Consider the following 144,179-nt stretch of genomic DNA (forward strand, 5'->3'; position numbering starts at 1 on the left):
GCATAGATATGGCACTCGTGATTGTCATATTTTCCACTGAAATATATAGCCTTAAAGCAAATCAAGCTACCGCCCGCCCAATGCAGTCGTTGCAAGTAGTGAATATATATGGTTTGACTTGCAAACCAATGTGATTAATTGACTAAATGTTTACGACTAGAAAAACTAGCACCGGTATTATTGGAGCATGTTTTATATGACGAGGATTGCTATGCATCAGCCCCTGTAGCAGTGCACTCTTTACACACCTTATGTGGCATCTATGTTTTAATTTTAAAACCCAAAACGTGCTTTTTGTTGGTCGGTTTGTATTTCTTCACCAATTCAAATTTGCCCCCCCGCGTTCTTACCTCTCAATTTCTGCCCGCCGTCTCTCTTTCCAACGTTCTTACTTCTCAGACGCAGCTGCACAGCGCTACCACTCCACTCGTCGCCCAGCTCTACTCCCTCCCCGTCGCCAGCTCATCTCATTTTCTTCCTCTCCCCACCCTCGGCGTCGCCCCCCACCCCCACTAGCTGCGTCGCCCCCCACCCCCACTAGCTGCGTCGCCCATCCTCTCCCCCACCCCCATGAGCTGGGTCACAACACACGCCGTCTTTTCGTCGGCGTCGCCCCCCACCCCCACCAGCTGGGTCACAACTCACAAGGTTGTACTCTGGAGTTTAATTTCTAGCGATGTGCATCATACAGAAACAACCCAATTAATTTCTAGCAAATTACCATTAATTTACAGCTAATATACCTAAACACTGGAGGAAAAAAGAATGGAGTAAACAAAGAGAAAAAAATAAAGAAAAAAGACCTAGAATCACAGAGAAAAAAGGAGTACTACAAGAAAAATTTTGAAGAAGATTATTTACAATAAACGATACATCACCCCTCCCCCAAATCTGAGGGCTTCACGTCGATGGAATGAGGGCTTCGCGTCGGTGGATTGCGTGCTTCATGTCGGTGGACTGTGTGGTTCATATCTGAGTATGTCGAAATTGCAGAGAAGAAGAATAAGAAATCTTAGTGCAGAAGAAGAAGAAATCTCATCACAGAGAAAAGGAAGTCAAAATCTCACCGACGGAACTCGAAATCGCATCTCGCAAATCAAATGTTTGCTAGAGCTGAGGGACGGAACGGAAAGTCAGAGACTATTTTGTCATTACACAGCACCACGTAGGGTATGCGTCTGGCTGCTCCCAAAAAGGGGCTGACGCGAAGATTAATTCTTATATGACCCATGATCAATATGATCTAGAAGTTACTTGGAACATGTTAGGAATTATTTATAAGGTGGTGGTGTAAATAAATTGAATTTCGTATGGGATTAGCCTTCAGCTAGTACCGGTGGATGGTCAAATTTTATTTGTTTCATTTTATTTAAACATGACAAGTCGAATTAGAAATTTTTATTATCGAATTATATTTTATATTTATGAACATTTTATTTTTCCTAGTGAGTTGGAATCAGAGGCAAGGTGGGGAAGGGGTTGTTAGCAACTTAGCATAAGGATGTGTTTTTTTTACTATTTACAATATAATAACTTTGTGCATTTTCAACTTTCTTAAAACCTATGCCGGCGGGGTATACAATTAGTCCGCAGCCCTCGTTAGTCTCGGTGGGTGTAGCAGCATCTTTTGGAAAAATAAATATAATATATATAATCTTTTTGTAAATATATTTTTACACATTTGATTATATATATTTATATAAAAAATTTATAACTTAAATAGATTATAGATAAATCCAATACTATACTAATATGTATTAATTATTAAAAAATAAGTAATGTACTTATACTATAATATAAGTATATACTATAATATAAATAGACTAATATATAGTTTAATATATGTAAAGATCATATTATTATTAACATAGATAATACATAAACCAAAAAAAGGGGATCAGACTAGACCGAAACTTAAAAAACTATAAATTTTAGTCTCAGTGATGAATCTATCTGACATTGGTTCTTAAATTTTTAAAAACTAATATACACTGGTTCGATTTTTAAAAAAGGTCCAAAATTAGACCAAATTGGACTGGTTACATCATATATTTGAATCATAATTTAAAATCTATTCTCATTAGGTTAATACTAATATCATAAGGTGAATCCATAACTTAGTATATAACAAACAACTAATTCAGAGCATTGAGTCACTGCCCTTAATGACTAATGGGTCATGTATAATATGTTGCGACATACTATACCATACAAAATGGGAATCTTGACTAAAGAACGTGTCTACCATGATGGTACTTGTCAATACTGATTAGCCCCTTCCAAACTACTAGATTTTATCTGAAAGAAATATGATCATATCAAGTTCATAGAAAAGAAACAACCTTGAATTCCTTTACGATTGCAAAATCAAAAGCAATAATGCTCAACTACAACAAGATTTCAAAACAAAATCTAAACAATTATACTTAATCTGATTCGAGGATAACCTCCAAATCTTGACCTAAACGCGTGGTAGGTTTCCGTGCTTGAACTTTTGTAGGGCCTGAGGAGGCAAAAGGATTAGGAGGCATGATTAATTTATCTTCTTCTCCTTCCAACATTTGAACTACAAGTTTCATGGAAGGGCGATCCATTGGGTGCCATTGTATGCACCATAGTCCGACAATTGCAAGTTTCTCTACAATTTTAGTATATCCATCATCTTCGATAAAGACTTTTAACTCTTCTTTTTGTTCTAAAAGATTATAAATCCATTCTGGAAAGTAGACCTTGCTAGTGCTTTCCACTGTGACATCAACATTTCTCTTCCCTCCAACAATTTTAAGTAGCAACATTCCAAAACTATAAACATCTGCTTTATAAGACACATTCCCAAAGTTTCTAGAGAACACTTTAGGTGCACTATACCCCATGGTCCCTCTGCCCGTAGTCATAGATACTACAATTTGATCCTTGGAACATAATTTTGCAAGACCAAAATCAGAAATTTTTGGATTAAAGTTATCGTCAAGCAAAACATTGTGGGGTTTGATGTCAAAATGGAGGATTTGGTGGTCACATCCTTGGTGAAGATATTCAATTCCTTTTGCAACGCCGATGGCAATATCTTGCAACTTGTCCCATCCAAGAAAACGGTTCTTGACATTTGCTGAAAATATGAACTTCTCTAGTGAGTAATTTGATAAAAACTCATAAACTAGTGCTCGCCTAAATCCATCAGCACAAAAGCCAACAAGGCGAACCACATGAACATGGTGAATTCTACCCATTATTCCCACTTCATTGATGAATTCTTCACCATTTTCCTTGGAACTGTTGTTCAGGATCTTCACGGCAACATGAATTTGATTGGAAAGTTTTCCTTTGAATACTGTACCGTATGCTCCTTGGCCCAACTTCTCTGCAAACTGATTTGTAATCTTTTTAATATTAGCATACGAGTATCTCGTCGGCTGGAAATTTCTATAATCCTCCAGGAACTTTTCAATCTTTGCCCGATATTCTTTTTCTACCATATCATTAATATAGAGACGTTGGAGAGCAAAGACCACCAGTAGTACAAGAAATGAACCTAAGACGGCACCTGCATATTGAAGAATCGTGAGTGATCAAGAAGTCCTATATCTCATGATTTTGCCCGATGATGAAAGTGTCATGATATAAACGAGGGACACTTACCAGTGGTGACTAGTTTTGTTGATGACGTACCTGCGAAATGTTTTAACATATCAGATTCTCATCATGGTTGTGAAATTAAAAAACAGAGAGATTATTTATTATTCACAACCGGCATCGATTTTTATTTATTATTATTTTCTAATTTTAGTTTTTTTCCAAATTTCAGGAATAACGTTCATGATAAACACTTCAATATATGCGTGTGCGTGTGCGTGTGTGTATATGTATATATATTTAATTTCATTTTTCTTTGCTGCAAAATTAAATTTTTGATAATTAATGCAGAAAATTCGCGGCTGCAGATGAGCATTGGTAAACTAGGCATTAATAAAAGCGTGAATAAATTGAGTACAAAGTTGTAAATTACATAGAATAGGATATATACCTTTCGCTTCATCTGGTGTTCTGGACCAATTCATTTAAATAGTTTCGCTGGATACCAAATAAGGTGGAATCGATCCAAGGTTATAAATCCTTTTACAAGGGGGTAAGGGAAAGCGGGTGATGGAATCTTCATAAGCCAAGGTATGAACTTGGTGGTTAGGGCCACTAAGACAAGAGATCCAAGTGTATTTATCTTCTTCTGTTTTTTTACAGGAACAACCGAAAAAGGCATAGTCAGCTAAAGCGTTATCTGCTGCGAACTGGAAAGGCGAGGAAGGTAAATTGAGATGCGGAATATCTCTTAGAAAGCAATGGTGTGGATGATACAATTGGATTCTCCGAGATTTGTAGTCAATGTTTTCGACAAACAGTTCTACTGAATCCGGTAGGTGGAGCACCGTTTGGTTTTTATCAGTGCAGGACAGAAGAAACCCAGAAAAGCCACAGTGGTCTGGGTGTCGGTCTTGAAGTCGGAAAGGAGATCGGATGGCTGGGCCGTGGCTTGCACACTGTAATGAATCAGCACACTCATTTCAGCCTTGTACGTGGGCGGGTAACATGAAAATTACCACAAACAAGAAGAAGTAGGAGATGATAATCATTGCCATTTCTTGTAAGCAAATATTTTGTATCTGTTTTATGGAAGGAAGGTTTCTCAGCCTCTCAAAGGAAAACAGATATATTTGTACTGTCAATTATTTGGTTTTAAAAGATATTTTAAAACAAGCAGAAAGAAGACTCACATTTTTATGACTCAGTCAATTATTTGGTTCTCATTATGTGACGCATGTGCTTTTTATTTATTTATCAAAAGGTGGACAGGGCGTCCGTATATTGATGATTAACCTTACTTACAAAGAAGAAGCCATTACAAAAGACCCACTTAAGAGAACAGCAAAACACTATCTTTGCCACAACAAAACAGAGCCTATCGAATACGTAGGTAAGGAAGATTCAACTTGTTCGTACGGATAAGGCCTCGAAACTTTGACGGCAGTGGCGAGGTGTTGTGCCATACCTGATTGTGTCCTTGAGCTCCAAACTTTGCTAGAAAATCAGCAGGGAAATTTCCTTCCTTGAAGACGTGCTGGATCAAATGCCCTCCTTCTCGCATAAGGCTGCAGCTCTCCTTCCAGAAATCTTCAAGGTACCACACTCCACACTTATCCTTGCTGAACCACTGGACCACCATCAGAGAATCAGTTTCAACTATTACTCCCCCTATCCGTCTCTCTCGACACATTCTTAGCCCTTGGAGGATGGCTTTGATTTCTGCTGCTGAGCTGCTGCCGATGCCCAGGTTTGCTGAAAAAGCAAACATTAAATTTCCCTTCTCATCACATAGAAGACCCCCTGCACCTGAAATCCCTGGGTTATTCAAGCTGCACCCATCTGTGTTTAACTTGAATTCTCCCTGTCTCGATTTTATCCATCTAACCACCTGAACCTGTCTCATCTTCACCGGGAGGATTTTGATGTTCATTGCACTTAGTATTTCTTTATCTCCGTTGGCAAGTTTTCAGAAGGAAGATGTTTCCTTCAATAGTCTCATCAGCCATAGACGAACCACAAACCAAACCTCTTCCATCGATTCCACATAACCCTCCATACGTGATCTGCACCTTCTTGTCCAAAGTTTCCACGTTATAATGGTGGGGAGGATTCCCATGATAACCCCCATCTGAGAGCTCCTGGACGCTCGCCTAAACCATAGATTCAAATTTTCCTTCCATGTGATATACTCCCGAAACGGAAGACCAAATGAGTTAGCATATTTCCTCCATATTTTCTGGGCAAATTTTCCAGAGTATAAGACGTGATTAACATCCTCATAGCCTCCTTCAGCACAGCACGAGCATTTCGATACCACTGGGATCCCGATTCTCCTAAGTCTGTCATCCACACTTAGGCTGTTATGCCACGCTTTCCAAACCATAATCGACATTTTTTGGGGGAGGGTCTCATGCCACACCCACGCCACCCATGGAGTTTCAGATGATCTCACACGTATACATTCCCAGGCACTCCGAGTTATGAACTGACCATCTATTACAAGAGTCCACACTAGCAGATCCTTCCCCTGCCGAGGTTTTCCTAGTTCTTCGATTATTTCCTCTGTTTTTTGCACTCCCACCAGCCTCTCCAGGAGCTGTATATCCCACTCATTGCCAAGTTTACAGTCATGAAGTTTTAAACCTGGGAGTTCCGTAAGTTGAAGGGAGTCTACTAGAGGGCCAGTTCCAGTCCACGCATCAAACCAAAAAGAAATTTGACCATCTCGCACTTTCCACCTTGCCCTTTCCAGAACATGTGGAATTTGTTTCATTATCATCTTCCAGAATCTTGTTCCTTTTGTTTTGTCTAGAAGGGAGAGGTGGATGCCCTTCACGTATTTGCCCCTGAAGAATTGAGCCCATAAAGAGTTTTCCGTGATGATCTTCCATGCAAACTTCATGTGTAGTGAATTTTGGACCTCTTCAAGGTCTCGCACGCCAAGTCCTCCTTCTTTTGTTGGCTTGCAAATTTTATTCCAAGCACACTATTTTCTTTTTGGACTACCATCAGATTCTCCCCAAAAAAAATTGCTAAGGATTCGGTTGATGCTGTTTAGAACTGACTTCGGGACCTGAACCACTGAAAGGAGATAAATTGGTAAACTCAACAGCACATGTTTTAGAAGGATAAGTTTTCCACCCGCTGACAACAATCTGGTCTTCCAGCCACTTACCTTGTTTCGAATTTTATTAACAAGATCCTCCATATGACTAAAGGCGACTCTTCCTTCCACAATGTTCACCCCTAAATACTTCATCGGAAACCATCCCTCCCCAAAACCAGTAAGATGCAGAATGCTCCTTCTTCGGGTTTGCCTTATGTGTTTCGAAAATATTATTGCCGATTTTTTTCTACTCACTTGCTGGCCCGACCATTTTTCATACAGCTCAATAAGTTTAAATAACTCCTTAATAGACCGTTTAGATCCATTTGTAAATATCACAATATCATCTGCGTATAGTAAGTGAGAAATTAAAGGCGTACCTCTAGGTTGAGAGTAGCCTCCTATTAACCCACTCTCAAATTTTTCCTTTAGCATTCTTGTGAAGACTTCTTCCATAAGAATAAATAAATAAGGCGAGAGAGGATCCCCCTGTCGTAGTCCCCTTTCTCCCTTGAAAAAACCCCTTACGGTTCCGTTTAGTAGAATGGAGTACCACGGCGTCGTGATGCAATTTTCAATCAGCTCTCCTACCTTCTCATCGAACCCGAAAGCACCCAAAACATGCCTCAGAAATTTCCAATTAACTCGGTCATACGCTTTGGACATATCTACTTTCAATAAAACATTTCCACCATTCGACTTTTTGTGTATAGATCGAGCCATTTCTTGAGTTAGGCTAATACTTTCGAAAATGCTTCTGTTGGGGACGAAAGCTCCTTGTTCTTGAGAGATTAACCTCGGTAATAAACATGTTAGCCGGCCAACAATAATCTTAGAACATACTTTGTAAATCACGGAACACAGACTAATTGGCCTAAATTTATCAAAACCTGTTGGCTGCTGTACCTTGGGGATAAGAGCCACATACGATGTCGTGTAGTACCTTGGGAGTTGTTTACCTTCAAAAAATTCTGCAATAGCTTCCTCTACATCCCCCCTGACAATGGCCCAGCAAGCTTTGAAAAAACCCGACCCAAAACCATCTGGACCCGGGCTGCTCTCCACTGGAATGCTATTGATTGCCTGCCAAATTTCTTCCATCGACGGTCTCTTGTAAATATTTTTATTCTCTTCTTCTGTGATGACCTGATCAATGAAGGAGCTCAGATCCGGCGGCTCCCCTTCAGCTTTATGACTTAGAAATTCTTGAAAATATTGGACTGCACCCTCGTGTATAGCTTCAGGGGTGTTAAGCGAAGTGCCATCTGGTTTATTCATTTTAGTAACTTGGTTCTGTTGCCTTCTCTTCAAAACTGCATGGAAAAATCTGGTATTATTATCACCCTCGCGTAACCATTTAATTCCAGCTCTTTGAGCAGTCAACCGGGAGCTAATGCGGAACTATGTTGCAGGTGATTTTGGGAAGGTATATTTGGCTGATGGTGAGGCTTTGAACGTAGTGGAGATGGGAGACATTGACATTGCACTCCCTGGCAAGAACAAATGGACCTTGCAAAAGGTCAGGCACATTCCTGAGTTGAAGAAGAACCTCATTTCTGTTGGGCAGCTCAATGAGTGTGGTCATTCAGTGGTGTTCTCAGATAGCACCTGGAAGGTCACAAAAGGGGCATTGGTACTAGCTCGGGGTAAGAAAACTGGTACACTGTATATGACTACTGGTTTAATTGACACTATTGCTACTACCGTTGCAGAGAGCACAACAGATTTGTGGCATTGCAGGCTTGGCCATATGAGTCAGAAGGGCATGACGGAACTTCTGTCTAGAGGCAAGCTACCAGAACTGAAGACAGTTGATCTCAGTATGTGTGAGAGTTGTGTGATGGGGAAACAAAAGAAGGTCAGCTTCTTGAAAAGTGGCAGGACGCCTAAGACAGGAAGACTTGATCTTGTGCACACAGATGTGTGGGGTCCTTCCCCAGTGGCATCTCTTGGAGGTTCTCGCTATTATGTTACGTTTATTGATGACCATAGTAGGAAGGTATGGGTTTATTTTTTGAAGCATAAATCTGAAGTATTTAATGTTTTCAAAATTTGGAAAGCCATGGTTGAGACAGAGACAGGCTTGAAACTGAAGTGTTTGAGGTCTGATAATGGTGGTGAGTATGTTGATGGCGGGTTCAAGGAGTATTGTGCAACTCTGGGTATCAGAATGGAGAAGACCATTCCTGGGACACCACAGCAAAATGGAGTTGCTGAGCGTATGAATAGGATAATTAATGAGCGTGCTAGAAGCATGAGGTTGCACGCCGGACTACCACCCACTTTCTGGGCAGATGCAGTCAGCACTGCCGTTTATTTGATAAACAGAGGGCCATCAGTTCCACTGGATTGTGGATTGCCTGAGGAGGTTTGGAGCGGGAAAGAGGTTAAGTTTTCTCACCTTAAAACTTTTGGTTGTCTTTCTTATGTGCTTATTGATTCTGATGCTCGTAGTAAGCTTGAGGCTAAGTCAAAAAAATGCTATTTCGTTGGCTATGGAGACGAGGCATTTGGCTATCGTTTCTGGGATAATCAGGGTCGGAAAATCATAAGGAGTAGGAATGTGATTTTCAATGAGAAAATGATGTACAAGGATAAGTCTAGTACAGCTTCTGTAGTAGCTCCTCAGGAGTCCGAGTTTGTAAGATTGGATGACCTACCAGAGGTCACAGTGCAGTGTAGAGATGTGAGTGACGGGGAGAGTGGGTCCAGTGCACCCATTCCTATTATTCCGCAGGCAGTTTCAAAACCGTCCACTCCTACAGTTGCAGTTTGCAGGTCAGTTAGGACTATACGTCCTCCACAGCGTTTCTCACCTACTTTGAGTTACATTCTGTTGACAGATGGTGGAGAACCGCAGAGCTACGAAGAAACCTTGCAAGATGAAAATTCTAGCAAGTGGGAGTTGGCCATGAAAGATGAGATGGATTCCCTGTTAGGGAATCAGACATGGGAGTTGACAGAACTTCCATCAGGGAAGAAGGCATTACACAACAAGTGGGTGTACCGGGTGAAAACTGAGCATGACGGCAGTAAGAGGTACAAGGCTAGACTTGTTGTAAAAAGTTTTCAGCAGAAGCAGGGTATTGATTATTCTGAGATTTTTTCTCCTGTGGTGAAGATCACAACCATCAGGATGGTGCTGGCTATGGTTGCTACTGAAGATTTATTTCTTGAGCAATTAGATGTGAAGACAGCTTTTCTTCATGGAGACCTTGAAGAAGACATCTACATGCACCAGCCTGAGGGGTTTGTGGTACAGGGAAAGGAAGGTTCAGTTTGCAGACTGAAGAAGAGCTTGTATGGCCTGAAGCAAGCTCCTAGACAGTGGTACAAGAAATTTGACAACTTCATGCACAGTGTAGGGTATATTAGATGTCAGGCAGATCACTGTTGCTATGCCAAGCATTTTGACAATTCTTACATTATTTTGCTATTGTATGTGGATGACATGCTTATTGCAGTGGCTAGTATTGATGAGATCAATAATCTGAAGAAGCAGATGTCAGAGCACTTTGTAATGAATGATTTGGGAGCTGCAAAGTAAATCCTTGACATGAGAATTGTCAGAGACAGAGTCAGAGGTTGAGACTCTCACAGGCTGAGTATGTGAAAAAGGTACTCAGCAGGTTCAATATGGACAAGGCCAAACCAGTTGGCACACCCTTGGGAAGTCACTTCAGACTCAGCAAGAATCAGTCACCAGAGTCAGAGGAGGAACAAGATTACATGAGTAAGGTTCCTTATGCCTCAGCTATTGGTTCACTTATGTATGCTATGGTTTGCACAAGACCGGATATTGTCCATGCAGTGGGAGTTGTGAGTAGATACATGAGTAACCCAGGAAAGCAACATTGGGAAGCAGTGAAGTGGATTTTGAGGTACCTAAAGAGTTCCTCAAAAACCTGTTTGTGTTTCTCTAGAGAGAGCTTGGAGGTGCAGGGCTATATTGATGCTGATTTAGCTGGAGATATTGACAGCAGAAAGAGTACCACGGGCTTTGTTTATACACTTGGTGGTACTGCAGTGTCATGGGGTTCTAATCTACATAAAACAGTTTCTTTGTCTACAACAGAAGCTGAGTATATAGCAGTGTCAGAGGCTGCAAAGGAGATGGTATGGTTACAAGGCTTCTTGGAAGAATTGGGTAAGAAGAATCAGAAAGGCACTCTCTACAGTGATAGTCAGAGTGCCATATTCCTTACCAAGAATCCAGCATTCCATTCCAGGACCAAGCACATCCAGATCAGGTATCACTTCATACGGTCATTGTTAGATGACGGACAGTTGTTACTTGAGAAGATTTGTGGAAGCAAGAACCCTGCTGATATGTTGACAAAGGGTGTTACGCTTGAGAAACTGAAGTTGTGCGCAACTTCAGTTGGTCTTCTAGCATGAAGACAGGAGTAGTGAGTTGCAGAGGTGGAGGATATCATGGTTAAGGAAGACGGCAATACAGCGAGTGTACCGGTCTCCAAGTGGGAGAATTGTTAAGTACTGTGGAGTCTGGTCCACACCGCTCGAGCGGAGGCATTGGTCGCTCGAGCGAAATTAGGCAGAGTCGAACGCTCGATGTTAGCTCGACAGTGAGTTCGAGTAGGAGGTTTTCGCTCGAGCGAAGGCATTGGCCGCTCGAGCGAAGTCAGGCAGAGTTGAACGCTCGATGTCAACTCGACAGTGAGCTCGAGCAGGATCGGAAGGGAAGTTCGCTCGACACGCGCTCGACACGCCGCTCGAGCGAACATGCATTTTTAGGGTTTCCGCCGTTTAAACTATATATATGATGTTTTACTTCATATGGCCGGTTACTGTTGACACGAAAACACTGTGGATGAACAGTGTTGAGATCCATCTTGTAGTGTGATATTCCTCAATAATAAAATCCTCTGCAGCTCCCGTGGACGTAGGCAATTTGCCGAACCACGTACATCTTGTGTCGTGTGTGATTGCGTGTGTGATTGTTTTTCTCGTTCGTTATTATTTTTCAATTCATTGTCATCGTTTTGCACAACAATTCAAATTTTCTTCTGCAAAGCAGGACGTTGGGTCAACAAACGTATCAGATATGATTTAAATGGGTTGTATGATAAAGGTGAGGTTTCTATGATATAAGTGTTAGAATTATTTACACAGTAGTCTTCGATCGCAAACTTGATATTTCAATCTGGTTTATATGGTTGGAAACTTGTTTATTCTATTTTCTTAGTAATTCATTCATGATCAAGTTAAGTCACTTTCTTGGTTATTGACCTTGGTAATTAACATCCTAATACCACTAATGATCATTATTATCGACCTCGGTAAGAAGCTATATATGATCTCTGCCTTTCATCTTCTTCGTTTTCTATTAGTTCCCCTTTTAGAAGATAAACACACAAGAATATTAATGAAATTTTACAAAAATAATAGTTACCTAACTTACTTAATTAGTAGAATTTTGAAAGTAGCACAACGTACAACATATTCTTTTTAACCAATGGAAATTTGGATCGAAGGATTCAACATGTTAGTGCAATGCATGTTATTGATTTTTGCGTTTAAGCATCAAAGCGTACTCTTATATATGAACTACTTCTCAATAAATACATTTTTATTCACATGATGGAGGCATTGATCCTTCTAAACCAAGAGAAGATGCATGATGATATCATTCTAGGAGTAGTAGCTTGTGGTATTGAATATCTAGGAGGCTGTGAAATTCATCATACGTACCTTTTGTTTTGATGAAATTTACCAGGAAAAATAACAACTACTTTGCTTAAGTACTAGAACTTTTAACAATTATTAGGTACGTTTCCTTACAATCTATTTAATTTGATGATGCTTTTTCATAGGACTATACCATGAAGCAAAAATTATAATGAGGACTCCATTTGTACTTGCATTCTTAATATATAAATGGCGCAGGAGACATTTATCGGCATTTGACATTATTGAAGAATTTTTACAAAATAACAATAATCTCATTCCAATAAGGTATTCGTACTCAGAAATTAGGAAATGACTAAAAATTTTAAGGATAAACTAGGTGAAGGCGGTTATGGCACTGTTTTTAAGGGAACACTTTGAAGTGGCCGACTTGTAGCTATAAAGATGTTAGGTAAGTCCAAAGCTAACGGACAAGAATTTATCAATGAAGTTGCAACAATTGGAAGGATTCATTATATTAATGTAGTGCAACTAATTGGCTTTTATGCTGAGGGATCAAAATGTGCTCTTATTTATGAGTTCATGTCCAATGGATCTCTCAATAAATACATTTTTTCACAAGAATGAATTATTCTTCTAAGCTACGAGAAAATGAATGATATTGCTTTGGGAGTAGCTCATGGTGTTGAGTATTTGCATCGAGGATGTCAAATGCAGATTTTGCATTTTGATATCAAGCCTCACAATATTCTTCTTGACGAAGACTTTACTCCTAAGGTTTTTGACTTTGGTCTAGCAAAATTGTATCACATGGATGACAATACCATTTCTTTAATTGTTGTAAGGGAGACGCTAGGAGACATGGCCCTTGAGTTGTACTACAAAAATATTGGAAGCATTTCGTATAAAGATGAAACCTAACGATCGTCCTTCAATGAATAAAGTTGTAGAAATGCTTGAAGGAGGTATTGAAAGTTTACAAAAACCTCCCAAGCCTTTTCTATCGTCACTGGAGAGAGAACCAGAAGATATTGAAGACAATTCAAATCAAACTTTTCCATCAATTCAATCAAGTCAATATACTTAATCGTCGATCCGAAGTAATTGATATATTGATTGTTGGTTTTACATGGGGAAGCTAGTACCCCTAACCAAGGAGGAAATTTTGTAATATTGAATAGCTAAAAATGCTTCATATTATTATGTAAGAAATTTGTGTTCCATTTTCTGTTATTGCTTTCCTTATTCCCATTATCTTTTACTTAGAAACTTTGTTTGCTCATACTTTAGTAACAGATTTGACAAGGTACAGTTTTATTATTCAATTTTTTAACTTAATCATGATCTTTACTTGCTTCTTGAATTTTGCATAAATTACTCATTGTAAAGCACTCCTGAAAGGTCAAGAGGCCCTTGCATTGGTTCCTAGGTCTTATCTTGTTTGGATTCCCCAAAAGAAAACCGTGAGGATAACACTTTAAAGTCCTCCATAACCTTATAAGAAAACAGCACCCAAGATTTTGAAACTTTCAAAACAATAAAAAAACAAAAAGAAAAAGGAAAAACAAAGTTTTACTTTATACAATCTCCTCTGCATAATTATCAAAAAAAGAAAAAGAATAAGCCATTTTTGTGATAGCTACATGCCCTATTAACTCTCGAAATCCTTCTCGGCCACTATGACTGATGAATATTTCATGATGAGCAAATAATTTCATTCTTTTCGGCTATCTTAATTATATTTTATGATGAGCAAATAAATCATTTTTATAACTATCAATTTCTATAAGATTAGAGAGCTCTTTGCACTCATTCAGTAAAAGTTGAACATACTAAAATCTTGTCATTTCCTTTTCTAAAATATTTTTGTGCAAAGATGTTTTTTTTGAGGTTTTATTTTGGACAAGTTGGAGAAATTAGTTATGACCATGGCCGTACTCTAGTAATTGATGATGGATCATCACTAGCCTAAACCCATATAAGTATGACTCATGGTGTAAGAGACTAAGCCCACCCCCAAAAGAGTGGAAAAACCTCAAAGCTTGATGGTTCTCTCTCTCTCTCTCTCTCTCTCTCTAAGCCCACCCCACAAAACATGGACTTCACTACTCTTTATCGAAGAAAATTGATGGGCTTAGTCACATAACACTTCCCTAACAAGATTACTAAAGTTATTGGACGGTGACCAATTAGTACTAATGTTAATTCTTTCAATTATTTAAATGTACTTGATTAATTTTTGTTGGATTAAACCTAAATTTGATATATATATATATATATATATGCCAAGCTTAATTTTTAAATAAATTTATATATGTATATGATATTGAGCAAAGAATAATAATTTGAAGAAGGGAACACTTACATATACAATGTAGCTGTCACTCAACTTGGGATTGATTCTAGAGTGATTTGTGCTTTATGAGAGGACCTTTATTATCTTACTTTTTTTCTCTCCTTGATAGATCAGATCATGATGAAGATAACTCACAACTCAAATTAACAACCTGCATCCAAGTGATAAGGCTAAGATTGAAGGAAACAAGCAAGGTGATAAGCCTTCAAACTAACCCTATATAATCTTGGTAAACATGTAGAGTTAGAGATGGAGTCAATTAATATTACTAGTGTGTGATCATTTATAAATAAATGCGGACTCCCTGTAAGAATCAGAGAGGAAATCATTCTTTACAAAACAATACATACTTATAGTTAAGAACTTATTTACCTGTTTTCAATTTTAAAATTTTTTTAAGTAGAAAATAAACTCGATTTCACAAAATTTCTAAGAAGATTGTTAATGTCAACAGCAAAGAAAGAAAACAAACGTTATCCATTTAAAAGACCGAACATATTATATATTTTAACAGGCATGGTACCAGCCTCACTGATTGATCGATTGCCATGTTCTAGAACACTCACTGGCATAGGCATATTTATGTGTGTATATATTGTATGGTAACAAGTTTAATTTCATAGCAAATTCAAATTATTATTTCCTTTTTTTTATCAATTTGTTATAGTTTATTCTCAAACACATGAAAAGAAATCACGATATGATCATTTGATCTTGAACAAGGAAAATTATTAAGTAGCCACATAATATGGTTAGGTGATACTCCCAACTTATTATATGACGTTCCATAACATTAAAACTGCTTGTACAAACATTAATTTCTTATGACATGCATATTTTAAGATACATTCAGAGTACCACGTGTCCATATTTTAAAACTATATAATAATTACTTGTAAAATAGAGCACGTTTAATAGAAGTGGCGCATGATGAACTAAGTATTGGTTTATTCTTTTCCATGCTAAAAACAGGCAACTAAAATTAGGCGACATAATCACAAACGAAGATCACGAAGACTATGAGAACAAACCTACTACAAATTTTATGTTCATTTGACAATATTAAATGAATAATTTAATAGATATTTTCATTGAAAAAATTAATTGAATTTAGCTATTACTAAATGAATTTTCTTAACCAACAACGAGTAAAAGAGATCCTGAAAAATGATCTCCTAAAAAGAAATGAAGAAAATTCTTTTGTGTTGGTTTGTTAACCGCAACACCCTCCTCGTAATCATCTCCTTGGGTATTACAAGAACCCAGAAACAGAGCTCACCATTTTGTTCTCTCTCTTTCCATTTTCTTTTGGGTTTGGCTAGTATATCTTATTTATTTCCAATTTGAATTTTGCTATTTATCATATTCACACACTACAATTATTTTTATTATTTTTAATTTTTTTTAGTCATCCTAAGATAATTAAATTCTTATGTTCATCATCTATACACCATGCATTTGATAAGAAAAAAAGTTTAAAAAAAAATTATGTGTAATGCACATGGTGTGATCAGAATGATTAGAATTTTACAATTCCAAAAATAGCAAAAGAAAAAAAAAAAAAAAAAAAAAAAAAAAAAAAAAAAAAAAGGTTTTATGGTGGTGCGTTTTTCTTTTTTGATGGGCTCCTTTCTCCATTGGGTCCGCTTTTACTTTGTGTACTCTGCGTGCTATGGGCTTTCAATTCAAAAACTAGTCAATCAGTCGATGGATGACTTTTGTAATATCATTCATCCTCATTATAAATATGATGCCTGGCCGAGCTGCAATTTGGTTTTCTAAACTTTAGCATGCAATAAAAATGGAGAATCGGAATGGGCATAATTATTTTACGACTCTATAATACAATATTGATTCTTTTAAAATCAACACAAAAATTAAAGAAATTTAAAATGTATATTTTTGGATAATAATATACTTATAACACTACAAGAAAAACGAGTTTTTGTAATCAATTTATTGCAACGAAAAAACTATTTGCAACCAATTAACCCATTTTTCTTGTAGTGTAATTATTTTACAATCAATCAATGCCATATACCATTCCATTAAAATTGAAATTTAATTTTTCAATATTACCCACCACTTAATATAGAGTAAATTTTCAATATTACCCGCCACTTAATATAGAGTTGTAAATCAACTATTTTGTAATATTTTATCATGTACTTGTTTCCTATCTATATATTGGTTCTATCCCTACTTGCATTCAAATCTTGGAACTTCTAAATTTATGAATATATATTTTTAATTAATGTATCAACATTTCATATTCCTTATCCTCCTATGCCTATAAAATGGTGTATTGAGGATTATTTGTACAACATACAAGAAATTTAAAGTGAATGATATTGAGTTCACGAAAAGCTAAGTCTATATTACAATATTTCTATTCTCTTAATTTTACAAAATTCATATCATTTTGAAAAACAAAACAAAGAGAAGACTTTCGTAAAATATAAAAGTTCAGGATCTATTTCATAATTATGTAAAATAAAAATTGCAGTATTCATTTTTTTCCTCTTCCCACATCATATTTTTGGTAGTGCAAATGTATAAGTCTTGATATTTGGAAGGAAGATAGTTGGTCAACACAAGATTTTAAAGGCTTTGATATAGGAATTATAGTTTTCTGTTAACACAAACAAATAAATTTTAAAGTTTAGTTCTAATTCTAGTTTTGGTTACTTTTAATTACATTATTTAATAGTTCAAACTCTACTGAAATATAGGAAAATATAAATTTCAAATTATAAAGTCTATCGTCTTCACGATCAAACTCTTCTTCTTCCTTTTTGACCTTTACTCCATCAACCACTTTTGTTGGAATATAAGGTCCATTTACAATACATTTTCAAATTTCTCGACCTTGAGCCTGAAAGAATATTCTCATTCTAACTTTCCAGAATGAGTAATTATCTCCACAAAAGAGTGGAGGCCGACTGCTAGATTGACCTTCACCAAATGAAGCTGAAATGTTAGCCATAAGATCTTAACTCAAAAGATAGTTAATCTTATAATAGAGCCTTGGCTCTGATACCAATTGTTGCCCAGATGACTAACACAAGAGGGGGGGTGAATTGAGTTGTATTAAAAAGGAACAATTATAAATTAAATATATAATATAAAATATAAACAAAATATGAAATAACAATAAATATAAAGAGTAAGGGTAAGAGAGAAGCAAACTCAGTATGTTAACGAGGTTCGGCCCCACTGCCTACGTCCTCGCCTCAAGCTACCCCTTGAGGATTCCCAAATTCACTATTCAACCTCCTTCAGGTGGAGATAGAAACCTATTACACCTTTGAACAACACCGCTACAAAGGATCCGTGTAGAACACCCTCTACACTTGCAATCACCTTACAAGTGGTGATTCAACTATTCCCCGTATAGAATACTTTCTACACGTATAAGGGTTATACACACCCTTTTTCTGATACAAAAGCTGATAGTGGGTAGGTTATCAGAAAACACTCCTCAATGAGTGAAATAAGAACAATACAGCACAAGTTATATCTCTCAAAATAAATAAGGATTAAGGCTCAATGCTTAAAGAAGAGAGAATGAAAGCTTTGAATGAATATTGTATGCTCTGGATGTTGTAAATGTGAAGCTCTCAAATGATCTATTTATAGGCATATGAGACTTCATATTCAAATTTAAAAAGATTCACATGTCAAAGACATCATTCACTTTTTCAAAAAATTCAAATAAAAGGTTCTTCTTTTTCAATTGTCAAAGACAACATCATTCACTTTTTCAAAAAAATAAACCTAATCTTTTACTTTTGGCATATGACAAAATGAGCACACTTTCCTTTTCAAAAAATTCAAACCTAATCTTTTACTTTTTGTATATGACAAAAGGAGCACACTTTACTTTTCAAATTTTTCAAACAAAATCATCTACCTTTTGTATAAGTCTAAAAAAGCATCAATCACTTTTGAAAATATTCAAATAAAACATGCACATGTGAAAGATGACAATCAATCATCTTTAATATTTTCAAAGTTCAACCCTTTAATCAAGGCATACACATGTAAAAAAATGACAATCAATCATCTTTCAAAATTTTCAAATTTAATTTTCAAAAATATTCATGCACATGTGGAAAATGTATTTTAATGCTTTATGATAAAATATTAATTTTGAGCATTAATCCTAATTTCGAATTTTAAGAGATTTACAACATTACTCTATGACTTTAATGTGAACTTGTTTCCTTCTTGCTCATGCTTAGTTCTTTGATGTGCTTGACTCCATTGTGTGGACAACTTGATCTTGAAACTCCTTTATTCTTTGAATTCATTTGTTATCATCAAAATCCATGTGTAAATTTATAATCACATAAAACTTGAAACCTTGGGTTCAACAATCTCCCCCTTTTTGATGATGACAAATACTTTATAGAACTTGAAACCTGTATTAATACTTAAGCTCCCCCTGAGAATGTGCGTTAGTTTCTCAAGCAAAAGTATAAATATAATTACAAGCATATATAACAAGTTTAGCAATTCAAACAATATTAATGTTCTAGTCTAACACTTCTCCCCCTTTTGGCATCATTAAAAAGGATCCGCAACAAGTAAATGGACTGAAGGAAAACGGTGCGTTAGTAGATACTGTAGATAGTTGAAAAAATAAAATTGGATCCGTCCGTGACCCGACAAGTGTGGCTGGAGATTTGAAAAAATCGCCTGATGTTGTTGACAAACGAGATTGAAGGCTCCGAGTTTCTAAAAAAATGTCATTTTCACCGATCGGGAGAAAAAAAATCACATTGCTCTTTGACTTGGATGAAAGCTCGTCTGGTTCTTTATGCTATCTCTATAAAATCAGTCTTAAAGTTCATCCAATCCGCATCAAGTTTTCTTCTCATCTCTATAACTCATCTGCATTCCTCCAACATTCTCGTTTTAAGCCTTCTATTCTTTTCTCAATGGCTCATTCTTCTAACATTTCTCTAGATCCATCCATGAGGCATTCTGCACCTCAACCTCCTGTCCTTTCTGCAGCTGCCATTGGTGCTATGTTGCAGCAAGAAAATAACAATTTGGCTAATAAGTCAGATTCTGATGCTATCTATGACTTGGTGAGTCTTGGGACTCGCTACTCTTCCTCTATTGTTGCTTTTTCCCAACGTCTACAAGCCAAAAATCATGAAGTTGAAAAACTCAAAGAACAAATTGTTGTACTTCAACAAATTGTTCAAGAGTCTCACACAAGGGAAGGAATCATTCGGCAGAAGAATAAACAGTTGAAATCTTTATTAGATTCTTCATTCCGTTTGCCAGTTCCCATGGATAAGAATGATATGATATTGTATGAAGAGAATGAGCGTCTCAAACATGAGGCTAAGAATCTCAAGTTTATGTAAAAGTATTTAAAAAATCTATCTCTATTTTTATTGACTCTGGTCTATCTTTTAAGAGATATTCATAGCATGCATCATACCTATTTCTCTTCTGATCATACATAATCTATCTTCTGGTAAAGGTTTTGTGAAAATATCTGCTAACTGATCGTGTGTGTTTGTGAACTCTAATATTATATCTCCTTTCTGCACATGATCTCGAAGAAAATGATACCTTATTTCAATATGCTTAGTTCTAGAATGTTGTATTGGGTTCTTTGAAAGATTTATAACACTTGTATTATCACATTTGATTGGAATGCGATTATACATGAGTTTAAAATCTTCAAGTTGTTGCTTCATGTAGAGAACTTGAGCACAACAACTACCCGCAGCAACATATTCTGCCTCAGCAGTAGATAGTGCAACAGAATTTTGTTTTTTACTAAACCAGGAAACTAGTGCATGACCTAAGAAATGGCATACTCCACTAGTGCTTTTTCGATCTATTTTACAGCTAGCATAATCTGCATCTGTGTAGCTGATTAGATCAAAAGATGTGTGCTTAGGGTACCATAACCCTAGGTTAATTGTACCACTAAGATATCTAAGAATGCGCTTAACTGCAATTAAATGTGATTCTTTTGGAGATGATTGAAAGCGTGCACATAAGCACACACTAAACATAATATCTGGTCTACTGGCTGTTAAATATAATAAGCTACCAATCATACCTCGATATATCTTTGAGTCAACTGGCTTACCGGATTCATCTTTATCAAGTTTAGTTGATGGGCTCATTGGTGTTCCAATTTCCTTAGCATTTTCCATCCCAAACTTCTTCAGTAATTCCTTAATATATTTTGATTGATTGATGAATGTCCCACTTTTTGCTTGCTTAATTTGCAATCCGAGAAAGAATGTAAGTTCTCCCATCATGCTCATCTCAAATTCTTCCTGCATAGTCTTAGCAAAAACTTGACACATATTTTCATTAGTAGCACCAAATATTATATCATCAACATAAATCTGAATCAAAAGAATATCATTTTCATATTTAATGAAAAGAGTTGTGTCGATTTTTCCTCTTGAAAAACCTTTTTCAATCAAGAAACCACTGAGTCTCTCGTACCAAGCTCTAGGAGCTTGTTTAAGTCCATATAGTGCTTTTGTGAGTTTGAAAACATGATTTGGGGAAATATGATTTTCAAAACCTGGAGGTTGCTCAACATATACCTCTTCATTTATAAAACCATTTAAGAAAGCACTTTTAACATCCATTTGAAAAAGTTTGAAATCTTTATAACAAGCATATGCAAGTAGCATTCGAATAGCTTCTAATCTTGCGACAGGTGCATATGTCTCATCATAATCGATTCCTTCTTCTTGATTAAAACCTTGGGCTACAAGTCGAGCCTTATTTCTAGTAATGACTCCGGACTCATCTTTCTTGTTTCTAAAAACCCATTTTGTTCCAATAATAGTATGATTTTTTGGTCTAGGAACAAGTATCCAAACATCATTTCTTTCAAATTGATTCAACTCTTCTTGCATAGCTAGAATCCAAGATTCATCAAGAAGTGCGTCATCAATATTTTTGGGTTCAATTTGAGATAGAAAAGCAGTATGATTGCAAATATTTCTAAGAGATGATCGAGTACTTACACCTTGTGAAGGTTCTCCCAAAATTTGTTCCACTGGATGATCTTTCACAAATTTCCACTGTTTGGTTGCATTTTGTATTAAATTTTGATGATCTTTCCTGATGGCTCCATGTTGAACTTCTTCTATTGTGTTCTCTTTGTTGAGATTGAGACTTTCCGTGTTATTTATATCTCCTGTTTCTTCATCAACAGATTTCTTGGAGAGTAGAGAATTAGATTCATCAAATACTACATGCATAGATTCTTGTACAGTTAAAGTCTTTTTATTGAATACTCTATAAGCTTTACTATTAGTAGAATACCCGAGAAAAATACTTTCATCAGATTTTGCATCAAACTTGCCTAAATTATCTCTGTCATTCAAAATAAAACATTTGCATCCAAATACATGAAAGTAACCAATGTTGGGCTTTTTCTCATTCCAAAGCTCATAGGGGGTTTTATCTAATTTAGACCTTAGCATAACTCTATTTATAACATAACATGCAGTACTTACCGCTTCGGCCCAAAAATAACTGGGCAAGTTGTTCTCATTGAGTATTGTTCTTGCCATCTCTTGAAGAGATCTATTTTTCCTCTCTACTACCCCATTTTGTTGAGGAGTTCGAGGAGCAGAAAAATTATGCATAAAACCATTTTCATCACAAAATGTTTCAATATTTTTATTAACAAACTCTTTTCCCCTATCACTTCGGATACTTGAAATAGTATAGCCCTTTTCATTTTAAATTCTCTTGCATAACTTGGTAAAGGTATTATGTGCCTCATCTTTATGAGCAAGAAAGATGACCCAAGTATATCTAGAGAAATCATCAACAATAACAAATGCATAATATTTTCCTCCTAGACTTGCAACTCTATTTGGTCCAAAAAAATTCATGTGTATCAGTTGCAATGGTCTAGTAGTGGAAATATGTTTCTTAGTTTTAAAAGAAGTTTTTGTTTGTTTACCAAATTGACATGCATCACAAATTTTGTCTTTAAGAAAATTTGTTTTAAGTAAACCTCTCACAATATCATTTTTTGAAAGTTTGGAAATAAGTTCCATGTTGGCATGACCTAATCTTCTATGCCATAACCAACTAGTTTCATTTTGAGCTGAAAAACAAATAGCATCTTGTGAGGTAATTTCTTCAAAATCAATTGTATAAACATTATTGTTTCTAAAAGCAATAAAACAAATATTACAATCATGATCATTCAAAATAATGCATTTATCCATTTTGAAAGTAACTGTAAATCTTTTATCACATAATTGACTTATGCTCAAAAGATTATGTTTTAGACCTTCAACAAGTAGAACATCTTCAATTATGAGAGAAGATTCATTACCAATTTTACCTATTCCCACGATCTTCCCTTTCGAGTTGTCTCCAAATGTCACGTGTCCTTCTTCTTTAGATCTAAGATCAAAGAACTTAGTCTTGTCTCCCGTCATGTGTCTTGAACATCCACTATCTAAAAACCATTTGTTTTTACTTGTGGAAGACTTCATGCATACCTATAAAAACAATTAAAATGATTTTTCTTGGTACCCAAGTTCTTTGGGTCCTTTATTTATTAGTATTAGAAGAAACAAGATTTTTAGGTACCCATATGGCCCTAATAGTCATTGTATGATTTCTTCTAATAGGACAAGTATGATAATTATGACCATTTCTATTACAAAAATTGCAAATAGCATGTGACATATATGGAAAACTTGAATGATTATAATAATATCTTTTTTTGACAAAATTATTTTTATGAAAGGAATTTTGAATATTGGTCTTTGATGTAGAAGGATTATCAAAGAAATTTTTATAAGGTTTGTATTTTTGTTTTGGCATATATCCCAAACCTGCCTTGTCAAAAACACATCTTTGACTACCAAGAAGTTTTTCAAAATTTCTTTTTCCATTCGTAAAGTTTTCAACAATATTTTCTAAATCGGTTTTCTTCTTATTCAACTCAAGATTTTCATCTTTCAAAATGATACTTTCTTTTCTTAAAATATCAATTTCGTTTGTTAAAGAAGAATTTTTCTTTTTCAAAGCAGTATATTTGATACCCAATTTTTCAAATTCCTCATAAACCTCTTCTAAAACATTTTGTAATTCTTCATATGAAGGATCTTCAATATTATCAAGATTTGTTACCTCAATGTCTTCTTTAGCCATAAGACAAAGATTTGCTGATTATCCATTGCTTGCTTCACTATCTGAGCTACTTGAATCATCATCTCATGTAACTTTCATTGCTTTCTTGCCCTTGTTTCGATCTTTCTTTAGCAGAGGACAATCTGGCTTGATATGACCAGGCTTATTGCATTTATAACAAATTAAAGTGTCATTTTTACCTGAATCTTTCTTGGAAAACTTTTTGAAGGATTTCCTCGGAGGAGTTTTATTTTTCTTTAAGAACCTCTGAATTCTTCTTGTTATCATCGCAACTTCTTCATCTTTGTCTTCATTTTCCTCATCGTCATCGCTTTCACTTTCATAAAGAACAGCTTTAAGTGCCAAGCTCTTCTTTGACTTTCCTTCTTCTTCTCCTCTTTTCAATGTGTACTCATGGGTGATAAGTGATCCAATGAGTTCATTCACTTCGAGCTTCTTGAGATCTCTAGCTTCAAGAATCGCTGTCACTTTTGATTCCCAACGTTTTGGTAGAGAGTTGAGAATTTTTCTTACTATCTCCACCTTGGAATAAACTTTGCCAAGAGCTGTCAAACTGTTTATGATGTTAGTAAAACGAGTGTGCATACTAGAAATAGATTCATCATCATTCATCTTAAACATTTCATATTCATGAGTAAGAATATAAATTTTTGATTCCTTGACTTGCGAAGTTCCTTCATAAGTAACTTCCAAGTTATCCCAAATTTCTTTTGCCGTAGCACAAGTCATTATTCTATTAAACTCATTTCCATTGAGAGCATTAAATAATAAATTCATAGCAGTTAAATTCAAATTATAAAGTCTATCGTCTTCACGATCAAACTCTTCTTCTTCCTTTTTGACCTTTACTCCATCAACCACTTTTGTTGGAATATAAGGTCCATTTACAATACATTTCCAAATTTCTCGACCTTGAGCCTGAAGGAATATTCTCATTCTAACTTTCCAGAATGAGTAATTATCTCCACAAAAGAGTGGAGGCCGACTGCTAGATTGACCTTCACCAAATGAAGCTGAAATGTTAGCCATAAGATCTTAACTCAAAAGATAGTTAATCTTATAATAGAGCTCTTAGCTCTGATACCAATTGTTGCCCAGATGACTAACACAAGAGGGGGGGTGAATTGAGTTGTATTAAAAAAGAACAATTATAAATTAAATATATAATATAAAATATAAACAAAATATGAAATAACAATAAATATAAAGAGTAAGGGTAAGAGAGAAGCAAACTCAGTATGTTAACGAGGTTCGGCCCCACTGCCTACGTCCTCGCCTCAAGCTACCCCTTGAGGATTCCCAAATTCACTATTCAACCTCCTTCAGGTGGAGATAGAAACCTATTACACTTTTGAACAACACCGCTACAAAGGATCCGTGTAGAACACCCTCTATACTTGCAATCACCTTACAAGTGGTGATTCAACTATTCCCCGTATAGAATACTTTCTACACGTACAAGGGTTATACACACCATTTTTCTGATACAAAAGCTGATAGTGGGTAGGTTATCAGAAAACACTCCTCAATGAGTGAAATAAGAACAATACAGCACAAACTATATCTCTCAAAATGAATAAGGATTAAGGCTCAATGCTTAAAGAAGAGAGAATGAAAGCTTTGAATGAATGTTGTATGCTCTGGAAGTTGTAAATGTGAAGCTCTCAAATGATCTATTTATAGGCATATGAGACTTCATATTCAAATTTAAAAAGATTCACATGTCAAAGACAACATCATTCACTTTTTCAAAAAATTCAAATAAAAGGTTCTTCTTTTTCAATTGTCAAAGACAACATTATTCACTTTTTCAAAAAAATCAAACCTAATCTTTTACTTTTGGCATATGACAAAATGAGCACACTTTCCTCTTCAAAAAATTCAAACCTAATCTTTTACTTTTTGTATATGACAAAAGGAGCACACTTTACTTTTCAAATTTTTCAAACAAAATCATCTACCTTTTGTATAAGTCTAAAAAAGCATCAATCACTTTTGAAAATATTCAAATAAAACATGCACATGTGAAAGATGACAATCAATCATCTTTAATATTTTCAAAGTTCAACCCTTTAATCAAGGCATGCACATGTAAAAAATGACAATCAATCATCTTTCAAAATTTTCAAATTTAATTTTCAAAAATATTCATGCACATGTGGAAAATGTATTTTAATGCGTTATGATAAAATATTAATTTTGAGCATTAATCCTAATTTCGAATTTTAAGAGATTTACAACATTACTCTATGACTTTAATGTGAACTTGTTTCCTTCTTGCTCATGCTTGGTTCTTTGATGTGCTTGACTCCATTGTGTGGACAACTTGAGCTTGAAACTCCTTTATTCTTTGAATTCATTTGTTATCATCAAAATCCATGTGTAGATTTATAATCACATGAAACTTGAAACCTTAGGTTCAACACAAACGCCACGTATATAAACGCCGCCTAATAAACTAATTTGCTATGATCTATGCGTATATATAGGGGTGTAATCGGTCTGATTCGGTCCAGTTTTGTATCTTTTTTAGATTTAAACTGGTATATACTGATATTGAAATTTTAAAAATTGATACCGGACCGATTTATTACCGAAATCGGAACTTTCAATTTTTTTGGTTTCGGTCTAGTCTGGTCCGATTTTACGTATTAATATCTATATTAGTAATAATATGATGTTTACATATATTAAACTATTAGTTTATTTATATTATAGTATAAATATATTATTTTATAATAATTAACACATACTACTATAGTCTATATAAGTTCCACATATGTAAAAACATATTTACAAAAAGAAGTGTTGGGTAAAATTAAGAGTGGTGCTACATGATTTTAATATTGCAATGCGTGTGAAGCCATCTGTTGGAATAACGACGCAGTCATATGAATGCGAAGGAGCTTTTGGACAGATATTGGGAGACAATATATAGTGGTCGACTGCTTGTATATTGGGACGACTTTGATTATGCGGGTCTACGGCCACTTCATGCAATTGAAAAAGAAGATTGGCCGGGACTGGTAATTTGGTTCCTATTTTAAAGAAAAACATATATTTTTTTCATTCACAAAAATGCATCAATTGTTTTTGTATATGTTATGAGATGAGATGAGATGAAAGTTTAAAATTAAATAAAATTTTATTAGATATATTTTTTTAATATATATATATATATATTTTTAGACTTTATAGACGGAAGGACCAATTAGAAGATATTCTCATAGTTTATGCAACACAAAATAGTTGGAAACATGTTGTTTAAATTTCTATCAGTTCTATTGTCTACAAATAATTTTAAACCAAATCCTAATTTTGCTCTAATCTTTGAATTAAACTAACGCGCGAACGTGCTAAATAAATATTTACAAAGTCGTATTAATTTAGTAGCATTCTAAGAACTTGGGGCTTGAATGCGTCCATGGCAATTTTGAAATGTGAGTCGACCCACTTGTGAGCTGATTGAAGAAAAAAGCTCCTCGGGGACCACCACGTACAAGTAATCATGTGGATTGGGAATATCTAAACTAAAATGAAGAAAAGTCATTAATTAGCTAGGTCGACGGTCAAGTCGTGCACTAGTGCGTGCATGGGCGTAAACAACATGCCAACGACTAGAAAAACCAGCACCAGTAATGTAGCATCATTGTTTTCTATGACTCATCGATATCTAGCAGTTACTAGGAAAATACTAGCTAGGCTGAGGCTCTAACATTGGCCAGGTTTATCTATTCCAAAATCTTCTTCAAAACCTACCGCCCAATGAAGTTGCAATTGAATAGCACTGAAACTTCATGGAAATTAATCCAATTGCAATTGTAATCTAGACTACGTAATTAACATGCCAAACACGGGCCGGGATACATGGTTGCATTGACCCTGATCAAACTTTCAACTTGCAAACCAGTACTACCAAGTGTTTCACTTGATTTGACTAGGTTATGTTTGAACGTGTTGATGTAATTTCAGATGATTTGAATTGATTTATAAATAATAATTTTTTGTAGGTTTCATTGGGGCATTGATTATGTGACTAACCAATTCTTACCAATCAGATTTCTGCGTTGTATACGTATGTATTGGGCTAGGAAAAATGAAAAAGAAGATTAGGAGTACTGTTAATTAGGCTGTTTTATTTTATTTTTCTTTTTTTTAATAATAAAACTTTCATTTGCAAAAAGTATATAAATATTCCAAAAATTAAGACGTTTATCTACCAATAATTTTAAAACAAATTTTTATATATGCTATGATTTTTTAAGACTGACGAAAGATAATCTGCTAGCTAGATAAAATATTTTTTAAATTCACATTTTATATAATAAAGATTCTAAGAGAACGAACACATTCAGGCAGCCTGCATGTGTCCATAGCAATATATAATAAATGTGAGACCCACTTGCATGTTAGACCTTGATCCGCCAATAATGTATAATGTGGATTGGAATTAATATCTAAACCACAATGAAGATCAAACGTCATAACGTGTGTGGATGGTCAGTGCATTTAGTAAATGAATTAAAATAAGTTTAAATTTGTTGGAGTCAATTGCTAATAGCCAGCTTACAATTTTTAAAATTAACCGAATGCATAAATATCGCACTCTCATGATTGTCATATTTTCCACTGAAATAGCCTTAAAGCAAATCGAGCTACCGCCCGGCCAATGCAGTAGTCATTGCAAGTGATCAATATGATTTGATCACTTGCAAACCAGTAATGGAACATGTTTTCTAAATTTCTATGACCCATTCATATCTAGAAATTACTTAGAAAATGTTAGGAATTATTTTATATAAGGTTGTGTAAACAAATTGAATTCGTACGCGGTTAGCCTTCAACTATATGCCATATAATAATTAACTTTGTGCATTTTCAACTTTCTTAAAACCTGTGTTGGCGCTAGAGTTTACAATAATTAGTCTGCAGCTTTTGATTCATTCATTCAAACAATTCGTTCAACTTGATTTTGATTAATTCCTTGAAGGATACGAGTATTTCAAAAATTAAACAATTAATTGGAAACAAGCTAGTTACTTGTAATGGCTTACATTCAGTTAAAATTAGCTTGGGATTCTTGTCGTAACTATGTATTGAACTAGGCTTATTCATAAGAGTTTTGCTACATACAAACACAGTCGCACACTAATCTGTGTATCAACACTGATTTATTCATACTTAAAATTTAAATTAACACTGTTTTCAATAAAATCTACTTTTTGACCAATCACATCACATTAGTGCATAGATTAGTGCATAATTGTACTTGTAACTATACTTTTCCTATTCATAAAGTAGGTGGCATGCATAGTGAGAAGTTTGAATACTCACATAATAATATATTATCCGTTAAGAATGAGATAGGAGGGGTCTAGATGGGATAGCTATAGTGGCCGCTAGCTCCATTAATCAGATTTGAGTAGGGCCGTAAAAATAAACCAAAAAACCAGTCGAACTGACTGAACCCACCAACCAGCCTGTTCCAGTTTCGATTTCTAAAAACCAAAAAAATCGGTTGGAATCAATCTGGTACCGATTCTCGCATTTTGAAAATCGGTCTTTTATATATATATATATATAACTTTATCTTATATATGAAATATTTGTTATATAATTCTTTATGTTGTATATAAGTTTTTATAGTATATTATAGGTGTAAAAAAAAATACTTTTTACTTAGTGATTAAAAAAAATGCTAATTAATATAAACTAAAATTTTTACTTAGTGATTAAAAAAATACTTTTTAATCAGTTTCTAATTTCCTTTTAAAATATTTAAGGAGTTTTAAAAAAATATAATATATATACTTTTTGTAAATATGTTTTTACACATTTAATTATATATATTCATATAAAAAATCTATAACTTATATAGACTATAGATAAATCCAATACTATTAGTATATATAAGTTATAGATTATAGTATCGGATTTATCTAATTATTAAAAAGATAACTTTATCTAATTATTGGTATGGTGGGAGCTGCCAGATATATTTGTACTGTCAATTTGATGGATGCAAATAATGATAAAAGATATTTTGAAACAAACAGAAAGAAAGACTCCCATTTTTAGGACTCAGTCAATTATTTGGTTCTCATTATGTGACGCATGTGCTTACGTCTAAGTATATTCACTCTTAATTACACGCTTGTTTACAGCGGCCCTCTCTCATAAATTCATAATCCCCTTTTCTGGCTCTCTCTCTCTCTCTCTCTCTCAATGACGAGAGGTGTGTCGCTCCTCCCTGCAGGACTCACCGCCGTTATTGTTCTAGTACTGCTAGTCCATCAAACTTTCGGCGTTAAGGACGGTGATCACTGTGCTACTTCCTGCGGCAATATCCACAACATAAGTTCTCCGTTTCGATTGAGAGACCAGCCAGCAAACTGCGGCAAACCAGATCACAATCTGTCATGTGAGGACGATCAAACTGTGCTATACTTATTTGGCGGAAAATATTACGTAGAGGAAATCAATTACAGTAACCAAACAATACGACTTGTGGAATCGGGTATTCAGAAGGATAATTACTCCTCTATCCCTCGTTATTTTCTTAATTACGACACATCCGACAAGTATCCATATTTTTTCTCTGATCGAAACTATAGTGCGGTGGCTTTTTTGAAGTGTGAAAAACCAATGAATTCAGGGATCTATCTGAACAAATCTACTTGCTTTGAGAGTGGAGTGTATTCCGCGTCCAACTCTACTAATAATTTGACCCAATCCAAGCTGGGGTTTGATTATGTTACATATGGGTGGACGAAAGCAAGCGATGTTGTGGATGAATCGTGCCAAGTAGAGCAGATTGTTTGGACATCGGAGCAAGGCCTATTACCAGATGATGATGATGAAAGAAACTTCTCCTGTACAGACTACCACAACAAATTGGCCTATGGTTTTCAGCTTGTATGGGACTACGCCAGTGGACGTTGTCTAAATTGGTGTGGCAAAGTGGTTGATTGCAGCGTTGACCCGAATGGCACATTAGTCTATATAAGCGACGACGGATCATGTACTGGTGAGTAAAGAATGCGTACTGCTCCAATTTCTAATCCAATATTATTATATATGTTGAATTACACAACGAAGCTAGCTAACATTTGTACGTGTAAAAAAGGGAAAGAAAGAGAGTGATAGTAGCTATAAATAATAACAAGTACTTAAATAATATTTATGTTGAATTACACAAAAAAGCTAGCTAACGTTATTCCTTGTTTTATTTTTTTGTGAAACCAGGACTCCCTAAAGAACTATTATACAAAGGTGAGGTTTTTATCTCTCTCTCTCTCTATATAAGATAGGCTCATGATGTGATACTGGCATAAATAAAATTTAGTTTCAAATTATTATAATGGCTTTGATTTTTATATATAAGTTGATTTCTAAGGTACCATGTAACTTCTATATATTCTTTTCTTTGTCAAATTAACAGGATTCCGCGGCATACTACGTACTTTATACAAGGGTGAGGTTAATCTCTTTGATTCTCAAAAAGATGTTTCAAGTATATATAATTTTTTTAATTATTCAGCCTTTCACTTATTAATAATTTTTTTATTCATTTTTGTCATCAAAGCTATTCAAGAAAAGTTTTTCCATCAGAGCGGTAAGAATCCATAACTCACTTTTATTAATTTTCCTTATAATTATTTTTTGTCTTCAGTTGATTATTCTCTTTTTCATTTTTTAAGGTACATGTAAGTGAATCATATATATACTGACACATGCCCCTAACTAATTAAAAACAGTTAATGTTAAACGTGATATATATTAAGCAGTTCCAGCACTTAGAAATTGAATACGCTTATTATAATGACATGACTTTCATGAAAATTATAACATGAAATGCTATTAATGACACTTAATAGAAAGCTGATTGATTGTGAGTTTCCAAATGCCTGATGTTAACGTTCTTCTTTTCTTCATCAATGCAGTATACAATTATTATAATGAAGGCGATTATCAGCTCAGAAGTTATTTATATAGACGTGACAGAGGTGAGGTTTCTATATATCTATATATAAATTAAAATGTTGTTTGAAGGATATATGATTGAAAGACACATGAATTAATGACCTAGAATTGGATCTGTTGTGTCCGATGATGATAATACAAGTAGATGATCATGATCAGGATAATAACCGATCGAAGTGTCTACCCAATGATGGATTTGATCTTGTTTTTTGCATCCGAAACCTCGTTTATAATAACAAGCCTCGAATATTATGAGCAAACTATTCACCCTTAGCCACAGGATATAGCTCAAGAACGTCGAAAAGCTGGCATATATAGAATCTCGAGCTCAACTCAATTTATAGAACTTATTTATCCAATTTTCTTACGCCTTGAACTTTTAAATTTGTCCTAGTCTCTTGATTACTTAGTTTATTCTTTCATATTCTTGCAGTTTACTTAGTTTATTCTTTCATATTCTTGCAGTACTTTCAGTCCAACTAATGATCATCATTCTCATCGACTTCGGTAAGAACCTGCATCTTTCCTTTGGTCTTCATTATTTTTTTTAATTACATTTTTAGCAAATCATTCTTTAGGCTATAAAGAATGGAAAACATTAATGAGTTTTTGACAGAAAAACTAATAGTCACTATATATGCCGATTAGTTTCAAGATCAATTTGACAGTTGTGCAACTACACAATTTTTTCTCTTATATGTGATCTATTTCGGTGATGCCCTTCCATATATAGGACTATACCATGGAGCAAAAATTATACTGGCGACTCCATTTGTGCTTGCATTCTTGATATATAAGTGGCGTAGGAGACATTTATCAATGTATAATGCCATTGAAGAATTTTTGCAAAAACACAATGATCTCGTGCCAATAAGGTACTCTTACTCAGAAGTAAAGAAGATGACCAAAGGTTTTAAGGATAAACTGGGTGAAGGTGGTTATGGCACTGTCTTTAAAGGAACACTTCAAAGTGGCCAACTTGTAGCTGTAAAAATGTTGGGTAAATCCAAAGCTAATGGCCAAGAATTTATCAGCGAAGTTGCTACCATTGGAACGATTCACCATGTTAATATAGTGCAACTCATTGGCTTTTGCGTTGAAGGATCAAAGCGTGCTCTTGTATATGAATTTATGTCCAACGGATCTCTCAATAAATACATTTTTTCACAAGAAGGAACTATTCTTCTAAGCTTTGAAAAAATGCATGATATTGCTCTTGGAGTAGCTCGTGGCATTAAATATTTACATGAAGGTTGTGAAATGCAAATTTTGCATTTCGATATCAAGCCTCACAACATTCTTCTCGACGAGAATCTTACACCTAAGGTCTCAGACTTTGGCTTGGCAAGACTTTTTTCAGTAGATGATAGTATTGTTTCTTTGACTGCTGTAAGGGGGACATTGGGATACATGGCTCCCGAGTTGTGCTATCAAAATATTGGGGGCATCTCATACAAAGCCGATGTATATAGTTTTGGAATGTTATTGATGGACATGACAGGTAGACGAAGGAACTTGAATACATTTGCAGATCATTCTAGTGAAACCTACTTCCCTACTTGTGTCTATGATGAGTTGCACAATGAAAATGGTATAGAAATAGAAGATGCCATCGAGGAGGAAAAGAAAATGACTAAGAAGATGATCATAGTTGCATTGTGGTGTATACAAATGAAACCTAATGATCGTCCTTCAATGAAAAAAGTCATAGAAATGCTTGAAGGAGATATTGAATGTTTACAAATACCTCCAAAGCCTTTCTCAGCATTATCAGAAAGATACATACAATCAGACATTGAAGAAAGTTCAAATCAGTCTTGGTCATCAATTCAATCGAGCGAATTGAGTCAATATGCACAATCGTCAGTGCAATTTAACTGATATGTTAGTTTGTTGATTTAGTTGCATAAAAAAGCTAGTCTCCCTAGCTAAGGATGGCAATCTTCTCATACTTCACAATTCAAAGGTTCTTCATATTATTATATATGTAACAAATAAGTGTTAGCTTTCCTTCTTCCTATTGTCATTTATTTCTGAATTCAGTTTGCTTATGCTAAACTATTGAATGGGTTTTTAGTTAATTTTTGACGAGGTATGGTGTTAATATTGAATTCTCATTGGTCGTTTCCACTAGCTTGTTGAATTTTGGATATTCTATGAGACCAATCAATATAATTTAGTTGCACTTATATAAATGTGTAGACTAATTTTGGGCTAGCTAAGTACTAGCTAGCGTATCATTGAACATGCAACTATTATTAAGAGACTTAGATGCAATCACCTTACACAGCTCCACCCCATTTAGAAAATATAGCACTATATATATATATATATATAAAAACTCATGCATGCAAAAGAATATATCAATATATATACATATTTATGTGTATATAAATGCAATTTATGCATATATGTCTCTGTATGTACATAATGCTTAAAGCACCCATCAAAGTTATAAAGTTAGAAAAATTAAAATGCTATAAAATGAAAGGAAAATGCTATCTACAATACCATTATCTCACTATGTTGATTTATCATTTTGAATTCCTTTTTTTTTTAAACAAAAAAAAAAACAAAAAAAAACAAAAAGAGGATCCAAAGGTAATGGAAAGTAGCACATTTTCAAGTACAATAAAATTTGAAGAGGAGTGCATTATATAACATTGCTCAAAATGAATTCCAAATATTAAATATAATAACGATATAAATAAGGAAGATACCTGGTAGTCATGTTTCATTCTTACAATTACATAATAATGTGATTGGATTATTATGTAATCACAAGTAAATATTAGGTTAATTAGAGAATAATACAAGTTAAAAGAATAGGTTCAAAATAAACATGATTTATCATGCTTCAATATCAACTATCATTTAGGGCTAGGACTATTAGAGTATATAATCTCTTTTGCATGTAGACCATTGGTTAAAAAATTATGCATGCCATGGTGCCATCATAATTTCCTTTAGCGTTTGACGATTAAAAAAACAGTGCAAGTCCATGTACAATTGCAAATAGGGCTTAAAACACTCCAAATGCCCTTTTTCATCTTTTCTTATCAACCGTTGAGTTGCAACAAAATGTTTTTTTCCATCCAGAGGATGAATTATTTTTTACAAATGTCGATCACGAAGCATATATACCACCGGCAAGATAATATCCCATTGTGTAGTTATTTTCATTGATTGAGTAGTTGACCTTTGGTGCACATTATTGAGCAAGCTCTCTAAATGGAACATTCTTTCACAATTCTCTTGAGAATTTTATTTCACAATTGTTGAAAATGAATATTCTTGTAATATATTTTGAGAATATTCTCATAATATATTATATTTTTTAATATTTTGAATCAATTTAAATTTTGGTTTGGCTTATAAATTTGGATTAATCTAAACTAGGACATAATTATATATTAAATTATAATATTTAAATGACATAAAGAAAAAAAATAGATAAGCTGATGTATGTATAATATATTGTAAAAGTCAGTATGTTAAAAAAAGATTTTTATGATGTACTTTAAAGGATAGGATAAAAGAACCATTGGGAATGGTGTTAGCTGACCTCAGCAGTGAAATCAATTATCTATCATACCCATATCTAAATAGCCTTAGCCAACATTTTTTTAAGCAAACAAATATATAATTTAGATACAGAAACCGAGATACATGAGAAGAGTGTGAGATTCTCCAACAAACACCACATTACAATAACCATAGCACAAAAGCAAAATAAAGAAAAAAAAAAAAAAAAAAAAAAAAGGTTTTGGGACCAAAATCTTGGTCCCTACCTATACCCTTCCATGAGGGTATCATCTTAAATGATGGTTATTAGCTGTTTGCACACCTATGGGAACTGTGATCCCACCGTTAAAGGGGATGGATGTTGAAGGTGCACTGCATTTTGTTGTCTTGAGATATTTTATGAAAGGACCCGTTTTCCCTTCCTCAAGATCATCAATTAGGGAAAGCGAAAACATAGTAGGAAGACCGACATCAAATGGCCGACTGCGGTTTACTGAGTTTTTGGGGTGGGGCGTGGAGACCACGTGCTAGTGATTGTGGGATGGGTTAGGTTAGATTTGGAATATCTTGAGGTGGTGAGTCTACTAGTACGATGTGAGATAGCCATCCTTGAAAGAAACAGCATGTGAGTATCACATAGCGAGATTTTCCCCGTGGTTCTGCTTTGTCTTAATAGATCAACAGTTGGGCAGTTGCGTGATGGGGCACGTGCAGGTTGTCAATCATCGAAGTACGGTAGATTTGACCAAAACCGAGCCAGTGGAAATGAGGGGTTAAAAACCCTAGAAGAGAAACTTTTGCACAGACAAAGACTGGAAAATGAGTGGAGTGGAGGATGGGAGCCAAGACTTCATCCTCCTCTCACTCCATCCTTCTCTCCGATGGAAACACTGATGAGAAAGGGTTAGTAACTTTTCTAGAGAGAAGTGGGAGTTTCTCTTTCTAGAAAGAGCTAATCCAACCGACTAGTACCTGAATCTTTTAATTGATGCATCAAGCCATCGACATGAACAAATTCTATGGTATTGTGAAACGATAAGTGGTCTTGTCTTGACCTTGTCCTCATAATGGGCCATTATTGCCTCGCTTAGTCTTTATGATGCCAAAATTATTGTACTAGTCCATACAACTGCAGCCATGAAGTCCATCCTAATGTCACACTTTCGTAAACTTATGGTGACCAAGCCCACAATCTCATCCATCTTTCTCCACCTATTTCCTTATTTGTGCTGAAACTAACTTGTCATCACAAAGGCAAGACATTGATCAGTAGGCTATCCAAATATGATGTGGCAACGTTGTGACGTCCTTAACTCCCATGTACTGAAATGCCGGAATCAAGGTGTTGGGATGATGATAACACAAGTCACACATCCCAACGAAAAGTACTTAAGTGTGTGCAACATACAAAAAGTGTACAACAAAAGTCGCAACGACTAATTAGAAGTTAGCCAACTAAGTACCTGAAATTTAAATATAGATTTCAAAATAAAATGGCTTTAAAAGTTATACAGTTATCCAATATAAATATAATACAAACCAATTATATAGCCAAAAAGTGGGAGACAAATCCCAATACACGAGCAAGTGATCCCAAATCACTTCTCTGACAGAGCTAAATTCTCAGGCTCTACATCAATATCATCTGCATCAAAATCTACGGTACTGCAGGGTGTCAAATACCGTCACATTGTGAATCTCAGTAAGTAATAAACCAAATAGCCTAAGAGATGAAAATACATTTATGCAACAACAAATATGCATGCATATGATGAAATATGCATGAGACCCAAAAATTACAAATTTTCCCTAAAATGAGCATTTTTGCAATTCAAGCCAAATATCCCATTTGACCCAAAGCATACCATTAAATACCATTCGCCATTTTTTCAGAAAATGGCCTAAGCACAAATCCACAATTTTTTTCAGAAAACGGTCCTCATATCCATTAAATCACAAACTGCCATTTTCTTATAAAATGGTCTAACATATCCATTTATCCAATCACTGTAGGCGGGAATCACAGTCAGGACTACCACCATCCTTGCTTACTACCATCTTTACAGCGTGCACCTTAGGAGGGAATCGTAGGCAGAAAGAAAAATGAAAGGAAAGAAATGATGTCCAACCCTTTCAACTTGGGTCACAAAACTGATCCAATGAAAATAATTTTCAAAACAGCCAGTTAAATAAATTAATTTAAATGTAGTGACTACATAAAATAAAATAATAAATTCCAACAACACAAAAATTTTAAAGCCCAAAAACTAATTTAAATCAAAAAGCAATTTAAATGCAAAACAATAATTAATATTAAGAAAGCACATCAAAAATAAATTCTACAACTTAAGAATCACAAAATATATCCAATGAGAAACATATTAAATTTAAAACAAGAGAACCAATATTTAAATGAAGCAAAATAATCTTTCAATTAAAATACACTAAAATACGGGATATCACAAAGCGTCATAATATATGTCATCTTATACCGCTTATATGGCTTCTATTCTTGAAAATTTGAACTAGCCTAAGGTACACCATTCATGGTCATGATTCAGTGGTGCTTGGACTTTTGCACAGATATCTCAACCAATTTACTTATAGAAGACAAGATAAAAATTGAAAAACATCTTACCAGTTTATAAAACCTGTAGAAGAACAAAAGGGAAGCCGAAAAGAACATGTATAATGGAGAGGAAAATAGTTTGATTGGTAAAATTGAGCTTTTTACTACTTAGAAATCCGTCAATGAGTCTCATTGGTCCCAAGAGAACCAGTGCAACCTACATTTCTTTACTTTTTCGCCATTATTGCTACATATAAGTTATCATAACTTATCAAGTTAACTTGAGGAAATCCTTAATGAATCATATATTATTGGAACGACTAAGAAATCCACTCTTCTCAATCATACCATTCCTCCTGCATTTCATTGCTCCCAAGAGAACTAGCGCAACCTATATTTCTTTACGTTTTCGCCATTATTGCTACATATAACTTATCATAACTTATCGAGTTAACTTGAGGAAATTCTTAATGAATCATATATTATTAGAACGACTATGAAATCCACTCTTCTCAATCATACCATTCCTCCCGCATTGCTCTTCTCAAACCATGCCCTTTATGACCTTCTATTATCCTTGTAATGCCCCATTGAAATACTAGAAGACCTAACATTCAATTTTGGGTGAAACTTCAAAAAAATATCTATAGCCCAAAGACATCTCATTACCCTTCTGCCAATCTTGGTAGCAAATCTCTCATCCATCTCAATAGCTCATTATAAGCATACAATTGGAGAGAAAATTAACCAATCCGAGTTAAATATTAACGAAATTTACAATTTATAGTCTTTTTTCTTCCAAAATAAAAGCGAAACAATGGTCCGTTGAATATATATAAAGCAAAAAAAAAAAAAAAACATTTTTTTTGCAAAATAAAAGTAACATGCACGAACCAAAGTAGGATTTCTGTTCAATTACTTCTAGCAAGAGAATTGTTGATAAGAAAAGTTACAATAAACGTTGCAAAGAAGGAAAAAACATGAGACTTAAAAGAGAGAGAGAGACAGAGAGACCTGAAGCAAAGGATTTAGGTGTCTTTGTGGGAATCTAATGCGTGGAATCCTCTTCAAGACGTGCTAATTCTCCACCCATTATCGCCCTCTTCAACTGTACGTTTCTCTTTCTCTGATGCGATTGCAGAATTTGTTTTGTGGTTGTTCTTTGAGGAAGCCTAGTACGACATGATGGCAAAATGTGACCTTTACACATGCATGTTTAATTTTGGGGGGCGTGTTTGGAGCTCTCGTAAAACAGCTAAGCTATTTTTGGATAACATTATTTGTTGTTTGATTTGTTTGGTCTGATCAATGTGACAATAAAAATTCATGGTACAAGAAAAATAATTAGATTTCATATCTAAAAAAGCAAAAGCCATTTAATTTTTATGAAAATAATAATCTTTTCCTATAATTTTGATTAAAAAAGAAGACTTTCGTAGAATATAGAAGTTAGAGATCTATATATGTTTTCCTCTTCCCTCATCACCTTTTTTAGGTAGTGCATGCCATAGACCCCAAAATTGTGGTATGCCCACACAAATGGCCTATTCTCTCGTTCTAAGTATCACAAATGCTTAGGTCTTGATATTTGGAATGGAAGAATCTAAGTAGCATATAGGTACTGATCAAATAAATCAATTTTTAAGTTTAGTTCTATTAATTCTAGTTTTGGTTACTTTTAATTACATAATTTAATAGTTCAAATTGTAGCGACATATAGGGTAGTGTATATATATATATATCTAACTCTCTCTCACACACGCACAATATATTTAAATTTACAAAAAAAATCATTTCTATAAGCATCAATCTCTAAACAATTAGAGAGCTCTTTGTACTCAACCTTTAAAATTGAACAAAATAAAAACTTGTCCTTGTCTTTTTCAAGATATTTATATGCAAACAATTCTTTTGAAATTTCGTTTTGGACTAACTGAAAAGATGAGTCAAGATGATCGTACCTATGCAATTGATGATGGCCCAGCACCAACTAAACCCGTATCAATATGCATTATGGCCCAGAAAATAAGACCAGAAAACCTCAAAGCATGTTGCTTCTCTCTCTCTCTCAAGGCCCAACTCCCAATATATGGACTTCACTAGCACCTCACTTCTTGTCTCCACTTAGTTGAGTTACCAAAGTACAATATATATATATATATATAATAGTAGAGGCAACGTCCTTTGGACGTTTGCCTAGTGGGGGCACAATTTAGACTCCAAAATAAATCTTCATACTGTTATAATTTTTGACAAAATAAAATTTGAACATTTACCTAATGCTGGAGCGTAAGTTTGGTTATTAATAAAAGAAAATTATTAAAATAAAAAATTGTATAATCTTTGACACTATGTTAATAAAATAAATATTAACAAAAAGAAATCTAAGAATTTTTGTTGGACTAAAAAACCATAAATATTAAATCTGATGTTTTCGATAAAAGAAATAAAAGCATAGTAGACCAGCAACCTCCAAAGTGATCAAAATGTACCTAAATTACCTCAAGCAAACTAATCATAATATACTTATTTGTACAAGCAATCAAGCTCCAATCAAATAATATGTCCAAAAATCTATGAATTTTAATATTTACATGATGGTACTAATGGTAAATAATTTGGTTTAAGAATTGTAGTGTGTAATATTTGTCTAAAACAATAAGATCTTCTTTGCCGTTTTCCTATATTAAAAAAATAAAAAATAAAATTATTAAAGATAAAATATTAAATAATGATATAAAAATTAACAAAAAAAATGTCAATTTGTACATTACCTAAATTGAAATTTGAGGTTCTTTCAAAATTGAATTCATCTTCATTTAGATAATTAACCTATAGAAGCATTTTTTTTAATATTTATTGAATAGAATGAGAAAATATTTATTGAATAGAATGAGAAAAGAATTGAAAGAAAATTTTTTTTTTTTAATAACAAATGGTTATGAATAAACCTGATTGGTCAATATTGAAGTTGATGTATTGTTATGGATATTAATTTCAGAAAAGTTAATATTCGAAAACGATCCAATTTCTCTTATACAAATGCCTTCATTATCGTTTGAAGAAACAGAGAGAACATTTTGAAATTGTCTTTACCTTCGTATTTTATTATGTTGAAGATTTTTCAACTCAGCATATCTCTTTCTTTTTTTTTGACGGATCTCTTTTTTTTTTTTTTTTTTCATTTGATTGGGTACTATACCAATTTCTTCTTGGTAGATCGTTTTCACTCTTTTCTGGATTTATTCATAAAAGAAGTTAGATAAAAGAAAAAAGAAATAGTGTTACTAATGTTTTAAATATATTTTTTCATTTAATAATATTGTCTTACCAGTCGGCATAAAGTTATAAAAAATTGTAAATTCTGTATCGATTTTCGAGCGTAATCTAAAAAAAAAATTTGAAAATATATCAAAGATGTGATTAGATATATACATATGGCAATATATATGCATAAGAAATATCATAAACACTTATAGTAAAAGCAAAAGAAGAAAATAATTTCCCACAGATCATATTAAATGGATCAAACAAGATAACAAATCTTAGAATAAAACAAATGTATGAAAAGAAATGAATATGATGAAAAAAGCAAATATTCACATAACAAGAATATAATATCATCAATTTATCCTAATTATAAGTGCACTTATATGAAGATAAAAAATTGAATAATATTTTTTCAAATGAGATAGAAAATAACATATCTGAAAATGGAGGACAAATAGAGGAAGAGTGTGAACATAACAAATTGATAACAACCAGATTGATGAAAAGCCAAGTAAAAACAAAAGCAACAAATCTGTAAAAAGAATTTACATAAAAAAATATCCTAACAATAATGAGAAATGATATAAATAAATTTAGTATTTACAAAAAAAAAAAAAAAAAAACTTACAAGCAAAGAATTAATGCATTAAATGAAATTTATTATCAAAAATGTTCTTAATAAGACATATAAAAAAATAAAAACAAATAGAAAGCTGTAAAAAAATCAACAACCAAAAAAAAAAAAAATGAAAATGCTACTTTTTTTAATTTTTTGTTACAATGTTTGTAATAATCACCTACTGTTTACTAAACTTTTGAATTTTTTCTAACAAATTTTGAATATAATGAGACTAAATACTGGACCTATGTATAAAAACTTAGAAACCATAACTTTGAAGTGATTAGTGAGTAAAGTAGTCTTTTGATATTTGCTTCCAAACGAACACCATCATGATTATGTTCAGGATTAACTGAAAAAATATTTTAAATTTCATTTTTTTATATTTTAAATTCTTAATACAATTTTATGTAAAATTGATATATTAAATGAAAAAATTTAAATGAACTATGTGCTAATAGCTAGCTAAGTAACGAAAAGTTTTTATAAACATTATTATTAAATTTGCAATAATTATTAATGTATAAATTAAAATAAATCAAATTAATATCATAAATTTATCCTAATTACAAGTACACTTATATGAACATAAAAAATTTGAATAATATTTTTTTAAATAAGATTGAAATGAACATACCAGGAAGTGGAGCACAAACAGAGGAACAACATGGACACATCGAATTGATACCAACCAGATTGATGAACAATCAAATAAAAGCAAAAGCAACAAATCTGTAAAAAAAAACATACATAAAAAAAATATTCTAACGATACAAAAAATGATATTAATAAAATATATAAAACAAAAAACAAAAATAAATAAAAGGCTATAAAAAAAAACCACAAAAGCAACAAATCTTAAATGAATCAAACAAGATAACAAATCTTAGAATAAAACAAATTAATATAATGAGAAAAGCAATTATTCACATGACAATGATATAATATCATCAATTTATCCTAATTGCAAGTGCACTTATATGAACATACAAAAATTGAATAATATTTTTTCAAATCAGATAAAAAAGAACATACCAGGAAGTGGAGCACAAACAGGGGAACAAAGTGGACACAACGAATTGATACCAACCAGATTGATGAAGAGCCAAACAAAAGCAAAAGCAACAAATCTAACACAAAAAAACATACATAAAAAAAATAAAAAATTCTAATGATAAAAAAAAAAAAAAAAAAGATGATATAAATAAATTCACTATTTACACAAAAAAAATAAAAAAAGCTTACAAGCAAAGAATTAATGTATTGAATGGAATTTATTATCAAACATATTTTTAATAAAATATATAAAACAAAAAAAATAAAAACAAATAAAAGGCTATAAAAAAACCACAAATAAATGGAAATGCTATTTTGTTTTATTTTTTTATTATAATGTTTGTGTTAATAAGTTAATGTTTATCAAATTTTTAAAATTTTTCACACAAATTTTGAAAATAACAAGACTAAATACTATATTTATGTATAAAAACTCAATAACCATAACTTTGAAGTGATTAGTAAGTAAAATGGTGTTTTACTATTAATTCCTAACAAATAGTTAATTATAAGAATTCATCAACTTTCTTATCAGTTTTGTTTGTTGATATAAATCTCTTGTTAATCCGCCTGGATCATTACTTTGTTACTTGATTTAAAAAAATGTTTATCATTTTTTGTTTACAGATAATTTATAAAAATGATAGCATGAATAATAATAATAATAATAAAATGATAGTTAGAAAAAAAGAATATGATGCACATATTAATCAAAGACATTAAAAATAGAGATGAATTTTTTTGTCAACATTTTTCTACAAACTATCACAAATCAATTACGGGATCAACAGTCAAAGAAGCCCCTAAATTTTCATATAAAAATAATAATTAACAATAATAAAAGATAATATAAATAAATTTAATATTTATAAAAAGAAAGCCTATAAGCAAATTTATGAGCAATTATCATATTAATTTTAAAAAGATTTGAACACAGTTGAACTGAATAGCAATATTATATATATTTAAATATATATATATATACACTTATCGATATGAACGTTTTTTTTTATTGGTGAAAAGTTTGTATTTAGCTTGTGAGTGAAGTTTTAAGATTTGGGTAACTGAAAGATAAAAGCCATCTTCTAGGTTTGAAATATGGAACACGCTTTAACAGATTTATCAAAGTAGTAATATTTTTGCTGTCCTTTCTAGCAAGACAGAGACAGGGCCCGTAGTAATAAAAGAAAATTAATTTCAAATATCAGAAATCTAGCATGCAACAGCCTACTTATGGGGTCTTCAAATATTTTTGCTGTCCTAACCCTAACCCTACGCCCATTGATATAAAAGCATCCTTATGCTTTCAGCACTCCTTTCGGCCGCCCCCTTCTCTCTCTCTCTCTCTCTCTCTCTCTCTCTCTCTCTCTCTCTCTCTCTCTCTCTCTCTCTCTCTCTCTCTCTCTCTCTCTCTCTCTCTCTCTCTCTCTCTCACACACACACCTTTCTTCTTCTCGTTCTTCCGTCTTCTTTCTTCTCTCATCTACGCCGTTTCTCTTCTCTCATCTACACCATCTCTATTTCCTTCTCCATTTTTTTTAAACCTCACAAATTTTAATTTCTATGTCTCAGATATGCCGAAATTTTTTTTTTCCTTTCGTTCAACGTATATTGCAGTGCAAGTTCTTGTTTCTTTCATCTATTTGTGCTGGGATTTATTTAGTTGTTGGTTTGTGGTTCGATTTTTTTGTTTCTTACTCGTTTGCTTTGATGCTCACGTTTTTGTTTATTTTTTTTTTTTGCATTTAAATCTGTGTTCTTAACGTTTTTTTGGTTTATTTTCTTGCATTTATTTACAGATCTGAACAGATTCTTGCGTTTGTTGTTACATTAATGTAGAAAAATTTTTTTCTTGCATTTCATGTATATTCTTAACGTTTTTTTTCATTGCATTTCAGATCTGTAGAAGATTTTTTTTTTTTTTGCGATCTGTGTTCTTGGGGTTTTTCAGTTTGAAGAGATCTGTTCTTGGTTTATTTTCTTGCATATATTTAGAGATCTGAACAGATCTTCACAGTTCTTAAGATATTTGTTTGTTCTTCCGTCTCTTCTATTTTTTGTTTCTTGTACAAATTTTATTTTTTAGAATGTTGCATTCGTTGTTACATGAGTCATGTAGAAATTTTTTTTTCTTGCGTTTAATGTATATTCGATTCACGTTATTTTTTCCCTTGTGTTTCAGATGTGTAGAATAGATTTTTTTTTTTTTATGCGATCTGTGTTGCTAGGGTTTTTCAGTTTCCATTCCAAGTTAGTTTTTTTTTTCTTGCGTTTGATTTCTTCCACTTTTTTTTCTTGTTCATCGCCCTTTGATATATATTACCTTTGCATTTTTCACATCTTTTAAACAAATTTTTTTTTTCTTTCCATTTGTGTTTCTATGCTTTTTCTGTTTTCGGTTAAAGTTTTTTTTTTCTGTGTTTGATTTCTTTTATTTTTCTTCTTGTTATTCGGCATTTTTTTTTTCACACTAACTTGTTTTTTTCTTTTAAAAAAATCTCAATAGAAACGTTCTTTGGTCGTTTCTCTTGTGAAGTGCCAGCAAATTAGAAGACAAAAGATAATATTTGTTTGATTTTTTTTTTTTGTTGGGAATATTTTCTGTAAACTACATATGTGAATGTGCAAACATCATTTTTATTCTGTTTCTAATTTTTTTTTTGCTGTGATATGTAATTATATATATTGAAATATTTCATTCATGCAATACCGAAAGAATAAAGAATAAGAAGCATACCTTCAATTGTCGGAGATTGACGAGTGGCACCAATCGGAAAGACACGGGCAATTTTTTTTTTTATTTGATAAAGTGAGAATACAGAACATAAATGAAATGAAATGCAAATATGAAGTTTTAAATTTGTGGCAGATGATAAGATCTTAAGTGTAAAAAGACAATAATATTTAGTCGGTGAAGTAAAACGGCAGCAGGCATAACGAACTAAGCAATAGAACGTGGGGGCAAAGTAGGAAATAAAATAAAGGAAAAAAGGTAGGGTAGTAAGAATGTACAAAGACTGAAATAATTGTCGGTAAAATAAAGGTAAAATGTAAATTAAAGTAATTGTCAAATAAAAACAGAAAAAAAAAGTTAAACGAAAATACTGTAGATAAGCGATTTGCACTTTATATATTAGTATAGATATATTTAAAATATGATCACTAAAAATGGATGATTTGTTTTTTGAAATTTAAATATTAGAAATTTGAAAACAAGATTAATAGAAAAAAAGAAGAAGATAATTTTTGAAAAGAAAGAAATGAGAATATTTATATAATCAAACTATTTTCTTAAAAGCTTTCAAATATCAAAGTCAAACCCAATTAAAAGTTGAAATCCAAGATTCCAAATGCAGCACACAAACGCTTATCATGATTTCTTGTGGCCAGTGTGAGTGTATGATATGAGCATTGTGAGACTCTCCTAGTAATTATGGTTTAATTATGGTGAGCTTTGTGTAATATTGCATGATTTAGGCCTACATATATATATATATATTTGCACTGACTCCAAATATCTTTCATCTGCTTCAACGTACGTAGCCAAGCCAACCCTATCTCCTTTATGCTAATTTGTATGTTATTTATCAATTAGCAATGGACACCTAGATGATTTTAATAATGCAATGCGTGTGAGGTCTGTTGGAATAGCGCTATCATATGGAGTGTCAAGGAGCTTTCAGCCTGGTACTGGGAGACGATACATTTATAGTGGTCGACCCCGTCTTCTATCAACGTACGTAAAGGAGGGTAATTTCCAGGGCAGGTATTGGGTGTCCATAGCATCATTTATAAATGTGAGACCCACAGGAGACCCACTTGTTAGCTGATTGAAGAAAAAAGCTCCTCGAGGACCACCTACTAGCTAAATGAATCAAAATGAAAAAAAGTCATTATCAGGTCAATGTTTGGGCTGGGCCTTATTTATTTTTAAAGATAAAATAAGATGAGTTGAGATTAAAATTAAAAGTTAAATAAAATATTATTAGAATATATATTATTTTAATATTATTTTTGTATTAAAATTTAAAAAAATTATATTGAGATTTAAAAAAGTAACATTGTTTATTTTATTTTATATAAAAATTTAAAAAATTATAATAATTAAATAAGATGAGATAAAAAATTTTAACAAATAACCAGGCCAAGTCGTGCATTGACTTAACAGGCCGTCGGCATGAAGAAGATGCCAATGACTAGAAAAATCAGCACCAGCAGTAATGAGCATGTATTCAACGAACTATTGATATCTTGGTTGGGACAATGTTAGGAATTTGTAAGGCTGTGTAAACAAATAGAATTCATACGCGGTTAGACTTCACCGAGTCGTCGAAAATCAATTTTTATTTGTTTAATTTTATTCTCACACTGTCTTTTCAATATCAAGGGGCCTGTCTTTCATATAGACTAGTGGTCCAACCCATCTTCAATAGGACATAGAATATTATGCGGTCTACCACAGCTTGCAATTAATTACAAGATTTATGCGTTGCATATATATTGGGGTAGAAAAAAATGGAAAAGATGATTGAAATGTTGTGCATTTATTAATTAAGCAGGCGGTGGACATGAAGAAAATATACAATGATTAGAAAAATCAGCACCAGTTGTACTAAAGCTTATTTTTTACGATCCATCGATATCTAAGAAATTCCTTAAAAACTATTGGGATTTATAAGTATGTACATGTAAACAAATTGAATTCATATAACGTGGTTAGACTTTAAGAGTGGTGGCTAGATGGTCTAATTTTATTGAAATACGACTTGAGTAGTTAACTATCGAATTATATTTTATATTTAGAAATAATTTATTTATTTCTTGTTGTACGTGTGGAGTCCCTAAAAGAAAAGTATGGCGGGATAACACTCTCCTGGTTGTACATCATTCATAACCTTATAGAATCATCATTCAAGATTTTGAAATCCACAAAAAAGTAAAAAGAAAAAAAGAATTTCTACTTTATACAATTTCATCTGTGCAATAAGTCATTTTTGTGAATATACAATGTCCTCTACTTTATGGTCTTTTTTCTTCTAAAATAAAAACGAAATAATGGTCCGTTGAATATATCTAAAGAAAATAAAATATGTTGTTTTAATAATACTACAAAAGGCTTGAATCTCTTTAAAGAGAACGAGATTTTCATATATCGGTCTAAACTGATTTCATTTAAATGTTAATTTGAATGTAATTTGTGATGACCCGCTTTTAAGTGTATTTTCGCTGAAATAATTGTTTTTATTTTAATTAATATATCAGATATTTTATTTTATTTTAATTGCGTTTTTAAAGTCGGTTTTTAATTTATTTTAATTTATTTGAGGTTGTGTTTTATTTCTTTTAGTTGTTTTTGTGGTTTTAATCTTTTTGGCGGTTTGTTTCTTTTTCCCGGAGTGAGGACTGGACCTCATTTCTTTTCACATCTTTTTTCTTTTTCTCTTTTTCCTTTTTTCTTTTCCCTTCTTTTCTTTTTTCTTCTTTTTCTTTTTTCTCTTTCTTTTCTCTCTCCTCTCTCCCGCTCGACCCGGACACCCCCCCCTGGTGCTCTCTCTCTCTTCTCTCTCTCTCCCTACGCCGGCGTCACCTTCCCTAAGCCCTACCGCCGCCGTCCGGCCACCGTTCGGCCTCCCACCGGTCCCATTCTCTTCCTCTCCTTCCGGTCTACCTTCCCTCCAAAACCCACCCCCAACCGGCCGGCCATTTGGCCGGAAAAAGCTTCCAAAGGGCGCACGGATTTTGCTCCGATCCGCCGCCGTCGCTCCACCTCCGGCCACCATTTCTTCACCACTTCATCACCGGTCCCTTGCCGTCCTAACCCACCCATTTCCGGCCTCCAACGACCACCGGAACAGCTCCTACGAGCTTAGTTTCCGTTTTGGGTAATCCGGCCATTTCCGGCCATTCCGCCGCCACCCACGGCCGTCCGTCACTTCCAATAGCTTCACAACCACCTCTAGACCATTCCCTATCAATTTCGTGACCTAGTTTGTCCCCGTTCAAAAGTGGGTTTTTCGGACCCACGGCCACAGTGAATTTTCACTGTGACGTTGCTGTTTTTCCGCCGTTTGCAACGCCTCGTGTTTTCTAAAATTGCCGTATAGCGCTGTAAGTATTTTCCAAACCCTATTTTCAGATTTAAATATATATTGCTCATTCAATTTATTTATTATCTGTTGTTGGTTGTTGATTCCGGACTGAGTCCGAGGAGTTTCGGGGGTCGGATGGATGGAGGACGGAGTTACTTGTTTTATTGATTTATATTGTTGGATTATTTTAATATGCATTGATTTGGCATTTCATGGTGCATGCACGTGTGTTGTGGGTTTATGAGAAAAGCCTGTGTTTTGGCGTGAGTGTGTTGCGGGTGCGTGGGTATCACGAGCCCAAGCCGGGATGGGTTATTATCTCGGTGGAGCTCCTCTGGTCACTCGGGAGCGGAATAAACTGAGTGATGTCCCCTGAGTTATCGAAAGCGATAATGGGAGCGGGACTAGGGGGTGCTTGGCTACGAACGCGCCGGGCGCGGAACCGGGCATCGGCCTACTCACCGACTCCGTGGCCTTTCGCTGGCGAGGGCTAGAGGATGCTTGGCTACGCACGCGCGGGGCGCGGAACTGGGCATCGCTCGTTGGGTGTCACATGCGTGGCAGTACTCCGCGGTGTGACACTGGAGCCAGGGTGTGCGGATGACCCCTAGGGGAGGTCATGGTGCATACGGTTAAAAATTGGATAATGGTTTGAGATGTCAAATGTGTCTTTTGGCGTGCGTGGAAAACTTGTGTTTTACGGGTTTGTGCATTGGGCATGTTTCATGCATCTTGTTTGAGTTATATGTGTTTTTATCTGGTAGTGTTTGGGTTTTACTTACCTGCGGTACCATTCGTGGTTCCGTAGCTTTTGGTGCAGGAGATGAGGTTGAGGAGGAAGAGGCTGAGCCCGAGGATGCGGCTCCGCCGGGTTGCTGATGTTATCTTTTTATTTGTTTAAAACTGTATTTGTGGTATATGTAATATTTTATCTATGTACGTTTTAAACAGCTTGTATTATGTTAAGAAAAATTCTGGTACTTAGTTATGACTTTCTTATCCGCTGCGTGTTTCTCTGTACACTTTTGCTGCCTTGCACACACTCGGCACCCGTCGATGGGATGGTGACCCGGGGTGTCACCATCCGGACGTCTCAATTTCCCCGTGTTCGGGCGTGGGGATTTTGGGGGCGTCACAGGTGGTATCAGAGCGGTTTGGCTCTGGGTAAAACCACAAGTCCCGTAGGTAGTACCAGAATGTTTTTAAAGTTGTGTTTTAAAATTATGTTAAGTATAGTTGTTTTATTTGTTTTATTTGTTTATGTTTGTTTGCTTGTTTTATTTAGTTATGTTTTGGCACGCGGGTTTCTTTTGTTTCTTGTTGCGTGGTGCTGTTTTGTTTTGTTGGTTTTATGATGGTTTTTGTTTGTTTTCTTAAAGGAGGGTCAAGGGTGGTGTTGTGACAGAATTATGGGGAGACCAGGTAGACCAAGGAAAAATACTCAGGAACCGCAAGACAATACATCCAGGGATGACTCCATAGCCGAAGCAATTCGGCAGATGACGGAGTTCATGCAACAGAATATTAGGCCACAACAGGCAGGGCCTTGGCCACCACAAGGTCCTTGGCCACCATCAGGAGGGCCTTATCCACCATCAGGAGGGCCCTATCCACCGTCAGGAGAGCCTTGTCCGCCACAGGGAATGTATTGGCCACAACCAGGAGGTCCCTGGCCATATCAGGGAGGGCCTTGGATGTATCAAGGAGGGTCCAGTAGCATGGTGCAAGCCGGATGCACCTATGAGCGCTTCTTGGCGCATAGGACTCCACACTTCAATGGGAATGAGGATCCACTTCAGGCTGGGAAATGGATCAAGGATCTGGAGAAAACCTTTGAGGTGTGTGGATGCACTGAAGCACAACAGGTACTCTATGCCAGCTACCTCTTACAAGGTATCGCTTCTGATTGGTGGGATACCAGGAGGGTGATGTTGGAAGCTGAACTGGGATCTTTCGCTGCGGTGACCTGGCAGCGTTTCAAGAAGGAATTCAATGACCGCTTCTTTCCCGCATCGGTAAGGAAGCAAAAGGCAAGAGAATTCTCTAATCTGGTCCAAGGGGGCACAACAGTGGAACAATACGCCCGGAGGTTCATAGAACTTGAGCGGTTTGCTCCTCATCTTGTTGCCACAGAGGAGCTGCGAGCTGAGCGTTTTCAGGAGGGACTACGCCCTGATATACGCCGTTTGGTGGTCAGCCATCGGATATCCACTTTTCAGGAGTTAGTGGATGTGGCCACCCTTATAGAGCGGGAAAATAATCTGTGTATGGGATCCCCTTCAGGGCAAAAGAGGCGGAGTTTTTCTGGTGAAGGAAGCAGCTCGGGTTCGCCTCAGAAGTTTGTTCAGCGGACTGGAACCCGATCTCAAGCATCCTCCAGTGTTCGCATGGGAGGACGTATGCCTGTTTGTGGGGTTTGTAATAGAGCTCATGAGGGCGAGTGTCGCACGAGTAGCGGACCCCAGTGTTATCGGTGCGGTCAAGTGGGACATATAGTTCGGGATTGCCCCGTCAGAGCTCAAGGAAGCCGTGGAGGTAGACACGGTGGAAGAACCAACCCGAGACAAGCAGTGCAAGCCCGGGTTTATGCTGTCACGCCCGGAGAGGTGGACGATGAGGCACCAGCGACCCATGATGCTGGAGTAATCACAGGTATGGATTAATTTAATCTTTTAAGTTGGATTTATTTTTGGTATATTTGGTTTCTTCGTTGTTTTTTTTGGATTTCATGGGTTGTGTGTTTGGTTCAGGAAGAGTCCGGTTGTATGAGTTTTATGCTTGTACTTTGTTTGATTCTGGTGCTTCACGATCGTTTGTGTCTTCCACATTTGCTCGGGTGCGTAACTTGGTCATGGAACCGTTGCCGAAGGCTATGGTAGTGGCGCTACCCGACGGCGAGATGGTGTGGTGTTCCAAGGTTGCTTTGGGATGCCCGTTAAATTTTGAGGGAAGATTTTTGGATGCTGATCTGGTGGTATTCAAGCTGTTGGGTTTTGATATCATCCTCGGGATGGATTGGCTATACCGATATTCTGCGACTATTAATTGCAGAAGTCGGACAATTAGCTTTCAGCTTCCGGATGGTGATTGTCTGGAATTTGCGGGGAGTAGATTAAAAGAAAAGTCGATGATTATATCGGCGATACAGGCAAGAAGAGAGATTGCATGGGGAGCGGATGCATTCTTGGTCCAGATGGTGTCCACGCCGTCTGAGAAGAAGTCCTTGGCAGACATTCCAGTTGTGGAAGAGTTTCCCGATGTGTTTGTGGATGACTTGCCCGGACTACCCCCCGTGCGAGAGATGGAGTTTGTTATAGACTTGGAACCTGGAGCGGCTCCTGTGCATAAGGCTCCTTACCGCATGGCACCGGCTGAATTGAAAGAGTTGAAGACTCAGTTGCAAGAATTAGTAGAGAAGGGGTTTATTCAGCCTAGTACGTCGCCGTGGGGTGCTCCAGTTTTATTTGTTAAAAAGAAAGATGGAACCCTTCGTATGTGCATTGACTATAGGGAGTTGAACAAGGTGACCATCAAAAATAAATACCCTCTCCCGCGGATTGATGACTTGTTTGACCAACTTCAAGGAGCAGCGGTGTTCTCTAAAATTGATCTGAGGTCAGGATACTACCAGCTGAGAATCAGAGAGCAGGATGTGCCGAAAACTGCCTTCAGGTCGAGGTATGGACACTATGAATTTAAGGTGATGCCATTTGGGCTAGCTAATGCTCCTGCCGCTTTCATGGATTTAATGAATCGGGTGTTCCAACCTTATCTGGATTCCTTTGTGGTAGTATTTATTGATGATATACTGATTTATTCCCGAGATATTGAAGAGCATGTGTATCATCTTAGTTTGGTACTTGAGAAATTGAGAGAGAGCCAGTTGTACGCCAAGCTCAGCAAGTGTGAGTTCTGGTTGGAAGAAGTTAAATTTCTTGGGCATGTAATTTCCCAGGGTGGAGTGGCAGTTGATCCCAGTAAGGTAGAAGCCATTTTGTCATGGCCACGCCCAACTACAGTACGCGAGATCAGGAGTTTCTTGGGGCTCGCCGGTTACTACCGAAGGTTTGTAGAGGGTTTTGCTCACTTATCCGGACCTCTCTCAGCTTTGACTCGGAAGAATACAGAATTTGTTTGGTCAGAGAAATGTGAGAGAAGCTTCCAGGAATTGAAGAACAGGCTGACGACGGCACCAGTATTAGCACTCCCAGAACCGCATAAGCCGTTTGTAGTCTTCAGTGATGCGTCTAAGTTCGGTTTGGGTTGTGTCCTTATGCAGGAAGGACGGGTTGTAGCCTATGCATCTCGTCAGCTTAAGGACCATGAGAAGAATTATCCGACGCATGATCTAGAGTTGGCTGCGATTGTTTTTGCACTCAAGATCTGGCGGCATTTCTTGTATGGGGAAGCTTGTGAGGTTTTTACTGATCATAAGAGCTTGAAGCATTTGTTTTCCCAGAAAAATTTGAATATGAGGCAGAGGCGTTGGCTAGAGCTAATCAGTGACTATCAGTGTGAGATCAAGTACCACCCGGGGAAGGCTAATATAGTTGCTGATGCTTTGAGCCGGAAGTCTCATTTGGAAGATGAAGCCGGGCCGTCAGAAATGGATTCGTTACTTTATGGGATGAGAAGGCTCCTTATAGAGAGTTCGCAGCAAGTAGAGATTTTGTCTTCGGTTCTGGACATTCGGGTAATAGATTTTGAAGAATTGAAAGCTCTCCAAAGAAAGGATCAGAAGCTGCTGAACATCAGGAAAAGAGTCCGAAAATCTCGAGGGCCGTTGCACTATAGCATGGATAGTGATGGAATACTTCGGTTCCGAGATCGCAGAGTGATCCCAAAGGACTCAGATTTCAAGGAACGAATCATGGCGGAAGCTCATGCGGCCCCGTATTCAGTTCATCCCGGCAGTACAAAGATGTATCGAGACTTGAAGAAAAATTACTGGTGGGATGGAATGAAGAAGGACGTTGCCTTATATGTGGAGAAATGCCACACGTGTCGCCAGGTAAAGGCCGAGCATCAGAGACCTGCAGGTATGCTCCAACCCCTCCCTATTCCTGAGTGGAAGTGGGATGACATCACGATGGATTTCGTAGTGGGTTTGCCGAGAACACCTAGTGGGAAGAATTCTGTTTGGGTGATTGTGGACCGGTTAACGAAGAGTGCTCATTTTCTGCCTGTTAACAACACCGACTCTTTGGGTAAGTTGACCCGTTTGTATGTCAAAGAGATAGTTCGGCTACATGGCATACCAAAGACTATAGTGTCGGATCGAGACCCGAGGTTTTCGTCGCAGTTCTGGAAGAGTTTGCAGGCAGCTTTGGGTACTAAGTTGAAGTTCAGTACTGCTTATCACCCGCAGACAGACGGCCAGTCAGAGCGCACCATACAGACCTTGGAAGACATGTTGAGAGCTTGTGCCCTGGAATTCCAAGGGAGTTGGGAAAATCATTTGCCGCTCATTGAGTTTGCCTACAATAACAGCTACCATACGACCATTCAGATGGCTCCCTATGAAGCTCTTTATGGAAGAAAGTGTAGGTCGCCCTTGTGTTGGGATGAAGTTGGGGAGAGTAGGGTAATTGGACCCGAAATAATTCAGGAAATGCAAAGCCAAGTCCGAATCATCAGAGAAAAAATGGCGGCAGCTCAGAGTCGCCAGAAAAGCTACGCGGATACCAGGAGGAGAGAATTGTCATTTGAAATTGGTGATTGGGTTTATCTTAAAGTCTCTCCCATGAGAGGTGTTAAGCGTTTTGGTAAGAAAAGGAAACTAGATCCGAGGTACGTCGGCCCTTTTCAGATTCTGGAGAGAGTAGGGTCCGTCGCCTATAGAGTTGCTTTGCCGGATTATTTTGGGGATGTTCATGATGTCTTCCACGTATCATCCCTGAAGAAGAGCTTTGGGCAGCAAGAGCCACGTTTCGTTGACCCAGCAGGTATTCAGTTGCAACCGGATCTCACTTACGAGGTTGTTCCGTCGCAGATTTTGGATTGGAAGGAGCAACAATTGAGGTCCAAAACGATACCGTTGGTTAAAGTGGCTTGGGGAGATCCGTTAACTCAAGACTTCTCTTGGGAGCGAGCAGCGGACATGAGGGAGCAATACCCGTATCTGTTCGAATGATGAAGGTATGCTTTTTAATCTTGGTCTCAGTTGGTTCATGTGCGTTTGTGTGGCTTGGTTTAAGTTGGTGGTGATCTTGCAATTTCGAGGACGAAATTGTTTTTAAGGAGGGGAGGATGTGATGACCCGCTTTTAAGTGTATTTTCGCTGAAATAATTGTTTTTATTTTAATTAATATATCAGATATTTTATTTTATTTTAATTGCATTTTTAAAGTCAGTTTTTAATTTATTTTAATTTATTTGAGGTTGTGTTTTATTTCTTTTAGTTGTTTTTGTGGTTTTAATCTTTTTGGCGGTTTGTTTCTTTTTCCCGGAGTGAGGACTGGACCTCATTTCTTTTCACATCTTTTTTCTTTTTCTCTTTTTCCTTTTTTCTTTTCCCTTCTTTTCTTTTTTCTTCTTTTTCTTTTTTCTCTTTCTTTTCTCTCTCCTCTCTCCCGCTCGACCCGGACACCCCCCCCCGGTGCTCTCTCTCTCTTCTCTCTCTCTCCCTACGCCGGCGTCACCTTCCCTAAGCCCTACCGCCGCCGTCCGGCCACCGTTCGGCCTCCCACCGGTCCCATTCTCTTCCTCTCCTTCCGGTCTACCTTCCCTCCAAAACCCACCCCCAACCGGCCGGCCATTTGGCCGGAAAAAGCTTCCAAAGGGCGCACGGATTTTGCTCCGATCCGCCGCCGTCGCTCCACCTCCGGCCACCATTTCTTCACCACTTCATCACCGGTCCCTTGCCGTCCTAACCCACCCATTTCCGGCCTCCAACGACCACCGGAACAGCTCCTACGAGCTTAGTTTCCGTTTTGGGTAATCCGGCCATTTCCGGCCATTCCGCCGCCACCCACGGCCGTCCGTCACTTCCAATAGCTTCACAACCACCTCTAGACCATTCCCTATCAATTTCGTGACCTAGTTTGTCCCCGTTCAAAAGTGGGTTTTTCGGACCCACGGCCACAGTGAATTTTCACTGTGACGTTGCTGTTTTTCCGCCGTTTGCAACCCCTCGTGTTTTCTAAAATTGCCGTATAGCGCTGTAAGTATTTTCCAAACCCTATTTTCAGATTTAAATATATATTGCTCATTCAATTTATTTATTATCTGTTGTTGGTTGTTGATTCCGGACTGAGTCCGAGGAGTTTCGGGGGTCGGATGGATGGAGGACGGAGTTACTTGTTTTATTGATTTATATTGTTGGATTATTTTAATATGCATTGATTTGGCATTTCATGGTGCATGCACGTGTGTTGTGGGTTTATGAGAAAAGCCTGTGTTTTGGCGTGAGTGTGTTGCGGGTGCGTGGGTATCACGAGCCCAAGCCGGGATGGGTTATTATCTCGGTGGAGCTCCTCTGGTCACTCGGGAGCGGAATAAACTGAGTGATGTCCCCTGAGTTATCGAAAGCGATAATGGGAGCGGGACTAGGGGGTGCTTGGCTACGAACGCGCCGGGCGCGGAACCGGGCATCGGCCTACTCACCGACTCCGTGGCCTTTCGCTGGCGAGGGCTAGAGGATGCTTGGCTACGCACGCGCGGGGCGCGGAACTGGGCATCGCTCGTTGGGTGTCACATGCGTGGCGGTACTCCGCGGTGTGACACTGGAGCCAGGGTGTGCGGATGACCCCTAGGGGAGGTCATGGTGCATACGGTTAAAAATTGGATAATGGTTTGAGATGTCAAATGTGTCTTTTGGCGTGCGTGGAAAACTTGTGTTTTACGGGTTTGTGCATTGGGCATGTTTCATGCATCTTGTTTGAGTTATATGTGTTTTTATCTGGTAGTGTTTGGGTTTTACTTACCTGCGGTACCATTCGTGGTTCCGTAGCTTTTGGTGCAGGAGATGAGGTTGAGGAGGAAGAGGCTGAGCCCGAGGATGCGGCTCCGCCGGGTTGCTGATGTTATCTTTTTATTTGTTTAAAACTGTATTTGTGGTATATGTAATATTTTATCTATGTACGTTTTAAACAGCTTGTATTATGTTAAGAAAAATTCTGGTACTTAGTTATGACTTTCTTATCCGCTGCGTGTTTCTCTGTACACTTTTGCTGCCTTGCACACACTCGGCACCCGTCGATGGGATGGTGACCCGGGGTGTCACCATCCGGACGTCTCAATTTCCCCGTGTTCGGGCGTGGGGATTTTGGGGGCGTCACATAATTTTTATTATATTACTGTACATTTTATTAACACTTAGTTATACTTAAAACTTCCCTAACAAGATTACAAAAGTGATCAGACAGAGACTCGTTAGTTGTTATTATCTCTTTCAATGTCAAGGGGCTTGTCTTCTACAAATGATATATAGTGGTTGAGCCTGTCTTATATGGGACGTTGATTAAGCGCAATATTTAAACCAGTGATTTCTACCTTGCATATATTGACCGGAGTAAAAAAAAAGATTGAGACTGCTTTGGTTCTTGTTTAAAAGAAAAATATATTGTTTTTTCATTCAAAAAAATAAAAAGATATTTTTAAAACTAAGATGTTTATCGAAAACCCATTTTTTAATAGTACAGAAAATTAATTATATGCTTTCATAGTACATAATAACGTTGCCACCTCGTATAGATATATTGTATCCTAGCAATTTATAAATGTGAGACCCGCTTGTTAGGTGATTGAAGAAAAAAGCTCCACGGTCGAGAGGACCTCCGCCAGTAATGTGGATTGGGATTATCGTTCTAAATCTAAATGAAGAAAAGTATGATATTGATGGTCAAGTCATTAAATTTGAAATGTCGTGCACTGATTAATTAAGCAGGTGGTGGACGTACGTGAATAAGATGTCCATTGACTTGAAAAATCAGCACTAGTACTGAATTAAGCATATTTTCAACAACCCATCAATATCTAGGAAATCCCTTAGAAACTGCTGGGATTTATAAGTGTTTGCATGTAAACAAATTGAATTCATAAGTATGTGGTTAGACTTCAGAAGTGCTGGATGTATGATCTAATTTTATTCAAACATGACTTGAGTTTACTATCAAGTTACATTTTATATTTAGGAATAATTTATTTATTTCTTGTTGTACGTTTGGAGTACCTAAGGGGCTTTGTGGATAGAGAGATGAGATGGTTTTAGATAAAAGTTGAAAGTTAAATAAAATATTATTTCTTAATATTATTATTATTTTAGAATTTGAAAAAATTGCATTATTTATTATACTTTGTGTTAGAATTTAATAAAGTAGTAATAATGAGATAAGATAAGATGAGATGGTTTTTGAATCCAAACAACTCTTAAAAGAAAAGTAATGTGGAGGTAACACTCTCCTTGTTGTACATCATTGATACCCTTGTAAAAACATCACCCAAGAGTTTGAAATAAATAAAAAAATAATAGAATAAAATAAATAAAAAAAGAGATTTTACTTTATATAATTTATAATAAGTCATTTTCGTGAAGGCTACATTTCCAATCAATTTCGAGATCCTTCTCGGCCACTAACGCAGATGAATGCTGCATGTTTCATAATGTACATATAATTTCATTCTTTTAAGCCATGTTAATATTTTTCAAGACCTACGAAAGATAATGTGCTTACTAGATAAAATATTTATAAATTCACATTTTGTATAGTAAAGATTCTAATTCGGAGAAAGAACTAATTCAGGCAGCCTGCATGTGTCGATACCAGTATATATGTGAGATCCACTTGCATGTTAGGCCTCGACCTGCCAATAATGTGGATTCAAACGCGGCCAGTGCATTAATTAGTAATATAATTAAATGAATTAAATTAAGTTTAAAATTGTTGGAGCCAATCTCGGCCAGCTTATGATCATCTAGTGGTTTTGTAATGGCCAAGTTTCCTTTTATATTATATTTATTCCAAAATCTTCTTCAGTAGAAAAAATCAAGCGGTATATATACCATATAGAAAATTAATTTAACGAATGATATATAGGAATTACAATTTTAAAAATTATCCGATTAATGCATAGATATGGCACTCGTGATTGTCATATTTTCAACTGAGATATATAGCTTGCTTAAAGCAAATCGAGCTACCGCCCGCCCAATGCAGTCGTTGCAAGTAGTGAATATATATGGTTTGACTTGCAAACCAATGTGATTAATTGACTAAATGTTTACGACTAGAAAAACCAGCACCGGTATTATTGGAGCATTTTTTATATGACCCATGATCAATATGATCTAGAAGTTACTTGGAACATGTTAGGAATTATTTATAAGGTGGTTGTGCAAAATAAATTGAATTTCGTACGGGATTAGCCTTCAGCTAGTACCGGTGGATGGTCAAATTTTATTTGTTTCATTTTATTTAAACATGACAAGTCGAATTAGAAATTTTTATTATCGAATTATATTTTATATTTATGAACATTTTATTTTTCCGAGTGAGTTGGAATCAGAGGCAAGGTGGGGAAGGGGTTGTTAGCAACTTAGCATAAGGATGTGTTTTTTTAACTATTTACAATATAATGACTTCGTGCATTTTCAACTTTCTTAAAACCTGTGTCGGCAGGGTGTACAATTAGTCCGCAGCTCTCGTTAGTCTCGGTGGGTGTAGCAGCATCATTTGAAAAAATAAATATAATATATATAATCTTTTTGTAACTATACTTTTACACATTTGATTATATATATTTATATAAAAAATTTATAACTTAAATAGATTATAGATAAATCCAATACTATACTAATATGTATTAATTATTAAAAAATAAGTAATGTACTTATACTATAATATAAGTATATACTATAATATAAATAGACTAATATATAGTTTAATATATGTAAAGATCATATTATTATTAACATAGATAATACATAAATCAAAAAAAGGGGATCAGACTAGACCGAAACTTAAAAAACTATAAGTTTCGGTCTCAGTGATGAATCTATCTGATATCGGTTCTTAAATTTTTAAAAACAAATATACACTGGTTTGATTTTTAAAAAAGGTCCAAAATTAGACTAAACTGGACTAGTTACACCATATATTTGAATCATAATTTAAAATCTATTCTCATTAGGCTAATACTAATATCATAAGGTGAATCCATAACTTAGTATATAACAAACAACTAATTAAGAGCATTGAGTCACTGCCCTTAATGACTAATGGGTCATGTATAATATGTTGCGACATACTATACCATACAAAATGGGAATCTTGACTAAAGAACGTGTCTACCATGATGGTACTTGTCAATACTGATTAGCCCCTTCCAAACTACTAGATTTTATCTGAAACAAATATGATCATATCAAGTTCATAGAAAAGAAACAACCTTGAATTCCTTTACGATTGCAAAATCAAAAGCAATAATGCTCAACTACAACAAGATTTCAAAACAAAATCTAAACAATTATACTTAATCTGATTCGGGGATAACCTCCAAATCTTGACCTAAACGCGTGGTAGGTTTCCGTGCTTGAACTTTTGTAGGGCCTGAGGAGGCAAAAGGATTAGGAGGCATGATTAATTTATCTTCTTCTCCTTCCAACATTTGAACTACAAGTTTCATGGAAGGGCGATCCATTGGGTGCCATTGTATGCACCATAGTCCGACAATTGCAAGTTTCTCTACAATTTTAGTATATCCATCATCTTCAATAAAGACTCTTAACTCTTCTTTTTGTTCTAAAAGATTATAAATCCATTCTGGAAAGTAGACCTTGCTAGTGCTTTCCACTGTGACATCAACATTTCTCTTCCCTCCAACAATTTCAAGTAGCAACATTCCAAAACTATAAACATCTGCTTTATAAGACACATTTCCAAAGTTTCTAGAAAACACTTCAGGTGCAATATACCCCATGGTCCCTCTGCCCGTAGTCATAGATACTACAATCTGATCCTTGGAACACAATTTTGCAAGACCAAAATCAGAAATTTTTGGATTAAAGTTATCGTCAAGCAAAACATTGTGGGGTTTGATGTCAAAATGGAGGATTTGGTGGTCACATCCTTGGTGAAGATATTCAATTCCTTTTGCAACGCCAATGGCAATATCTTGCAACTTTTCCCATCCAAGAAAACGGTTCTTGACATTTGCTGAAAATATGAACTTCTCTAGTGAGTAATTTGATAAAAACTCATAAACTAGTGCTCGCCGAAATCCATCAGCACAAAAGCCAACAAGGCGAACCACATTAACATGGTGAATTCTACCCATTATTCCCACTTCATTTATGAATTCTTCACCATTTTCCTTGGAACTGTTGTTCAGGATCTTCACGGCAACATGAATTTGATTGGAAAGTTTTCCTTTGAATACTGTACCGTATGCTCCTTGGCCCAACTTCTCTGCAAACTGATTTGTAATCTTTTTAATATCAGCATACGAGTATCTCGTCGGCTTGAAATTTCTATAATCCTCCAGGAACTTTTCAATCTTTGCCCGATATTCTTTTTCTACCACATCATTAATATAGAGACGTTGGAGAGCAAAGACCACCAATAGTACAAGAAAGGAACCTAACACACCTGCATATTGAAGAATCGTGAGTGATCAAGAAGTCCTATATCTCATGATTTTGCCCGATGATGAAAGTGTCAATATAAACGAGGGACACTTACCAGCGGTGACTAGTTTTGTTGATGGCGTACCTGCGAAATGTTTTAACATATCAGATTCTCATCATGCTTGTGAAATTAAAAAACAGAGAGATTATTTATTATTCACAACCGGCATCGGTTTTTATTTATTATTTTTTTCTAATTTTAGTTTTCTTCCAAATTTTAGGAATAACATTCAGGATAAACACTTCAATATATGCGTGTGTGTGTGTATATGTATATATATTTAATTTCATATTTCTTTGGTGCAAATTTAAATTTTTGTTAATTAATGCAGAAAATTCGCCGCTGCAGTCTGCAGATGAGCCTTGGTAAGCTAGGCATTAATAAAAGTGTGAATAAATTGAGTACAAAGTTGTAAATTACATAGAATAGGATATATATACCTTTCGCTTCATCTGGTGTTCTGGACCAATTCATGTAAATAGTTTCGCTGGATACCAAATCAGGTGGAATCGATCCAAGGTTATAAATCCTTTTACAAGGGGGTAAGGGAAAGCGGGTGATGGAATCTTCATAAGCCAAGGCATGAACTTGGTGGTTAGGGCCACTAAGACAAGAAATCCAGGTATTACTGTATGCATCCTCTTTCGTTTCTTTACGGGTACAATTGAAAAAGGCATAGTCAGCTAAAGCGTAATCTGGATCTGGTGTGAACTGGAAAGGCGAGGAAGATAAATTGAGATGCGGAATATCTCTTAGAAAGCAACGGTGTGGATGGTACAATTGGATTCTCCGAGATTTGTAGTCAATGTTTTTCACAAACAGTTCTACTGAATCCGGTAGGTGGAGCACCGTTTGGTTTTTATCAGTGCAGGACAGAAGAAACCCAGGCCGACAGCCACAGTGGTCTGGGTGTCGGTCTTTAAGTCGGAAAGGAAATCGGACGGCTGGGCCGTGGCTTGCACACTGTAATGAATCAGCACACTCATTTCGGCCTTGTACGTGGGCGGGTAAGATGAAAATTACCACAAACAAGAAGTAGGAGATGATCATCATTGCCATTTCTTATAAGCAAATATTTTGTATCTGTTTTATGGAAGGAAGGTTTCTCAGCCTCTCAAAGGAAAACAGATATATTTGTACTGTCAATTATTTGGTTTTAAAAGATATTTTAAAACAAGCAGAAAGAAGACTCACATCTTTATGACTCAGTCAATTATTTGGTTCTCATTATGTGACGCATGTGCTTACGCCAAAGTATACACGGCCAAAGATTTCCAAAATGAAGGAATTTCTTAAAGGCGTTTCTAATTAACAAAAAATAATTGTGATGCCATATTCGCAAATTCTGGGCCAAATTAGGAGACCGTAGAAATACATATTACTTTATAATTTTATATGCATACAATTCTTTTGAAATTTTATTTTGGACAAATCGATCGGAGAGATGAAATATGCCCATGGACGTACCCTAGCAGTTGATGATGGCCAATGCATGGGCTTCTCTGTCTCAAAAAGTCCACGCCCCATTGCATGGGCTTCACTACTCTTTATAGAAGAATTGATGGTCTTAATTACTTAAAACTTCCCTAACAAAGATTAATAAAGTTATCTCTTTCAATTATTTAAATGGATTTCATTATTTTTTTAGGATTAAATTCTAGACGGCTTATATAAATTGAGACTTAAAGAAAAATTTTATTTATTTTTAAATTTTTAATATAATAATAGGATGCAAATTGTATTTTTAAATCTATAATTTTGAAGCTTCTTTAAAAATCATTATTCTAATTTTTGAGATACAAGAAGGTTGTAATAGAAATAAAAATATGCCGAAGAATGAAAAAGAAAATGAGATAAATATGTCATCTGTTTTCTCAAAAAAAAAAAAAAAAAAAAAAACAGTTTTGAGTCTTTTTTTATTTATTATATTCTTTTTATGCACAGTTTACATACTTTTCTTTAGGTTTTCTATTTTATTATTATGTTGCCACTTTTTTGCAAAAATGTATAGGAAAATCAATTTGAGGGGCCTTTGCCTAAGTCATCTGCCCCTTGAGCGGTCCCTTATTAAACCTAGTTTTGATGGATCATGCCAACCTTAGTTTTTAAATAAATTTATATATGTATACCATTTTAAGCAAAGAATAATAAAAATAAAAATACAAAAAATATATCTGAAATATATATAAATATTTATAGTCTTTCATTCCCTCCGAAGCACCTCTTCTCTCCATTTTGTCCAATTAGGAAAGTACAATATCATTTAAAAAAAAAAAAAGATATATGATCAATAAAAAAGATCAATTTTTTAAAACATAACTATTAGAAACTAATATTTTAAAAATAAGATAAATAGAAAAAGAAAAAGAAAAAAGATAATTTTTAAAACAAAGAAATGAAAATATTATACAATCAAACAACTTTTTTCGAGGATTTTGTATATTTTGTATAAAACCAAAATCATATATATTTTGTATAACCCCACATTGGATTAGTCAAAATAATAATATAATATTATTTTTTAATAATAATATTGTATTATTTTTTTCATATTTTGCAACTACATTTACTATATGTTAATTGTTTAGAAAAAACTATATGTTAATTAATAATTTAATTTTTACTTAAATTATTTGTTTCCCAATTATTATTTTTTCTTAACCTATTTTTTTCATCTTCAATTATTATTACTTCCTCTATTTTTGCAAGAGATACAAGGTCAGTTGGATATTAAAGTGGAGCTACGATTGTAATAGTGATTTACTAGTCCGACATTAGTTTGTCAAGTGGTGGAACATATTTCCTAACACAAAATGTTATTGAGGAATTTTCATCTGCTAAACATATAACTTTGCCTAAATATCCAAACAATCAGGCCATTACTTCTGCTAAATCTTAGAAATTTTTTGGAAGACTCAGTAAAAACTACTAAACTTGATTTAAAACTGAAAGGTGTTTTTACCTTCTCTCATGTTACTCTTGCTTATTATACTATCAAGGATATTGATGTATACAAAGGTAAAGCCATAAAAGAATAAGCTGATTAAGAAGAAGAAGATACTTCATCTCTATCTCTAACAGTTTCAGATATGGTTGCTCCTATTCATCACAACTAGCTTACTATAATTAATAGAGTTTTTGAAATTGATTTAATTGCTTTATATAACGAATATATTGATAGCAATGACTTTATAATTTCTTGAATGAGCTCAAAATTATATTATTCAAAGTTCAATCCGAAATGAAAAAAACTCTAGTCATGAACTTATAAAATTACAAAAGGGCAAACTGGTATTTAAGCAATATTTTGAAAATACCTGACTAGCCTGTAAAACACTTAATGCGTTTCATTTTCTTAGCACTTCACTTATCTTTATTCCTTTCCCTGCTGCGTTTTGACTCTAAGGTTTAAGGTAATGGGCCGATCCTACCGTAAAATACTTGCATTTTCCTCATGGGCCTCGAGAGAGACAAAATGACTGATAATTGTGATAATTTATCTTATCGGTTTCCCAATTCTTTCTTTCTTATTTTGTTGCTTTCAATGTCATTCTCTTTTTCAGGAAAACAATTTGGGTCATTTATTATTTTTCTTCCCTTCGGTGTCATATTAAGAAAATCAATTTGTGGGGCCTTGACTAGGGGTGGAGCCTTCGACAATTGCCCAAGTCACCTGCCCGTTGAGCCGGCCCTAATTAAACTTAGTTTCTTAAAACCTGTGTCAGCAAGGTATTCAATTAGTCCGCAGCTTTTGATTCATTCATTCAACCAATCCGTTCAACTTGACTTTGATTAATTCCTTGAAGATGCGAGTATTTAAAAAACTTAAACAATTAATTGGAAACGAGCTAGTTACTTGTAATGGCTTACATTTGATCAGTTAAAATTAGCTTGAGGTTCTTGTCAAAACTATGTAGTGAACAAATTCTCATGCTCTAATTTAGGGCTGAGCACCGATTCAACCAGAGTTGGATTTGGCCTCCTCTGACTCTGACTCCGACTTTATCGGAGGCCGAATCCGACCTCCGACTCCAACTCCGACTCCGCTTACACCCCACTCCGCTCCGACTCCGACTCCGACTTGTCGGAGTGGAGTCGGAGCTGGGCTTTTTTTTAGACTTTTTTCTTTGACCCAATTAACATTTCAATTTTACAATTTGTAACTCTAATCGGATTTAGGCTTCTATATCAATTTTTTTTAAAAATATAATTTGAGATTTCTAATTTATCTAACCAAAATTATCACATTAGAAAATAAAACTAAATTCAAAATCTATCACTATAAAAAATAAAACTAAACTCCATTGTGCAACCAAAATTAAAAACTAAATTAAAACTAAATACACGTTAAAATTACATAACCAAAATGACAACCTAAAATTAAAAATACATAATCAAAATTAAAACCTAAAATTAAAAATACATAACCAAAGGTCCAAAATTACAACCTAAAATTAAAAATACATAACCAAAGGTCCAAAAAATGTCATTTTTCAACTTGTGCCTAAAAAAAAAGAACAAAATTAGTAAAGAAATAAGACACCATATAAATTTATAAAAATAAAGAAAGCAAAATTGAAATAAGATACCAGAAACAAGATTGTCAATCCTCTTCACGAAGTATGCTGGCCATAGAATTGGCTAATTCTGCATTAAGATGTTAAAGTATAGGAAATTAGTATTACAAAATGTTAAAATCAACTCATATAACAACTTAAAAAAATCTCTAAATACATTACCTGAGTCTAGCTTATAGCTCTCTGCATCATTAATGGCTTCAGAATAATTTTGACTCAAGCATATGGGAGTAGACTTCAACCAATTTTGCGAGCACACGAGAGCTTCTACAGTTCTAGGAGCCAAAGAGCTCCTAAACGGATCCAGGACACGGCCTCCTGTGCTAAATGATGACTCAGATGCAACGGTGGTGATAGGAATGACCAATATATCTCTTGCCATTAGAGCAAGAACTGGATACTTGGTGGAGTTGACTTTCCACCAATTTAAAATATTAAAACTCCCCGTAGGAATCTCAATGGTCTCCAACAAATACCGCTCTAACTCCGACTGACAATCCATCAAGGATACTGTATGCTCTTTATGGAACTCCCTCAAAAAATCCAAGGGATCATAGTCTGTAACTGTACTACTACTCCTCATTGATGCACTAGCTTCACCGCTTTGAGTTTTGTTAGCACCAGTTATGCACCCACCACCAAACTCTACATATGCCTCATACAAATATTCCATATCCCTCTTGAGGAGTGCAACAAATTCCTCACCCTTCTCCTCACCCAATGTTTTCTTGAACCAATATGCTTGAGTAACCAATTTGAACTGCGGATCAAGAATAGCAGCAATAAACAACAACCGATTTATTTTTTCAAGATCACCCCAATATTTATTATACTTTGTCTTCATTCTGAAAGCCATTGAACTCAAACGTCGATTACTATTGTCACAAAAATTATTCAAGTGTTTATGAATGACAATAAGCTCTTGGACATAATTATTTGATGTGACATATAGTGTACCAGAAATGCGCAATGTAACACCATCAAATATTTGAAGAAACTTCGAAAGGTTTCTTATGGTCTCCCAATCATCCGGCCCAGGAGCTCCTAGACCCTTTTCCCATGTCCATCCTCAGACAAATAAACTCGTAAGTAGGGATCTTCATCAAGCAAAAGTTGGAAGGCTTTTTGATACTTCTCAGCCACGTCCAACATAAGAAAAGTCGAATTCCATCTAGTAGGCACGTCAAGAGTCAAAAAACTAGAGCATTGAACTTTTGATCTATCAACACAAGACTTGAAAGTGGCAAGTCTTTGGGGAGAAGACTTCACATACTTAATCAAATTTCGGACCCTTACAATTGAGTCATCAACATCTTTCAAACCTTCACTCACAATAAGGTTTAAGATGTGTACCGTACATCTCATGTGAATAAACTCGTGCTTGCTATACAATCCGCACTTCCTATTTCCCTTGTTCTCAACCAATCAATAGCGGAGTCGTTAGAGGTAGCATTATCCACTGTAATTGTGAGGATTTTGTCAATGCCCCAATCAAGCATACACTCCTCCAACTCCCTCCCAATCGTTGCCCCCTTATGGCCGCTAATCCAAACAAATGAAATGATCCGCTTATGCAACTTCCAATTATTATCAATAAAGTGAGCGGTCACACACATGTAATTAATATTTTGGATAGAAGTCCAAGTGTCGGTGGTCAGGCATACACTTTGTTTGGTGGTCAAAAACATTTTCTTCAAGCTATCCTTCTTTCTCAAGAATACCCTCATGCAGTCACGCATTACGGTAAATCGAGAAGGAATAGGAAACCTCGGATCAAGGGCTTTAACAAATTCCTGAAACCTTTCTCCCTCAACACATCTAAATGGTAGCTCATCCACTATCACCATCCTAGCAAGGGCAGCTCGGATTTTTTTCTCATTATATTTGGCCATCCCTAAGGTCTTCTCCCCTTCCCTTCCTTCACTTCTTGCTTCCGGGACCAAGAATGTTTGACTCTTGTCCAATTTACTCTTACGGTTTTTGGGGCAAAGTTGGATGTGTGTTTTCATGGCCGAAGTGCCTTGCCTTTTGGGATGGCATTTCCATTGCCTATGACAATGATTACAAGTAGCTATAGGCTCTTCGGGATCACAATCGGGCACTCTTGTGAAGTGGGACCATACCTCAGACCTATTCTTAATATTTCTACTACTAGGTGGAGGGCGAGGGATAGAATGAAAGGCACTAGGAGTACCTACCGAAGAGCCTATTGGTCCACTAGACTCATCAACTATTGGACTGGGAATATCAATCGGTTGTTCTGGGGCTGGAATGCCAGGACAAGATGCACCTGTGGATGTAGGAGTGTTTGTGCCTTCCATATCCATGATTTAATAACTAGAACTGTAGAACACAACAAATAAGATGCACATAAACAAAATAAATTCATGAACTAATGTAAAGATTACTCAAGTAACTTATATGATATACATATATAGTAGTAATGAGAAAAAATGTCCTATGAATCTATAAATGTGGTTGCATCGCTCGACCCTCGCTCGACACTGAGCTCGAGCGAACTCAGGCAGAGTGTGCCGCTCGACCCTCGCTCGACACTGAGTTCGAGCGAACTCAGGCAGAGTGTGCCGCTCGACCCTCACTCGAGCGAACTCAGGCAGAGTGTGCCACTCGACCCTCGCTCGACACTGAGCTCGAGCGAACTCAGTGCTTACTGGGTTAAAAGCTTCTGCTTAGTGCTTACTAGAAGAATGGGAAAAAACCTAATATCCACACAACAATCTTAAAATCCACAACTATCCAGCGATTCCAGCACACAAACAAACCTAATATCCACAACTATCAAGAAAATGAACAAAAATAATGCAAAAATAGTTAAGATATACAAATTATAGAGAGATAAAGAGAGAGAGAGGCACCTCGGTTTTGCAAAGAATGGGCTTTCAGAGGGGCAACGAAGGTCGGAGGGACGACGGAGGAGCGACAGGTTCACGGGTTTAGATGAGAGGTACAGGTTCTAACTTCTGTCGGTGAAGGTTGAGATGAGAGGTGAGGCACTGAGGAGTGAGGAAGAAATCTGATTCAGCGAAGGGGGAGGGGAGGGGAGGGAATTCCCGGGGGGGGGGGGGGGAAGTGAAAACCCTAATGGGTTGCACAGAAACGGCGCTGTTTGGGGTTAAAAATTGGGAAAAAAAAAAGTTAGTAAAAATAACTTTAATAAGTTAGTAAAAATAAATTAAGAAGTTAGTAAAAATATATTTAAGTAAGTAAAAATATATTTAAGTTAGTAAAAATATATTTAAGTTAGTAAGAATATATACTATTAAATATATTATATATTAGTAATACACTAATACTAATACTATTAGTCTATTAATATTTAGTAAATTAGTAATATTTATTAACTTATTTACTATAGTCTAATAATTAGATAGTCATCATAGTCTAGATGTAATAACTAGTAACTAATAATATCTAATAACACTAGTTACACTAGTACTAATAGATAACAACTTAAAGATACTAATTTAATATACATATAACTAATATATACTATTAAATATATTATATATTAGTAATACACTAATACTAATACTATTGGTCTATTAATATATAGTAAATTAATAATATTTATTAACTTATTTACTATAGTCTAATAACTAGATAGTCTAGATGTAATAACTAGTAACTAATAATATGTCCATAACACTAGTTACACTAGTACTAATAGATAATAACTTAAAGATATATATTTAATATATATGTAACTAATAGTATACTATTGAACTATATAAGTAATTTACTATATACTAATAGTCTAATACTATTAGTCTATTAGTAAGTTAGTATATAGTATAATAGTAAATTAGTAATATTTATTAACTTATTTACTATAGTGAATAGTCTATAACAAATATGTAATAACTAGATGTAATAACTAGTAACTAATTATATGTAATAACACTAGTTACACTAGTACTAATAGATAATAACTTAGAAGATATTAATTTAATATATATTAACTAATAGTATACTATTATATATATATATATATTATATATTATATATTAGTAATACACTAATACTAATACTATTAGTCTATTAATATATAGTAATATTTATTAACTTATTTACTATAGTCTAATAACTTATAACTAGATAGTCTAGATGTAATAACTAGTAACTAATAATATGTGATAACACTACACTAGTAGTAAATTACTAATAGATAATAACTTAAAGAAAATAACTTAAAGATATTAATTTAATATATACAACTAATAGTATACTATTATATATATTAGTAATTTACTATATACTAATAGTCTAATACTATTAGTCTATTAGTATATAGTAAATTAGTAATATTTATTAACTTATTTACTATAAGTTTATAACTAATAACTAGTGCTAATTGCTAGTATATTATTGGATTTAACTAATGATGTTACTATATTTATATTTATATGATTACTATATAGAAAAATACATATATTTTTTATAAAATATGTACACTAGCGGAGGAGAGTCGGAGTCGGAGTCGGAGCCGAAGGATCGGAGTCGGATCGGAGCGGAGTCGGAGTCGGATCCGACTGGACTCCGACTCCGACTTTTATCGGGAAAAAAACTCCGACTCCGACTTTTCCCGGAGCTGAGTCGGGGTCGGAGTCGGATTTTCGGATTTCTGCTCAGCCCTACTCTAATTTCTGAAGACTAACGAATGTGCTAAATAAAATATATAAAAATTCGCATTTTAATAACATTCTAAGTACTAAATCAGGCCTGCACGTGTCTATAGCAATTTATAAATTAAATGTGAGACCCACTCGTTAGATGATTGAAGAAAAAGCTCCACAATGGAGGACGTATGCCAGTAATCATGTGGAATGAGATTATCTAAACCGAAATGAAGAAAAGTCACGACGTCGATGGTCAAGTCATTAAATTTGAAAAGTCGTGCACTAATTAATTAAGCAGGCCATGGATGTGAAAAAGATATCCATTTACTAGAAAAATCAGCAACAGTAATGAAGCATGTTTTATACATCCATCAATATCTCAAAGTTACTTGGAAAATGTAAGGATTTTATAAGGTTGTGTAGACAAATTGAATTCGCATGTTGCCATACTTTATGAGAGGTACTCGATGGTCTAACTTTATACCAACATGAGTGGACTTTGAATTTATTATCGAGTTGCATTTTATATTTTGAAATAATTTATATATTTTTTAGAAGTTTAAACTTACAAGCTCATGTAACTTTTTTTTCAACAAAATAACTTACAGTACTTGGCATATGTTTATCTACAAATTTTGACTAACTTTATGATTTGGTAAATTTCCTTTATATAATTTATCTATACACATTTACTAAATGATTCATTCGTGAATATAAACTCCTAATCAATAATTAGATGGCATGACTCATATAAATTACATTCATGCCATACAAAGCTGTTTTAGGCATTACATCCATCCATTTGGTATTCCGCAAAGAAGGTAAGTGTCTATCGTGGGGTAGGTTGTTTGGGCAACTGAAAGGTTGGATCCACTCTCATCCGTGAGGGAGGTTGAGTTATCGCGTGGGCTGGTCCTGCTTATCATCTCTCACAATGAGATAAGTTGTTCGAGTAGTTTGAAACTCGATCCACTCCCACCCATTGACATCATAGGAAATGTAAGTTTTGGGATTAGGCTGGTGCTGATCCTATTCTTTGTCATGGCAGAGGTTGAGTAGCCGAAGGGCTAGACCCGCTCTCCTCTGGAGTCTCGCGGGTAGGTAAGTTACCAGACAATCTAGGATTGAAGCCACTTTCTCCTATTGACGCTCACAAGAAATGTAAGTTGTCGGGCGGCCGAGGGCTGACCTTCACTCCTCCACAGGAGGGATAAAGTCGTGTACAAATTAATTAAGTAGGCCATGGACGTGAAAAAGATGTCCATTTACTAGAAAAATCAGCACCAGTAATAGAGCATGTTTTATACACCCATCGATATCTCGAAGTTACTTGGAAAATGTAAGGAATTTATAAGGTTGTGTAAACAAATTAAATTCGTACGATGCTATACTTTATGAGTGGTACTCGATGGTCTAATTTTATACCAACATGAGTCGACTTTGAATTTATTATCGAGTTGTATTTTATATTTTGAAATAATTTATATATTTTTTATAAGTTTAAACTTACTCGCAAGGTCATGTAACTTTTTTTTCAACAAAATAACTTATATAATAGTACTTGGTATATGTTTATCTACAAATTTTGACTAACTTTATGATTTGGTAAATTTCCTTTATATAATTTATCTATACACATTTACTGAATGACTCGTTCGTGAATATAAAATTCTAATTGATAATTAGAAGGCATGACTCATATAAATTTTGACTATCGACCCTCATAGGGAGATAGGTTGTATGGGCAATTGGGATTGAACTTGCTCCCGCCTATTGAAGCTCACGAGGAATGTAAGTTGTCGAGCAGCCGAGGGTTGGCCCGCACTTCATCGTGGAGGGATAAAGCTGTCTTAGGCATTACATTCATCCATTTCATATTCTGCAGGGAAGGTAAGTGTCGGACAGCTGAGCAATTGGTCCGCACTTCTCCATGGGCTGCCGAAAAGGTTGGATCCACTCTCATCCGTGAACACGTCAAGTGCAATGTACCCCATGGTCCACTCTCATCCGTGAGGGAGGTTGGATCCACTCTCATCTGTGAACACTTCAACTGCAATGTACCCATAAAGTTTATGGGTTGAAATTCAAAGATAGCATTTCCTACAAAACCAACGATGGCAGTATTTTATAGAACACAACTATATTGCATTACAGATATTCACTTTCTTGATTGAAAGTGCGCAAATTGAAAACCGATTAATTAAGCATCAGAAAAAAAACCAATCCAAACTAACTTAGGTACCACGTTTTGTTTTAGAATTGGCTAATCACCAAGAACATAACTAAAAGATAGGCAAAAGAATCAAGGAGAGAAAAACAAAATACCATCACAATACTTGCCCTTAGGGCTACCATACAAAAATGAAAATCTATAAAATTTGTACTCAGACAATTCATTTATATCATACCAATCTGTAAAATAAAATGCTATATTGTAGCCATAACATTAGAACATATTACCTGTTCAAATTCGTAGCTGAACTTGGTGGGAAGTAGAAGAGCAGCCGCTGAAGCAAAAGAGTAGCTTCTATCTTACGGTCTGGCCTACGTACTATTACCAAATCTGATGGTGTCTCTTTCAAAAAGTTCGTAACAGAGATCCACGAAGAAGAAGACCCATCCAAATATCTTACGGCCTCTTGAAGACCAACACGAATGAAGACGACACTTGACCCAAACGAATGAAGACGACACTTGACCCACACGAATGAAGACTAGACCCACAAAAATACCTACACAGATCCACTTTAAGACAAGAAGATCTCGGTGCCGAGGACGAGCTTGAGTAGAAAACGACATCACGAAGCTGAACACGGCCTCAAGAAGAAGACGACGCCACGAAGCTTCAGACCAGACCACCATGACTCCACGACCCAAGCTTCTATGAGATCAAAGACCACTACAAGCTTCAGACCAGACCACCACGACTCCATGACCCAAGCTTCTATGAGATCAAAGACCACTACAAGCTTCAGACCAGAGCACCACGAAATTTCTGTGAGATCGAAGACCACCTATGCCCAGAGCACCACGAAGCCACAAACCTTTTGTGAGCATGAAGATGAGGTTGTAGAGCAGAGGACCAAGAAGCGGGAATCAGCTCTGAAGTTTTGATCTTGATCCGTTTTTTTTTTTTATTATTATTATTATCAAAAATCAGATGATGATGTGGCGACTCTGCGACAACTATACGTAGCAGTCTTGGCTATGCAAATATATTGCTGTAGCGCTATAATATATGTCATGTTATACTGCCTATATAGCTTCTATTCTTGAAATTTTGAACAAGCCCAAGGTACACCATTCATGGTCATGATTCAGCGATGCCTGGACTTTTGCATAGATATCTCAACCAATCCATTTATAGAAGACATGATTAAAATTGAAAAACACCTTACCGGATTAAATCTATAGAAGAACAAAAGGGAAGCAAAAAAGAACTCATATAATGGAGAAGAAAATAGTTTGATTGGTATAATTGAGCTCTTTACTACTCAGAAAGCCGTCAATGAGCCTCATTGCTCCCAAGAGAACCACCACGGCCTACATTTCTTTACGTTGTTGCCATTTTTGCTACGTATAACTTATCATTATTGATCGAGTTAATTTAAGGAAATCCTTAATGAATTATATATTATTGGTACGACTGTGGAAACCCACTCTTCTCAATCATACCATTGCTCCTGCATTTCTCTTCTCAAACCATGCCCTTTATGACCTCTAGTTATCCTTGTAATGCCTCACTGCAATACTAGAGGACCTAACATTCATTACCCTTCTGCCAATCTTGGTAGCAAATCACTCATCCATCTCAATAGCTCATTATAAGCATACAATTGGAAAGAAAATTAACCAATCCGAGTTTAATATTTAAGAAATTTACAACTTATAGTCTTTTTTCTTTTAAAATAAAAGTAAAATAATGGTCCGTTGAATATATATAAAGCAAAAAAAAAATGTTTATTTTTTTGCTAAATAAAAGCAACATGTACGAACCAAAGCAGGATTTCTATTCAATTACTTCTAGCGAGAGAATTGTTGATAAGAAAAGTTACAATAAATAGAGCAAAGAAGGAAATATATAGATATAAATATATATATATATATATATATCTAACTCTCTCTCACACACACACAATATATATTTAAATTTGCCATAAAAAATAATTTCTATAAGCATCAATCTCTAAAAGATTAGAGAGTTCTGTGGACACAACCTGTAAAATTGAACAAAATAAAATCTTGTCCTTTTCTTTTTTCAAGATATTTATATGCAAACAATTCTTTTAAAATTTTATTTTAAACAAACTGGAAAGATGAATTATGATCATGGTCATACCATTGCAATTGATGATGGCATCACTAACTAAACCCATATCAATATGCCTCACGGCCCAAGAGAATAAGACCACCCACTAAAAGAGCGTGGAAAACCTCAAAGCTTGTGGCTTCTCTCTCTCTCTCTCAAAGCCCAACCTCCATTACATGGGCTTCACTACTCTTTATATAAAAAAAAAATTTGATGGGCTTAGTTTCTTAACAAGAGTACTAAAGTAAGGGCCAAAGACCCATATAATTGTTGTTATCTCTTTCAATTGTTTAAATGAATTTATTAATTTTTTATTTTTTGGATTAAACCTAATTTTGACAGACGCCAACCTTAGTTTTTAAATACAGTTTTATATGTTTACCATATTCAGCAAAAAAAAAAAAATAACAAAATAAATATATTAAAAATATGTATGAAACATATTCTTCCATTAAAATCATTTGTAATAGTATTGTCTTTCATTCCGCTCCCAAGCACCTCTATTATTCTTGTCTCCACTTTGTTGAATTAGAAAAGTACAATATACACCCATATATATATAGTTTTAAATATGATTGCTAAAAAGGGATGATTTTTTTTTTTTTTTTGAAAACAAGATTAATAGAAAAAAAGATAAATTTTTAAAAGAAAGAAATGAGAATATTTATATAATGAAACTATTTTCCTCGAAACTTTCAAATGGTATCTGTACATGTACCATGGTGAACCAAGTAGGCCATGTGCAAGTCTCCCTTAGCATCTCTGAGCACTCCACCCGCCCCTGCAACACCAAGATTCCCATTTGAACTTCCATCAACATTCAACTTTATACGTCCAATTACCGGCTTTGTCCATTGCACCAACTTAGGAACTAAGCTTTTCGGAGGTTTGATTGGGATGTTAAGCTCCATTCGAATTTTCTCATCTCGACTCGATAACAGTTTCCCCGCTTTAAGCTTTTCACTTTCGCTAACCATGTCTTAATATTATACCACACGGTAACAGCCGAATCTTTAACTCCTTCCATTCGTGCCTTACATCATCTTAACCAGAGGGACCAAGTCACAATTGATGGAATGATACCCATTAGATGCCCCATTTGTGATGATTTAGAAGCTTTGGCAAACCAGGCCTCCACTACTTGGTTCCAACAACTTCCTGTAATTCTGCCCAAACCCATCTGCGCATATGTTCCATACTTCATTTGCAATATCACCATTTGCAAGCACATGGTTTCTATCTTCATATCCACCATTCAAGCAACAGTCACATTTTGAAGCTATTGGAATGCCAATGTTTCTTATTTTATCATCCACACTTAAAACATTGTTGAAGACTTTCCACATAGTAATAGAAATATTTTTTGGGATGCAAGAGTGCCATACCCAATCTGCCCATCTAACCTTGGGAGCACTTACTCGAATATAGTTCTATGCACTTTTAGTGGAGAATTTTCCATCATTGTTAACTGTCCATACCAGTAAGTCTGACCCTGCTCTGTTTTTGCTTAGAACTTCCAACACTTTTTCGGCTAGCTCTCCCCCTAGTAGACAATGTAACTTAGCAGCATCCCAACCATTCTCAATTTTGCATTATGTAACTTGTAGGCTTGGAGAATCACCCATAGGAACCAAATTACTTAGAGGACCCTCATCCAACCACTTATCAAACCAAAATGATATATTTCCATTTTGATAGATTAAATACTTCAGGGATACATGAAGCTACCATCCTCTAGAATCTAGTACCTTTTCCCTTATCCACAAGAGAGATGTGATTATGCCTAACATACTTGGCTCTAAAAAACTTAGTCCACAGAGACTCCTCCACCATAATCTTCCACGCAAATTTCTTGAAGAGAGACTTTTGACTATCTGTAAAATTTCTAAACCCCATTCCACCTTCTGCTGCAGGTAAGCATAAATTATCCCATGACTTCCAATGTTTTTTTGGCTTTCCTTCATGCACACCCCAGAAAAAATTGCTTAGGCATCTATTGGTACTTTCCATCACCGAACAGGTACATACACAGTAGATAATAAATATATAGGAAGACTCATTAGGACATGCTTCAAGAGAAGCACACGGGCCCCATTAGCTAATAATTTACTTTTCCACCCTTCCAACCTTGCCTTTATTTTTTCAACAAGTTCCTCCAAGTAGATTGCTTTCATACGCCCAGAGATTATTGGAACTCCCAAGTATTTGAACGGCATCTTACCTTCCACAAACCTAGTGATTCGTAGAAGAGATCTCCTTCGAGCACTGGTGATATGTTTAGAAAAGGTTATAGAAGATTTGTCTTTACTAACGTTTTAGCCTGACCATTGCTCGTAAGTAGACAAAATATCCACAATGGCTCTCACTGATGCTTTACTCCCATTAGCAAAAATAACTATTTCATCGGCATATAACAAATGCGATATCAACGGTGTACCTCTAGGTTGCAAAAAAACACCAATTTTATTTTATTCAAATTTCGCCTTGAGCAATCTAGAAAGAATTTCTTCAACAATGATAAACAAATAAGGTGAGATTGGATCACCTTACCTCAATCCTCGAACACTTTTAAAGAAACCCTTTGAGACCCCGTTCATGACGATGGAGAAATGAGGGTTAGAAATGCACTGCCTGATCAAACCACACACCTGACTAGAAAATCCAAATTGAGACATAACATGCAAGAGGAAGTTCCAATCCACACTGTCATAAGCTTTTGCCATATCCAGCTTAAGGATGATATTACCACCTCGGACAGGTTTATTTATACTATGTATGAGCTCCTGTATAAGGCTTATGTTGTCGAAAATGCTTCGGCCTGGAATAAAAGTTCCTTGTTCTGGAGCTATAATACGTGGAAGCATGGAGCCAGCTGACTCACCAATATTTTGGAACAGATTTTGTAGAAGGCCGAGCATAGACTAATCGGTCTAAACTTGTCAAAGTTTGTTGGCACCTCCACTTTAGGAATAAGAGTAAAAAAAGATGCGGCAAAATTCATGGGAAGATAGTTTAGCTTGTTGTCGTAATCGAGTTTCTTCCCGTCCCAGCCAAGTGTTCAGTTCAATTTTAGCTACCAGGTAATCTTGCTCATCTTCCTCATTAAAACCATCTTGCATTTTTTCCTCTAACTTGACCACTCTTTCTTCCAAGAGCCTAATATTTAGTGTCATAGCCCCAAAAACCTCCCTATTCCATCCATGCAAAATACTTTTAAGTCTTTTCAATTTTTTTGCCAATCGAGCCATCCCACTATCCTCTATCCCCTTCTCCCAAGAATCCGCCACACATGCCATGAAAGCCTCATGATTGACCCACATTTGATGGAATTTAAAAGGAGGAAAACCATACGGTGTTGTGGAATTTTTTAAACGAATCACCATTGGAGAATGATCCGAAGTACTCCTAGCTAAATATTCTAGGTGAGCCTCGAGAAAGACCAAAAGCACCTCGGCACTAATTAGAGCCTTGTCTAAGTAAGCCCAACTCCGCGAAGCTCCTTCGTGACCATTGCACCACAAAAAACGATTACCAGAATACCTTATTTCAGATAAGCCAGTAGAGTCAATAAAAGAATTAAAATCCTTCATTGCCGAACACTGTCAAGGTCTACCACCTCTACATTCCAAATCATTTCTTATGATGTTAAAGTCTCCCAATACAAGCCATGGAATAAACTCCCTCACCCCATTAGATAAGGAATGTCATAAATTCCTACGCTCCACCTGGGTACATTTAGCATAGATGAAAGAAATACATAGTCTCTTACTTTGAATCTCTGTAAGCACAATAATTGATTCGTCGCCTCCACCAAATCTACCTTTACCCCCTGGGCCCATAGAATCCACAATTTCTCCCCTTGCAATTCATTTGATAAACAACCCTCAAACTGCATTTTTTGTTTAAAACTCTCCATGTGTCTTTGTGCTAATAAAGGTTCTGCCACAGCAACAATCCCAGGTCTATGCTTATTAACCAATTTATTCAACCTTCTCTTAGAAGTTCCCATCCCCCGTATGTTCCAAAAAAGAATGGACTTCATCATAAATTAAGTCCCGAGGGCCTTCCTCCTTTGTGTCTAATTAGGTTCTCAGAATCAAACATAATTGCCTTAGATTTACCAATATTCTCCACACCTTCTGCAATTTCTGAATCAGAAAAAATTATCGAGGCATCCCTACACATCTCGTCCTTAGACGCTTCCACATCCTCCACAGTCACCAACTCTCCTACAAGTTGAGCCTCTTCAACCACTTCTAAAGAGCCAAAAGGATCTAAATTTGTTTGAGGCACATATACCCCATTAGCACACATTTCCCGTCCTTCACCATATTCAATTCGATTTACTGTATTATTGTCCACAACATCCAATAAATCAACATCAGCTTGAGCTCCAGGCTGTTGAAGTTCACAACATACCTGGTCCTTCACTTTCATGATGTCTCTTCCTTCCTCTACACACATTTCCTGTACATTGGCTTCATTTTCATCCGTGTGTATCTGGTTCTCCTTGATAGCTATTTTTTGCCCTGTTTTCTCCCCTATTTCCTCCCTATTATCATCATTTTTATTCAAAACTCCCTCCTCTAGATCACCCACTTCATCTTGATTACTTGTTTTAGCCTTGTCCTACTCCCCACACCCAACTGGTTTTCCTGCTTCTTTTCTAGCCTGTGCTTTCTTCTCCCATCCTCCATCTCCTTGGAGCCTCTCTTCCGTCTTCCTACCTCCTTTCCATTTGCATGTAGAGTCATTATGGACTTGCATTCGACAATGATAGCAATATGCAGGAAGAGTTTCATACACCACTTTCTGCAACCGGCTAGAGCTTGATGAGGGATTCCTATCCAGAATGAATCAAGCGGCTTTTTGGAGGCGTCCATTTTGATACATACCCTTGCTCCATCCATTCGAGTTGCACACCGTGTATAGTTGTCCAGACGGATATACTGACCAAGCGGCATCGTTATATTTCGTAGAAAAGCTTCATGATAAAAGTTTGGCAGGAGACCTGGTAGTGTGATCCAAACCGGTACCAAATGGGGCTCTTTTTCTTCATCAAACTTAGGGTACCATTGGAAAATTCGATAAGACACTCCTTCTACATCACAAGTTTCTCTTGAGAAAGCTTTGACAAAATCAGATTCATTTGAAAATCGAATGAACACAGACCTGGCCATTGACATCGCAAACACCACCAGTTGTGAATCCAAGCTCCACAGACTTGTAATGAAAGCTTTAATAATATCAAGAGATGGCCGCTGTCTCATAAACTTCATAACTAGTGAGAATTTAAACGGTTGTGCAGACTGTTCTATTTCCTCCTTCGTGAAAGACACATATGGCACCCCATCGAGTACCTTCAAAGGTCTCAAAGGTATTTGAACTTCTGGAATCGGCTAAGGACTTTGGGTCACCATATCTGCAAAAGTCCTGTATCTTCCTGATGACGCCGAGGCATCATGATGGACCCTGGTGGCTACCATGTTTCCCACAAGTCACTCCAACCCTAGCAGAGCCATTTATAACTTAAACTCCATCTTCACCAGATAATTTAATTAAAAAATTATTAGATGGTTAATAATAATAGTATAAAGTGAATTCATAATTTGATACAAACTCAAAACTTAATATATGACAAAGAACTAATTAGAATCATTGAGTCACTGCCATTAATTATTAATGGGTCACGCATTATGCATTACACGTATACAATACAAAATGGAAATCTTGGTAGACATCACTAAAGCAGTGTCATGTCTACCATAAGAGTACTAGTCAACATCGATTAGCTCCTTTTGAACTATCAAATTTTATTCGAAACAAATATGATCATATCAAGTTCATATATAATAAGCAACCTTGAATTCCTTCATGATCATTCCAACATCAAAAGTAATAATGTTCAACTACAACATGATTATTTCAATATCTTCAAAACAAACTACTAAAACTTAATCTAATTCAGGGATGACCTCTAACTCTTGGCCTAATGCATTATAGGCTTCCTTGCATGGATTCTCGTAGGGTCTGGGGAGGCAAAAGGATTAGGAGGCATAATTAATTTATCTCCTTCTCCTTCCAACGTTTGAACCACAAATTTCATAGAAGGACGGTCCATTGGGTACCATTGGATGCACCGAAGTCCATGATTGCAAGTTTTTTTGCAATTTTCATATCTCCATCATCCTCAATAAAAACTTGCAACTCTTCCTTTTGTCCTAAGAGATTGTAGATCCATTCTGGAAAGTAAACTTGGCTAGCATTTTCTGACGTCATGTCAACACTTCTCCTCCCTCCAACAATTTCAAGCAACAACATTCCAAAACTGTAAACATCTGTTTTATAAGACACAGTCCCAAAGTTTCTAGAGAACACTTCAAGAGCAATGTAACCCATGATCCACCTGCCTGTGGTCATAGATATTGCACTTTGATCCTTGGAACACAACTTTGCAAGGCCAAAATCAGAAATTTTTGGAATAAAGTTTTGGTCTAGCAAAACATTATGAGGTTTGATATCAAAATGGAGGATTCTTTGATCACATCCTTGGTGAAGATATTCGATTCCTTTTGCCACACCAAGAAAATATCATGCAGTATCTCCCAACCAAGAAAATTTCTCTTAGAATTCTTTGAAAACATGAACTTTTCTAATGAATAATTTGACAAAAAAATTGAAAATAACTCATAAACTAGTGCTCGTCTAAATCCATCAGCACAAAATCTAACCAAGGGAACTACATTGACATGATGGATTCTACCCATTATTCCAACTTCATTTATGAATTCTTCTCCATTTCCCTTGGAACTATTCAAGATCTTCACGGCATCGTGGATTTCATTAGAAAGTTTTCCTCTGAACACTGTTCTGTAGGCTCCTTCGCCCAATTTCTCGGTAAACTGATTTGTAATCCTTTTAAGATCAGCGTACTAGTATCTCGTGGGCTTGTAGCTTCTGTAGTCGTCCCATAAATTTTCAATCTTCTTCCAATATTCTTTTTCTACTTTGTCATTGCTATAGACGCAATAAAGTGCGAAAGCCAGCTGTAGTAGTAAAAGCGTTTGACCTAAAATGGCCTGCATATATATATATATATATATTTATCAAACATTCACCAAGTCAAGAGCTCACGTCTTTCCCGATTAATTAGTACGTATGTTTGAAACTTTCTAATATAAAAGTTAAAAAGCTAAGGGATAAATAACTTACCAGTGGTCACTAATTTTGTTGATGCACCTGTAAAATATTAATTTGACATATATAATCATCAGATTCTATTAAAGATCAGTTAGTGTGATGTTTATTTCCTAAGAACTTTTCATTTATGTTTTACTATATTAAGCTTTTCTATTATTAGCTTGTGTTTGGAAGTTGTATCTCTGCTTTTAATGAAATTTGTGAGTCTCTATGTAAGCATATATATCAGACTAATAAGAAATGAAAGGGTAGAACAATCAGAATCAATCTTCACATTGGAGATTGAAGTTTCTCTCAAAATACTCTGTTTTTTTTCCTCTGTTTTGCCTCTTTGGTTAAAACTAACAATTGGCATTAGAGCGAACCGGTTCATCTAAGGGTCAAAAATGGCTACCTTTGGAGCAAAAACTTCAGTTCCCATTTTCAATGGTGAAAGCTATGATTATTGGAGCATCAAAATGAAGATCTTTTTCCTATCTCAAGATCTATGGGATGTAGTGGAAAAGGGAGTGACAATTCCAGCAGTAGGAGCTTTGGATTCAACTCAATCTAAGCAAGAAACTACGAAAGATGCAAAGGCTTTGTTCATCCTGTAGTAGGCTGTGTCTGAATCAATCTTTCCAAGGTTGATGAGGGCTAGCACTTCAAAGGGAGCATGGGAGATTCTACAGTAAGAATTTCAAGGAAATGCCAAGGTAAAACTCATCAAACTTCAAGGCTTTAGATGGGAGTTTGAAAATTTAAAAATGAAGGAATCTAAAGTAGTAAAAGAATATGGTTCCAGATTAATTGAATTAGTTAATCAGATGCGTGCCCATGGTGAAATCAAAGGATTGTTCAAAAAATTTTGATTAGTTTACCCGAGAAGTATGATCATGTAGTGGCATCAATAGAGGAGTCTAAAGACCTACAAACACTGTCAATTACAGAGTTGATGGAATTGCTTCAAGCTCATGAACAAAGGCTAGCAAGAAGGGGGTGATGGTTCCTTGGAGCATGCTTTCCAATCCAAGGTGAATCTGAAAAATAAGAAAACAAAAGATTATAAAAAGAAGCCTCAAAATGATTACAAGAATTCTGATCAAGTGCAAAAGGAAAGTAAGATGAAAGGGAAAATGGGTGAATTTCCTCCATGTGGTATCTGCAAGAAAAAAAAAAATCATTTAGAAAAAAATTGCTATCATGCTGGGAAGCCACAATGTTGGAATTGTAAAAAATTTGGGCATATGGAAAAGGATTGTAGATACAAGAACAATCAACAAGCCAACTATTTAGAAGAAAAGGAGGAGAATGAGCATTTATTTTTTGCATATCAAGCTCTCACTCAATAAGAGAAGATCTGGTTTATAGACAATGGATATAGCAACCATATGGCTTCTGATGAAACAATTTTCACTGATTTGGACAATTCTATCAAAATCCAAGTTAAGATGGGTAATGGTGAACTTATTGAAGCTAGAGGCAAAGGCACAGTGGCCATCTGGACCAAGAAGGGTACAAAACTCATCAAGGATGTATTGCTGGTTCCATCCCTTGATCAAAACCTGTTGAGTGTAGGCCAAATGATGGAAACTGGTTACTTCTTGTGCTTTGAAAATAATATGTGTAGAATTTATGATGAGAAGAATAAGGTGGAGCTAGCTAAAATAAAAATGGGGAGAAGTAGGAATTTTCCCATTCAATAGAACTTTCCTAAGCCTATGGTGGCAACTGTGGATGAGACAATGTTATGGCACCAAAGATTGGGCATTACAATCTCAATTCTTTGAGATTATTGCATCAGAAGGAGATGATGAAGGATCTATCTCTCAAAAGGAGACACCAGTTTGTAAAGGGTGCTTGGTTGGAAAACATCACAAACTTCCATTTCCATCAGAAAGCAGTTGGAGAGCCAAGGAAAAACTGCAACTGGTTCACACTGATGTGTGTGGTCCAATGAGAACTTTAACTCACAATCAAAGCAAATACTTTATTCTCTTCATAGATGATTTTACTAGAATGATGTGGGTTAATTTCTTTCATGAAAAATCTGAAGTTTTTGGAGTTTTCAAGAAGTTTAAACTACTGGTTGAAAAGCAGTCAGGACATAAAATCAAATCTTTAAGGAGTGATAGAGGTAGTGAATATAACACCAAAGAATTTGAAAAATTTTGTGAAGCTGAGGGGATTGAGCATCAATTATCAGTGGCTTATTCTCCACAACAGAATGGAGTGTCCGAGAGAAAGAATAGGACAGTCATGGAAATGGCTAGAAGTATGTTGCATGAGAAGAAACTACCCAAGGAATTTTGGGGTGAAGCAGTAAACACTGCTGTGTTTTTACTGAATAGATTACCAACTAAAACTGTGGAGAAACAGACTCCTTATGAAGCTTGGAGTGGAATAAAACCCTCTGCAAGTTTCTTAAGGGTGTTTGGGTGTATATGTTATGTTCATGTTCCATCTCAGAAAAGAACCAAACTTGAAGAGAAGGCTGAAATAGGTGTATTTGTGGGTTATAGTTCAGTTTCAAAGGGTTTTCGAATTTTTAATTTGGAAACTAGAAAGCTGGTTGTGAGCAGAGATGTGAGGTTTAATGAGAATGCTTCTTGGGATTGGGAAGCTGAGAAGGTTGTTCAACCAAGAGTTGAGATATCAGTTCAACCATCAACTGAGATGGAAGAAGAAGAAGCTGAAGTTGAAACAAGTGATATTCAGCAAATTCATACAGAAAGTCCCATTGCTACTCAAGTATTCTTTGATGATAGTGAAGAAGAGTCAACTCCTGAATCTCCAATAAGAAGAACAAGACTTCTTAGTGAAGTATATGAGCATTGTAATTATGCTACACTTGAACCCAATAGCTTTGCAGCAGCTTCAAAGGAGGAAGTTTGGCATAAAGCTGTGAGAGAAGAAATTAGGATGATAGAGAAGAATGAAACTTGGAAGTTGGTTTCTTTACCAGCAAATAAAGAAGTTATTGGAGTAAAATGGATTTATAAGACTAACTTAAATCCGGATGGCTCTATCTTGAAGCATAAAGCAAGGTTGGTTGTCAAGGGGTATGTGTAGCAACATGGAATAGATTATAATGAAACTTTTGCTCCTGTTGCAAGTATGGATACCATTAGAGCCTTAGTCTCACTTGTTGCTTAAAAGGGCTGGAAAGTATTACAACTAGATGTGAAATTATCATTCCTAAATGGAGTGTTGGAAGAAAAGGTTTATGTGGATCTACCTGAGGGGTTTGAAAAGGAAGAATGTAAAGTTTATAAACTGAAAAAAGGCTTTGTATGGATTAAAACAAGCACCAAGGGCCTGGTATGGGAGAATTGATTAATATTTCTCTAAGCAAGGCTTCAGGAGGAGCAAAAGTGAGCCTACTTTGTATGTAAAATCTCAAAACAGTAATGACTTGATTATAGTATCTCTTTATGTGGATGATCTGATTTTTACAGGAAGTAATGTTGGAATGATTGAAAAATTTAAAAGAGATATGATGGCAAGTTTTGAAATGAGTGACTTAGGAAATATGCATTATTTCCTAGGCATGGAAGTGAGTCAAGAGGCTAAAGGAATTTTCTGTTCTCAGAGGAGGTATACTGAAGATCTTTTAAGAAGATTCAACATGGCAGGTTGTAAATCAGTGGCTACTCCATTAATTCCTAATGAGAAATTGAAGAAGGATGATGGTGGAAAGAAAGTGGATGTATCGATCTATAGAAGTCTTGTGGGAAACTTGTTGTATCTGTGTAACACCATACCTGATATATTGTATGCCACTAGTTTACTTTCAAGATTCATGCAACGTCCTAGCCAAATTCATCTTGGAACAGCTAAGAGAGTTATAAGATACCTGCAGGGAACTATCAGCTTTGGTATTTGGTATAAGAAAACTTCAAATACAAAGCTCGTGGGATTTACAGATAGTGATTGGGCAAGTTCTTGTGATGATCTAAGAAGCACTTCAGGCTACTGTTTCAGTTTAGGATCTGCTATGTTTTCTTGGAGTTCAAAAAAGCAAGACAATGTGGCACAATCAACTGCTGAAGCCAAGTATGTGGCAGCTGCAAATTGTACAAACCAAGCCATTTGGTTGAGAAGAATACTTGAGGATATGGGGGAGAAATAGTTGGGATCTACTGAAATTTTTTGTGATAATAAATCAGCAATAGCAATTGCCAAAAATCCAGTCCAGCATTGTAGAACTAAACATATTGCAACCAAATATCATTTTTTACGTGAAGTTGAATCAAATGGTGAAATTGCTTTGAATTTTTGTAGATCTGAAGAGCAACTTGCTAATATATTTACAAAAGCACTCCCAAGAGACAAGTTTCAGTTTCTCAGGTCACAGCTTGGTGTAACTGGAAATGACATCAAGGAGGAGTATTAAAGATCAGTTAGTGTGATGTTTATTTCCTAAGAACTTTTCATTTATGTTTTACTATATTAAGCTTTTCTATTATTAGCTTGTGTTTGGAAGTTGTATCTCTGCTTTTAATGAAATTTGTGAGTCTTTATGTAAGCATATATATCAGACTAATGAGAAATGAAAGCGTAGAACAATCATAATTAATCTTCACGTTGGAGATTGAAGTTTCTTTCAAAATACTCTGTTTTTTTCTCTGTTTTGCCTCTTTGGTTAAAACTAATAGATTCTCGTTCTATTCTGATGAAGTAAACATGAGATTAGCAAAAGATCATCTATTATATGCTAAGCCTGCAAAATTGTTAAGAATTTGAGTAAAGAGTTGGTAATTGTATAGAAGATGATACCGTTGTGTTTGGGGAAGCATGGAATTTCTAACTCGGTATTAATATTTATTGATCTACATTTTCTGCAGGCTGGTGTGGACCAGTTTAAATAAAGGATATCGTCACCATTATATACAATCTGAGCTGGAATTGATCTAACACTATACATCTTTCTACAAGGTAGTGTGGGCAACTCATTGATGTCTGAATAATTATTCAAGGCATAAACTTGGTGGCTATATCTAGGGTCATTAAGACAAGACATCATAGGATAATCACTGTGTTCTTCTCCTTTAGAATGTGAACAATTGAAAAAGGAAAAGTCATAATGGTACTGATCTGTGAATTGGAAAGGTGAGGAAGATAAATTGAGTCACCGGATCCCTCTAGGAAAGCAAAGATCAGGATGATATACTTGAATTGCCTAAAATTTGTAGTCAATCTTTTCGACAAAAAGCTTGACTGAAATTGGCAGCTCGAGCACTGTATTGTTGGCCGTGGCGGTCCTTGAGTCATAAAGGAAATCGAATGGCTGGCCGTGGCTGCCACACTGCCATGAATCGGCACACTCATCATGTTGGCCTTGGCCGTGGTGTAAGATGAAAAGCATAAACAAGAAGAAATATGACTTTGCCATTCTTTTACGATCGAGCAAATGCTAAATTGTCTGATCTGGTTTTCCGACCTCTCTCGAAAGGAAAACAATCAAACTATCTTGGTGACACGACCAATTTATTGACGCAATAATCGTATAAAATAGAAAGATATGTGATGAGACGATTAATTAACAACATGTGCCGCGCGCAGGTGCTTGCACCCAACTAATTTAAACTAATAATTAGTAGCATCCTGCGACACGAGTACTACTTGCTAGTAATACTAAGTACAAAGTTTGATCCTTTTGTAAAAAATTGAATTCTATTAACAAACAGTTTTTTTTTTTTTTCCCTGAAGTTATGCATGAAATTGTATATGTATAACTTGTAAAGATCATTTCTCACTACTCAAATATTGTTTCTTCACAGCTGTGGAAGCTATGCGCTATGCTCTCTCTCTCTCTCTCTCTCTCTCTCAGAAATTAGAGTGAAGAGAGGTGTGCCCCTTTCTGCAGGACCTGTGGCCCTTATCGTTCTAGTTGTGCGCTAGCTCTTCATCAAACTTGCAGTGCCAAGGATACAAATCGGCACTGTGTTCCTTCTTCCTGCGGCAATATCCCCAACATTAGCTCTCCATTTGGATTGGAACACGATCCTCCAAACTGCAGCAACCCAAGGTATATCCTGTCATGTCAGGACAGCCAAACTGTGTTATACTTATTGTCCGTAGAACACTACGTACAGGAAATCAATTACACTTCCCAAACAATCCGAGTTGTAGACACAGGTATTCAGAAGGATAACAACTCCTACATCCCTTCTGAATATTTATGGAATTATACTCCATATTAAAGAGACTAAAGAATAAAACTGAGAAGAAAGGCAAGGAAAGTGCTTGACAGAATTTCACTGTTGATTGTTTTTCCTCTCATACATAATGCTCTGTTTCCATAGGTATTTATAATGCAAGTCTCGACAAATACAATTCTTAGATTAAATCCTCACTGTACAGCTCAGCTAGTTAGTTACACAAATATTCTTCCAGAGGTTTCCACAATATTCCATTAGCTCACATGCGCATTTCTATTACAGCAGGTCTGGTGCATGAGCCATCTTTTGCTGTTGTGCCATTCACTGCATCCTTTGGTGTATCGGCCAGAGTAGCGTCCTTAATACATATTATAGAAAGTGGGGAATCAGAGAAACCATGGTTTTGTTGAACTGTGAAAAGCGAGTGAATTCCCCAGGGTATCTGAACACATCTACTTGCTTTGGCAATAGATCGTATGCTTCCAACTCATCTTCATCCCAACCTGAGGTCGGGTTTAGATGTGTGATATATAGCCAGATGAACACAGGGGATGTGGAGGACTTGTGCCAAGTAGAGCATATATTCCAGACATCGTGGTCAGTCCGCAATCTGGTACTAGAAGACCCAAGTAGTATTTCCTGCACAGACTTACACAACCTATTGCTATACGGTTTTGAGCTTTCTTGGATGACCCCTACAGATTGTGGAAAGTGCGGCATCTTCGAGTTCAGCGAACAACGTCGCTTTTGCTGAAAAAGCCATACGGGTGAGTAAACAGTGCAGGTCCAATTTCTTATCAAGTAAACGATGAATGCTACTTTTACGAAATTTCTTTATGCATGTATACCCCATAATCCCCCACCTTCTTATAATATATAGGAATGTCTCCAACCGCTAACATTATTTATCTTTTGTTTGTCAAACCAGGAATCCTTGGAATACCATTTTGGGTTTACAATGGTGAGGTAAATTTTTATCTCAAAATTGATCACAATGAAAAGCTTGATATATATCTTTAATTTATGAATATATCTTTTTAATTAATATATCAACATTTCATATTCCTTATCCTCCTATGCCTATAAAATGGTGTATTAAGGATTATTTGTACAACTTACAAGAAATTTAAAGTGAATGATATTCAGTTCATGATACCCCAAAATTGTGGTATGCCCTGACAAATTACCGATTCTCTAATTCTACGTTGCACAAATGTATAAGTCTTGATAGTTGGTTAACACAAAATTTTAAAGGCTTTGATATAGGAATTATAGTTTTCTGTTAAGATCTATTCTACCGAGGTCTACAAACAAATCAATTTTTAAGTTTAGCTCTAATTATAGTTTTTGTTACTTTTAATTACATAATTTAATAGTTCAAACTCTACTGAAATATAGGGAAATCTCTCTCTCTCTCTCTCTCTCTCTCTCTCTCACACACACACACACACACACATATCTATATATATCCTTGATGCCTGAAAAATCATTTTTATAAATATCAATTTCTAAAAGATGAGAGAGCTCTTTGTATACACCTAGTAAAAATTGAACAAACTAAAACCTTGTCCTTTTATTTTTCGAGATATTTATTTCAAACATTTATTTTGAGATTTTAGTTTGGGCAAGTTTGACATGTGAGTTATGATCATTGTTGTACTCTAGCAATTTATGAAGGCCCATCACATATCAATATGTCTAAAGGCCTAGAGAGTAAGCTCATCCCTAAAAGAGTGTGAAAAACGTCAAAAAGCCTGATGCCCCTCTCTCTCTCTCTCTCTCAATTAAAGCCCACCCCCAATACATGGGCTTCACTACTCATTAAAGAAAAAAATTGATGGGCTTGGTTACTTAACACATTCCTAGCAAAATTACTAAATTACGCATATTTATTAGTTGTTGTTATCTCTTTCAATTATTTAAATGGGCTTGATTAATTATTTTAGAATTAAAAGTAGTTTTGATAGATGCCAACCTTAATTTTTAAATATATATATGTGTGTGTGTGTGGGTGCGGGTGTGTACACCATATTGAGCAAAGAATAATAAAAATAAATTATAAAAAATTCAAAAAATATGTATAAAATATTTGTTGTTCTCCATATCTCATCTTAAATATTTATTGTCTTTCATTATGCTCCCTAGCACCTCTCTTATTTTCTCTATTTTTTCCAACAAGGGAAAGTACAATTTTATTTTTTAAAAATGTATGATCGCTAACAAGAGATGAATTTACTTAAAACATAACTATTAGAAAGTAATATTTTGAAAATAAGATAAATGGAAAATGAAAAAAAAAGGGATGATTTTTGGAAATAAAGAAATGAGAATGTTTATATATATAACGTAGTCAAGAAATATCACGATTTACTATAATACCTAGGAAGAAGTAATATAATAATTATAAGAGGAATGTTAATGAATACAGTTATATATTTACTCACATGTTTTCAAAAAAAGTATGCTATAAATATTATTTTTCTAATTATAATGAGCTCCAAATACAATTAAACCACTTTCATCGAGAGTTTCAAATAATATCAAAGTCCAATCCAATTAAAAAGTACAAATTGTTTATAATAATTAATAGTGGTGCTACGTGATTTTAATACTACAATGCGTGTGAGGTCTGTTGGAATAACGTCGACGCTGTCGTATGAATATCAAAGGAGCTTTCGGCCAGGTAGTGGGAGACCATGGGGCTTGCTAGAGCTACCGCTGGGGCTCTCTCGCTAGGTTTAAAAATTTTTATTTTTTTTATTTTTACTTCATTTTTTAATACTTTTAAATATTTAAAAAAATAAAAAAAAATCACAATAATATTAAATAATTTTTTCTTAATAAAAAAGAAAACATACAAAAAAAAAAAAAAAAAAAATTGGGAGCGGTTGCTCCAACGGCCCAGCGGATCCCTAGCATTATCGGGGAGACAATATTATAGTGGTCGACCCCACCGTTCTATTGGAAGTTCATATCAACGTACGCAAAGGAGCTGTAACTCCAGGCAATGGGAGACAACCCGCGTCTTCTATGGGACGTTGATTATGCGGTCTACCACTTGCAATTATTACGTCTCAATTCTTTATAATAATTAATAGTGGTGCTACATGATTTAATAAATTAATATTGCAATGCGTGTAATGCGTGTGAGGTCTGTTGGAATAACGACAGTCATGTGAATATCAATGGAGCTTTCGGCCAGGGAGTGGGAGACAATATATGGTGGTCGACCCCCCCGTTCTATGGGACGTTCATATCAACGTATGTAAAGGAGCTTTAACTTCAGGTATTGGGAGATAGCCCACGTCTTCTATTGGACTTGCGGTCTACCACTTGCAATTATTATATCTAGCTGATTGAAGAAAAAGGCTCCTCGAGGACAACCTACCAGTATTCACGTGGATTGGGATATTATATAAATCAAAATGAAGAAGTCATGATCAGGTCAATGGTCAAGTCGTGCATTGACTTAACAGATCGTGAGCGTGAAGAACATGCCAATGACTAGAAAAATCAGCAGCAGCGATGAGCATGTTTTCTACGAATCATCGATATCTTACTTAGAAAAATATTAAAAATTTGTAAGGTTGTGTGAACAAATTGAATTCGTATGCAGTTAGACTTCATCAAGTCGTCGAAAATCAAACAATTAATTCCTTGAAGAAATTGAGTACTTAAAAAAATTAAACAATTAATTGGAAACGAGCTAGTTACTTGTAATGGCTTCTGTTCGGTTAAAATTAGTTTGAGATTCTTGTCATAACTATGTATAGTGAACTAGGCTTATTCATTAAGTACGTGGCATGAATAGTCAGAAGTTTGAATACTCACATAATGATATCTTATCTGTGGCCGTAAAAAAAAAAAACCGGTCGGACATTTTGAAAACCGATTCTCACATTTTGAAAACCGGTTTGAATGGAATGAGACCAGTTTCTTTATATATATAATTTAATATTATATATGAAATATTTGTTATATGAATTTTTATATTCTATTATAGGTGTAAATTGCTAATTAATATAAGCTAAAATTTTAATCTTATTATTTATGACTATTAATCTTATAACATAAAATTAATAAAATTTTCATCTTAAACATGAACATTAATATTAAGTTATTAATATAAACTTACTTTTGATATATATCAAGGATAAATACATTTTGGCAAAGAAAATGATATTCTCATCTAGACTTTGCACTGATTGTTTTTTTTTTTTTACTCAGTGATTAAAAAAGTATTTCTTAATCAATTTCTGTATTTTTTAAAATATTTAAGGAGTTTAAAAAAAAGGAATCTGGCTGTCTCAGTGGAGACTCTCAGTAGTCTCGGTGAGTGTAGCAGTATCCTTTGGAAAAATAAATATAATATATATTATCTTCTTGTAAATATATTTTTACACATTTGATTATATACACTCATAGAAAAAATTTATAACTTATGTAGACTATAGATAAATCCAATACTATACTAATGTGTATTAATTATTAAAAAATAAATAAGTAATGTACTTATACTATAATAAGTATATACGATAATATAAATAGACTAATATATAGTTTAATATATGTAAAGATCATATTATTATTAACATAGATAATACTTAAAACCGAAAAAAAAAGGATCGGACCAGACCGAAACCAGAAAAACTATAAGTTTCGGTCTCAATGATGAATCGATTTGACATCGGTTCTTTTTTTAAAAACTGATATACACAGGTTCGATTTAAAAAAAAAATGTCCAAAATTAAACTGAACTAGACCCGTTATACTATATGTTTGAATCATAATTTAAAATCTAACCTCATTAGGTTAATACTAATAACATAAGGTGAATCCATAACTTAGTATATAACAAACAACTAATTAAGAGCATTGAGTCACTACCCTTAATGATTAATGGGTCATGTACGTATATTGCGTTGCAACATACTATACCATACAAAATGGGAATCTTGATAGAAGAACATGTCTACCATGAGGGTACTGGTCAATACTAATTAGCCCCTTCCAAACTACTAGATTTTATCGGAAACAAATATGATCATTTCAAGTTCATAGAAAAGAAAGAACCTTGAATTCCTTTATGATTGCAAAATCAAAAGTAATAATGCTCAACTACGACAAGATTTCAAAACAAAATCTAAACAATTATACTTAATCTAATTCTGGGATAACCTCCAAATCTTGACCTAAATGCGTGGTAGGCTTCCGTGCTTGAACTTTTGTAGGGCCTGAGGCCGAGGCAAAAGGATTAGGAGGCATGATTAATTTATCTTCTTCTCCTTCCAACATTTGAACTACAAGTTTCATGGAAGGGCGATCCATTGGGTGCCATTGTATGCACCAGAGTCCGACAATTGCAAGTTTCTCTACAATTTTAGTATCTCCATCATCTTCAATAAAGACCCTTAGCTCTTCTTTTTGGTCTAAAAGATTATAAATCCATTTTGGAAAGTAGATCTTGCTAGTGCTTTCCACTGTGACATCAACATTTCTCTTCCCTCCAACAATTTCAAGTAGCAACATTCCAAAACTATAAACAGCTGCTTTATAAGACACATTTCCAAAGTTTCTAGAGAACACTTCGAGTGCAATATACCCCATGGTCCCTCTGCCCGTAGTCATAGATACTACACTTTGATCCTTGGAACACAATTTTGCAAGACCAAAATCAGAAATTTTTGGATTAAAGTTATCGTCAAGCAAAACATTGTGGGGTTTGATGTCAAAATGGAGGATTTGGTGGTCACATCCTTGGTGAAGATATTCAATTCCTTTCGCAACGCCGATGGCAATATCTTGCAATTTGTCCCATCCAAGAAAACGGTTCTTGACATTTGCTGAAAATATGAACTTCTCTAGTGAGTAATTTGATAAAAACTCATAAACTAGTGCTCGCCTAAATCCATCAGCACAAAATCCAACAAGGCGAACCACATTAACATGGTGAATTCTACCCATTATTCCCACTTCATTTATGAATTCTTCACCATTTTCCTTTAGAACTGTTGTTCAGGATCTTCACGGCAACATGAATTTGATTGGAAAGTCTTCCTTTGAATACTGTACCGTATGCTCCTTGGCCCAACTTCTCAGCAAACTGATTTGTAATCTTTTTAATATCAGCATACGAGTATCTTGTCGGCTTGAAATTTCTATAATCCTCCAAGAACTTTTCAATCCTCGCCATATATTCTTTTTCTACCATATCATTCATATAGAGACATTGGAGAGCAAAGACTACCAACAGTACAAGAAATGAACCTAAGACGGCACCTGCATATTGAACAATCGCGAGTGATCAAGAAGTCTGATATATATCCCATGGTCTTGCCCGATGATGAAAATGTCATATAGCCATGGGACAACTTACCAGCAGTGACAACTAGTTTTGTTGATGTACCTGCGAAATGGTTTAACATATCAGATTCTCATCATGCTTATGATCATTACAAAACAGAGAGAATATTTTTTTTTTCTCGTGAAAGTAAGGTGTTAATGTTGTTTATTAATATTGAGTGAAGTGGTGATTTCACATGATTAATCATGATAAAACCCTTCAATATATGTGTATATATATTATATATATTTAATTTCATATTTCTTTGGTGCAAAATTAAAATTTCGTTAATGCAGAAAATTCAACTCGGCAGTTTGCAGAAGAGCCTTTGTAAGCTAGGCATTAATAAAAGTGTGAATAAATTGAGTGCAGAGGTGGAAATTAGATAGAATAGAATATATACCTTTCACTTCATCTGGTGGCTCATCGTTGGATACCAAATAAGGTGGAATCGATCTAACGTTATAAATCTTTATACAAGGGGGTAAGGGAAAGCGGGTGATGGAATCTTCAGTCCGGTTTTAGAAAAAAGAAAAATCAGAACCGGATCAATTTTGACCGATTTAAAGAAAAATAAAACCGGTACCAGATAGAATCAAACTAGAGACCAGATCAATCCCACCGGTTTGGTCCGGTCCGGTCTGGTTTACCGGTTCACCAGTTTTTTTTTTATGCCCCTATTCGTATTCCTTTGGGCCAGGCTCCAACGACTCGGGTCTTTAGTCTTAGGCTGCAGACTTAGAGAAAAAACTGAGAGTTGGGAGCCTTGGTGGAGGCCGGGTAATCTCCGATACTTGAGGCAGTATTACCTTAGTAGAATAGAGAGTTTAAAGAGTGTTTTCACTCGTCCATACCCCATGGTAGGAGTATATGTCTCATCAACTGTTATTTTAGCCAGATTCCTTTAATATGACATGACTTCTGAAATGACGCCACTAATACAGCATGGCTTCCTGTCCTTTTTATCCTATAGGTGCACGTCGCCAGGCTCCTCATCCCTTGCTATTAGAAGAATAAGGTCTCCCCACATTTCCTGCCTACCTGCCTATACAATGTTTTCTATGGCTAGGCATCGTAGGGAGTGCCGGTGCAAAGTGCCCCCTCCTTCCTTGCATTTTTGGACTTGTCGTGTAATTATGGTTATCGGCTAACCTCAACTTTGAGGTTCGCCCCCTTAGTGGTCCAAGGGGCCGTCCAGTTGGATTCGGCTCCCATGATCTGGGCTTGCCTTATGAGCCTGTGGCCCGAGTGGAAATATCTGCTTACAGCTAGAAAGTCGTCAATGAGTCTCATTGCTCCCAAGAGAACCAATACGACCTACATTTGTTTACGTTGTCGCCATTATTGCTACATATAACTTATCATAGCCGATCGAGTTAACTTGTGGAAACCCTTAATGAATCATATGTTATTGGAATGGCTGCATGTGAAACCCACTCTTCTTAATGATATCATTGCTCCCGAATTTCTCTTCTCAAACCATGCCCTTTATGACCTTCGCTCCTGTTATCCTTGTAATGCCCCATTGCAATACTAGAAGACCTAATATTCAATCTTGGGTGAAACTTCAAAAAACAAAAACAATATAACAACATTGGGCCATTGGTTGCTCATGAAATAGCTCAAAGAAATCTCATTACCCTTTTTCCAATCTTAGTAGCAAATCGTTCATCCATCTCAATAGCTCATGATAAGCTTACAATTGGAGAGAAAATTAACCAATCCGAGTTAAATATTTATGAAATTTACATTTTATACAGTCTTTTTTCTTCCAAAATAAGAACAAAATAATGGTCCGTTGAATATATATGAGCAAGAAAAAAATGTTGTTTTAATAATAACACAGAGGGCTTGAATCTCTTTAAAGAGAGCAGGATTTTCATGCCTCAGTCCAAATTGATTTCATTTAAATGTTAATTTTATTGTATTGTATATTTCACTAACACTTAGTTATATACTTAAAACTTTCATAATAAGATTACAAAGTGATCAAATGAAGACCCATTAGTTGTTATTATCTCTTTCAATGTCGAGGGGCATGTCTTCTACATATATAGTGGTCGAGCCCATGAAGTTGATTATGCGGTCTACCACTTGCAAAATTTACACCAGCAAGATTTCTCATGCGTACGTTGCGTATATATTGGGGTAGAAAAAGAAGATTGGGATTGCTTTGGTTTTTTTTTTAAAGAAAAATATAAATTTTTTTCATTGACAAAAAGTAAAAAGATATTCCAAAAACTAAGGCATTTATTGAAAACCCATTTTTTTATAATATAGAAAATTAATTTTATGTTTTCAGATAACATAACATTGTTTCCAACTTGTATAGATATATTGTATGTGTGCATGCTCCATAGCAATTTATAAATGTGAGACTCACTTGTTAGATGATTGAAGAAGGAAATCCCTTGGAAACTGTTGGAATTTATAAGTGTGTGCATGTAAACAAATTGAATTTGTACGTACGTGCAAGTTAGACTTTAGGATCAGTGGTGGATGATCTAATTTTATTCAAATAAGACTTGAGTACTTTACTATCGAGTTACATTTTATATTTAAGAATATTTTATTTATTTCTTGTTGTTTGGAGTCGCTAAAAGAAAAGTATCATAGGATAACCCTCTCCTCGTTGTGCATCTTTCCTGACCTTATAAAAATATCACCCAGGAGCTTGAAATCCCTCAAGTAGAAAATGAAAAAAAAAAAAAAGGAAAAAAAAAAGAAGAATTTTTACTTTATACAATCTCCTCTGCATAATAAGCCATTTTTGTGAAGGCTACATGTCCTATTAATTGTCAAAATCCTTCTCGATCGGCTACCGTGGATGAATCATGTTGTTTCATGATGTTTATATAATTTCCTAATTTTAGGCCATGTTAATTATATTTTGTATAATTTCTTTGTAATTAATGTATTTTCGTATATTATAATGCAATGCGTGGATGATTACCAATAATGATAATCAACACGAATCTATGTGAGGTCTAAATTAAACAATTCGTTAGGAGGTAAGTCTTTTAAGAGGGTCATCTTCTGTGATGTTGATTAGAACCTAAAATCCATCTATCAACAAAAATAGCGACAGGCTTTAGTGCAAGTAGTCTATTGGAATGATGCTTGCTGTGATCTTTTCAATGTCAAGGAACCCGTTTCTATATATATATATATATATATATGAGACATTGATTATGTGGCCAATCAATTCTTACCAATGAGAGTTTTGCGTTATATATGTACGTATTGGGCTAGAAAAAATGAAAAAGAAGATTGGGATTGCTTAGGCTACATGCTTTATTTTCTTTTTCTTTTTTATATAAAATTTTCATTTGCAAAAAGTATATAAATATTCCAAAAATTTAGACGTTTATCTACTAATAATTTTAAAACAAATTCTTATATATGCTTTGATTCAAGACTAACGAAAGATAATGTGCTAGCTAAATAAAATATTTATAAATTTACATTTTATATAGTAGAGATTCTGAGAGAAAGAACTAATTCAGGGAGCCTGCATGTGTCCATAGCAATGTATAATAAATGTGAGACCCACTTGCATATTAGACCTTGATCCGCCAATAATGTATAATGTGGATTGGAATTAATATCTAAACCAAAATGAAGATCAAACGCCATAATGTGCATAGATGGTCAGTGCATTTAGTAAATGAATTAAAATAATTTTAAATTTGTTGGAGCCAATCGCTAATAGCCAGTTTACAATTTTAAAAATTAACGGAATACATAAATATCGCACTCTCGTGATTGTCATATTTTCCACTGAGATAGCCTTAAAGCAAATCGAACTACCGCTCGGCCAATGCAGTTGGCTTTAAGTGAATTATGATTTGACTTGCAAACCAGTAATGGAACATGTTTTCTATGACCCATCAATATCTAGAAATTACTTAGAAAATGTTAGGAATTATTTTATATAAGGTTGTGTAAACAAATTGAATTCGTATGCGGTTAGCCTTCAACTATATGCCATATAACAATTTAACTGAAAATGTTAGTTTGTTGATTTAGTTGCATAAAAAAGCTAGTCTCCCTAGCTAAGGATGGCAATCTTCTCATACTTCACAATTCAAAGGTTCTTCATATTATTATATATGTAACAAAGAAGTGTTAGCTTTCCTTCTTCCTATTGTCATTTATTTCTGAATTCAGTTTGCTTATGCTAAACTACTGAATGGGTTTTTAGTTAATTTTTGACGAGGTATGGCGTTAATATTGAATTCTCATTGGTTGTTTCCACTAGCTTGTTGAATTTTGGATATTCTATGAGACCGATCAATATAATTTAGTTGCACTTATATAAATGTGTAGACTAATTTTGGGCTAGCTAAGTACTAGCTAGCGTATCATTGAACATGCAACTATTATTAAGAGACTTAGATGCAATCATCTTACACAGCTCCATCCCATTTAGAAAATATAGCACTATATATATATATATATATATATATTTAAACTCATGCATGCAAAAGAATATATCAATATATATACATATTTATGTGTATATAAATGCAATTTATGCATATATGTCTCTGTATATACATAATGCTTAAAGCACCCATCAAAGTTTATAAAGTTAGAAAAATTAAAATGCTATAAAATGAAAGGAAAATGCTATCTACAATACCATTATCTCACTATGTTGATTTATCATTTTGAATTTCTTTTTTTTTAAACAAAAAAAAAAAAACAAAAAGAGGATCCAAAGGTAATGGAAAGTAGCACATTTTCAAGTACAATAAAAGTTGAAGAGGAGTGCATTATATAACATTGCTCAAAATGAATTCCAAATATTAAATATAATAACGATATAAATAAGGAAGATACCTGGTAGTCATGTTTCATTCTTACAATTACATAATAATGTGATTGGATTATTATGTAATCACGAGTAAATATTAGGTTAATTAGAGAATAATACAAGTTAAAAGAATAGGTTCAAAATAAACACGATTTATCATGCTTCAATATCAACTATCATTTAGGGCTAGGACTATTAGAGTATATAATCTCTTTTGCATGTAGACCATTGGTAAAAAATTATGCATGCCATGGTGCCATCATAATTTCCTTTAGCGTTTGACCATTAAAAAAATAGTGCAAATCCATGTACAATTGCAAATAGGGCTTAAAACACTCCAAATGCCCTTTTTCATCTTTTCTTATCAACCATTGAGCTGCAACAAAATGTTTTTTTCCATCCAGAGGATGAATTATTTTTTATAAATGTCTACCACGAAGCATATATACCATCAGCAAGATAATATCCCATTGTGTAGTTATTTCCATTGATTGAGTAGTTGACCTTTGGTGCACATTATTGAGCAAGCTCTCTAAATGGAACATCCTTTCACAATTATCTTGAGAATTTTATTTCACAATTGTTGAAAATGAATATTGTTGTAATATATTTTGAGAATATTCTCATAATATATTATATTTTTTAATATTTTGAATCAATTTAAATTTTGGTTTGGCTTATAAATTTGGATTAATCTAAACTAGGACATAATTATATAACATTGTATATGCGTAGATATTGCAAATATCAAAAGATGTGAGGATATGATTGTTAGTTAGAGTAAATATTTAAAATGAATAAAAAAATATTAAATTATAATATTTAAATGACAGAGAGAAAAAAAATAGATAAGCTGATACATGTATGATATATTGTAAAAGTCAGTATGTAAAAAAAAGATTTTTGTGATGTGCTTTAAAGGATAAGATAAAAGAACCATTGGGAATGGTGTTAGCTGACCTCAGCAGTGAAATCAATTATCTATCATACCCATATCTAAATAGCCTTAGCCAATATTTTTTTAAGCAAGCAGATATATCATTTAGATACAAAAACTGAGATGCATGAGAAAAGTGTGAGATTCTCCAACAAACACCACATTACAATAACCATAGCACAAAAGCAAAATAAAGGAAAAAAAAAAAAGGTTTTGGGACCAAAATCTTGGTCCCTACCTATACCCTTCCATGAGGGTATCGTCTTAAATGACGGGTTTTAGCCGTTTGCACACCTATGGGAACTGTGATCCCACCGTTAAAGGGGATGGATGTTGAAGGTGCACTGCATTTTGTTGTCCTGAGATATTTTATGAAAGGACCCGTTTTCCCTTCCTCAAGATCATCAGTTAGGGAAAGCGGAAACATAGTAGGAAGACCGACATCAAATGGCCGACTGCGGCTTACTGAGTTTTTGGGGTGGGGCGTGGAGACCACGTGCCAGTGATTGTGGGATGGGTTAGGTTAGATTTGGAATATCTTGAGGTGGTGAGTCTACTAGTACGGTGTGAGATAGCCATGCATGAAAGAAACAACATGTGAGTATCACATAGCGAGATTTTCCCCGTGGTTCTGCTTTGTCTCGATAGATCAACAGTTGGGCAGTTGCGTGATGGGGCACGTGCAGGTTGTCGATTACTGGAGTACGGTAGATTTGACCAAAACCGAGCCAGTGGAAATGAGGGGTTAAAAACCCTAGAAGAGAAACTTTTGCACAGACAAAGACTGGAAAAGGAGTGGAGTGGAGGATGGGAGCCAAGACTTCATCCTCCTCTCACTCCATCCTTCTCTCCCATGGAAACATTGATGAGAAAGGGTTAGTAAATTTTCTAGAGAGAAGTGGGAGTTTCTCTTTCTAGAAAGAGCTAATCCAACCGACTAGTACTTGAATCTTTTAATTGATGCATCAAGCCATTGACATGAACAAATTCTATAATATTGTGAAACGATAAGTGGTCTTGTCTTGACCTTGTCCTCATAATGGGCCATTATTGCCTCGCTTAGTCTTTATGATGCCAAAATTATTGTACTAGTCCATATAACTGCAGCCATGAAGTCCATCCTAATGTCACACTTTCGTAAACTAGACTTATGGTGACCAAGCCCACAATCTCATCCATCTTTCTCCACCTATTCCCTTATTTGTGCTGAAACTAACTTGTCATCACAAAGGCAAAACATTGATCAGTAGGCTATCCAAATATGCTGCGGCAACGTTGTGACGTCCTTAACTCCCACGTATTGAAATGCGGGAATCAAGATGTTGGGATGATGATAACACGGGTCACACATCCCAACGAAAAGTGCTTAAGTGTGTGCAACATACAAAAAGTACACAACAAAAGTCGCAGCGATTAATTAGAAGTTAGCCAACTAAGTACCTAAAATTTAAATATAGATTTCAAAATAAAATGGCTTTAAAAGTTATACAGTTATATAATATAAATATAATACAAACCAATTATATAGCCAAAAAGTGGGAGACAAATCCCAATACACGAGCAAGTGATCCCAAATCACTTCTCTGACGGAGCTAAATTCTCAGGCTCTACATCAATATCATCTGCATCAAAATCTACAGTACTGCAGAGTGTCAAATACCGTCACATTGTGAATCTCAGTAAGTAATAAACCAAATAACCTAAGAGATGAAAATACATTTATGCAACAACAAATATGCGTACATATGATGAAATATGCATGAGACCCAAAAATTACAAATTTTCCCTAAAATGAGCATTTTTCCAATTCAAGCCAAATATCCCATTTGACCCAAAGTATACCATTAAATACCATTCGCCATTTTCCCAGAAAATGGCCCAAGCATAAATCCACAATTTTTTCAGAAAACGGTCCTCATATCCATTAAATCACAAACTGCCATTTTCTCGGAAAATGGTCTAACATATCCATTTATCCAATCACTGTAGGCGGGAATCACAGTCAGGACTACCACCATCCTTGCTTACTACCATCTCTACCGCGTGCACCTTAGGAGGGAATCGTAGGCAGGACTATCACCATCTTTGCTTACCACCATCCTTACCGCTAACACTGTAGGCAGGAATCACATGCGAAACTCTACCACCATCCCTACTGTGTGCACCGTAGGCGGGGGTCACAGGCGGGACTACCACCATCCCTACAGCTTGCATTGTAGGCGGGAATCACATGTGAGACTACCACCTTCCCTACAGCTTATTCTATAGGCGAGACTCTACTATCGTCCCTGCTTACCACCATCACTACAGTTCATTTTTCTCAAATCGTTCAATCCATTCATTTTAAATATGCCCAAAATCATCTCTCACATGAAAACCCAGTTTTCAAATATACACATGAGTATGCATGCAATTATACGAAAACCTAGTTTTCATTTACAAATATGAACATGCGTGCAATTATGCAATGTATATGACACGACACAAATATTCAACAGCCAACAAATCCCAACTTAATCCAATTCCACAAACAATACCATCCTCTAATCCAACCGACCCCCAAACTCCTCGAACTCAACGTTCGGTACAACCAACCAGATCACAAAAGATTTGTTAGTGCAAAATACATTTAAATTTTATAAAAGTCTTTGGAAAATTACTTACAGCGCTATAATATAATTTTTAGAGGATCAAAGAGGTGCTAGAAGTGGCGGCACAGCCACACAACAACAGAAATTGGACAAGGGTCGTGGGTCTTAAAAACCCAACTTTTGAACGGAGATAAATGAAGACTTGGGATGGCTAGGGAAGGACTTAGGGGTGTTGAAGCTAATGGTAATGGTGGTTGGCCGTGGGTGGCGGCGTAGGCTGGGGTTGAAGGCTAAAAACACAAATTGAAAAAATGAGATGGATGGACTTCAACGGTGGTGGATTGGAGCTATGGAAGAGTTGTTTAGGTAGCTGGGAGGTCGGTGGTGAAGTGGTAAAGAGGTGGTGGGCAAAGGTGGCGTGATGGTGGCGTAAGGTGAAGAAAACCGTAGGAGGTCGTGGGCTTCTTAGAAGTAAACGACGGCGAGTTAAGGGTCGAGATTTGTGGAGGATGTTGGCCGGTAGGAGGGGGAAGCTATGATGGTGGTGGTGGCGCCGTTGGGCGGCGTAATGAGCTTATGGCCCTTTCGGGCTCTAAGCGGCTAGGAGAGAGAAGGATGGGGCATAGGCATGGTGGCCGGGGTGGTTGAGCTCGCCGAAGGGTGGGGAAGGTTGTAGGCTGGGCGGTGTCGTTGAACGGTGGTGCACGACGGCGTTGAGGGTAGTGAGATAGAGACTCACGAAAGGGAAGAGAGGGAGAGGGGGTGGCTCGCGTGCGGGAGGAGAAACAAGGGAAAAAGAAAAGAGAAGAAGAAAAAAAAGGAGGGAAAAAGAAAAATGAAGGGAAAGAAATGATGTCCAGCCCTTTCAACTTGGGTCACAAAACTGATCAAATGAAAATAATTTTCAAAACAGCCAGTTAAATAAATTAATTTAAACTTAGTGACTACATAAAATAAAATAATAAATTCCAACAACACAAAAATTTTAAAGCCCAAAAACTAATTTAAATCAAAAAGCAATTTAAATGCAAAACAATAATTAATATCAAGAAAGCACATCAAAAATAAATTCTACAACTTAAAAATCACAAAATAAATCCAATGAGAAACATATTAAATTTAAAACAAGAGAACCAATATTTAAATGAAGTAAAATAATCTTTCAATTAAAATACACTAAAATACAGGATATCACAAAGCGTCATAATATATGTCATCTTACACCGCTTATATGGCTTCTATTCTTGAAAATTTGAACTAGCCTAAGGTACACCATTCATGGTCATGATTCAGTGGTGCTTGGACTTTTGCATAGATATCTCAACCAATTTATTTATAGAAAACAAGATAAAATTGAAAAACACCTTACCAGTTTATAAAACCTATAGAAGAACAAAAGGGAAGCCGAAAAGAACATGTATAATGGAGAGGAAAATAGTTTGATTGGTAAAATTGAGCTTTTTACTATTTATAAAGCCGTCAATGAGTCTCATTGCTCCCAAGAGAACCAGCGCAACCTACATTTCTTTACGTTTTCGCTATTATTGCTATATATAACTTATCATAACTTATCGAGTTAACTTGAGGAAATCCTTAATGAATCATATATTATTGGAACGACTATGAAATCCACTCTTCTCAATCATACCATTCCTCCCGCATTTCATTGCTCCCAAGAGAACCAGCGCAACCTACATTTCTTCACGTTTTCGCCATTATTGCTACATATAACTTATCATAACTTATCGAGTTAACTTGAGGAAATCCTTAATGAATCATATATTATTGGAACGACTATGAAATCCACTCTTCTCAATCATACCATTCCTCCCGCATTTCATTGCTCCCAAGAGAACCAGCGCAACCTACATTTCTTCACGTTTTCGCCATTATTGCTACATATAACTTATCATAACTTATCGAGTTAACTTGAGGAAATCCTTAATGAATCATATATTATTGGAACGACTATGAAATCCACTCTTCTCAATCATACCATTCCTCCCGCATTGCTCTTCTCAAACCATGCCCTTTATGACCTTCTATTATCCTTGTAATGCCCCATTGAAATACTAGAAGACCTAACATTCAATTTTGGGTGAAACTTAAAAAAAATAGCTATAGCTCAAAGACATCTCATTACCCTTTGCCAATCTTGGTAGCAAATCTCTCATCCATCTCAATAGCTCATTATAAGCATACAATTGGAGAGAAAATTAACCAATCCGAGTTAAATATTAACGAAATTTACAATTTATAGTCTTTTTTCTTCCAAAATAAAAGCGAAACAATTGTCCGTTGAATATATATAAAGCACAAAAAAAAAACATTTTTTTTGCAAAATAAAAGTAACATGCACGAACCAAAGTAGGATTTCTGTTCAATTACTTTTAGCAAGAGAATTGTTGATAAGAAAAGTTACAATAAACGTTGCAAAGAAGGAAAAAACATGAGACTTAAAAGAGAGAGAGACAGAGACACCTGAAGCAAAGGATTTAGGTGTCTTTGTGGGAATCTAATGCTTGGAATCCTCTTCAAGACATGCTAATTCTCCACCCATTATCGCCCTCTTCAACTGTACGTTTCTCTTTCTCTGATGCGATTGTAGAATTTGTTGTGTGGTTGTTCTTCGAGGAAGCCTAGTACGACATGATGGCAAAATTTGACCTTTACACATGCATGTTTAATTTTGGGGGGCGTGTTTGGAGCTCTCGTAAAACAGCTAAGCTATTTTTGGATAACATTATTTGTTGTTTGATTTGTTTGGTCTGATCAATGTGACAATAAAAATTCATGGTACAAGAAAAATAATTAGATTTCATATCTAAAAAAGCAAAAGCCATTTAATTTTTATGAAAATAATAATTCTTTTCCTATAATTTTGATTAAAAAAGAAGACTTTCGTAGAATGTAGAAGTTAGAGATCTATATATGTTTTCCTCTTCCCTCGTCACCTTTTTTAGGTAGTGCATGCGCATGCCATAGACCCCAAAATTGTGGTATGCCCTCACAAATGACCTATTCTCTCGTTCTAAGTATGACAAATGCTTAGGTCTTGATATTTGGAATGGAAGAATCTAAATAGCATAAAGGTACTGATCAAATAAATCAATTTTTAAGTTTAGTTCTATTAATTCTAGTTTTGGTTACTTTTAATTACATAATTTAATAGTTCAAATTGTAGCAACATATAGGGAAGTGTATATATATATATATATCTAACTCTCTCTCACACATGCACAATATATTTAAATTTGCTAAAAAAATCATTTCTATAAGCATCAATCTCTAAACAATTAGAGAGCTCTTTGTACTCAACCTTTAAAATTGAACAAAATAAAAACTTGTCCTTTTCTTTTTCAGGATATTTATATGCAAACAATTTTTTTGAGATTTTATTTTAGAATAAGTGAAAAGATGAGTCAGGATAATCGTACCTATGCAATTGATGATGGCCCAGCACCAACTAAACCCGTATCAATATGCATTATGGACCAGAGAATAAGACCAGAAAACCTCAAAGCATGTTGCTTCTCTCTCTCTCTCAAGGCCCAACCCCCAATATATGGGCTTCACTAGCACCTCTCTTTTTGTCTCCACTTAGTTGAGTTACCAAAGTAATATATATATATATATATTTAAAATATGATCACTAAAAATGGATGATTTGTTTTTTGAAATTTAAATATTAGAAATTTGAAAACAAGATTAATAGAAAGAAAAAGATAATTTTTGAAAAGAAAGAAATGAGAATATTTATATAATCAAACTATTTTCTTAAAAGCTTTCAAATATCAAAGTCAAACCCAATTAAAAGTTGAAATCCAAGATTCCAAATGCAGCACCCAAACGCTTATCATGATTTCTTGTGGCCAGTGTGAGTGTATGATATGAGCATTGTGAGACTCTCCTAGTAATTATGGTTTAATTATGGTGAGCTTTGTGTAACATTGCATGATTTAGGCCTACATATATATATATATATATATTTGCACTGACTCCATATATCTTTCATCCGTGAGCTGCTTCAACGTACGTAGCCAAGCCCACCCTATCTCTTTTATGCTAATTTGTATGTTATTTATCAATTAGCAATGGACACGTAGATGATTTTAATAATGCAATGCGTCTGAGGTCTGTTGGAATAGCGCTGTCATATGGAGTCACTACAAGAAAAAGGGTCTTTTACAGCACTCAAAATAGTCGGGAAAAACCCCAAAAATCGCTACAAATACTTATTACCAGCAATTTATACTGCGCCGGACGTTAGTCGCAATTGTATACTCACTTATAAAATTTTTCAGCGATATACAAATTTTGCTATATATAAACCACTATTACCAGCGATTTTAGGCGCTGCAAATCTGAAAATATTCGCCATAACTATCCTTCCCTCCTATCCCAAAAATCGCTGATTAAAATAATTTACAGCGTAAGTAGATCGCTAGAAATAGTCATCAAATCGCTGTCAATAATTATAAATTATCTGCAGCGAACTAAAATGACGCTGCGTCTAGGTACCATTATTTGCAGCGTTGTGTATTACGCTGCAAATAATTTTATTCGCAGCGATTTACAGTGCTGCAAAGAACAATGGGGTGACTGACTTTAGACAATTACCAGCGGTGTAAGTAGCGCTGCAAATAAAATTTCGTACTGTTTCACGTTGAAGCCAGCGGTGTGTGTTGCGCTGCAAGTAAAATATGAAAATATGTTGGGATTAAAAGCAGCGGTCATGTAGCGCTGGAAATAAAGTGGCCAGCTTCAATTTATTTTTACCAGCGCAGGGAGTGGCGCTGCAAATAATCTCCACAGGCTGCTGCACCTTTCGTTTGCTTATATCAAATTCTTGGGTACCTAATTGAATAGGCTGCTCCACTCACTCACAATTTCCTCAAATACTACAATACAACATAACCAAAGTTAACCAAAAACATACATTCATCCAAATATAACTTGGCATTTAACAACCATACTAATCATCCAATACAACATTATTGGCATTTTAACAACCATACTCATCCAATACTGACTACATTGTACTGAATCTTAAACCAAACAGATACATTGGCATGGTGCATTAATGGAAGGTAGTGAACTATAAAGAGGAGCAATAAAATAGTCGTTTTGTCACTGGTTACATATGGATAGTATCTTTCTCACACTCTCAATAAACACACAATAAAAATCAGGTTCAGATGCTTTTTGGAAGCTTAGATCATTATTTGTACAACTGGTTGCTGGAGCATCCACAACTGTGCTGCACTGAAAACTGTGAGGAGACATAGGTATACCCCTGCCACTCTTCTGCATCGTGCAAACCCCAAAACATATCTGTTTGTTACATAAAAATTCAAGGCCTCAGTACATGAAACATTGTAATTTCAGTAAAAGCACATTATATACATATTACAATTATGGTACACAGCCGCTGCATATTTACTGTCAGCATTTGGAAATAAATGACTCATTGTATACTTCAGTATTACACCAAAAGTCTTGTGGGAAGATCACTTCTGTCTACTTGCCTATAATTTCCTTATATAAACATTACACCAAACTATTAAATGCAACCATAATACTGAATTTAACCTCATGTTAGACATTTCACCAAACTGATACTTATCTCAATATCCACCTCATATTAGACATTAGAGAAATTGTATATTCAAACAAAAGAGAGTAAAAAAATCAACAGGAATCTGTTCAAATTAGGAATTGCTAATAGCAATGAACCAAAAATTTGTTAGGAGTATGTTTTGGTTGTGGTTAAAGCTTGAAGAAGTTTGATCACTCCAACCAATTACAAAACCACAATATCTAAGTCTGCTGTGTGAAGAAAATGCATTCATTAAACTGCACCTAGAAGCAGGTTATAAATAAGTCCTAACCTAAAGTGATCAATATTTTCAAAAGCCTCACATTAAACGTGAGATCGATGGAGGTACTTTTAGCAAGAAACCAGCAGCTAAAAGCACTTGATAACTGCCCAGTAAGGAAGAAAATATTAATTACCCACACTGATAGTACTAGTACTTAGATTTTATTAAGGAATTTGATCAGTACAATATATAGCCATAGTCCAGTCGTATGCACATTTCTTTTTTTATTTTACAGCACTGGTCCTTTTTATCCTTTTTGTACTAGTAATTTGCAGCTAGTCATTACTAGTACAAATAGATATATAACTTATATATAGATAAGTTATATATATAACTTATAAATATAAAACTATTAAATGCTAGCATAACCAAGTGATGAAGCTCATGTAATATACAATAGTACTTATCTCAAAATCCACCTCATATTAGACATTCGGCAAATTGTATAAGCAAAGAAATTGAAGATAAGACCTTGTAGAGAGAATTTGGAGGTGCTTACTATGAAATGTATTTGTTTGTATAAGCAAACAAGTATCAAGATAAACCATTTACTGTATGTCTAGAACCTGCATGAATGGAATGTTCTAGGCCGGTAGTGCATATAAACTGGGTTTTTATCTGGTTGTCCTGTCCTGTGTGCATGTTTTCAATTCTCAAACATAACATTCATATGTTTGTATAAAAGGAAAATGCTACTGATATTTATAACTTGTCATTAATGGTATTTATTTATACTAAAATTCTTTGCATTAGGTATCTTCCATCCAATAGAAAAGTTCTCATTATGATTCCATTGGACTTTCCTTGATAACTGGATTAGTTATCTATACTTACGTATAATTTTTGCCTCCACACAGTTACTACTGCCTATTAGTAGTGTTATGATATGCAATGGGGGATACATAGCTTAAGACATACACTAACATATTAATAATAACACTTTGCTGTAAATGGTATTTACCAGCGTAATCACTCGAGGTAATTGACAGCTGCGCCCCAAACCCAATAACCCGCTTCTGAAACATCTGAACCTTGCTCCAATGTCCTATACATAAATAGCGTAAAAAGTATTACCTGAATTGAACCCAAACTTTTACCAAAAATCTGAAACCGAAATTAAGTTTAACCACAAATTTGGACAGTTTGCATACCTAAATATTGTGAGAAAGAGACACAGTCTAAGATGTACAGCTTCAGTAAATTGTCAGGAAACTTATTGCTATAATATACCTTTATGTCTCAAATAGGTGTTGTTTCACCAGTTCTATATCATGTTATTTACAATAATCACCCATACCCTTTCCTATGAATAATAATCACCCTAAATGCTAAGGTCTTTGTGACGCCCCCAAATTCCATTTGGGATCAGACGGACATTTGAAGCGTCGAGACATGCAACACAAGGTTACCTGCCCCCATTCATGACATATAAGATGCAATATTCCTAACATGCATCTAACATTATGCAATATTCGCAGCGGATAATTTTTTTTCTTTAGCAATACTATGCACCAAACTGAAAATATCCCAAATACTTAAAACATACTTCATATATAAAGATCCATTGAATAACTAAGATCACAGCACCAGTTCCAAATAGTTATGATCCAAAAGTACTGGAGATGCAACTCCATCGTACAAGTAGTAATTTAACTACTATATTAATATTAACGACGCACCGTCGTTCAGTCGACTGTGTCTAGTTGGTCAGCTCCTGATCCTCCTTCAGGTCCTGTAACAAGATCTACCATTCGGGGGGAATGATAGTTGGGACTACCACAGTGAGATTTGATTACAAATCTCAGCAAGTTAACAAAAAACTTCCACACAGACTAATGATGCATGGATGACAGTAAAAGCATAAATCCATAATCAAATTCATAAGTAATTAAAGCATAACTTAGCGTACAACATAGCATAATTGACATGACTTAAATTGAAACATGAACTTAACTTGACTTGACATGAACTTGATCTGAAACTTGACTTAGCATGAAAAATACATACTCCACAGTTGTTGTGGCCCCATGTATTCTACGTGTAAATACATACTCCACAGTTGTTGTGGCCCCATGTATTCTGCACAAACTTGACTTAACATAAAAAATACATACTCCACAGTTGTTGTGGCCCCATGTATTCTATGTGTAAATACATACTCCACAGTTGTTGTGGCCCCATGTATTCTACACATCACAATGCAGTTAAATACATACTCCACAGTTGTTGTGGCCCCATGTATTCTACATAAACTTGACTTAACATGAAAAATACATACTCCACAGTTGTTGTGGCCCTATGTATTCTACACATCACAATGCAGTTAAATACATACTCCACAGTTGTTGTGGCCCCATGTATTCTACATATCACAATGCAGTTAAATACATACTCCACAGTTGTTGTGGCCCCATGTATTCTACATAAACTTGACTTAACATGAAAAATACATACTCCACAGTTGTTGTGGCCCCATGTATTCTATGTGTAAATACATACTCCACAGTTGTTGTGGCCCCATGTATTCTATGTGTAAATACATACTCCACAGTTGTTGTGGCCCCATGTATTTTACACAAACTTAATATGAAACGTGACTGGAATACGAAAGGACTGAAGCCCTGACGTAACATAACGTGACTTGAACATAACTTGAAATACATGACCAACTTGAGATAAAAACATTTCGTAACATGGCATAACATATAATAGACCACATATTTAACATGACATACTTGTAATGTACAGTAATACATGACAGAATATATTATGTAACAGATAAAAATTTATGACAGAATAAATTATGTATAATAGACAATTACATGATAACTTGACATGGCATGACATATATAATAACATACATACATACATCGTAGTTCTTTTACTTAGCACTCATACACAGTAGACTGCTAGTAAGTTAAAAGCTAACTTACCTCGATCTCCGCGTTTCTTATAAAACCTCAAGCGCGATCACGGGGAACTGTAATTAGTGATTCTAAAAGTTAGCACTAAATCATTAATAACTTGAAATATGGAAAATACTAACTTGAAGAGTAAAATTTCCATTTTACTCTCTACATGTAGGAAAATGACCGTTTTACCCATAACTTAAGGATTTTGCATACTAACTCCAAAAGTCACCAAAATTTACATGCCTCATGTAAATTTTATCCTCAACTCAAATATCACTTTAGAGAAATTTAAAATTAATCACAACTATTAAAACTCCATAGGGCCGAAATTCCCATATGCTATTTCCATTGATTTTTGTTTCTAACTTGTTTTGATTAACCTTTTGATCTATGACTTATAAATATTTGATCTTCAAACCAAACCATCACATGGTTTAAAAAGATGTCCTAAAACATATATAAGCTTCTAATTCAAGATCACATGGTTAAAAATGAACCAAAACATAAATTTAGCCAAGAACATCCACACTTTGGCTTATTTGAATATCTCTTTACATAAAATTTCATATCTTTGAAACTAACATCAAATATCTTCAAAATAATAATATAACATGTATATAAGATGCTTAGGATCCTCCAATAAAATTATCAAAGTCATTAGAATAGGTTTAGACCACCAAAGAGTTAAACTTTCTCAAAACAGAAACTGTTTTTCCTCTTCCAGTTTCTAAGTTTCTAAATCTAAGAAAATCTTTCATCAAAACCTTTAATCATGCAAAACTCCTTAACCAATAGTCATATATACATGTTAACAATACTCCATAAAAATTTCGGACCAATATCTATCCATTAGCTTGGTCAAAAACTCCAAACTATAACATATTCTCCAGTTTATCTCCCAGAATGACCTTTCTATAGTTTACACAATATTGGACTGACCAAATGATCTTCAAATGGGGGGCAAATAAGATATCCATGTAAACTAGACTAAACAAGGAACAACTTATATGAAGGAGAATTTATGATAAAACACTTACAATAGCTTCGAAATGGACGTGCAAAAGAACTCCTAAAAGCTGTCTGAGAGAAAATGTTTGGTATTCTTTTAAAGAAACGTGTAAATGAAGATAATTTCGTGGGGAGGGGTGGCTGGAGAGATACTTATGGATGAGATATGGAAGAGATGAGGCTAGAGTGAGAGTTAAGTGTAGGACTCTCTTACCCGAAGTGAGAGTTAAGTGTAAGACTCTCTTACCCGGAGTGAGAGTGGAGTGTAGGACTCTCTTACCTAATAATATCTACAAAAATCAACTCAAGATATTTTTACCCAATAATATCCACGAAATTAGCTTAAAATATTTTTATCTAATAATATCCACAAAATTAGCTTAAGATATTTTTATCCAATAATATCTACAGTTTTGAACAGACGTTTCGTCCGAAAATATGAAAAAGTGTTATTGCGCCATAAGACCTTAAATAACCCTCTGAGTCTAATGGCACAAACCATAATACATTTTGACACTTCTAACTATCTCCAATAATCAAAACACACTTCTGATATCATAATGAGTAATAACACTAACTATGTTGTTAGCCTAAAACCTATATGATTAATGGATTCGTGAAAACTTATAGACTCTTCATGAGGTTCCTAAAGTCAATAGAAATTCCACAATTGAATTTCTAGCGGGCTGTTACAGTCTTCCTATTAAATAAATATTTTCTCAAGTTCACGTCTTGGATGTAGATCCTCCGAAATCAAACTTAATACGGGGAATGAAGACATCACCTGTTCGTTCAGCCTCCTGTGAATTTCTGCATGATGACACATACACTAGTTTGTACATCATCACACAATCCCAACTCTCGTCGAACATACGAGCATGCCAAGGAAAGATGGAGTGCAGTTGCAAAAAGTGACCCGTTCCAATCGTACCACGTACATACACCGTATTACGTATCCTGAACACAAAGTTGTCAAGTCCGTAAGTTTACCCCAATGTTTTAATGAATACAATAAGTAGTAAGGTCCGTAAGCATGCCACTACAATCTTGCACATTTTTATAAAGATAGTGGAAAGGGTATGTTTACCTGTATGATATCATCAGTTAGCATAATTGACTCGGTTTCGAATGTGCTTCCAAGTGTAGAAGTGTCAAGTTGTATCAAGGATAAGTCCAGGATTGTATTCCACAGGGACAAAGGGTTATCAGAGCATATATGAGATTTTTGGGTAACAATTGTGTCGATTATGAGAGATGAAAATAAAATTAAAATGCAATGCAAAAAGATAATCGAAATTGAAATTGGAGTTTCTTAAGAAAAACAAATTAACGAACGCTTGGGTTGGGTATGAGACTCTCTTTATTTCGGATTCTAGATAATTTTCTCGATTACCAATCCAGTCAAGGCATTGATAAACGGAAGATAAAACGGTTAAGCTCAAGTTTTGCAATATTTTTTTTCTAAGGGATTTTCTACTTTACTAGCCAAACACACATTAACAAACAACCGAGAGAAGCCTTGATAATTTTCAAGCTTTTGATGTGCCTTACGTCAACAACAAAACAAGAGCAAGAGCTTCAATCCTTTTTTTTTTTAATCCAAAACAAATCGCGTCCCATTCAAGCTTTTGTTGTGCCTTACGTCAACAATAAAACAAGAGCAAGAACCGTAATCTATTTTCAATTTAAATCCGACTAGTAATATAGTGAAATCAACAATCAATCACAAAATATTGCATCGATCTAGAATCCAAAATAAATTAAATCTCATTCCACAACCCAAGTTTCTAAAATTAAATACACACGATGTTTCTGGCGATAAAAATAAATCCAAGTTGAGTCATGACAAAATAAAAACTGAAACGTAAATTGCAGAAAAAAGAATGAAGATCAACCATGAAAAATAAAACGAAGAAACAGCCGAATAAAAATAAAGATACTGTCTGAAACGAAAATGAAATAAAACAAATGAAGGAAATTGATAAAATGAATCAAACTGAAATGATAAAACGAATGGAAAAAGACTAAGGTTTCGAGGATCCGTTTAATAATTTATAATATTATTTCCGATTGATTTACTTCAATTAAACTAGAATAATGATTCCGTTTAATTGGAAGATTTAGCATTTAAGATTAAGAAAAACAGATGCTTATGATCGAGTGTGAATGATTGATTGATTAAAACATTTACAAATCTATTTGAATACCACAGGGATTCCTCAAGCATTCACTGTATTCGGAAATCATAATGAATCAAGACGAGTATATAGATAATCAAATTATCCAAATAAAATCTTTCAATCAATCAAGCTCGCAAAATAGATTTTACGTCGATTCGGAAACAATATGTAAATCATTAAATTTCACCTCTAACCTTAGTATGAAAATTTAGCCAAACATATTTATTACAAATACTATAGAAATATTGTTCAGGATAAAAATAAAATACAATGAAACCACACAATAACATAAAATTGAAAAGAAAATAAAATAAAATAAAAGTTACAACTCCAAACATTATTCATGATAATATTAAAATAAAACTCAAGCTAAAATGAAAATTAGATCATAAAACAGGAAATTGAATGAAAAAGAAAACTACTCCACTCTTAGCTTAAACGAAAAAGAAAACAAATGAAGGAAAATAAAAAAAAACCTAAGCTAAGCTACTCTACAAAATGAAAGAAAAAAAAAACAAACTTCAAAGCCAAACTAAGCTACTGCCGACTCCCCTAGAAGAAAAAACTGTCCATGTGTTGCTGCCTCTAGCTCCTTAAATACTTATCTCCTGCTGTCCAGCTTAAACGAAAGAAAGAAGCAAATAAAATCTGCTGTTGCATGTGCTGCATCGTGTGAGTGGAGTGTGCTGTCCGTATGAAGCTTGTGTTTCTGCTTTGCTGCTTGCTGTCTGCATGTGCTGTCCGAAAGAAGTGTGTTCTGCATGTGCATGTGTGCTGGTTTGCTGCAGCAGCTGCATGTTTGTTTCGTGTGAGTGGGTTGCATGTGAGCATGTGAGCTGGTCCATGTGGTTTCTGTCCGAATGATGCATGTGAGTGTCTTTGTCCAGCTGGTTGCATGTGTGAGGTGTCCGAATGTGATGATTGTGTTTGCTGCAGCAGCTGCTGTCAATGTGTAAGTTGTGTCCGAATGAAGCTGTCCGAATGAGCTCTTTGCTGTCATGCATGTGCATGTCTTTTGCTGTGTGAGCTGGTGTCCAAGCATCTCGGCTGCATCTTTAATGAGGGCCCACGTTCATTCCCTCTCTACTTTCCTTTTTTACTTTGTCGTCCAGCACTATATATGATGAATACTTTAAATGTTGACAGGTTTGAAATGTGCCTCATGTGCCTCTCGGCTGGCTGGCTTCTTTTGCTTTCATGTCCACTCCTTTGTCTCTTTTATTTATTCCAATGTTGACAGGTTCGGTTGTTGAAATGCTCGGCTGGATGTGCCTCTTCTTTTGCTTTCATGCGTCCACCTTTGTCTCTTTTATTTATTCCATGGAGTCCCATGCATGGTCCGAATGAATGGTCTGCATGTTTTTGTTGCATGTTGCCGAAAGCTTCTTCACCATCATCCTCTATCTTTCTTCCAACTCAATATCACCACCTACACTGCATCATGCACATATGGTTGTCACTTGTTCACAAACAATAAAAATAACACTCAAAAATAAATTAAAAGAAAAATAGATTATTACAAATAAACTATATATGTGAGGAAATATTGTCCCATTAAATCATAGTTATAAAATTAAGCATAAACATGATATTAATCAATTAAAAATCGCAACTCGTATTTATGCTTATTAACTATTTTTCCATCTAAAACCAATAATAATGTCATGATGAATTTAAAATACCTTGGTTTTAAATAGCTAAAATATGCAATATTTCAGCTCAATCAATAATCTTCCCCTCATGTAGTTTTGGAACTACATATATATTTAGTTATATATCATAGGGCCCAAAAAACTCAAACTTTACCCAATCACCATCTTGCTCCCACAAAACATATACATATAGCCTTCCATTGGATATATATATATATATATATATATATTGTCTTCCCACCATTGGGTAAACAAAAAAATGCATCCAAAATGCCACAAAAAACCTTCCCATTTTTCAGCTTAATCACAATACCCCCCTCATTGAGTCTCTCGAAGAGACTCACTGGCCGACGGGTTAGCAGCAAAGAAAGCCCTCAATAAACGGTCGGTTTCCGCTTGTCTCTCCAACAAGAGTTGCATGTTCGCCTTCATTGCCTCCATCTCACTCTTGGAAGATTCAGCGTCTTTCTTATGTTTCTCAATCAAAGCTAAGTATTCTTTCTCTCGTGCCAATGAACGTTGTCTCGTAGACTCTGAGATTACCATCTCTCCCAATCCTCTTGAATAACCTGGTCTATGACCAAGCACTTCTCTGAACACACCCGCTGCCGTTTCATCAGTTCGCTGCTCTGGTTCTAGATTATCCAGCTTTCCAACCATATCCTTCTGAAATACGACACAATAATAAGATTAAATATTATGAGGCCTGTAGTTATAGTTAATTTACTAATTCATATAAATAAATTCAGCATGCATTGCAGTTAACAAATTTCGGAAGATTCGAGAATTTACTCACATATTTGTCTTCAGTAGCAGGTGATAAAAATTTTGAATTCTTCTTGGACCAGTGGGTTTCTTTGAAAAAGTCCACCAAATTCCCCGATTCAGCCCTCTACATGTGTGTGGAATGTGTATATATAACACACAGTCAGCAAATCTGGCACAACATATTTCAACACCGGGATTGGTAGCTTAATCCCGGTATTTATTAGAGTAACGAATAATTGCTATACCATGAAATACTAAATTTCAAACGTTAAATGAAAAAGAAAGTGGGAAATTTGATAATGTCAACTTAAACAGCCTAAATCTTATACCTTCTCTTCAAGAATCCGCACAAAAGATTTGCGACCTGCTGTGTGGTTAATAATCAGCCTCTTCCTATTCTCCCGATTTTTAGTAGAAATTTTCTGCCATTAAAAACCCATTAAATGTAAGCATTACAATATAACAAATACAAACATCCAAGAAATTAGGTTTTACATTAACCAACTGAATTTAATGGGTTATTGACCACCCTTGACACATACCTTGAACGCCTCGCTACCCCATCTACCACATAGCTTCACCCAAACAAGGGGGCTAACTAGAACAGTACCATTAGCCAATGCTTCGTCGTGGTTGGCATATGATAAATATATCCTATGGAGTTCATGGTGAAATGCATTAAAGCGCTTCCGAAGCTGTTTTGTTACTGTCAATCGATGGTTCTCCAATTCCCAATCAAGTTCAAAATCACCCTACATATGTAATCAAACATATAGACCAAATCATCAATTAAACCACAACCACAGAAAACCCATCAAAATGATATAGAATGGGTTGTCTTACCCGAACACGATCGATTAACTCATCCTTATGTGCTTGGGGAACATCACTCCATCTTGGATAACTCATATCACAATGATGTTTGACTATCCATGTTAATCGTGTTGTAAACATGTTGGCGTTTGAACAGCATGGTGCTGTTTCTCCATTGTTTATCTTCAACAACACCTTTCCATGTTTCCGCAATTTCTCAAATTCAGTGTACTTGGCTGGCCCACGTCCACGTCTCCTCTGCGCCTGGTTCACTACAGGCTCCGTAGGGATGTCCTCACCTGTATAGACATAATAAAAAATAATATATGGTTAGGAGGCTAATGTATTATTATTAACTTTATTGTAACACCATGTAACGTGTAATCATTGTATATTTTTTATGTCACACATATATGAACCATACCGATTTGGCAACTAGCAGGATTTGCCTCTATATTGGGTGAGGTCACTAAGTTAGGCTCTGTGGGGATGTCCACACCTATATGACATAATAACAATATTTCAATCTAGTTACTTATAAATTAACCAAGCATTCCTATTGTAACCACCATGATATGTATATTCAATATGTGAAAAAAATATGCTTGAATGTGAACTATACTCGTTTGGACTCTAGCACGCTCTGCCTCTATAGTGGGTGACGTCACTCTGTTAGGCTCCGTTGGGGCATTCACACTTGTATGACATCATAACAGTAATGTCTAGTGACCATATGATGGAATAGTCAAATATACTTCAAGATCAAAATATGTTTATTTTGAGCTGGCCTTATAAAATAGACACTATTTATGAAAATACCGATTTGAACTCTATCAGGCTCTGGCCTTATAATGGGTGAGGTGACGCTGTCAGGCTCGGCCACCAATGTTGTGGCCGCACACGGTGGTTCCCATGGATGGCTTGGGGGTTGGGTAGAGTCATCTGAGCTAGCCTCCTCCACGTCTCCTGGTGAATGGTATGAACTAATCCGAGCACCCCGAGGCCACCGGGCTCGACATGAATAAGGCACCAATCTTCTACCACGGAATGCTCGGCCTCTGGGCCGACCACGGCCACTAGCTCCCACTACCTCGCCTGCATTTAATTAACATCTCATTTTAGTTAGGATCATATCTAGAGCATATTTTAATTTCCAAAGCATGTCTGAATATGTACCTCGGCCGTTCATGCTCCTCGTTAACGCCTAATGTTGAGATGGGATTGCGATAGTTTTTTTAATAGGACTATATCCCCAGTTTTCACTCCTTCGCCCAACCTGAGATGGAATAATAGAAAAAAAATATCAATCTAGTCAAGTGTAGTGAACAAATATAATCTCACACTCCAATAAGATAACCTCATTAAATTAATAAGTCTGAAAATGAGTATCGAAAATTCAGTACCCTAATATTAAATTTATTCTTGTTGCTCGGGTTTAAATAAATCAAGTCAAATGCAAGTTCATGCTTATAACAGAATTTTCGATGGAACAACCTAGTGAGAATTCAAAATATATGCATATAGATATGGTAAAACATTGAGAATTCACCTAATATCATGAAGTTGGCAATTGGTTATTCTGAGTCAGAGTCTTCCTCGGTGGATGGGTCCTCATCTGAATCTTCCCAATCACCATAAGCATCTCCAGAACCAGATGGAACCATACCATCATGAATAAAATCTGGTGAATTTCTACATGGACCACCCGGCTCCATGTGGTCTCGTGCATCAATATGGGTAGGTTCTATATCAATCCTACTAAGTGGAGTTGACACTAGACTTGCATCACAATGCAAAAGTGGATAGTCATATGGGGACTCATTCTCTTGATAGGCATCATCGTCACTTGATTCGCCATCATTACTATCTAAAACCCTCTGCACTGGAGGAATGTCATACACATTCCTATTATTGTACTTCTGCACAACATACCAGTTCCCTTTCGCCCTTATATCCCTAATGTAAAAACACTGGGAAGCCTGGCATGCCAACACATATGGTTCGTCCTTATACCAGGTCCTATTAAAATTGACACTAGTTAAATGATCGTCAACTCGTACCCCCCGTTTCTTATCACCAACATCAAACCAATCACAACTGAACAAGTATACTCTACGACCTCCCATGTAGTGTAACTCCACAACATCATTGATAACACCATAAAAGTCTACATTATCAGTAGCTTGGTCACCAGTTACTAATACCCCACAATTTTGTGAACGCCGGTGAATTTCACGAGACTTCGTATGGAACCGTTTACCATTTATAATGCAGGCAGCATATGATGCAACCCAACGGTCAGGACCGCAAGCTAACGCATACAAATCTTGAGACACCTCAAGTGGATTGTTGTTACGCTGGTCCAGAACCTACATGAATATCGGTATGGTTATCATGAACTTATAGTGTCAGTGATATTGTTATATCACTGTCAGGTATAATTACACAAAGTAGATAACTAGCAAGCTAACTTACACGTTGCTTGAACCAAATTGGAAACTCAGTTTGGTGCATGCGATCTACAGAATTTGGGTTTGACACCCTACATTTGTCGTAGTGTTCCCTGCATTTGGTGGGGAAGAAAATGATGGCGAATCAGAAATTGTCAGTGACGTAATTTTATAAAGCGAATGGTAGTAGGTTGTTTTGAGAAAGCACGAAGGAAGTAATGATTGCTTACTCTAAATACGATCCAATCTCAATACAGTTGTTTAGCACGTACCAAATCGCTGCTGTATGGAGTTCAACTTCTAATTGCACATTATTAGCCATACCCAAAGGACGAAGTTTCTGGTTGAAAATTTTGAACCCATCTATAGTCTCCTCTTCAACACTATCAATGTTGCGATCTGCTCAATTAAACTTCGTCTCAACATCTTGGAGATACATGGAGCAAAATGTCAAACACTCGATGTGAACCCAGGCTTCCGCTATTGAACCTTCTGGAAGTGCTTTATTCTTAACATACTGCTTGAATTTTCCCAGATACCTCTCAAATGGGTACATCCACCGATATTGAACTGGACCTCTGAGAATAGCCTCACGGGGTAAGTGTACAACTAGGTGGACCATAACATCAAAAAAAGATGGAGGGAATATCATCTCTAGTTTGCATAGAATGGTGACGATGTCAACTTGAAGCTTAGATAGGCGATGCACATCTAATGTTCGGGCACACAACTCTTTGAAGAAACTACTAAGTTCAGTCAAAGCCAATGCAATGTCCCTCTTTAAGAACCCCCCCCCCCCCCCCCCCCCCACAGCAATAGGTAGTAGTGTTTGCAAAAAAAACATGATGGTCATGGCTTTTCAGCCCAGAGATTTTGGAATCACGTATAGATACACAATGCGTGATATTGGCAGCGAACCCATCTGGAAATTTAACCTCAGCAAGCCACTCACAGAATTTATTCTTTTCATCTCCATGTAATGTGTATGATGCATGTGGCATTGTAACACGTTCACCTTCACGTTTCAAATGTAATTCCTTTCTGAAGCCCAAGATCTCTAAGTCACGCCGGGAATTAGCGTTATCTTTTGTCTTGCCGGGAATGTTCATAAAAGTGCCCAATATGTTATCAGAAATATTCTTCTCAACATACATAACATCTAGATTATGTCTAAGCCGCAAAGTTGACCAATAAGGTAGTTTGAAAAAGATGCTTTTCTTTGTCCAGTTCAACTCTTCCGCAGTGCGTTTTCTCTTCCTACGAGATTTTCCAAAATGAATATCTCCAAGCATTTGTAGTTGAGTTAAAAGATCCGCTCCTTCAACCATAGTTGGTGGCATGCGAAGATCTTCTTTACCGTTGAACAAGGCTTTTCTCGTTCGCCACATGTGATCTGTCGGTAAGAGACGTCGATGTCCCATATAACAATGTTCTTGATTTACTTAGACCAAATGGATGCTATTCCACCAACAAATGCATAAAGAGAACAAACACAACAAAAAGGATGCTATTCCACCAAATGCGATCATAATAACTCCAATGCACATTTGCTTTAATAAACATGTTATCCATATAACCCAAAGCTCATCTGCCTACCTCCGCAATATTGTGAGAAAGTGGTTGCTTCCAACAAATTGTACAACTGCTCTACACTGGGGACATATGGTACACTTGAAAGTTTCTCTTGAGATCTCCTTAACCACTCTGAGAAGCACCCATTGCTGAAAATAACAACTAACAACTTCAACAGGAATCTTTAGATAGAAAATAAAAAAAGCCATAAGGATGGCAGCTAAGCAAAAAATGCCATAATCTGCAAAGTAAGTTACAGACCACAAGTTTAGAAAAAAAGGAGCAACAGTAACAACATCATGCCATATATTTTATTTTCTTGTCAGATTTTGCATGCTATATATATAACAGAAATTTGGTAAAACCAAACCGAGAGATCTACGTTATCAGCATGGCACTCATATGAGAATTAACAACCCTCAAGGGAAAATTTAAAGGTAAGAAATACACACAATAAATTACTGTCAAAGCTGGGGTTTCCTTGCAGATTTCTAGGCTAGGTATTAACATGAATCTATAGCCAAGATACCCTAGAGTATATTCAAACAAAAAATAATTTGCTGATGTATCCGGGCACAGAACATGGATGTATATTGAACCATAGCCAAAAAATTACAGAGTTATGTTTCCAACCCACACTGATAATCCCTCCTGCAACAATACGCTCACAGAATATCCACTTTTCAGATGTATATAATAGGCTCATACCCTTCTTTAAACACAATAATATTACTAATTCACATGCATTATAACACAACCAATATTTATAGGGCCCAAAGGAATTTTGACTTTAAATAAGTAATGAGCAGCAGAGAGTTATACATTGCGATTTCTCATCGACAAGATCAGCCGTATTGAACTACAGAATACCAATGTGAATAGATTCTGACCTTCTCTATCAGGGCCTGGAATAATTTCAGTTCCACACTTGATGAGAATAGTGATTTGTCATGGCCAACAGTCTCATTAACAAGTATCGTGTGGGAACTATATCACCTAAAAAATTATAATATAAATGTCAGTCTTCTGTTGCCAAATAAATGAATACAAATTACAATTTGTGTGACTACTTGAAAAAGGCTCCAAGTCTAGTGCTTCAATTAAATGTCCTAGTTTTCAAAGTTCCGGAATCAAAGTCTTCATTAGGCACCTTGGCTCTTGTATGAGGAAGAAAATGCAGCATGCAAGCAAATCGTGTAAGGGTACAAGTTAAATCTGAACTTGGAGAAGTAGTCAAGCCTGGGTAAACATCGAATTATTACTATATCTTTCACGATCTATTCTTTATCTGACAATGTTGTTGTGAACAATAGTTGAACAGCATATTTGATATATGCTGACAGAGTCGTATTAATTATGCACAAGTTCATTTAACATGCTCTAGGGTATTACAGCTTCAATACCAATACCTTTTTGTTGTATTAATAGGTAATATTAATTACATATATATTTTGTGCTATTATCTGCATCTACAAATTACTTCCATAGCTTTGACCAAATTTTATATATTTTGTCAAAGCTAGGATCTTGTTGTTTACCAAACCTACTTTGTTCCGTTTTACAAATCTTTGCAATTCCCACACTTATGGGTGGGTCTACGCCCACCACTCCCAGCTCCAGTTGGGATCCATCATGGGTTCTAATTAAAAAATACTTCTTTAATCACTATCTAATGGGAAAAATTAAAAAACGCTGATTAAAAAAATTCACCTCTCAAACACTGAGCAGTAAGTTTGAGAGGTGAGAGTAGCATTTTTCTAGCTTATAATTGGCCTTTCTTCCGTTATTAGACCGGTGTAGATGGTATATGTTTTAATTATATTTTCCTTTGAAGAAAAATGCATTTTTCTAAGACCACAGAAATTTTCTTGAGAACCAAACAGACTATAGAGAAGGGGGGGAAAAATAATGAAACTCAATAGATCCACATGTATGGGGGAAAGGAAGAGTCAATTCAAGATTACAGCTCAAAAGTTAAGTCCTAACCCAGACAAAGAAATATAAAGAACAACCTATAAAACATTGAAAACAATAAGTAACTAATTTGTTGATATTTCAAGAACTAAAAAGACAGTACAAAAAAAAATAGAGATACCCAAAAATTATAGAAGCAAATCAACCAAAAGAGCCAAGTCTGATTCCAAGGAAAATGAAGGCCTGTAATTTATATTACTGACTACAGTAATATAAATAAAGTGGAGAGGGAAGACTCGAAGAACATACCTGCTGCAACTTTTGTGGATCGGAAAGAGAACTGAAGACTGATCAACAACTCGGAAATAATTCAGTAAGAATATGCATAAGAGGAAGGTTTTCCTTTTCCTCTGGGCTTCACATCCAAGTAGCAGGCGAATGACGAGTGAGAAACTAGACCAAACTCTGATCACTGCCCTTTGAACATGCCTAACAAAATGGATAAATGAAGATTAAATTCAAGAAAGTTCATAATAATAAATATCTTGAGGGTAGCATAAATATCGACATTTCCAACATAACATTAGCATACTGGCTCAAGTTGGACTAATTCAAAAAACTCAACAACCTCTAATTATATGTTCCAATTGGCCAAAATCGACCATGCAAAAAAGTACGATTGAAATTAGCGTCTTATCGTGTACCTCGGGGCTATCAGAAGGAAGAAGTCTAAGTGACTTGGTAGACTCAATCGAGGGGTGGAAAATGTCCGTAGCAAGAAAATAGGAATGCACCAAAATCTTGCACATCTGAATCGTTTTATGACCTTTTAGTGGCATTATAATTGAGGGTTAAATGTTTAATCATTAAGCAGTTTTGGAATTCAAAACTATTAGTTCTTTTATTCTATCATTTGGTTAAAAGAATTTACACCATTGAGATCACCTAATGATTAATCATTCGAACTTCAATTATTAAGATAACCCAAAACATGATATGAATGAAATTCAATAAGCTTTAAAATAAATAAATATGATATGAATCACCAATTAAATAGAATCTCCATCATAACAACATGAACGACCAATAAATAAATATGACTCTTCTAATATATACTGGAAACATTGGAATCAAATTGTCAATTTGATCCATTACACTCATAACCCAATCGAAGATTGCAGTAGACTGTAGTAGTTAAACCAGGATATAATTATAGATCAATATTAGGTTAAATGTACTAATAATAGCAATGATTCATACAGAAGTAATAAAATCATAAAATCAACAGCATGTCACATACATATGCATAAAATCAATCCAAACAAATTTGTTCTTTCGTAATATTAGAATATATAAAGAAATTGAACTTGTAAGAACGGTTGACAATGTCATTTAATTTCTAGGTGGCCATAGCATTTAACAGTTATGAAAGGGTTCAAATAATTGTTAAATTACAGCAATGAACCAACAAGAAAAGCCATCAATATCAGAGTTGTACAAATGAGTTGGTTTGGAATTTACCAAACCAATGCCACTAGACTTGAGTGGCACTGCAGATAGAGGGGCATACAAGCTAGCATATCTACTAGTTCCATGGAAAATACCATAGTACAAGTGAGGGAAAGGGTTGCCGGGACATTTGTAGAAAGAGTAGCTAAGGGAGGATGCTAAAACTTGATGGCTATGAGGGCCTAAAGAAATCTCCATGGTCATGTGAGGAGAGAGAGAGAAACCCAACCAGTTAATGTTGTTGTGGTTAATGTTATTGTTAATAGCATAATTTTTTAGGAGTTAATCCTCTCTCAATGTACTAATTTTCCCAATATGCAGAGATTTTGGGCAAGTTTCTTTCGATGGTAGGCAACTTAATCATTGGAAAAGAAATAAACTAATCTAATTAACATCCATTGATTCAATCATCCATCAACATGTTTGGATTAAAAAAAAGTACCACTATCTATACACAATACCTGCCTCGGGTAGCTTCAAACTAGTAATTTTCAGCAAATAATCGTGGAATATATTAGTGATGTAACTAGAAGTTGATTAATTTAATGTAGCTGAGGAAGACAACCGGAGCAACTAAGGTCAACAAGGGCAAGTTACTCGACGCCTACATCCATATATCTATATATATATATATATTTACTCTCAGAGGGGGAAAATGAAATCTGGTGTCAATCAGGAAGCATCCCTTTCGCCCTTAACCCCAAAAATCAGTAAAACTCTGCAGTATACGTCCACGCCGGACAAGCTTTCACAATCGGTATCCCAAAAAATTGTTCTACAAGCCAAAAATGCACATTTTTTCGAAACCAACGAGTGGGGATATTTAAGAATGAAATACTTGTGGTTCACGAAACAGAGTCCCAAGCTTTAAACCAGAGATTTTCCGATGACGATGGTGGAATGCCCGTGCCCAGTCACAAGCTAACCTAAGATGGAGGCAGAGCAAATGGGTTTCGTATGCTCTCGGGAACGATGGGTCTGCAGCGAACTGCGGAAGGCCAAACCAAAAAACCCCAAATTTTGAGCGGATTAAATGGTTCGGGTGGGTGGATTTGCAGGTAGGCGAAAATGGCGCTGAAGGAAAATGAAAATCGGCTTGGGTACTGTGGGTGTCGGGACGGTGAAGGAGAAAAATAGAAGAGGGGGGGAAAATAAAACTTCCTAATTTTCGCGCGCGGGCTTGTTGCGAAGCAGGGACCCCGCCGGGACATTAATGTTTTAATTGCAGTGATGTAAATCATTGCTTTTAGTTTAATAATCGGCGCAAATATTGAAAATAGGCCCACGCGTGAGGTTAATAAAAAATAAGGCCGGCGATCATGTAATCGTTACTTATAATCATTATTTCCAGCGGTTTAATTAGCAGCAGTTAAAAAATCGCTGATTTAGGCCCATTTTCTTGTAGTGAGTGTCAAGGAGCTTTCAGCATGGTACTGGGAGACAATACATTTATAGTGGTCAACCCTGTCTGCTATCAACGTACGTAAAGGAGCGCAATTTCCAGGGCAGGTATTGGGAGAAAATTACCGGTGTCCATAGCATCATTTATAAATGTGAGACCCACTTGTTAGCTGATTGAATAAAAAAGCTCGTCGAGGACAAACCAAAATGAAGAAAAGTCAATGGTCAAGTTGTGCATTTAATCGGCCGTGGGCGTGAAGAAGATGCCAATGACTAGAAAAATCAGCACCACTAATTACCATGTTTTCTACGAACCATCGAATCGATATCTTAATTGGGAAAATGTTAGGAATTTGTAAGGTTGCGTAAACAAATTGAATTCGTACGCGGTTATACTTCACCAAGACATCGAAAATCAATTTTTATTTTTTTATTTGTTTAATTTTATTCTCATGACGCTGTCTTTTCAATGGGACATTGATTATGCGGTCTCCACAGCTTGCAATTAATTACAATATTTCTGAGTTGCGTATATATTATGGTAGAAAAATATGGAAAAGAAGATTGCACTGCTTTGGTTCTTATTTTTAAAAAAACATAAATATATATTTATATATACATTTATTCACAAAAAGTTTATGAATCACAAAGTAATTGGAAAGATGGCCAAGCCTTGTTGGGCCTAAGACAGTGCCACAGGGATAATTATTTTTCCATGTTGGTGACTTGAGAATCGCTAGAAAGAAAGTTGGATAAAGCTACGCCCACCGCTTCAACATCCCGCTTTATCTTCCCGCTTGACGTGGCAGCTCATGTGAAAAGATTTAATAGATTAAAAAATTTCCCCTTCTTCATAGTCCCTCCCAAAAACGTGAAGCAGCGCCTCTGAAGAAACATTTCTTCTGAAAACTTGAAGTAGCTTTTTCCTCTCTTCCTTGTTTCCCTCCCATTCTCCCAAAAACGTAGTTAAAGTCGAGGCCGTTTAAAGGATCCATTTCCGATACCCCCAGAATCTGACCATTACACTTGTATTTTTAATTAAGTTGGTTTCACAGGAGCATTAATTCTAATATTGAGTTTACAGCAAAGCCCTACACGCCAAACCCTTCATAAATCTCAACCCGCTTCGGTGAATTGTTTGAGATCGCGTTAGAAAGCTTGAAATTTTTCTATTGGGTTTCTGGGTTTTGGACCAATTTGAAAACCCAATTGAAGGTGGTGGTGTACTGGAATACTTCTCAAGAAGGAAATAATTGAATATTTGTTGGTAATATCTCCTGCTTCTGTTTCATGACTTTGATCCCTTTGATGGATTCTTCAAAACAATAAACACCAACTGCAGCATGCCTTTGATTTGTATGTAGTAAGTAAAATTTTCTTGATTCTTGCATAGTTGCTGACAAAATGCTGAAGCATAACAGAAACGAGGTTTTTAATTTCAAATTATTCAAATATGTATTCTGTTATCAAGAAATCATTATGCTTCAATCGAGTAGGCCTTGTACTGAAAAAAAAAATGCAGAGAGATGAAATCAGAGGAGAACGAATCTACAATGAGTTGGAGGGAAGAAATGGGTTAGAGGGGAAGACGAAATGGGAAGAAAGAAAAACGGGAAGCAAAAATGAAAAAAAAAATGCAAAGAGTGAAATAGAATAGGGATTCAAGAAGATGAAATGGAACGGTGAAGACGACGTGGGAAGTCAAAAAAAGGAAGCAAAAAAAAAAAAAAAAAAAGCATGACACGTCAAGCGGGAAGTAAAAACGGGAAGGGAGAACGGTGGCTGTAGCATTACCCAAGAAAGTTTGACTAACAAATTACTTAAATGAAGCTCAGGCAGGGAGTTTGCTTGACACCTACTCAACATGTCACTTGAGAGAATATTAGATAGAGAATTTGTTCGAGATTTGCTCAACCTTACTTGAGCAAATAACGCGATAATTGAAGAATTAGGACTTCCAGAGTATAACCATATATATATTATGAATAGTTTATGGTTCTAAGTATTGTAATTTCCTCCCACGGTGTACTTTGACAGTATAGTATTGCACTATCTCAATTCATTACTATTTATAAAAAACTAAGATCAGTTCAGCTCAGCTCAACTTCTAAAGCATTCAAACAAATCATAGTCATTGGGCTAAATATATATTTACAAATTTTTATTTTGAAATGGGCTAGTTTCCTTTATATTATATTTATTAGCAACTGAGCACATTAGTTAAACATTCGCCAGGTTTATTCCAAAATCCATAATCGCACTCATTTCGTAGGAATAGTCTAAAAGCAAATCGACTTATGTACCGCCCAAGAAATAGCATTGAAACTTCACGGTAAATCTGATTGCAATTCATGTAAGCTGGACTACCTAATTATTAGCTTGTCTAACACATGATATATGGTTGCCACATGATTTGACTGATCTGAACCTTCCAACTTGCAAACTAATGTGAAGGGTTTATTTTTCAGTATTTGAATTACAATAACTTTGTGCATTTGCATCTTTTTTACAAAAAGAAAGTACTGAAAGAAGTAGATAAGGTTTACAATTAGTCCACAACTTTTAATTAATTCTTTCAACCAATTCGTTCTAAGTTTTGATTAATTCCTTGAAAGATGCGGGTATTTCAAAAGTACAAAAAAATAATAATAATAATTGGAAATGAGCTCTACTCTTGTAGATTTGGTGGTCAAGTCATTAAATTTGAAATTTCATGCACTTATTAATTAAGCAGGTGGTGGACATGAAAAAGATGTCCATTGACTAGAAAAATCAGCACCAGTAGTATTGAAGCTTGTTTTCTACGGCATATCGATATCTAGGAAATCCCTTGGAAACTATTGGGATTTATAAGTGTGTGCATGTAAACAAATTGAATTCCTATAACATGGTTAGACTTTAGGAGTGGTGGCCGGAGGATCTAACTTTATTGAAACACGACTTGAGTAGTTTACTATCGAGTTACATTTTATATTTAGGAATAATTTATTTATTTCTTATTGTATGTTTGGAGTCCCTAAAAGAAAAGTAGGGTAACACTCTCCTGGTTGTACATCATTCATAACCTTATCATTAAAAACATCATCCAAGATTTTGAAATCGACAAAAAATAGCAAGAGAAAAAAAGTTTATACTTTATACAATTTCTTCAGTATAATAAGTCATTTTTGTGAATATACAATTTCCTCTACTTTATAATCTTTTTTCATCCAAAATAAGAACGAAATAATGGTCTGTTGAATATATATATATATATATATATAAAGAAAGAAAATGCTACTTTAATAATACCACAGAGGACTTGAATCTCCTTAAAGAGAGTGAGATTTTCATACCTCAGTTTAAACTGATTTCCTAGCCGAAATCGCTTTCTCTCTGAAATCTCTCTAAGCTTCCCCAACCCAGAGCCGTGCAACGGGGGGTGGGAGCTTCGTCTCCCGCTCCCCTTCCTTTTTTCTGTTTGTAGTTTTTTTTCCTCTTTCTTTTCTAGTTTTTCAGGCCAATAAGGGAGGATGCCGCCCCGGACTGTCCAGCCGCCATTCGTCAATACGCGCCCCTCCAAGAGTTTGGTCAGCCGCCGATCTACAAGCTCACCGAACGTGATGCCAAGCGGAGTGGGGCTTGCCCGCACGCGCAGGACGAAGCCTCGGCTGTCTGAGGCGTGTGGCTGCCACGCGCCACCAAGGGGCCACCTGCAGATGTGTTTCTCGGCCTTTTTGGTTCTTAGATTTCAGTGTTACAGTTTCCGAACGGCGGTTTTCCTCCCAGAGTTAGTGTTTGTGTTTTTGTAGTCCCGTTTGCCGGCTATTTTGTGTTTTGTATTTTTGCTTTTTTGGCGTCCGGCGTTTCTGCTATTGCACGGTCTCTGCCGATGTGGGTTGGTGTCGCCGGTGTGTGTGTTCTATTTCTCCGTTTATGGAGTGTGGTTTTGTGTCTTGCACGGTTGGTTTGTGAGGTTTGTGGTGCCGCTGCTGGTTGTCTGGTTTTTTGGGTCACAGATTTATGTGCTTTGCACGGCCTCTGCCGCCATGGTTTATCTGGTTTTGTTGTTCTTTTGTTTTCTTGTGAAGTCCACGGTGAGGTGTTGAGCGGTCACTATCCGAGGTAAAGAGCTGAGAGTGGCGGGCGATGTTATGGCCGGTGGTCGTATGGTCGGCTTTCGCTGTGAAGGTTGTTGTGGTCTGTACGCAAGCCGGGTGCTCATGCTGTTTGTGCTCGTAATGCTAAATGCCAGTGGAGGGTGTCCCGTCGGAGCTCATGCCGTGCTCGTTTTGTTTGTTTTTTTGTTTTGTGGGTTTATCTGTTTTTTAGTTTAGTGTAGGTATATGCTATTGGATTGTTTGTTCATAGTAGTTGTCTCCCGTATTCCGCCTCTTGGAGGTTGGAGGCGTCATCCTGTCTCTGGTCGATACAGAGCGTTTTACTCTCTTTTGAGAGATTTAGAAGTTAAGACAATGTTCGTCACTTGTGTGTGGGGAAGCTCCTGAGCAGTTGCGTTAGTTGACTTATAGTCTGGTTCTCCTGTATTGATAAGTCACATTTGTAACTTCGTTTATGAATGAATGCAATGAAGCATATTTCTATAAAAAAAAAAAAAAAATTAAACTGATTTCATTTGAATGTTAATTTGAATGTGATTTTTATTATATTATTGTACATTTCTCTAGCACTTAGTTAAACTTAAAACTTCCCTAACAAGATTACAAAAGTGATCAGATTGAGACTTGCTAGTTTTTATTATCTTTTTCAATTAGGGGTGTAAAAAAAAATTTCGATAAACCGGTAAACCGGACCGGACCAAACCGGTGGGATCAGTCCGGTTCTGATTTTTTTTTTTTCTAAAACCGGACCAGACCAGTTTATATATATTTTAATTTTTTATATTATATATAATATTTATATATAATATATAACTATATATAAAATAGTTTTATATTATATGATAAATTACTAATTAATATAATATTAAACTATAATAGTGCATATTAATAGTTATACTAATATTATATCACTATATATTATAATATACTACAATATATTATCGCTATAGTATTATATATTATAATATAATATATTATATAATATATAATATATAATAGAGTATATTAAAACCGGTAAAACCAAGCTGAACTTGACCGGAAACCTGTAAAACTAGAGTACCGGTTTAGGAGGATAACCTATACGTAATCGGTTTTGAAAAATGCAAAACCGGTACATACCGGTTCGGTTCTAAATTGTGTCCAAAACCGGACTGAATCGGACCGGTTACACCCCTACTTTCAATGTGAATGGGCTTGTCTTCTACATATGATACATAGTGGTCGAGCCCATCTTATATGGGATGTTGATTATGTGCAATATTTACACCAACGATTTCTACCTTGTATATATATTGGCCGGGGTAGAAAAAGAAGATTGTGACTGCTTTGGTTCTTGTTTAAAAGAAAATTATAATTTTTTTTTTCATGGACAAAATGTAAAAAGATATTTTAAAAACTAAGACGTTTATAGAAAACCTATTTTTTAATAATATAGAAAATTAATTATATGTTTTCAGAGTACATAATATTGTCGTCAGCTCATATAGATATATTGTATATATGTGTCCATGCTCCATAGCAATATAAATGTGAGACCCACGTGTTACATGATTGAAGAAAACATTAAGCTCAACGATCGAGAGGACCTCCACTAGAACTATATGGATTGGGATTATTGATCTAAACCAAAATGAAGAAAAGTCATGACGTTGATGGTGAAGTCATTAAATTTGAAATGTGTGCAATGATTAATTAAGCAGGCGCTGGACGTACGTGAATAAGATGTCCATTGACTTGAAAAATCAGCACTAGTACTAAATTAAGCATGTTTTCAACAACCCATCAATATCTAGGAAATCCCTTGGAAACTGTTGGGATTTATAAGTGTGTGCATGTAAACAACTTGAATTCGTAAGTACGTGGTTAGACTTTAGGAGTGCTGGATGCATGATCTAATTTTATTCAAACATGACTTGAGTTTACTATCAAGTTACATTTTATATTTATGAATAATTTATATATTTCTTGTTGTATGTTTGGAGTCCCTAAGGGGCTTTGTGGATAGTGAGATGAGATAGTTTTAGATAAAAGTTGAACATTGAATAAAATATTATTAAAATATTATTTCTTAATATTATTATTATTTTAGAATTTGAAAAAATTGCATTATTTATTATACTTTGTGTGAGAATTTAATAAAGTAGTAATAATGAGATGAGATAAGATGAGATGGTTTTTAAATCCTAACAACTCCTACAAGAAAAGTAATGTGGAGGTAACACTCTCCTTGTTTTACATCATTGATACCCTTGTAAAAACATCACCCAAGAGGTTGAAATAAATAAAAATAAATAATAGAATAAAATAAATAAAAAAAGAGATTTTACTTTATATAATTTATAATAAGCCATTTTCATGAAGGCTACATTTCCAATCAATTTCGAGATCCTTCTCGGCCACTAACGCGGATGAATGCTGCATGTTTCATAATGCACATATAATTTCATTCTTTTAAGCCATGTTAATATTTTTCAAGACTTACGAAAGATAATGTGCTTACTAGATAAAATATTTATAAATTCACATTTTATATAGTAAAGATTCTAATTCGGAGAAAGAACTAATTCAGGCAGCCTGCATGTGTCGATACCAACATATATGTAAGACCCACTTGCATGTTAGGCCTCGACCTGCCAATAATGTGGATTCAAAAGCGGCCAGTGCATTAATTAGTAATATAATTAAATGAATTAAATTAAGTTTAAAATTGTTGGAGCCAATCTCGGCCAGCTTATGATCATCTAGTGGTTTTGTAATGGCCAAGTTTCCTTTTATATTATATTTATTCCAAAATCTTCTTTAGTAGAAAAAATCAAGCGGTATATATAGCATGTAGAAAATTAATTTAACGAATGATATATAGGAATTACAATTTTAAAAATTATCCGATTAATGCATAGATATCGCACTCGTGATTGTCATATTTTCCACTGAGATATATAGCCTTAAAGCAAATCGAGCTACCGCCCGCCCAATGCAGTCGCTGCAAGTAGTGAATATATATGGTTTGACATGCAAACCAATGTGATTAATTGACTAAAAGTTTACGACTAGAAAAACCAGCACGGGGTATGTGCATTTTCACACCCAAAACCAATGGAATCAGAGGCAAGGTGGGGAAGGGGTTGTTAGCAACTTAGCATAAGGATGTGTTTTTTTTACTATTTACAATATAATAACTTTGTGCATTTTCAACTTTCTTAAAACCTGTATCGGCAGGGTATACAATTAGTCCGCAGCTCTCGTTAGTCTCGGTGGGTGTAGCAGCATCTTTTGGAAAAATAAATATACTATATATAATCTTTTTGTAAATATATTTTTACACATTTGATTATATATATTTATATAAAAAAATTATAACTTAAATAGATTATAGATAAATCCAATACTATACTAATATGTATTAATTATTAAAAAATAAGTAATGTACTTATACTATAATATAAGTATATACTATAATATAAATAGATTAATATATAGTTTAATATATGTAAAGATCATATTATTATTAACATAGATAATACATAAACCAAAAAAAGGGGATCAGACTAGACCGAAACTTAAAAAACTATAAGTTTCGGTCTCAGTGATGAATCTATCTGATATCGGTTCTTAAATTTTTAAAAACTAATATACACTGGTTCGATTTTTAAAAAAGGTCCAAAATTAGACCAAACTGGACTGGTTACACCATATATTTGAATCATAATTTAAAATCTATTCTCATTAGGTTAATACTAATATCATAAGGTGAATCCATAACTTAGTATATAACAAACAACTAATTCAGAGCATTGAGTCACTGCCCTTAATGACTAATGGGTCATGTATAATACGTTGCAACATACTATACCATACAAAATGGGAATCTTGACTAAAGAACGTGTCTACCATGATGGTACTGGTCAATACTGATCAGCCCCTTCCAAACTACTAGATTTTATCTAAAACAAATATGATCATATCACGTTCATAGAAAAGAAACAACCTTGAATTCCTTTACGATTGCAAAATCAAAAGCAATAATGCTCAACTACAACGAGATTTCAAAACAAAATCTAAACAATTATACTTAATCTGATTCGGGGATAACCTCCAAATCTTGACCTAAACGCGTGGTAGGTTTCCGTGCTTGAACTTTTGTAGGGCCTGAGGAGGCAAAAGGATTAGGAGGCATGATTAATTTATCTTCTTCTCCTTCCAACATTTGAACTACAAGTTTCATGGAAGGGCGATCCATTGGGTGCCATTGTATGCACCAAAATCCGACAATTGCAAGTTTCTCTACAATTTTAGTATATCCATCATCTTCGATAAAGACTCTTAACTCTTCTTTTTGTTCTAAAAGATTATAAATCCATTTTGGAAAGTAGACCTTGCTAGTGCTTTCCGCTGTGACATCAACATTTCTCTTCCCTCCAACAATTTCAAGTAGCAACATTCCAAAACTATAAACATCTGCTTTATAAGACACATTCCCAAAGTTTCTAGAGAACACTTCAGGTGCAATATACCCCATGGTCCCTCTGCCCGTAGTCATAGATACTACACTCTGATCCTTGGAACACAATTTTGCAAGACCAAAATCAGAAATTTTTGGATTAAAGTTATCGTCAAGCAAAACATTGTGGGGTTTGATGTCAAAATGGAGGATTTGGTGGTCACATCCTTGGTGAAGATATTCAATTCCTTTTGCAACGCCGATGGCAATATCTTGCAACTTGTCCCATCCAAGAAAACGCTTCTTGACATTTGCTGAAAATATGAACTTCTCTAGTGAGTAATTTGATAAAAACTCATAAACTAGTGCTCGCCTAAATCCATCAGCACAAAAGCCAACAAGGCGAACCACATTAACATGGTGAATTCTACCCATTATTCCCATTTCATTTATGAATTCTTCACCATTTTCCTTGGAACTGTTGTTCAGGATCTTCACGGCAACATGAATTTGATTGGAAAGTTTTCCTTTGAATACTGTACCGTATGCTCCTTGGCCCAACTTCTCTGCAAACTGATTTGTAATCTTTTTAATATCAGCATACGAGTATCTCGTCGGCTGGAAATTTCTATAATCCTCCAGGAACTTTTCAATCTTTGCCCGATATTCTTTTTCTACCATATCATTAATATAGAGACGTTGGAGAGCAAAGACCACCAGTAGTACAAGAAATGAACCTAAGACGGCACCTGCATATTGAAGAATCGTGAGTGATCAAGAAGTCCTATATCTCATGATTTTGCCCGATGATGAAAGTGTCATGATATAAACGAGGGACACTTACCAGCGGTGACTAGTTTTGTTGATGACGTACCTGCGAAATGTTTTAACATATCAGATTCTCATCATGCTTGTGAAATTAAAAAACAGGGAGATTATTTATTATTCACAACCGGCATCGGTTTTTATTTATTATTATTTTCTAATTTTAGTTTTCTTCCAAATTTTAGGAATAACGTGGAAACTTTTCTTTGGTGCAAAATTAAACACTTCAATATATATAGATATATATATATTTAATTTCATATTTCTTTGGTGCAAAATTAAATTTTTGTTAATTAATGCAGAAAATTCGCCGCTGCAGATGAGCATTGGTAAGCTAGGCATTAATAAAAGTGTGAATAAATTGAGTACAAAGTTGTAAATTACATAGAATAGGATATATACCTTTCGCTTCATCTGGTGTTCTGGACCAATTCATGTAAATAGTTTCGCTGGATACCAAATAAGGTGGAATCGATCCAAGGTTATAAATCCTTTTACAAGGGGGTAAGGGAAAGCGGGTGATGGAATCTTCATAAGCCAAGGCATGAACTTGGTGGTTAGGGCCACTAAGACAAGAAATCCAGGTATTACTGTATTCATCCTCTTTCGTTTCTTTACGGGTACAATTGAAAAAGGCATAGTCAACTAAAGGGTAATCTGGATCTGGTGTGAACTGGAAAGGCGAGGAAGATAAATTGAGATGCGGAATATCTCTTAGAAAGCAACGGTGTGGATGATACAATTGGATTCTCCGAGATTTGTAGTCAATGTTTTCGACAAACAGTTCTACTGAATCCGGTAGGTGGAGCACCGTTTGGTTTTTATCAGTGCAGGACAGAAGAAACCCACGCCGACAGTCACAGTGGTCTGGGTGTCGGTCTTTAAGTCGGAAAGGAGATCGGACGGCTGGGCCGTGGCTTGCACACTGTAATGAATCAGCACACTCATTTCGGCCTTGTACGTGGGCGGGTAAGATGAAAACTACCACAAACAAGAAGTAGGAGATGATCATCATTGCCATTTCTTATAAGCAAATATTTTGTATCTGTTTTATGGAAGGAAGGTTTCTCAGCCTCTCAAAGGAAAACAGATATATTTGTACTGTCAATTATTTGGTTTTAAAAGATATTTTAAAACAAGCAGAAAGGAAGACTCACATTTCTATGACTCAAGTCAATTATTTCTATGATCAATTAAAAAAGATCAATTTTTTAAAACATAACTATTAGAAAAATAAGATAAATAGAAAAAGATAATTTTTAAAAGAAAGAAATGAAAATATTTATACAATTAAAACGCATTTGCAGATGACAAATGCAGATCGTGATTCCTTGTGGGCCGAGCATATAAGCCTTGTGAGACTCCCTCTTCGTGGTTTAATTATGATGAGCTTCCTGCAAGAAAAATTCTGGAATATTGAAAAATCTGTAAAATTTGCACTCAGACAATTCATTTATATCATACCAATCTGTGAAATAAAATGCTATATTGTAGCCATAACATTAGAACATATTACCTGTTCAAATCCGTAGCTGAACTTGGAGGGAAGTAGAAGAGCAGCCTCTGAAGCAAAAGAGTAGCTTCTATCTTACGGTCTGGCCTACGTTGTATTACCAAATCTGATGGTGTCTCTTTCAAAAAGTTCATAACAGAGATCCACGAAGAAGAAGACCCATCCGAATATCTTACGGCCTCTTGAAGACCAACACGAATGAAGACGACACTTGACCCACACGAATGAAGACTAGACCCACAAAAATACCTACACAGATCCACTTTAAGACTTGAAGATCTCGGTGCCGAGGACGAGCTTGAGTAGAAAACGACATCACGAAGCTGAACACGGCCTCCAGAAGAAGACGACGCCACGAAGCTTCAGACCAGACCACCACGACTCCACGACCCAAGCTTCTATGAGATCAAAGACCACTGCAAGCTTCAGACCAGAGCACCACGAAATTTCTGTGAGATCGAAGACCACCTATGCCCAGAGCACTACGAAGCCACGAACCTTCTGTGAGCATGAAGATGAGGTTGTAGAACAGAGGACCAAGAAGCGGGAATCAGCTCTGAAGTTTTGATATCGATCCCTTTTTTTTTTCTTTTTTTTCTTTTTTTTTTTTTATCAAAAATCAGATGATGATGTGGCGACTCTGCGGCAACTATATGCGACAACTGAACGTAGCAGTCTTGGCTATGCAAATATGTTGCTGTAGCGCCATAATATATGTCATGTTATACTGCCTATATAGCTTCTATTCTTGAAAATTTGAACAAGCCCAAGGTACACCAATCCATTTATATGTCAGCGGTGCCTGGATTTTTGCATAGATATCTCAACCAATCCATTTGTAGAAGACATGATTAAAATTGAAAAACACCTTACCAGATTAAATCTATAGAAGAACAAAAGGGAAGCCAAAAAGAACTCATATAATGAAGAAGAAAATAGTTTGATTGGTATAATTGAGCTCTTTACTACTCAGAAAGCCGTCAATGAGTCTCATTGCTCCCAAGTGAACCACCATGGCCTACATTTCTTTATGTTGTTGCCATTTTTGCTACGTATAACTTATTATTATTGATCAAGTTAATTTAAGGAAATCCTTAATGAATCATATATTATTGGTACGACTGTGGAAACCCACTCTTCTCAATCATACCATTGCTCCCACATTTCTCTTCTCAAACCATGCCCTTTATGACCTATAGTTATCCTTGTAATGCCTCACTGCAATACTAGAGGACCTAACATTCATTACCCTCTGCCAATCTTGGTAGCAAATCACTCATCCATCTCAATAGCTCATTATAAGCATACAATTGGAAAGAAAATTAACCAATCCGAGTTAAATATTTAAGAAATTTACAACTTATAGTCTTTTTTCTTTCAAAATAAAAGCAAAATAATGGTCCGTTGAATATATATAAAGCAAAAAAAAAAAAAAATGTTTATTTGTTTGCTAAATAAAAGCAACATGTACGAACCAAAGCAGGATTTCTATTCAATTACTTCTAGCGAGAGAATTGTTGATAAGAAAAGTTACAATAAATAGAGCAAAGAAGGATATATATATATATATATATAACTCTCTCTCTCACACACACAATATATATTTAAATTTGCCATAAAAAATCATTTCTATAAGCATCAATCTCTAAAAGATTAGAGAGTTCTGTGGACACAACTTGTAAAATTGAACAAAATAAAATATTGTCCTTTTCTTTTTTCAAGATATTTATATGCAAACAATTCTTTTAAGATTTTATTTTAAACAAATTGGAGAGATGAATTATGATCATGGTCATACCATTGCAATTGATGATGGCCATCACTAACTAAACCCATATCAATATGCCTCACGGCCCAAGAGAATAAGACCACCCACCAAAAGAGCGTGGAAAACCTCAAAGCTTGTTGCTTCTCTCTCTCTCTCAAAGCCCAACCTCCATTACATGGGCTTCACTACTCTTTATAAAAAAATAAAAAAATTGATGGGCTTAGTTTCTTAACACACCCAAACAAGAGTACTAAAGTAAGGGCCAGAGACCCATATAGTTGTTGTTATCCCTTTCAATTGTTTAAATGAATTTATTAATTTTTTATTTTTATTAAACCTAATTTTGACAGACGCCAACCTTAGTTTTTAAATAACAAAATACATATATTAAAAATATGTATGAAACATATTCTTCCATTAAAATCATTTGTAAGTAATGTCTTTCATTCCACTCCCAAGCACCTCTATTATTCTTGTCCCCATTTTGTTGAATTAGAAAAGTACAATACACACACACACACACATATATATATATAGTTTTAAATATGATTGCTAAAAAGGGATGATTTTTTTTTTTTTTGAAAACAAGATTAATAGAAAAAAAGATAAATTTTTAAAAGAAAGAAATGAGAATATTTATATAATCAAACTATTTTCCTTGAAACTTTCAAATAGTATCTGAGTCAAACCCGATTAAAAGTTCAAATCCAAGATTCAAATGCGGCACACAAACGCTTATCATGATAGGAGCCTTTGAGACTGTCCTAATTATGGTTTAATTATGGTTTAATTATGGTGAGCTTTCTGTAATATTGCGTGTGAGGTCTATTGGAATAATAACGACGCTATCATATAAATGTCAAGGAGCTCGACCCCGTCTTCTATGGGACGACGTTGATTATACGGGTCTACGGCCACTTGCAATTACAGTCATTTAGAATAGAAAGTATCTTATCTTATTGTTATAAATTTTTAAAATTTTTATAAAAAATATAATAAATAATTCAACTTTTTCAAATTCTAAAATATTAATATATTAAAAAATAATATTATAATAATATTGTATTCAACTTTTATCTTTCATCTAAAATTATCTCATCTCATATCTGAATCCAAACTAAGGTGTCAACCAGATTTCTACTTTGCGTATATGTTGGGTAGAAAAATAATGAAATAGAAGATTGGTCGGGACTACTTTGGTTCCTATGTTAAAGAAAAACATATATTTTTTTCGTTTACAAAGTCTCGTTTATTTTCACAGATGAAACACGATGAGATAAAATTAATTAAAATGAAAGTTAAAAATTAAATAAAATATTATTAAAATATATTTTTAATATTATTTTTATTTTTAAGATTTTAATGGAAGGACCCATTTGAAGATATTTGATAGAAATTTAAGCTACATGTTTCCATTAATTATTTTGTGTTGCATAAACTATGAGAATAGCTTCTAAACGGTCCTTCCATTAAAGTCCCAAAATTAACACACTCGAATAAAGGGTTGCCACATCATCACCCATAGAAATTACGTTGAACCGCATAACACAAGATCCGATCCTCCTCTTCCAGATCCTTACTAGATCTGGATCCGACTTTCTCTTCCAAAAATTCACGCAAGACCGCGGATGTGTAACGAGCATGTTTTCTAAGAACCATCAATATCTTACTTGGGAAAATGTTAGGTTGTGTAAATTACAAATTAAATTCGTACGCGGTTAGGCTTCACTGAGTCGTCAAAAATCAATTTTTATTTGTTTAATTTTATTCTCATGACGCTGTCTTTCCAATATCAAGGGCCCGTCTTCTATTTAGTGGTCAAATCGTCTTCAATGGGACATAGATTATGCGGTCTAACACAGCTTGCAATTAATTACAAGATTTTTGCCTTGCGTACATATTAGGGTAGAAAACAAAAATGGAAAAGAAGATTAGCACTGCTTTGGTTCCTATTTAAAAGAAAAACATATATATATATATATAATTATTCGTAAAAAGTTTATGAATCACAAAATACTTAATCGGAATGATGATATTGTTGCCAAATGCCAAAGTTTGTAGAAAATTTATGATATATTATTTTAAGATATATAGCATCATATATAATTTCATTGCCAAATGCGAGCTCGTATATATTGGTTTTTGCTTATATTTTATGCAACACAAAATAATTAGAAATATTTGTTGGGTTTGTGGAGTAGTTTATTCTTGTGGCAGTCTGATTTGATGATCTGACTCGACAAGGAAGTGTTATGATTTTTCTGACGAATTTTCAATGAATTTTGTGCCATAGAGTGCAGGGTTGGGCTAATAGGCCCAAGTTAAAGTGAACATGGCCAAGCCTTGTGGGGGTTCTAGGACAGCGCCATCGGGATAAATTGTTGACCATGTCGGTGACTTAAGAATCGCTAGAAAGAAAGTTCACACAACAAATCAGTTGAGCGAAACTCAGGTAGAGAGTTCACTCGACACACACTCAACATGTCACCCTAGAGAACATTAGACAGAAAGTTCGTTTGAGATTTGCTCAACAACTTCCTCAAGCGAAAAACGCGATAATTGAAGAATTAGGACTTCCAGAGTGTAACCATATATATATATATATATTTATTTATTTATTATGAACAGTATGAAGGTTCTAAGCATTGTAATTTCCTCCCACAGTGTACTCTACTATCTCAACTCACTGCTATTTATAAAAAATTGAGCTCAGCTCAACATCCAAACGCAGCCAAGCAAATCATTATGCTCTAATCTTTGAAGACTAACGATGGGCTAAATATATATTTACAAATTCGTATTTTGAAATGGGCTAGTTTCCTTTATATTATATTTATTAGCAATCGAGCACATTAGTTAAACATTCGCCAGGTTTATTCCAAAATCCATAATCGCACTCATTTCGTAGGAATAGTCTTAAAGCAAATTGACTTACGTACTGCCCAGGGAAACTGCAAGTGAAAAGCACTGAAACTTCATGGTAAGTCCACTTGCAATTCATGTAAGCTGGACTACATAATTATTAACTTACCAAAAACATGATATATGGTTGCGACGTGATTTGACTGATCTGAACCTTCCAACTTGCAAACCAATGTGAAGGGTTTATTTTTCACTATTTGCATTATAATAACTTTGTGCATTTTCATCATTTTTATAAAAAGTGGTAGGGTTTACAATTAGTCCACAACTTTTGATTAATTCTTTCAACCAATTCGTTCAACCTTTTGATTAATTCCTTGAAGGATGTGAGTATTTCAAAAGAACAAAATAATAATTGGAAACAAGCGTTATTCTTACATATTTATTAGTTCACAATTAAACAAAGTGAAAATTAGCTTGAAACTGTTATCGTAATATTAACTATGAATTGAACTATGCTTGTTCAAGTACATGGCATGCATTGTGAGAAGTTTTAATACTCACATAAAAGTATCTTTTAAGAATCAAACAGAAGGGACCTAGACGATGAAAAGTCATAGATGTTCTCTAAGTTAGATTTGAGCCATTTATAACTTTTTTTATTTTTTATTTTTTTTACTTTTTTTTTTTAAAAGAGGGCGGGACCTCCATACTTTATTAATTTAACCTCACTTATGGTTGAGGAAAACCGCTTACACAAAGGACAAGACTAAAAAACTTACCCCAAAACATGTGAAAAAAAACTCTACTTCAAAGATACCACAACCTTGCTCATACTAAACAAGCCTAATGCTAGGAAAACCAAGTTTTTCCATACGTAAAATCCCTCTAAGGTTATTAGGAATATTTTGAGAAAACCATTGCTGATTATAGCCCCTCGCACCCAAGCGTGCCAACCACTCCCATCCTTTTAATCAGCCGAAGTCCATGAATTAAACTCATAACTTCTGCAAAATTATTTGTACATGTACCAAGGTGAACCGAGTAGGCCATGTGCAAGTCTCCCCTAGCATCTCTGAGCACTCCACCCGCCCCTGCAACACCAAGATTCCCATTTGAACTTCCATCAACATTCAACTTTATACGTCCAATTGCCAGCTTTGTCCATTGCACCAACTTAGGAAATAAGCTTTTCGGAGGTTTGATTGGGATGTTAAGCTCCATTAGAATTTTCTCATCTCGACTCGATAACAATTTCCCCGCTTTAAGCTTTTCTCCCACTTTCGCTAACCATGTCTTAATATTATACCACACGGTAACAGCCGAATCTTTAACTCCTTCCATTCGTGCCTTACATCATCTTAGCCAGAGGGACCAAGTCACAATTGATGGAATGATACCCATTAGATGCCCCATTTGTGATGATTTAGAAGCTTTGGCAAACCAGGC

General features: G+C 35.3%; 6 protein-coding genes, 3 long non-coding RNA genes and 2 pseudogenes across 11 annotated transcripts; 2 read left to right on the forward strand and 9 right to left on the reverse strand.

Moving 5' to 3' along the window:
- Positions 1 to 2,411: 2,411 nt before the first annotated feature.
- LOC122311465 (rust resistance kinase Lr10-like) lies at positions 2,412 to 4,519 on the reverse strand. Its single transcript, XM_043126021.1, has 3 exons — positions 4,025 to 4,519; positions 3,640 to 3,669; positions 2,412 to 3,544 (listed from the first exon to the last, which is right to left on the reverse strand). The coding sequence occupies exons 1-3, from the start codon at positions 4,056 to 4,058 to the stop codon at positions 2,427 to 2,429; spliced, it is 1,182 nt and encodes a 393-aa protein (XP_042981955.1). The 5' UTR covers positions 4,059 to 4,519; the 3' UTR covers positions 2,412 to 2,426.
- Positions 4,520 to 29,964: 25,445 nt separating this feature from the next.
- LOC122311459 (probable receptor-like protein kinase At5g39020) lies at positions 29,965 to 33,961 on the forward strand. Its single transcript, XM_043126011.1, has 7 exons — positions 29,965 to 30,894; positions 31,113 to 31,139; positions 31,309 to 31,341; positions 31,453 to 31,482; positions 31,811 to 31,873; positions 32,316 to 32,357; positions 32,584 to 33,961. The coding sequence occupies exons 1-7, from the start codon at positions 30,093 to 30,095 to the stop codon at positions 33,729 to 33,731; spliced, it is 2,145 nt and encodes a 714-aa protein (XP_042981945.1). The 5' UTR covers positions 29,965 to 30,092; the 3' UTR covers positions 33,732 to 33,961.
- A 26,313-nt stretch (positions 33,962 to 60,274) lies between these two features.
- On the reverse strand, positions 60,275 to 62,714 carry LOC122311461 (rust resistance kinase Lr10-like). The gene is made up of 3 exons (XM_043126016.1): positions 62,045 to 62,714; positions 61,659 to 61,688; positions 60,275 to 61,565 (listed from the first exon to the last, which is right to left on the reverse strand). Exons 1-3 carry the CDS (start codon positions 62,661 to 62,663, stop codon positions 60,451 to 60,453), a joined length of 1,764 nt encoding a protein of 587 aa, XP_042981950.1. The 5' UTR covers positions 62,664 to 62,714; the 3' UTR covers positions 60,275 to 60,450.
- An 18,402-nt stretch (positions 62,715 to 81,116) lies between these two features.
- On the reverse strand, positions 81,117 to 83,697 carry LOC122310424 (annotated as a pseudogene).
- Positions 83,698 to 88,854: 5,157 nt separating this feature from the next.
- LOC122311469 lies at positions 88,855 to 89,534 on the forward strand. Its single transcript, XR_006242795.1, has 2 exons — positions 88,855 to 89,237; positions 89,399 to 89,534. It is a non-coding gene; the product is annotated as an uncharacterized LOC122311469 (long non-coding RNA).
- A 4,093-nt stretch (positions 89,535 to 93,627) lies between these two features.
- On the reverse strand, positions 93,628 to 95,054 carry LOC122310425 (annotated as a pseudogene).
- Positions 95,055 to 108,100: 13,046 nt separating this feature from the next.
- Positions 108,101 to 110,772, reverse strand: LOC122311470. Its single transcript, XR_006242796.1, has 3 exons — positions 110,722 to 110,772; positions 110,004 to 110,087; positions 108,101 to 108,494 (listed from the first exon to the last, which is right to left on the reverse strand). It is a non-coding gene; the product is annotated as an uncharacterized LOC122311470 (long non-coding RNA).
- LOC122311467 lies at positions 110,773 to 114,204 on the reverse strand. Its single transcript, XR_006242793.1, has 4 exons — positions 114,050 to 114,204; positions 113,747 to 113,919; positions 111,976 to 112,022; positions 110,773 to 110,786 (listed from the first exon to the last, which is right to left on the reverse strand). It is a non-coding gene; the product is annotated as an uncharacterized LOC122311467 (long non-coding RNA).
- Positions 114,205 to 117,713: 3,509 nt separating this feature from the next.
- LOC122310426 lies at positions 117,714 to 119,564 on the reverse strand. Its single transcript, XM_043124308.1, has 5 exons — positions 119,552 to 119,564; positions 119,195 to 119,470; positions 118,800 to 118,874; positions 118,406 to 118,674; positions 117,714 to 118,314 (listed from the first exon to the last, which is right to left on the reverse strand). The coding sequence occupies exons 1-5, from the start codon at positions 119,562 to 119,564 to the stop codon at positions 118,081 to 118,083; spliced, it is 867 nt and encodes a 288-aa protein (XP_042980242.1). The 3' UTR covers positions 117,714 to 118,080.
- A 385-nt stretch (positions 119,565 to 119,949) lies between these two features.
- On the reverse strand, positions 119,950 to 122,246 carry LOC122310427. The gene is made up of 5 exons (XM_043124309.1): positions 121,709 to 122,246; positions 121,315 to 121,434; positions 121,098 to 121,224; positions 120,851 to 120,938; positions 119,950 to 120,744 (listed from the first exon to the last, which is right to left on the reverse strand). Exons 1-5 carry the CDS (start codon positions 122,244 to 122,246, stop codon positions 119,950 to 119,952), a joined length of 1,668 nt encoding a protein of 555 aa, XP_042980243.1.
- Positions 122,247 to 135,296: 13,050 nt separating this feature from the next.
- LOC122311460 (rust resistance kinase Lr10-like) lies at positions 135,297 to 138,765 on the reverse strand. 3 transcript variants are annotated; one of them, XM_043126013.1, is made up of 5 exons: positions 138,104 to 138,765; positions 137,876 to 137,981; positions 136,990 to 137,568; positions 136,607 to 136,636; positions 135,297 to 136,511 (listed from the first exon to the last, which is right to left on the reverse strand). In XM_043126013.1, exons 2-5 carry the CDS (start codon positions 137,931 to 137,933, stop codon positions 135,394 to 135,396), a joined length of 1,785 nt encoding a protein of 594 aa, XP_042981947.1. In that variant the 5' UTR covers positions 137,934 to 137,981; positions 138,104 to 138,765; the 3' UTR covers positions 135,297 to 135,393. The 3 variants fall into 3 exon arrangements, with proteins under 3 accessions (XP_042981947.1, XP_042981948.1, XP_042981949.1); XM_043126014.1 differs by having other exon boundaries at positions 137,876 to 137,995; XM_043126015.1 differs by lacking the exons at positions 137,876 to 137,981; positions 138,104 to 138,765 and having other exon boundaries at positions 136,990 to 137,832.
- Between the last annotated feature and the right edge of the window lie 5,414 nt (positions 138,766 to 144,179).

Source organism: Carya illinoinensis, chromosome 5, assembly GCF_018687715.1.
Source record: "Carya illinoinensis cultivar Pawnee chromosome 5, C.illinoinensisPawnee_v1, whole genome shotgun sequence".
In the NCBI taxonomy this organism is placed as follows: domain Eukaryota; kingdom Viridiplantae; phylum Streptophyta; class Magnoliopsida; order Fagales; family Juglandaceae; genus Carya; species Carya illinoinensis.

Coding starts and splice junctions, on each gene's coding strand:
- LOC122311465 (XM_043126021.1), bottom strand. CDS start 4,058: ATGAATTGGTCCAGAACACCAGATGAAGCGAAAG. Junction 3,670..4,024: donor AACACCAGATGAAGCGAAAG/GTATATATCCTA, acceptor AACATTTCGCAG/GTACGTCATCAACAAAACTA. Junction 3,545..3,639: donor AACAAAACTAGTCACCACTG/GTAAGTGTCCCT, acceptor TTCAATATGCAG/GTGCCGTCTTAGGTTCATTT.
- LOC122311459 (XM_043126011.1), top strand. CDS start 30,093: ATGACGAGAGGTGTGTCGCTCCTCCCTGCAGGACTCACCGCCGTTATT. Junction 30,895..31,112: donor CGACGACGGATCATGTACTG/GTGAGTAAAGAA, acceptor TTGTGAAACCAG/GACTCCCTAAAGAACTATTA. Junction 31,483..31,810: donor AAAGTTTTTCCATCAGAGCG/GTAAGAATCCAT, acceptor TCATCAATGCAG/TATACAATTATTATAATGAA.
- LOC122311461 (XM_043126016.1), bottom strand. CDS start 62,663: ATGGCAATGATGATCATCTCCTACTTCTTGTTTGTGGTAATTTTCATC. Junction 61,689..62,044: donor AACACCAGATGAAGCGAAAG/GTATATATATCC, acceptor AACATTTCGCAG/GTACGCCATCAACAAAACTA. Junction 61,566..61,658: donor AACAAAACTAGTCACCGCTG/GTAAGTGTCCCT, acceptor TTCAATATGCAG/GTGTGTTAGGTTCCTTTCTT.
- LOC122310426 (XM_043124308.1), bottom strand. Junction 118,675..118,799: donor TCCTGCTAGTTGCCAAATCG/GTATGGTTCATA, acceptor ATGTCTATACAG/GTGAGGACATCCCTACGGAG. Junction 118,315..118,405: donor AGTTAATCGATCGTGTTCGG/GTAAGACAACCC, acceptor TTACATATGTAG/GGTGATTTTGAACTTGATTG.
- LOC122310427 (XM_043124309.1), bottom strand. CDS start 122,246: ATGGGACATCGACGTCTCTTACCGACAGATCACATGTGGCGAACGAGA. Junction 121,225..121,314: donor GAATAAAGCACTTCCAGAAG/GTTCAATAGCGG, acceptor TTAATTGAGCAG/ATCGCAACATTGATAGTGTT. Junction 120,745..120,850: donor CAATTTGGTTCAAGCAACGT/GTAAGTTAGCTT, acceptor ATATTCATGTAG/GTTCTGGACCAGCGTAACAA.
- LOC122311460 (XM_043126013.1), bottom strand. CDS start 137,933: ATGCTCGGCCCACAAGGAATCACGATCTGCATTTGTCATCTGCAAATG. Junction 137,569..137,875: donor TCTGCAAATGCGTTTTAATT/GTATAAATATTT, acceptor TGTTTGTGGTAG/TTTTCATCTTACCCGCCCAC. Junction 136,637..136,989: donor AACACCAGATGAAGCGAAAG/GTATATATCCTA, acceptor AACATTTCGCAG/GTACGTCATCAACAAAACTA.